The sequence below is a fragment of the Pseudopipra pipra genome, chromosome 4 (assembly GCF_036250125.1).
Source record: "Pseudopipra pipra isolate bDixPip1 chromosome 4, bDixPip1.hap1, whole genome shotgun sequence".
Lineage (NCBI taxonomy): Eukaryota > Metazoa > Chordata > Aves > Passeriformes > Pipridae > Pseudopipra > Pseudopipra pipra.
The window spans coordinates 61,540,351-61,684,529 of NC_087552.1; the positions used below are offsets into that span (position 1 = coordinate 61,540,351).

Sequence of the window (144,179 nt, forward strand, 5' to 3'; positions counted from 1 at the left end):
GCCTCACCGCGCAGCCCCACGCGGAGCGGACCCCACCCCTCAGCGGGCCCTCAGCCTCGCCCCCGCCCCGCCCCCCGTTGCTCGGTTACCGCGCGGGGCGTCACTGTGGGGCCGAACCACCGCGGCGTGCGACGGGGAGACGGGCTGAACCATTCGCCTGGCCTTTGAGGGGGCTGCAGTGGGGGCGTCCCGCAGCTGCTGCTGGACTTGTTGCTGTAGCTATCGCCCGCGATCTACCGCCTTCCCCCCTTTCCTCAGCGCTCCTGTTGGTCTCGCCCCGCGCGGCCATAGCGACGGCGGGCGCGCCGAGGGAAGATGGCGGTTGGGGCCCCTGCGCTGCTGCGGGCTCCGTGAGCGCCGCGCTCGCTCTGTGCCCCGTCCCCTTCTCGCTCCTGTGCCCGGCTCCTCCCGGCTGCCCTCCGCCTCTTCTCCTTCCCCGCCGGGGCCGTAGGGACCATGTCGGACTCGGAGGAGGAGGAGAGTCCGGACCGCCAGCTCAAGCTGGTGGTGCTGGGGGACGGCACCACTGGCAAGGTCAGTGCCGGCCCCGCCGGCAGCTCCTCTCTCTCGCCGCGGTGCCCCGTGTCCCTTCCCGGTCTTCCCCCTCAGCGCTCTCCCCTGGAGGGGAGGGAGCAGCCCGCGGCGGCTTCCCGTCTGTCGCGCTGTCGCGATACCCGGCTGGCTGCTCCCCCTCAGCTCCTGGCCCTTCGCGGGAGTCGCGGGCTCTCCCCGCCGATGTCCGCGCCGTGCCCGGCAGCCAAACCCTCTGACGGGGCTCCCGCACCCGGAGAGGCATCATCAACAAGTAGACGTGCACGACTTTAATCCAATTTTCTTGAGACGTAAGGAAAAGAGCGGCGAATCACGTAATTCCTGTGGTGCTGACGGAGTTTCCCGCTGATCCCCCTGCGCTGCTGGTCGCGCGCCGGAGGCAGGAATTGCAGGGCTGGAGTCGCTGGAATAGCCCAGAGTTGCTCTCGGTGGCCGCAGTGACCCGGGCCGGGGTCGGGGCCGAGCACAGGATGCGCGGTTCCCCTCGAAAGGACGAGCTGGGTCTCCAGGCGCCCCTCGTTTCGGCTGCAGAGCCACCAACCTCCTGGGGTGGATAGAACCCTTTGCGACTATTTGGAGTTACTGTTTCAGAGTTTGGAAAGGCACTGCTGGGTCCATTTGGTTTTTGTTTGTGACTTTCATGTTTTAATTTTATTTCTCCTCCCCCATCTAATAATCAGCATAATGAAATACAGTTTCTAAAAGTTTATTTATCAACAAGTAGTACCTGCCTTTTTAAAAGAGAAATTTTGACAAGGAGAGACCAAAGAAGGCAAAAGAAAGGCTGATTTCTTACCATTAAAATAGTCACTAATCTTTACTGTATTCTTGAATGTATCTATTGCAATATGTAGCCTGAATAATTTTGTGAGATACACCTGAAAATAGTAAATTTATTATATGGTTGAATTTTACAGTTTTTTTCCTCTGTCATTAACTGAAACCATGGGGAGTAGAAAGTTTGCCTGCCTCACAGTTCATATGAAAAGTGAGAAACGTCCTTAGAGCTGTTTAAATGAACTGCCTGACATTTATTAGTGAAAGTACATGTGGTTTTGCTCACTTACTTATTCAGAGCCCTATGAAGAAACAAAACATTTTTTTGTCTCCAGTGATTCTAAATGCAGTCTGAAGTGGTATTGTGTTCATCTGAGTCAGTAGACGGGCAATTCCAAGCAACTGTGTGATGAGAGTGTAATAAATACAGAGGACTGACAGCTGAAGTGCTGCTTCACTGGTAGCATTCATTCCCCAGGAGTTTTCCATTCAAACTGAGGAATCGTTTCCCTACTGCTGTTCAGCAACTTGTGGCAAGACCTCTCACCAAACATGGATTTTCAAGTGTTCTTGAATTTTGATGTATATTCCTGCTGGTCCCTAACTCCCTCATAAGAGCTGCCACTCACTGGAACTCCCTCTGGCTCTAGGAATCCTGTGCTTCCAGTGCAGGTTATTGGGCATGAGCAGCAGCAATGCTCTGGTGTGCTGCTTTTCCTCTCGTCCCCCCTAGATGATGCTGTAATAGAAGCTCCTTCCTGCCATCCTAATGGCCTGGAGCACACACATGAAATAATAGGCTTATTGTAAGACCTTGCCTTGAAAAAATAAAGAAGCGATTGGGTCATGGAATGGAAGGATAAAATGTACCTAGTGCTATTTCAAGCACCTCAGAAGACTAAATTGTTGAGGTTCCTCTCCTTCATTGGCTAATCATTCTGCTTACTTGTTGAAACGTGTATATCTATGTGTTTTCAACTCTAAATATCCTGCCTCTCACATCTGCTTCACAGCTGGTCTTTACACACATACATACTTAATTTCTCTTTTACTGTGCAAGGTGTTGCTAGGATCATTAGACACGGGGAGTGTAGACAATAATGGCATATATCTAAAATATTGTATCTTGTGTTCAGTGTGATATGTTCATGTTTGACTTCTGTCCTTTACTCCTTCTCCTGCCAAAAAAAAGAGGGGGGGAGATTTTATTTCCTCCTGCTTGGCCATCTGGGTTTGCCTGGTCTTTGCTTCTCCAGGAAAAAGAAATGTTATTGTGAGTCAGGTGTAAACTTGCTTTCTGTTTTCCTCACTCATTGTTTAGAAGCAGTGTGACTCGGGTTCTGTGCAAGGATTGGTAGTAGCTTAAAAACAAATCAGTGTCAGTTCAAGCTAAGGGTAATGTACTTCCACTAACTGGGAATTGCTCTATCCATGAGGCAAGGGAGGGGTGTTGTGCTTCTATTCATTTATTCTAAGGTGCTTAAATGAATAACTGGATACTTAGAATTTTAAGGATCGGAATAAGCACTCCTGGAGCAAACTCTAATTAGAGAAGAGTAAAAATGGAAGAAGGAATAAGAGGAGTAAGAGTAGAATCTGTAAAAGTATTTGGGTAAAACAGAGACAGTAAGGAAATGATGAATTGTTGAAAAGAAAAATTGAGGGAGGCATGACTGGTTAGGAAAAAGATAATAGAGAATGACTTTAACAAACTAGACAAACTAGGAAAGCAATCTAAAAGGCAATCAGAGGCAGGGAGAATGTGAAATGAAGATAAACAGCAATTATTAATATCAGTTGGCTTTTTGATTTTGATTACAGGACGGATCATGTATACACACAGCAGCCTTATGTATCTAGCTTTTAAATCAACCTGAGCCAAAATGATTTTCCATTAAAATAAACCCACATTACTAGTATGGATTGAAAAAAATATTATGATCGAGATATTTTCACTCTTTTTGTCCACAGATTGTCTTAATATTGAAGTATGTAGTGATACTGATTTAAGGTAGATTGCTTTAATCTGCTACTGTTGAAAAAGATTTTGGGCCTCTGGAAGCAAATCTTGGAGCTATTCTTGGAAAGGGAGGTGCTGAAAAATAGGTGTACTGAGGTTCTCTCTATTTGCTGTCTGTTGTAGCTGGGACTAAAGTATGGTAGCAGAAACATCCTACCTTTTCCTGTTAACAATGGATGATGAAAATGGAAGAATGAATGCTTGAGCTGGTAGGGGAATTTGCAGAGCTAAAACATAGGCTGGCATAAAGAGTGGTGCTTGCTTTAGGATTTTTTAGAATATCAGATTTTTAAGCACTGAGCCAATTCTGGATTGTCTTGTTACACTTAGGCTCAAAAACTTCATCAATGTTGTAAAAAATACTGTTGTCACTGTTGAGTCTTGCAAAATGAATCACATGTCCTGTGCAGATTGGCTCAGCTATGTCAAATAGATCAGCATCAAATATCAAAAAATCATGATAATTTTCTCTTTTTCAGTGAACAAAGTTGCATCAGTAGTTAGGAGTGGGGTGGAAAGACATCAGCTTGGACAGTTCTTTGTTTTTATGGTAGTTAAAACATTTCATTATTTAGCCTCATGTTTCTTTTCATTTAGTCTGTCCTAACATTTTTCCCAGTAGGATAGGACATGACTCAGGGGTGAGTGTTGCTGTGCTTGGATAATGGCATTGACGTTCTGGAAGGGAGTGAAGGAAGTGCTAGATACATTCATGTTGCTTTTTGGAAAGTGCATTTCAATTACCCGGTGAAGTTGGTATGTGCACGGAAAATCATGATGTTGGAACTTTGTGCTTGCATCCATTTGAATTTTGGGTTGGATTTTCTTTCTTCCAGCTGTGATACTACACTTTGGCATTGCTTTCTCAAAGGTTTCTTTTATAGGATTTTACTCAAAGAATTGTCATTGGTGGAATTTTCTCTAAAAGTTTCTGTGTTTCCCTGGTGTGTAGTCAGTATCAGAGCTGGCTATCATTGCTTGTATTTGACTTAAAATTTACTTAAACTTGTTGACTTTTCAATTTATTTCTTAGATATTTTTTGCTTTTTTCCCATTTATTCATTAATGTAGGTGTTTAGGAACAGCATGTCAACAGTTTATACTGAGTTGTTGACATTGGAAAATGGAAGCAAGAAGCTGTCATGCCTTGCATATGAGGTTAAATTCCATTCTAGCTTCTTTCAAAAAAAGCTGTCCCAAATATCCCATTGTATTTTGCACTTAGAATACTGTAAATTTTATGTACGATATTTTACTGGTATCTTGGTCACTGTATATTAGAGCTCCAAGACCTTTTTTTTTCTGAAAGGAGGGAATTTGTAAAGCCAACCTTCAATAACGTACTGATATTTAGAATAGCTTGTCGTCATTCACTTTGAGGTATTTAAGACAAGTGTGTGAACCTGCCAAACTGATGGAATTTCTGATGGAAATTCTGCTATGCAAATTGGTGGCCTGATTGTCTTAGTAGAGATGTGAAGAAACAAGGCTTTCATACTATCATGCTGTTCTCTGATCTCTACATTAAGGGATGAAATTGTATGGAGTAGAATCTTTTTAGAACATGGTCACTGGATCACTTATTTACTTTTACAACCACAGTTCTACTGAACCTTTTTTAAACTTTTGTTAGTTTTTACGTGGATTATACTCAACATATCCTCTCAGGCAAAATTGTTGTGCAAAATCTTTTATGGCAAGCACAGCAGAGAACACTTTTGGGATTTGAAGGGAGTATTTGCATTGTAGAGGCACTTGAATATGCATTGACAGAACTTGTTTGTTGTTGTAGAGAAGTTTCAACTATTGCTCTTAGTATTTTGTGGATAAATGCTTGTTCTGTGAATAAATAGGACTCTAGTCTGGTAATCCAGCACCTTCTTGAGCTCTAACATTTATTAGAAAAAATTTAGAAAGGAGTTAGTCAATGATTTTCTGCTATAAATTCCTTTGCATTCAAGAGCGCAGTAGAGAAAAACAGTTTAAGAGAACTTTGCCATGCTGTTGATTACTTGCTGCTCTTACTGGTTGGCTGTTAATTGAATGTATGTTGTTTATTTTTACTAACACCCCAAGAAGCTCTCAGGGAATATTGAGTGTCACAGAGTGATAAGCTAATATTTACTGAGCCTTTAAAACAAGAAGGGAGTGGTTACTTATTTAATGAGGATCTAAATTAGTGTGTTGGAGAATGTAGAATACCATGATATAGTCAGATGATACTTTAATCTCTACTGCAGGCACTGGTTACTTTTCCAAAAAAGGAAAATTTCAAGGAAAAGGCTGAACGGTGTATTTCTGCAATCTTCTTGTTCTCATCTACATCTTTAAGGTCATGACAGATTAAACGTATTGTCTTCATAATTTTGGCATGGTAACTACTGTGATTAAAAGAATCAGCTCCACTGACTTTTTCTATCCTACAGACTGAATCTGTGTTGAATTTTGTGTGTTGTCAGTGTTACTGTCACGTAGCTGAAGGCAGAACAATATTCTCACGATTCATCCTCTGTGGTGTTCTCCCTTTCCATGCTGATGTAAATATATATACATACTCTTGCTATTTGTAGTTTACTTGCGTTTTCCCCCATTTATTTATTTAGTTTTAATCCTCGCAGGGCTTGAGTGCTGTGAAGTAAATGAAAATGTTGCCATAGTCTATAATTGAGAATTTGGGTTACTCTCTAAACATATCTTCTGATATCAAAATATCATGCATTATATATACAGCAGTGATAGGAATATAGATATGATATAGAAACATGAAAACAGTTTATAGTTTTATTTACTTCACAGGAAATTTAATAGTTGAATAAATGGTTGCCTGTTCATTCTAGAGCTTTAGTGCTGGAGCTCTGGTGATCATGTTTTAATGCAAAAAAAGTAAGTTACCTTTTCTTCCTGTGTACATTTGACATCATTAGCCTAATTTAGATCTTTGTTGTAACCATCCTATTCTTAGACCTCACCTATTCTTATTTTTCAGAACTATTGGCATTATTTTGCTGTTGAATTTTTGACTAAATGTGCTCTAACCACAATTTCTAATAACAATTGGTGTGACTCATCTCTTTGGGTCTTGATGAACAGAAAACTGGCAAAAAAGAAGAATCTTCTTTCCTGTTTTGAGTTTTCTCAGACGATGTAAGGGTTTTGTGAGGCTCTTAGTCTTTTTCCCTCCCTATGTATGTAAATACATATTTAGATTTTTTTATGTAGGTGATTTGTATTTATATTTACAAATGTCATGTCAACAAGAGATTTGTAAGTGTACAGCACTAATTTGATGTAGAATGTAGTTTATGATTTTTAATAAAGTATTTCATTTTTTTGGCAGTACAGACTTTTGTATTCTTTACGATCGTACCACACTTTTCTTCTTTACTTCTTTGTTGGGCTTTCTTTTTTTCTTTCTTTCCCTTTCTCTTCCCCCTCCTTTTTTTTTGTTTTTTTTTTTTTTCTTGCCTTGCATGGAGACCTTAAATTGCTATTAAATTGCTACTGACACAATATAAATGTCTTGCTTCATTAGTTTATCTAGGTTAGTTGTGTATCCTTTTATCAGTATGTAGTAAAAGCTGATTATTAGTTCAATAATGTATTGGTCTGCTTTCATAAATGCACAAAATATCGGTTGAAGAAATAAGTTTCCAAAGTTCTGCTGCAAGGAATGAGTCTGCAAATCGCCTTCTTAACATGAATTTAGTTTTCTTTTTCCGTGTGCAAGAAAGTATTCTCCCCATATTAGACTTCCTGTAGTCCCTGATCCTGAAACTGATGTACAGTGGCAGGAATCTCGCCACACTTGGTTCCTGTGGGACTCTGCACTGTGCAGATCTCTGTTCTCTCCCAGAAGGTTGGTTTGGGATCATGGTGTTCTGTACCAGGGGATGACCCTTGTTTTGGAAATGAACGCTTTTAAAAATATTAAAATCTTCAGGTACAGAGAGTGTTACTTAGATTTGTGTCAGTTTGAGCATATTAATGATTCCTCATTTAAATCGGTGTATTATTTTGTAATATTACTATTACAGTATTTTTGAAATCAGGAAATACGCACCTTGCTTCTTTTTGCATAAATTAGTAGCCTCTGCCTCCTGTTATTATGTTGAAGCTGACTGGACTGCTTGTCAATCCAAATCCATGAACACTGTTAGCATTCATTGATTTAAAAAGTGGTTAACTGTATTTCATACTTCTGGTTTAACATAAAGTTTTTTGCTGTTTAAAATGACAACTTAATTTGATGCTGTTCTGTTTTAGACATCCTTAGCTACACGTTTTGCCCAAGAAACATTTGGAAAGCAGTACAAACAAACCATAGGACTGGACTTCTTCTTGAAAAGGATATTATTGCCAGGTAAGAGAATAAAAACTAACACTGAAAGGTTGGGTGACAGCAAGACTTGCAGAAACAGATTCTTCAAAATAATGTGTACTTAATAAGCTTAGTACAGTGATTTTTGTGGCAAAGTAAATTAGGTTGTTCAGTGAAAATTTTGTTAGTACGTTCTTGCCAGGTGACAGAGTTACGTCTGCAACTTGCATCTCTAAGTAAAACACTGAATTCAAATAAAAGGAATGCTGTCTGTATTGATGAATTTTATTATCCCTGCTTGAGTGCACTCGCTGTCCATGTGGATAGTGTAACACACAACAATGAAATGGAACTTTAAATATATTAATTGAAAAAGTATATGTGTTTTGAAAGAAATATATATATATTTTTAGTGAAATACACGACTTCTATTTGAGTTGTGTGAGAGAAGAATAATGCAGACTCACAGTGCTCTAATATGTGAATGCTGTTTTATGCAAGGCAGCATGAAATTGCTGGCATTTAATAGACCACTAAAATTTAGGGTCCCTCGGCACTCATAAAAATACAGTTTGAGCATTCAAGATGTTTCACTTCATGATGGCAAAGAAACTATTTAGATGCCAGTTGCAGCACACTGCATGGAAAATGCAAAGAAATAATTAAAAAAGAATAGTTGCTGGTACAAGTTTGTCTTTGAACAATTGGGGATTTGAAATAAGTCTTTTTATTGATTTGTGTTTGCTCATATTCTAAGTATGCAAGTATTGAATTAAATGCATTTTCTTCTGGATTCAGAAATCAGAAGAAGTTAGAAAAAGTATGTGTAATTATTAAAAGTTGACTCAAGTTCTGTAGTTCTGTCTTTTTTCCTTGTGAAGAGTGGGGAGGAAAGCAAACCCAGAAATTAAACATTTTATCTATAACCTGTAGTTATAAGAAAATATATGCAGTTCTTGAACTTATTTTTTAAAAATTATATTGCCAATAATTTCTTGGTTATGTTTATATATTTTCTTAAGTGAAACAGAATAATCTTTTCAGACTATTCCTGCATTCACTATTTTGGTTTGGTCATTTTGCTGTACTTTTTTACTATCTGGTGAGTGATAAAGTACCAAATTCCAGTGCTTATTTCTTCATAAAATCAACAGAATAATTTTTTTATTGTCCTGCTCATGCCTCTAAAAATACCAGTGTACATATTACTTAGCAGCAGTACTTGCAAGTGGAATGTGTCCACAAATCATGCAGTGTGCATGCTGAGAACTTTTATTTTGCAAGTTTTTTTCCTGCTGTTAAGCATACAGAAGCTATTAGTACGTTACTGGGATTTTAAATAATCTTGTTGAGTAGAAAATTTGGAAAATTATCAACTATTGCTTCATTCATTTTTGATCATAGTTTATTTTGTGTGTGAATTTCGTTCATTCATAGTTTATTTTGTAATAAAATCAGAATGTAGATGAAAATAGCACCAAAAAGTCTGTACATCTATTTTCCTCACCATTAACAAAACAGTAATGTTTGTATTCGTATTTAGGAAGATAACATTTTTCTGTAGGTTGTCATTCTGGTTTTGCTTATGCTTATATATGTGTTTAGGTATATATGACTCTCTGTGTTTTATAGGTAAACTGGACTGGTCATGGGGAGTGAGAGGGAGGAAGGGAAGGTGGTAAAATTTCTAAATACTGGAATGGGAAGCATTACTTTAGTAAGCAGATTTTTCTAATTTCTGGGTTTGCAGAGCTACTGTGTTTGCTTGAAAGGTTAGTTGATACCACTGCACAGAAATTATGTGTGTATCAATAGGAAAAAAAGCCTCGACTTCTCTTATCTAGTAGGAGAAATAATGAATAACTGTGGTTCAGTAGTTGATTTTTTCCTTCTTCAGTGTAAACAAAGATTTCAGAAGTTAAAATTCCCTATTTCTAGAATTGCACAGAAGTTTACATTAAGCCACAGTAGAAATACATTTTAGCTTGTAAAATAAAGTACTGTTTTTCTGGGAATTTCTTGGGTTTTGTAAGATAAAAGTGGCATTTGTCTCCAGTTGTTTTAGCAACTAATGCAGTTTTTCAGTGAAGATAGTAAATATTTTACATAATAAAACAAAATAGTTTAATACAAGCAATAAATCCTTTGATTTTGAACAATGACTTCTAGTGTTCAGCTTGACAGATTCGCTTTATGCAATTTGGTCAATTTTTTTTTTTCCAAATGCAAATCAGTTTCATTATATTTATTGATGCAGAATCTTGTATAGTCTGGATGCAACTGTGGTATAGATTTTAGTGCTTAAATAGTGTATCTGTTAGTCAGAGGGTCTGCTGATAGAGACTCCTAAGAGCCATAATCATATACATTTTGGAAGGTTGTGAGCACAGTTCAGTAGACAGGATCCTTCTGTTTAAAGGATTTTTTTAAAGTCATTGGTGCAAAAAGTGGGCAGACTTGTGTTTTTAGTTCCATCCTGACCGTGCAGCGCCGTAAGTCAGGTTAACCAGTGCACCACGTGTGCTCCTGCAGGATCACTGCTACATCAGCCCAGTGGCTTCAGTTCATACCAGAAACAATCTAGATACCTGCACTGTGTTGCCTCAGTTATTTTAACTTGCACTTGTGTGTATTTTCTACAGAGTAAGGTGCTGAGGTTTTCTTGTTCCTTATGGGTGTATAAAATGTTATTTTGAGGGGATTCTTCAGTTATTTTTATTGTATGTTGACTGTTTTTAAGAACTGTCTAATGATGCGTTGTTTCTTTTTGTTTTTTTTTAGTCTGCAGTTTGTATGCTCCTCTTAAATCTATGAAAAAACAGATTTCAAACTTTTTGTAGAAAACTTTGTGTTCTACTGTCATAGTTGTTAATTAAATATTGGGTAGGCAAATGCCTGGAGTTTTTAATTTTGTCTGAATAATCTCAACATCCTTCTTTCTTCCCCAGAATCAATTAGAGCACAAACCAAATATTACAAAATCTAACTGAAAAAAAGGGAAGATGAAGCATTTTGCCTAGGAGACGATCAACATGAATTTCAGTAGTTAATGAGGCCCTAATTCACAACCAGTTCACCTTAAATGAACATACTGATCTTTTTTTTTCTACCCTGTTTCTTTTTTCTGTTGTTAGTGAAGGAAAGTAAATAATTTCTAATAGTAGATTTTTTTTTAGTTGAACAGTCACTGTTAGACCATTTAATATAACTTAACTGCATTAAAATTTTTCAGGTCATTCCATGCAGTTATCCAGATACTAACCCAGTATGCTGTTCATAATTTTTAGTTGTAGGAGGAAAGTTGAAGTTAGAAACTTCTTAAAGCACTCGAACACAAAATTAGACATCTGAAAATTGTTGAGCTTGAAAGTGATAATATTTATAAAGCTTTGTTTTTAAAACAGCTGCATGAATGACATGGTGACATTCCAGTAGAGTACATAGGGGTAGAATACTACAGCATGGTGAGCCTTTGAGCATGCATAGTTTGTTTACCCACTGAGGATGTGTAGTCTTTTAGACTGCGAGTTCACCAGTTTATCCCTGCCAGATGCTTTATGGAAGACTTTCCTGCATTGTGTGCAGTCATTTATGTTCTGAGCTTTTAAAAAAATTGATTAATTCATAGTATATGCACTATCAAAAGAAATAATCTTTTTACTCATTATAAGTTTTTCTTTATTGAACTGGAGTGTTTATGAGGTATTTTCTAAGCTCCATTTAGAAATTCTCTTACTATTAGATAAAACTCAGTGTAGCTTAAAAGTGCTGTCTCATACTCATCTCTATATTTTTGAGACCAACGTAGTAGTTTTGGAAATGTTCACTTTTAACCAGATTAAAGCCAAGTGCATTGTAAAAATATAATGTGATATATTTAATACTACAAATAGCATATGTCCAGCTCTGTAGTTCTAATTTGCTGGCTATTTTCACGCAGTGCTGTGATGTGTTTCCATGGAGCACACTCCCTTGTGTAACCAATGTGAGCATGTTAGTTATAAATTGACAGCTGAATAGATAACGTTGTGTAAAATAAGGTCGTTAACTATATAAAATATTTGAATTAAGAATATATCTTTCTTAGCAGCCCAAAGTAATTTGTTCATTTTCACTCAACTCTCAATTGTTGTGTTGTGGAATTCATTGCATTTTTTTAAAATCTAGGAATAAAGTTAATAGGCAGTTGTGATTATTTGTGCGTAAGTAGAATTGGTATTAAAATGTAATTCATGTGAGTTGTATGTAGATCAGAAAAGGTTTTATCAGTCCTTACTCTATTAGAGTGGTATTCCAAGGTAATCAGTAGTTTTGAAAGCAGTTCTTACCTTGCAAAATGAGACAAATTATACTTTAATATATTTGTACGTATATGGTTACATACCTTTCTGTGTGTATTTTTGATCTATGAGTTTCTGAGTTGTTAGCTTACAGAATATGTAAGATTTGTAGGATGTTAAATATTTTGTATTTAACCTGATTTTTTTATTAATTTGCTTTTAAAAACCTGTTAGCACTTTCAACATAGCTTAAAAACTGTTTAGAGTAGGAAGGAAGATCTGTTCTTGGTACAGATTCTCTGAAGATGAAATTATGTAAATCATGCCCAATTTAGCTTCCTGCTTTGGGGTGGTGGGTGGAGGAAGTAATCACAGTTTGCATCCTCAACTTAGATGTGTGTTGATATTTCCGTTTTTTTAATCTGTCAACTATATAATTCCTTAACTGTATGCTACTATCAGCATCACTACCAAAATGAAGTTACCTGGTAGGTTTTCCTCTCTTCTGGATTTGTAAAGATGATTTGTGGTGGGGAAGGGACACACGGTATGAAAAAATGTGGTTAAGTTGCCATTAATTGTGTTACCTTTCAGTTCCCAGTACTGTGCTATAGAACATTCCTGTGAAGTTTTATGTGTTTCTTCAGGGGAGTATGTTATATAATTTCTAGTCGGGAGTGTTATACTTTATGCAATTCCAATTATTTTCTGTCACTATTAAATATGTGAATATCTAACTATAGTTTTACTGTATCTTAATGACTTAGCTGGACACAAATGACTTTTTTCCAAATGATACAATCATCTTTCTGTTGAAATTTACTTCCTATTTGTTGTATACTTGTAAAAAGCTATTGCTGTTGATATGCTAGAGCTGTATTACCTGCTCTGATAATATATCTTTATTATCTAAATTTTCCAGGTTACACAATATCTATAATTTTTTTTCCCCAGGAAATTTGAATGTTACTCTTCAAGTGTGGGATGTAGGGGGACAAACGATAGGAGGCAAAATGCTGGATAAATATATTTATGGAGCTCAGGTACAGTATAAATGCTGATAATTGTATTTATAGTAATGATTAATTGAAACTTTGTTCTTAAAATTATACATACATTATGCAGAACTTTTAGTTTGTTGTGTTATTAATCTCAAAAATTTTATGGAGCTCAGGAAACTATAAATGCTGATAATTGTATCTGTGGTAATGATATTAAATTAATTGAAACTTTGTTCTTAAAATTATGCATGCATAGATACATTATACATAGCTTTTAGTTTGTTCTGTAAATCTCAAAAATGTTGAATCTTTCTTCTGTCTAAACTTAATTGATATTAACATGCTAATTTAATTTTCATGTATGGCTAATTTCTTAGAGCCGACATGAAAAGCAAAGCAAGAGTACGCATTTGTAGATCTGAATAACTCTCCAGAGCAGATGTTTGTTTCCAGGCTTTGTGTCTTGAATTAAGAAAAGCAATCATAGTAAATGGTAAAGGCTATTTGGATATCCACATGGTAGATAGAGTGGCTGCTTTTAGAACAGCTGCCTCCTGGGGGAAAAAGTAGAAGGAGGAAATTAAGAGCAGTCCTACACCGTTAAACTCATACGTGCAACTGGGGTTATAAGAAGGCAAACAAAAGGAGGCAACCAGGTAGCTAAATATTTTTGCAGAACTCCTATCCAGTGAAAATTAATTTTATCTTGAGGTTAACTGAGAAACTTGAAGTGAATAGTAGGATTAAGAAAGAGCTAAATAGTATAACATTATAATGTTAATATATATATATAATATTGAGTCATGAGATGATTTAGAAAGATGTATTATATACCAAACTTCTTAGCATGAATAATCCTAAAATGTATTCTGTTCCTTAATTTGGAGTTTGTAATGAGAACAATAGGCATAACATATTTTATTAGATAATATTATACTTACATGAAAAGAAAACAAACACACCTATTTCTTTTGTCCCAGTACTTTAGGCAATAGGAATATGGAATCCTAAAACTCTTATTGGACAGAAACTTTATATTAACAAGTATAACACAGAGATTAGGATCTGTTAGTTAATGGGATAAAGTCAAACTTGTCAGTGTAGCATTCTGTCACTTTCAAAAAAAATGTCTGAATGTTTTTAGCTGTTGCAGCTCTTTTATAGCATTTTCTTTTTTTTTAATAAAAACCGATTTGCTGCCTGTTACCAAGCAATAGGAGAAAGTGGCTTCCATGACAGAGGAAATTTGATTAATCACAAATTGTTGCCATATGCCCAAAGTAAACTCAGTGGAGGAAATAAAAGGCTATTAACTTTGTTGGTATTGAATTTGGTGATAAACTTAGGTGTTTCTTATCAGAAATAACAGGTCAAAAAGTTAATACCAGTGCCCAAAAGTAGTGAAAAAGTTGATATCAGTAAGACTAAAGTTTGATTTTTCTAGTCATTCAGAACACATTAACAAAAAACCCCCTATGTCCAATCTCTTCGACTTTAATCTTCCCTCAACCCTCATTGTAACCCTAATTTTTTTAATGGACTAGTTACTCCCAATGTCGGCATGTATTGCCAATGTGTGTAATAGGCTTCTTATCATCAAAGCTGACTTCTAACACACTTTTCTATTAGCTTTGTAACAGTGCCTGTTAAAGACACATAAAACTATCTTTATTTTCATCTATTCATGAAACGCCATGAAGAAAAACACTGCTTTCAGCTTATTTCTAGACAGAAGCTTAATGCATGTTGAACATCTGTAGCTTTTTGTAAGCAAAAGGGGAAAGGTAAAGTAGAACAAGTAGGAGTATTTATAAAGGAAAATCCTTTTAAATATGTATAAAAATTCTTGTGAATAGACAACAAAACAGCAGGAAAGTAATGAGGAAGAGGTAACATGGAATTAGCAAGAGTAAACGGTGCCCAGCCAACTTGATTACCTTCTGTGGTTAAATGGTTAGCTCTGTGGAGAAGAGAGCAGTGGATATCATTTATCTTGACTTCAGCAAGGCCTTTGACATAATCTCCCATAATATTATTACCATATGTAGAGATACAGGCGGGATGGGTGGACTGAAAATCTGAACGGACAGCTGAACTTTAAGGGAGATGGTCCATAGCTCAGTGTCTTACTGGTTCCTGATTATGAGTTGTATTCCTTAGGGGTTGGTACTGGAGCTGTGTCTTTTATTAATTCTTTGAACAATGGAACAAAACACGGTATGTGAGTAGCACCAAATTGGGGAACAGTGGTCATTGTGCTGAAGGGTAGGGCTGCTATTGAGAGAGACCATGACCAACTGAAGGAGTGGACTAACAGAAACCTTGTGAGGTTCAACGGATGACAAATGTCAAGTCCTGTGCCTGGTACAGAATAATCTTATTCAGGCTGGCAGTCAACTGTCTAGGAATCAGCTGGAGAGTGTGTAGCAAAGGACCAAGAGTCTGGTTAATGGACTGGGGCATTTCTCCTATGAGGAGAGGCTGAAGGAGCAGTAGTAACTCTTCAGGGTAGAGAATAGAAGGCTTATCTGTATATATACATATATGAAGGAAGGATGCAAAGATGACAGAACCAGGCTCTTTTCTGTAGTGTCTGTTGGCAGGACCAGAGGCAATGGGTACAAACTGAAACACAGAGGATTCCTTCTGAACATCAAGAAACACTTTTTCCACCATGAGAATGACTGAACACTGGTTGATGAGAGGGGTTGTAGAGTCTCCATCCTCAGAGATATTCAGAAGCCAATTGGACATGGTATGGTCCTTGGCAGCTGGCTTAGGTGCTTCAACAGGAGCATTGAACCAGATGACTTCTAGAGGTCCCTCCCAACCTCAGTCATTCTGTGAAATGGCTTTGTAGTAAAAAGCCCTTGGATGGGTGTCCTGTTGGGGAAAAAAAACCAACAGTTGGATGGGAGTTTGCAGTGCACCTTTGCAACAGTAGAAGCTAACTGAATACTGAGCTGTGTTAGTATGAAGTAGTAGAATGAAGTAGAAGAATGAAGTACTCAGATCAAGGAAAGTGATTATCATACTGTCTGACATTTTTGAGGCTGCATTTGGAGTATTGTATTCAGTTTGGGGTTCCCCACTACAAGAAAGCCTTTAAAATAATGAAGTAACTCTAGTGAAAGTTGCTGCAAAAGACGTATGTGTGCCTATGATGTGTTGCACTTGGTCAGCATGCATGGTGCAACTGGGATTTTAAACATCTTGTTTGTAAAATACATGAGCTGCACAGATACATATAGAGTAGATGATTTGGATCTGTTGCAAAAATTGTGTTCATCTGTGTATTCTCCAAATCTACATAATTCAGATTAACATGTGTGGAATTGTTTGTAGCATACCTACAATATGCGTCATGCTTCTATCCAGTATTTGCAGATGCCCATAGCTTCATGTAGACTTCCATCTGGTTGATCATTGTGAGATTTGGAAATCATAAGTGGCAGAATTCTTGGCTTTATGCTCAGAAATCTTAAGTGTATGGTAGACCTACTAATAAAATACTATAATCAGCTGGAGATGGAAGTTTTGAGAATCTAAGAAGCAACTGAAAAGATTATCTATGATCTACAGTTCAACTGGATCTTGGTTGGAATTTGATCAGGATATCAGGGGGAGTAAGTGGAGTAGTTCATCTGTACTTTGCTGCAAACCTTGCCCACTGGAGGTTTCCTTCTCTTTGAAAAATGAGACCTGAATCAATTCTCTAGGTTAAGTTACTGTTAAGATGCCATATTTTGATTGAGATCCCTAACTTCTTGTGCCATGTTTTAAAATAAGAATGGCAGATTTGAGAATGAGAACCCATGTAATTTGCTTGCATGCTTGCAGTTGCAGTTGGAGAAAGTGCAGTTCACCTGCTGGCTTGAAGCAGTTGCTTTCCCTAAGCCCATTTTTCCTCTCTGATGTTGCTCATTTAGAACATTATAATTGATGCATTCCGTCTTGGTAGCTGAATTTCAGTGGTGAGTCAGAAGAACTCTACAAGCTGTGGGGGGAAAAAAGAGCTCTTTGTTCTTTATAAATAAAAGGTGTTAATAATCAACAGTGAGAGAAAGCTGTTTAAAACTGGCATGTTTATCTCAGAATTGAGAGAGGCTAAGAGTAATTGTGTAGTCGGGTGCCACAGCTGTACTGATAGACAGTAGCTCATTCAATTGTGACAACTCAATCACGTATATTTGAGTGACCATGTCCTCAGTATCAACAAAGACAACAGTGGTTAAATAAATGTGGACTGTAAACTGTTTTCACTTGCAAAAGTAGCATTTCTGGAAATGTATAAGGTGTCATAATGCAGTTGCTTTTACTAAGTGAATATTCTGTGACTAGAAAAAATAATTTAGAATTTTGGTCTGACTTATTTAATGAATATTAATGAAAATTTGGAAGTTAATTTAGTTCCTTCATACTAAAGTCAGTCATAGGATGAGGGTAGCTGAGGATAAATCTGAAGAAGAAAACATATGGTTTTAATTACTGTTTTCTGTAGCTTCCTTTTATTGTGACAAATCTTGATATAAGCTTGACACCTTTTAAATGTTGATTGTCTAATGCGAATATATTGCTGGTTACAAACACTTCCATAATAGCAGTTCTGCTGTAAATAACTGCTGCTGTTTGTGTGGTAAATCTTTCAGAACCACTCCCATCTCTTACCTGTAATTGCTGCCCCTACCCACATATCTAGTTTAAATTATCTTTAAGATCTAGTATATGCTACCTCATAAATTGGCTTGCTAGTAGAATAAGAGTACTGCAGACTCTACTTTCTCCAGGGATCAGCAAATAATTTCTGCAATATTCTCAGTTTTGAGTGACCTGTTTCTGAAAATGCTCTATAATTCAAAAACAAAAAGCACTCACATATGCACTAATGTGGGCAAAATGTCTCTCTTACTAGAGTGCAATTATGCAAGCAGGGACTATTTGACACATTGCTGGAGACTAGAGAACTAATGTGCTGTTCTTGGCATGTCAACCACCATGTGTTTCAAACCTTTTTCACTGCAGGGAAATACACTACTTTTGTGTAAAAAGGCCAGTGTTTCCACCTTAGTTCCTCATACATAATAGGGAAACAACAGCTTTTACACTGTTTACTTGTTCTATACTTCATATACTGTAAGTTTGTGGAAAATATGACATTTTTTTGAAAGCAATGATGGGATTTCTCTATTAAATTAAAAAAGGTGAAATAAATTTTAACCATGGAGTTGTGACTAGTCCTTTGTTAATTATCTATATCATAGTAAGTTGCTTGTAGAGTGCTGTTGTGATAAAAATCTAAACAGAAAGTATTCTTTATGACCTGGATGCCATGCTACCTTTTTTTGAATCTCTAAGATGTCATGCCTGCCATCTTTGTTTCTTAAGTATAGCAGATATCGACAAGATTAAAAAAAAATAAGAAAAGAATGTGCTTTAGAGGCAGTGTTTCAGATCACAGAGAAAGGGACCAAAGAGAAGTTAGATAATCTGTAGTTACAAACTTTGTTCAATGATCTCTTTCATGGTGAATCCACTGTGAATACCTTTTCTTCCAAAGGGGTGGGTGAGCTGCAGTTGTCTGGAGGACATATAGCAGAGTAGAATTTTGTTGAAGAATTAGTTAGAGTTGTTAGAATTAGTTAGAATTAGTTTGAACACCTTAAATGTTCAAACTCTCTTAACTTTTTCTTTCATCTAACTCTGATTAGTGCTGAAGATGGTTTAGATAGTCTGCTCTTCTGCAAGCTGTTGAGAGAACTTGACTGCTGGTGAAAGAAGCATTGCCGTGTGCTCTTCCTCATTTACAACCTTCAGCCTTATGGCTGGTATTTTTTATTAACCTTTACCATACCTGTCCTTTAGCTTGAGTTTCTTCTTTTTCATTGAGCGTTTAATAACACAAGTATGTCCTTCCTAGAGCAAGACTTAGATAGTGAAAGACAATTATGTACGTGCACAGGCATTTGGGTAAAGACAGGAGAAGTTAACTGAGATGCAAGATATTAAGGAATAAATTGTACCAAAGTTGGAAGAGGGAAGTGGATGTTTAATATTAGATTTGATTGGTAAAGAAGGAAAGATAATAAAGATAAAGTTGTGTGTCATAATTTTTAATTTCCTTAAAGGAATTGGTAAAAGCTGTTCCATAGAAAATAGCAGCTATATAAATTTAAGGAACAAGAACTTATTTTGCCAAGGTGTTATTGACATTGGAGGAAAAGAGATAGATTGGTACTGCTGTCATAAGAAAGTAGGAGTTGAAGGGATCACAGTAGGATCTGTTGTTCTCCTTCAGAGCTGGATGTATAATGTCTGTTTAATTTTTGATAACCTTAAAAATTTTCCAGTGTTGGTGACTTTGTTATAGGTGGTGTATTTCAGAGCTTTGACATTCATACTGTGTCCATGGGCTGTTTTTTGTTGTTCATTTGTTTTTACACCTGCTATAATCTTATTGCTGTAAACCTATTTCTATATGTCGTATTGATCACAGATTTGTAAGAATGTTCAGGGTGGGAGGGATCTCAGGAGGTCTGAAGTCGAACCTCCTGCCCTAAGTAGTGTCAACTGTGGGAGGCAACTAGGCTGTTCAAGGATTTATCCAGTTCTTTCCTGAAAACCTCTAAGGATGGAGACTGGGCAACCTTTGGATCAACTCACTTGATTTTTGTAATGGTAAAAAAGCTTTTCATGATATGTATTGAATTTCTCTTGTTTCAGCTTATGCCCATTGTGTTTCATCCCCCTGCCATGCACTGTTGTGAAAAGCTTGGCTCCATCTCCTTCAAAGCTTCCTCAGGGGTATAGAAGGCTGCTTTTGGGTCCTCCCAGGGCTACCTCCTTTCCATGCTGAAGAATTCAGGTTCACTCATCTTTTCCTCGTAGGACAAATGCTTCAACCTCTCATTGTCTTGGTGGCCCTCTGCTGAACTTACTCCACTTCACTGATGTCTCGAGGGGCCTTAGGATGTATTCTGACTGGATGCATTCTTTTAGATATGACCTTACAAGTGCTGAGTAGAACAGTTGCTTGCTTTAGTGGCTGTGCTTCTGCTAATTCAGCCCAGTTGGCCATCCTTGCTGCCAGGGAACACTGCTGGCTCACATTTGACTTTCTGTCTAACAGGACCTGCAGATCATTTTCAGTTGCTCCCCAGCCAGTCAGTCCCACCAACCTTTATTATTTATTCCTCTGCAGCTGCCAGGCTTTGCATTTATCCTTTTTGAATGTTGAAAGATTTCCGTTCACCCATTCCCTGAGCACGTCTACATAGCCCTGCCATCAGGCATATTGGCTAGTCCTCCCAGTTTAGTGTCATCTGCAAACGTGTGAGATCAGATGCAAAGAGAACTGTTATCTTCTCTTGAAACTTGTACCAGCATCATCATGCCTACCATCAGTCTTGTGTTTGTTAAACTGTCCATTTTTTTTGCCCAATTTTCTCATGTCAGTCATGGTTTCTAAACCTCTGATATTGTTACTGGTCTCTAGAATTCTGCTCTACGTTTTTTTTTGATACTCAGTGTCCAAAGCTGGATGCATTGTTTCATCTGGAATGTTTCATGCCAATGTGATATTTGCAAAATAAGCCTGACATGTTCAACTGTGATCTGTAACACCTTGATCCTATTGTATGGAACCTGTTACAAAGCCAGATGCTTCCTAGTATGCACTTGATTATTGCTTCCTTTGAACTTGTCATGGTATTTATTGAATTGCATCCTATTATTTTTAGATTGTTTCTCATCATATAATCTAAACTATTCTCAAGTAATCTTACAGTCTGTACCATTTTTTTGTCACATGTGAAATGAATTAAGTGTACTATGTTGTGATCTAAGACACTTCTTGTGAAACTATCAATTAAAGCTGGGCCCAGACAAATGCCTGAAAAAATTTGACTTGAAAAATCTTTTCTATTGATAGTAGGTCATTGAACCAGCTACTTTTGTGTGCATTACATTATTTCTTCAAAGTATTTGTGAAAATTTCATGTGAGAAACAGTGTGCAATTGCAGGGTTTTTTTGTCCTAGGTGTGAACTCCATGAGAATAACTGCAACTGAAATTCTGATTTTATTCCTCATTTACAAGATACTGACTTTATTAGGGTGTAGTGGAAGGAAGGGGCAGAAAAGTCAATAATTCAGATCTGAGAGCTGATCTTAGAATTGTGGAGGGGACAGGGATGACATTTGGGCTGTTAATAGGCCGTGCTTTATAATATTGGCTATTAATGCTGAGTAATCCTCAGTAATGTCTGCTTTGAGTATTTTATACCTGCAACTTGGTCCAAAACCTCTGAAATATATGGGACATCCTTCTTTCTGAGTTCCGACCATATCTTTAGTTTTCTTTTGAAAGTTTTAAGCTCACCAGTACTTCTTGCTTGTCTTCTACAGCACTGAAGAAGGGGAATCTGGTCTTTCTCCCCGACAGACAGCAGAAACATGACAGTCAGATAATGCACAGAAATGTAAAATTGAATGTCTTTTTTTTATTTTTTTTTTTTTTCAAAAATAGGAAAAGTGAAACTACAACTAATATTAGCTAAAAGTCCTTCTCCAGTGCGATTTTTATCTTCCTATTAGTGTGAAATACTTTTTTGAGTTTCCCATAAAGCAAATGGAGTTTTTAATATTTCTGATATAACTAATTGTGCTCTTTACTGTGTTGCCATATTTTTTCTGCCATTGTAGAATTTGAAACGCATGGAATATGGGAGTAATACTGTAATGACGAGTATACCTCAAAAGTTTAGAATCCCTTTAATTGATCCTCATAAGATATGGTGCCATTGTTTGTTAATGCTCTATTTTATGATGATGATGATGATGATAATAATAATAACAATAATTTAGACTGATGCAAATTTTACTGTATTAAAGTGTTTTTACAATCTGTAACGTTTAAAATATATCTTTTTATTTAGGGTGTTCTCTTGGTTTATGATATTACCAATGTCCAGAGTTTTGAAAATTTAGAAGACTGGTATAATGTGGTAAAAAAAGTGAATGAAGAATCAGAAACACAGCCACTTGTGGCCTTGGTTGGAAATAAAAGTAAGTTACTCATATTACATATTATTTTATATACTCTCGGTGTGGTTTGCTATTAACGAAATTACATAGGGTATATGTATTTAGTAAAAAGAAACGAAATACTATCTTGTGTGTTGTTGCTGTGTACAGAAGTCAAACTTGGGTACACCTCAGGATTCTGGCTCTAGGCAGACAGGTTACAGGACTTGCTGTACCATTCTTTGCCCAGCCTTCAGCCTCTCTCCCAGTGTTCTCTTTGCTTGGAGAGCAGCACACAGGAGTGCAGAGATCACTCGCCCATGCTTCAATTTGACACGGCCCCAGGATATAGCCATGGCACGTGTCTGGAATGGAGATCTGGAAAGCATTCCTGTTTGTAGTAACAGGTATATTTCATGATTCTGTATGTCAAAGGACTGCTAGGTTAAGTACTGGTATATATTTAAAATAATTGCACTATTCCCTAAGTGTAATACTTATGAGTTGTTTATTTAACTTTTCTTATGCTATCTGCAGTTTTGCATGAAGTGACTAACTTCATGTTGTTTTGGGATTTTTTTTAACCTGTCCTCTTTTTGATCATGTAAGTATCATACAGTGGTTTATTCTAACCATCAAAATATGCAACTTTAAATAATCATCACGTACTTAGTTTTCTAATTAGATGGATTCCAAATTCCCTGTTTCCAACTAAGAAATCTTACAGAAACATCCTTATTACCATCCTGGCTCTCCTACCATTTTTCTATTGAAGATGATAAAAACAACATCTAGCAATTTTTGAAACAAAATGGTAGAAGCATATACATAATTTTTAAGCATCATAAATATATTTACTTGAACAGCAGAAAAAGATTTGATTTTTTTCACTTTCAAAGTAATTTGTTGTCATGTTACAGTGACCATGTTGTGAGCAAACCTGAAAAAAGACCTTACCCAGCAAGTTAAAATTGTTTGAAAGCATTTGAAAACAATACAGAGACAAAACATTTTAATTCAGAACCATTAACTGTACTACAGTGATGCTGTAACATTTTATGATATTAATTATGAAAGACTAATTTCCTGTGAAGGAAACAAAGAAGCTCTTAGAGTTACAATATATAAATAGCACTTCTGAAAGTATAACATAGACAGTGTTGTACTCTAGCAGACTGGAGTCAATAATACAGATTCTGTTGAAGTTCAAATGAAAAATATTTTTCACTGATTTATATTTTGCCTCAAAATCTGATTTCTTCTCTGGAGTTCTGCAAATCTAATGAAGTATTTACAGTAAGATACACTGTAACATAGGATAAAAAATGTTTTTTTTTCTGAAGTGACACCATAAAGGTAGAAAATCAGACACCAGTTTCCATTTGGAGGAATTTTATTTCTGTTATTTTTCACATATGCATGCCTGCATATCTTTAATATCCAAGTGTTTCCTTGGAAGCATCTGGAAGTAGAATCTGGTTTCCTAGATGAGTTTTCAGGTAGTGGCTGACACTGGCTAGTGAAAGGGCTTTCATTTTATGAAAATAGCAACTGAAGGAACAGTGTACTTGCAACCTTGTTTTCTTTCAGAAGCTGTATATAAAGAAAAGAAGCAAAATGGTGCTTTTGCATAATGCTGAGGATGTTTGTTGCTGTTGTACATGTTGATTATGCAGGGGTTACTGTTTACAGAGGTATTTTTTTGCTTTATTTTTGTTTCAGCATGATAAAAATTAGATTTTAGAAGTGTATTGCTTTTCTGAGATCTGTAGGAGGAGAAGAATATCTAGGAGGATTTCCACCCCAATACTAAAAAATTAGTGGCCTGTGAGAGGAAACTGTAGCCAGGCTCCTGTTGTTACATAAAGAGAGAACAAGGTGTTTACACAGAAGCATGGTGTTGACTCTTGTGTATTATGAAAAGGTAAAAGTACCAGTACTAACAAGCTATTGAGAAGGAATCACTTGTTCAACTTCTTTACTTAGTAAGTGATGAAACACTGACATACAGTGCAAGAGCAGGAACAGGTTTAAAGCCAGGAAAAGCCATTTGATGAATTGATGAACTCACTTGACCTCCTGCATCATACAGGAGAAATACTTTCAGGCAGTAGTTTCTGTCACAGGGTTGTACTTGGTTTTTGAGCTATACATGCCTTTTAGGAAAATATCCAGGTATGCTGACCTAAAGATTGGAAATGTCAATATACACAGACAAGTTATTCTAACACTTAACTTGCTTTCTGATAGAAGTGTTTAAAAATTGTGAAGAACGGAGTTATTTTCATTCACAGCAACTGGAAACCTTTGGGACAATATTTAGATACCTAGATAAGAATTTGGGAGCTCAGCTGAAACCTTCCATTTTGAAACCTTGTCCTAAAGTTAGTTACTTAATTTGGGCTTAGGCTATCCTTTGTCTTTTTTCACATAGTAATACTTTATGAAATATATGTGTACTTTTTCATTTTGGGGTAGATACCCCTGGGATCTATTTCTGAAGCTCTAGTGCTTCAGAAATATGGGTAAGCTATAGTTAAAAAAAAAAAGCTTGGAAGAAAACAAAAATAGTTTTCTTCACAATGTAATGTAGAAAACTGTATACTTGAATGCTATTAGAGGAAAATAATTTCCTTGAGTAATTTTGTCATTGAAAGTAAATTACTTGAGATATAACTATATGGTGCATAATGGGGTACTAGCTGTTAAATCATGCAGTTTTAGAGGTAATTTATTATTGGTTTCTAGTATCAATTTATAGTCATTCTTTTAAATGTTAAGTTTGCAAGGATTTCTCTAACATTCCACAAAACTTGAAGAAATTGTTCAGTGCTAGTTTTGTTTGTGTTATTCTGTTTCATTGTACATTGAAATAGATTAGAAGCATGAACACAGTAAACTGCTGTGTCTGTTTAAAGCATGGTAATTAACTTCAGAGTGGTGTCGATCTATTAAAATGTCTTATTGTGATTGCAAGAGATTAAGATTTAGTCACGAAGCAGTGGAAAGGTAATTTCTACTTTAAAAGCTCCAATCGGTCACAAGTCTCTCATTCATCAGAAATTTATTTGAAAATAGTAGAGCAGTATGAATTGACATCTAAATTCTGGAACTTCCCCTCTTTTTTTTGGTGTTTGTTTGTTTTTGGTTTTTGTTTGTTTGTTTGTTTGTTTTTATTCAGTAGTAGCTAAAATGAAGGACTGTCATAGTCCACTGATTTATTAAAAATAATTGGTAAAACAAGAACTTCAGAGATGCAGACCTTAGTTGTAAAAGTAGTACTTTATTTAAGGTTACTGGCTTTATTCCTGGATGCTTAGTTTCAGTTTTCATTCTTTCTTCCTTCCTGTACATTTTTCCTTTTTTTCCATACCTTGATCTACATGCGTGGTCAGAGAGTAGAAAACTGATTTGAATCGAGATCTTGGCCACACCTGCTTTCTGCACTTGTGTTGAGTTATCAATTGTCTCTGTCTTTCCATAGATTTTTGTCTATGTGTTTGGTGAACAACAGAAGAACTTGTAAAATTTAATGCAAAACTTCCTTTTCCCTACTAATTATAAGTCATAAGATCTTAATAATCCTGAAATTTACAGCTGATATTGAATCTTATATTTGCTTTTCCTAGTAATTTACTTTGTGTTATTACATTCTTATTTAATACAAAGTGTATTTGAAGTGTGCTTTTTTCAGTGTTGCTAATACCAATTCCTTTGCACTGAAAGTTGGGGAGTAAACCTTAGTTTAAACAAATGCTTTTGAGTTTCAATGCAGTAGCTTAAAACTTCTATAGATATGTTGCTCTCAAATACTTTGACTCGTATAAATGAAAGTATAATTATCAAGTGAATGAATTGTGTTTTGTGCACTTAGAATCTTTGCTTAAATTTGGTATTGATAAAGTTCAGTGATCACAATGGATCTTCATTAAGTGTGAATGAGAGAGGGTTTACTGTGTTTTGTGTGACTGATGTGTTTCCTTCCTTTCTACCTTGACTACTTTATATATTTTCGTCTGCACTAATCTATAAGCAGTCTCCTCAAGTGTCCTACCAACATTTTCAGTGGATGTATTGTAAACAAAAATTAACCCAGGTTGCTTGGGAGCCACACTCGTTTTGATTTATAGCTACCAAGATGGTCTGAGGACAGTGGTTATCTGTAGCTTATATAGCGGTAGGAATTATCAGGTACCAGTGTATAGTGGCTAGATGAATGATTTCTATTCTTACAGATATTAACCAGATCCACTCCTCAATAAAGACTAATAACTCAGATTTTTAAACAGTCTTCATGACAGATGAGGGCACAGAGGAGAATGCATCAGCACTAATTAAGAATGTTGACCATTTGTTCGTCTTAGCCATGATTAATTGATCTGGGAGTGCTATCTCTGAACAGGAAGTGGTGTGCTGTTACATTGTGAAGTTTAAAGGTTACATTTTAGTGTACCCTTTAACTTGCCTTTACAGGCAATGTAAAATGTTTTTACCTATCTTATCTGAGTGCAGAAAGAAACATTTTCCACCCCAGATACGAGTTAATATTTGGTGTACTGTGTACTAATGTGAATCTGGCTGGTAATGGGACATGCCCAGTCTGCTTTTGGACTCTATTGCTGCCTTATATACTTAGTCTCTGAGTACATTTTCTGTACTCAGAAAATTTCTTCATTAATACTCATTTTGAGATTCTGGCTTATTAAAATTCAGAGCCGTGCATTCACACTCTTGTCCCTCCCAGCCTCCCCCAGCTATTTTCTGTTCTTGCTTCCTGTGGGCTTGTACTTTTTAGGTATTTCACCTGTAGTTAAGACAAGCGTTGAGCAGGTAATGCAAAGACCCCTGTTCTTTTGAGTCTTATGCCTGATTAAACTGAAGTTCCTGTATGCCTGACAGCGGGTCTGGTCACCTGAGCCTCACACATGCTCCTGGGATTGGAGGGTAAACTACTTACATGTAGAGACTCCTTCAGAAAGGGAACCTTGTCCTGTGCTACACTCAGTTTACCAACTGATTTGAATAAATGTAGAATGATACCCTGTTTTAAAATATGTATAGCATGTTTGTCTCAGCAAACTTGTAAGATTAATAGAAAATTGCAGTCTTATGGATTTTTTTGTTTCAATAGCCAGGTAAATTCATAAAAAATTATTTTTAACAAGAAACTTAAATTAATGAAAGGGGAATTATGTGAAAATGATCTTTTATTCACCACAATATTATATTTCCAACCCAGTGTCTGAATGTGCTCTGTAACTTTAGTGGTGGGGGCGACCTAGAAACATACGCATTTTTTCAATGAGAAAATCACCTTGCTTGTCTGAGAAAGCATCTGTCTTGTAAGATTTTGATCCTTAATCATGCTTGGCTTAATATTAATGGTGCTGGGTACCATCGATGCTGAAGACATCTATGTAATTATGTCTGTTAAATTCCAATGTGGACAAACCTCCTAAACTGTGATTAGTAGACAGAGCCTGAGCCTCAAGTGCTCTTTTTTAGAAAGGATCTGAGCTCACAGAAAAATATACAGAACAAAAGAAGGAAGGTTTATTGATGTTGTGTGGTATTTACCTTGCCATATTCCATTGGCTGAGAAGGAAAAATAGCTGGCAGGAAAGATCACAAGGATCTGTGCATGTGTTCCATTCTGGCTCTAGTCTTCATATGATCTGCTGTGATAAAGGTATTTGTTGCATCTGATTATCTGATTATCAGCTCATGTTTTACTTGGACCCTTCTTTCAGAATCCTTCATAAAATGATCTCTTGGATGGGAAGGCACAGTGAATACAGAAGCTGCTAAGTAACCCCGTTAAAGGCAAATTTTTAGACTTCTGTACTTTCTTCCAGTGCTGCAGCTGTTACTGAAGCATGTAGGTTTTGATGGTGGCTCTCAAAAGCCAAGTGGCCTCTGCCAGAGTACCCACACAAAAAAAAAAAGAGTGGAAAGGGGAAATCTTTTCTCTTGTGCTGCTCAAAAAATAATTAATAATCCTTATTATAGTTTTCTGCCCTGCCTGTATTAAGCCCAGATAGCATTAGTTAGTAGTGAGCTTACTTTTCGATTTGTGATCTGCTGAACTGTGGGGTTCAGTACAGGGTTGAAGCTGAACAATATACACAGCTTGCACACAGAAGATGTGTTACTGTTATACGACTTGTCTGAGTTTGAGAGTTGTACAGCTAGACAGAGCCCTGATATAAACAGGTGTAATTCTATGAAAATCAATGAATTTGCATTCATTTGAACCAGGACAGTTTAGATATATGCAAACTGTGGAAATTGTTTTCTCATTTGGATCATATGGTGCTTTAACAAGAAAGTGAGGATAGTCATGCACTATTCCAACTACTGGAAAATTCTTTTGTTCTGCTTTTTTATTTTAGTGACTATGAATAAACTGGTTTCTTCTTCCTACACTTAAAATCTTGGAGCTGCACTCCAGGTTTTTGTTTTGTGCATGTAAGTTTTGCCTGCTGAGACCAACTAAGAACTACGACCAAGGTCAAGGACCTGGTAGATTGCTGTTAGTGTAGTTGGAACTCAAACACCAGTGTGACAGAAGTGCCAGTAAATAATATATTCTTGTTCCCTAACAGCTGTGCTTAAATTCAGAAAAATCTTTAAAAATGTCATTGAAAAATGGAAATAGAAGTAAACTGTTTAAATACAAAGGTTAGAACAGTATATGTATCGTATTTTTATAATACACAAATGAAATGCTGAGAGATCTCTTACTGTTTCCATGGATTTTGTCTGTAGTTTATTTAGCAATGTAGACATACGTCCAATAAAAAAGATGCTGCATAAACTATAGTCCAGGCTGAATGTGCTTCTGTTTTTGGTTTAGGTAGAAATGTTTTTTCTGGCTGCGTCCTTCATACTTAAGTCTTCTTACAACAAATGGAAAGCCCTTAATTGTACCTAAGGGAATAGTTAATCTACGGTGGACATATGGTGGACAAAAGCTGAGTCTAGTAAATGAAAAAAATTATAAACAGAAAATGTGTGAATGTCTGCACAGTCTGAGTCGTGGGAGATATTGTGCTTTTGGATTGTAGTTTATTTTAATTCAATTCACTGTTCTTTTCTATCAGTATATTAATGGGAGTCAGTGCAGCATAAAGTATGTAGTTTTAAAACCCAATCAAATTCATGTGTTTTTTATTGGATTGAAAAAAATTCCCATTTTTAAGACAGGACAGAATTTCTTTTCTTTGCAAGTTGTCCTGCTCCCACCTTTGCCATATGACATAAATGCAATTTGATTTCATTAGTGGAGGGAAGCTCTCTGAAATTTTTAAAAGTTATAACATTTGATTGGGGGCAGTTAATCAGTGTTAACCCTGAGCAGCTCTTGGGCTTTATGGATTCAAGCATTATATGTGGTTGCACTGCTCCAGCAAAAGGTTAAGTATTAATGGAAAATGTTCACAGCTCTTTTACTCAAAGAAAACATGTTACTTGTAAGTTTTCTTTTGATTTTACTTTTACAGTTACATTGAATGTCTTCATTCATTTAGCCATCCATAAAGCAAATATTGTTGCACATGCAGTGGATAATAAGTCTTTTTAGGACTACTTGTGTGGTATGTCACAGATCATTAACTGCAAGTAACCACCTGACTTGAGGGAAGTCTGGAAGCATCATTACAGTGAAATAAGCTTTTATTTCTGTATCACTGCAGCACATTGATTTGTAGGAATGTCTCCATTAGCTACTGTGGAAATATATTCTCATATATTATTATTGAAGAAAGTTGATGAGAGAGGATAACCAAATTTTGGGTGTGAATAGGGCATTAGTATTAGGATTTTGGACAAAGTGAGGAAAAAGACAAGTGCTATTGTAGCACTATTTTCTTTTTAAAAACTAGAGAAGTCAGTAAGCTAATCTTTTTGTAAAGCTTCACAGTTTCAGAGTCAGACTGATAAATATAGTAACAGTTGTACAGAATTTATATGTACTCTGCAACTTCAACTGAAATGTATATAGTAATTGAATATATTTACTACTCTATATGTGCAGAAAGTGTGGAAGAGAAGTTTCTTCCTAATCAGCAGGGTAAACTTAAGCTTTTTCTGTTTATTTCAGTGAACCACAAAAATTTAAGACTTATTGGAGGTAACCAGCTCAATTTAGAGGATGAAGGATAGTCTATGCTAATATGGGGAATAATCATAATGGATAACCTTCACTCTCATAGTGCTATAGTACGAGCTATGTGCATGCAGATTTAAGAACAAAGAATAAAAGTTATGGGAAATGCATTTATATGTATTTTAAAATAGTGTAACTGTCAGGACATCACCGTGTTTATTGGGAATTTGCAAGAGAAGTGGAATAGTGCTGTGTAAAGTTTAGTCTACAGTTACAGCTCCATACATGAGACATTCTGAGTTTATTACACCCATTTCAGTATAGGAACATGTATACCCTGCTAAATGTGTGGCTTTTTTGATAGAGCTTTAAGCATATTAAAGCCTTCAAGACATTAAGCACTTATGGTTATGAATTCTTCACTGTTCCAGTATTTGAGATGGTATGTTTTGATGAGGTACTAATTGTGCTGCCATTTCTTTCCACTATCTACTTTGGTGTATTTTATAGGTCATGTTTTTTTGAGGGGAAAAATGGTATTTAGAAAAATAAAAAGATATTTCATTACTTATGTGTGTAGTTGAGCCTGTGAAGGTGTTACCAATGGAGTAACTACTAAGCCAGTATCAAACTTTGATCTTAACAGATCACTGAGGTAAGCCAGGTAGTTTAAATGCAGACAGCATTATTATTGTTGTTATTTACACTCTGTGCTTCCAGCCCTCATGATTTGGAGGATAGCCTCAAAATATGCTTGTTTTCAAAGGAGAGATCTAAGATTCTATAGCATTAAATTCAGTTAAAATCAGTTAAAAATCAATTAAGATTTACTGAAATGTGTCGATTAAGGAGAGGGAACGCAATGATGATGAATGATAAATTAGTAACCTAAATTATTTATTTAAGAAAAGCTCTTAAGAGAGGAGAGCTTTTTGTATATTGCACATAGTTTCTATTTAAAAAATACTGAGCTCCCTATGAAATTTTCATGATACATTTTTGATTTTGTAACTAATTTTTTTTGCAGAAGTAGTGCTTAAGATAAAAAATTTTGTTGTTTACATGGATGTGAATTTAGAGCACGTTTAGCGAGCTCCTCTGAGATTACTCTGATGTTTTCATGACTAGCCTCTAGATTACAGTATTCTTTTGGATTACACTTTTTAATCTGTATACTTTGTGGTTTTTCTTTTGCTTGTGAGTATTGTCCAATCTTTGCTTAATTATGTGTAATAACAGAAATATACCATACTAGTATAATACTACTATGTGATGGTAGAATTCACTAAAGTTTTGAAATATGTGTACAGAAAGAAGAATAACATTACCTTTTTCTGACTTTTGACTAGAGAACTCAATCATTCCTATGTAATAGCATTTGAAAACTGCTATCAGGACCATTGCACTTTTGTTTCTTATGCTAAAGAAACACCAATTCAAAAAAAGCTACAGACTAAATAGTTGAATGGAACACACAGAATAATAAAATGTCTTGAGAAAGGCTTGCTTTGGAAAAATACAGGGATATAATCATTGTGTATATTGAGAGCAACTTTAAATTGTTGGATTTTGCAATCAAGCATTTTTTGTGGTAAATAATTTAAAATGAAGACTGGAAAAAACAAGATTCGTACAGATAGCGCACCTTTGATACTGTGGACAGGAAGAGAGACTAAAAACTTACTTTATACATTAGCAGAAGATTTTGAAATGTAATTTGCTGTAGGCATGCAGAAGCAAGAAAGCAGTGTATAGGAGTTGTTGGTCAGGCTGCTAAGCTGAACTGTTTCAAAAATATTCTGTTCGCGTCATAGAAAATGGTGGCATTTTAGAGTCTACTTCCCAGTCCCCCTTCAAAAACATTATGGAAAAGCTTGAAGGTATTTTGGTTTGGAGATGCCACTGCTATGTCTCATGGGATGTGCAGTGCTGATGCTTCTCTTCATTATTCATTCTCCCACAGGCTGTGCTCCTGATGCTGTGGGTAGCAAGGCTGGTTTTGTTTTTATTTTATTTTTCCATTCATGTCTTCCATGATGTAGGTCTGCCTTCCCCCTAGGTGTGATAGGACTTCATGAGAATAATGCATCATGGATACTGTCCAACTGGCAAATTGAAACTTGGGAGAAAATAGCAGTGTAAGAAAAACAAAAAAACCCTCTCATGAGGCACCATACTGATCTTTCTGAATCAAACTGTTTGATTCTCTTGGTTGGAATTTTTTTTAGGGAGTTAGTTTTACATGGAAAAAGGAATCTATTTTGTCAGAAAAAGTAATTTTCAGTGTAATAAGAAACCCCTAGCAGTTCTGACTGATGATTCTGGACTAGTTCAGCTGTAGAGAGTATCCAGAGTTTTTGAGTTTGATTCGTTGTTCAATTCTAAGAATACTCTTGTGGTAGTTTATTTTAATAACATTACCCTCTACTTGCAGATAATGAAGGAAAAAAGCCTAGTCTGGTTGTATTGTAATTCTATGAGATTAAAAATGGTTCTCTATGAACATAGAGTGCTGACAGTTCTTTCATAGTAATATTCAGTAAACAACACTTGAAAGAAAATTTCTAGAAAGCACTCTATAAAGCAGTTCTAAAATCTTTTATTTCTTAAGTTGTCTCAGGCTAAACAGTAGAAGTAAGGGAAACAATGGTGAAAGAATGAAGAACAGTCATTATAGAGATCTCTATTGCCAGCTAATACACAGCCTAATTGATAATTTAGCAATTTTCTTGGTCTAGCTTTTTAAATTACCTGTGTTAAGATGACCTCCTCTTACACCGTAAGTTTTGCAGTTTTATTTTGGGAATGGTGTATACAAAAGTTTATTAGAGAATGGTTACTGGTGTAGTTGCATGTTTCAGTGGTTGATCACTAGGGCAATAATGCTGGTTTCTGAGCACAGCCAGTACTTTTTCCAGCTGCTTTATAGTGATATCATGAAGCTTAAAATGTAATCTATATGGGTAAGCCACAAAAGCCACTATATATTAAAGCAGACTCTGACAGTAAATCAAAATTGAACAGCTGGCAACACTACTAAAGTCATAAACTTATTTATTAAAAAAACTAAACAGAAGAATTATATTAAAAAGAGAGGAATATGTTCTACAGACCAGTGGATATAGCTTAAAACCTGGAAAGTGCTGCAGATTAAGGGCCCAATTTATGAACATCTGTTCTGGCACTTTCTGTGAGATTCTCATGTTCTTTACAATAAAAGTGTGAAACATGTTTCCCCCCCCCCACTAATCATGCTTTTCTGCAGTTCATAAAACCTGCATTGAGCCTTATGCAACTGGGCCTGTCTGCTTTACACACTTGCAGAGTAATTACTATTCATGAAAGGGCACTATAGCAACGTCTCAGTCCCACCGTATACATTTGTCCTCACTTGTTCCAAGCGGTCTCACTGCCTTCAAAAGCAGTGAAGGAACACTGAAGTTTCCTTCATATTTTTAAGCTTAGAGTGTGGCAATGAACTAATAATGGAAGCAGGAACTAGAGTGCAAAATGGACAGAAAACCATCTTGAAGCAAACTTACAAATCCACTGTTTTGGTCTTTAGCAGTCACCAAAGCAACTGTTAACTCTTCTCATATCTTAATTTTGAAATAAGTAGGTGAGGATAAGCTTTAGGATTTGATCTACTTTGAGAGGGAACTGAAAAATCATAAATTTAAAACGGAGTTTCTAGTTCTGTTGTCAGCAGTACTGTTTTGCCTTTGACATCAGTGTGACCAAGATTTCTTTTAGAGATTTTAGCCTTGTTTTATAATGAACTGCATGGCACAGGGCATAATATTTTGTTCTCCAGCTCTTGCTTCATGTTGAGTAATTCAGACTGAACTAAAACAGATCATTTTGAAATGCTGTCAGTTTTTCTCTCATGTTAGACTCTACTAACATTCCAAGTCCTGCTGCCATAAGGAAACAAAATCAGGTTCTAAATGAAGTGATGTTCTAAACCCAGTCAGTGATTAGGAAACCAAGGATCAAAGGGAACACTGAGCAAACATGCAATAAAACCACTTCCCTTGTCTTGAGCAGATTATGTTGCTTTATTGATGAAAATGGTTACGCTTTCTTTCCATTTGAATTTGATTACTTTTGCTGTGTTATGCTTTATTTGTTAGGTTGCAGAACCACGTGCTTTTATAATTGTTTAACCTGAGGGGAACACTTCTAGCTAAGAATTCTCAGGACAGGAAAATATCTGTGCTCCTTTTGGGAACTAACTTCTCATACATTTAAGCTCAGGCTCACTGACAGCAGGGAAAAGAAAGGACTTTTGGTATCCTCTTGACAAAGAAATATAGTAGCAAGGCATTTTGTCTTTCTGTGCTATCCTTTTTTGAGCATTTTATAGTATGGGTTCATCTCTGTCCTATTTGTAGAATGTATCCATTTCTGACTTTGCTTGGCCAGTTTTTTTCCAACTCATTAGTGGAATATTAAGGAACTGTATCAAAATGTATATTGATCATCGATAGTTCCTTTTGTGTTTTCATTCAGCGATACTTTTATAATTGATTTATATATATGTTTGTAGTGCTGAGGATAGTACTATTAGAATCTAAACAAAAGGCAACTTAAAACCACTTTGCAGTTATGGAAATTGAGTTTCCTTCTGCTCTTTCTACAATGAAACGTGTAAATTGGTGCACTATGAATCATTTTGTCTGCAAGTGTTGTACAGTATACTAATCTTGGTTCTTAAGTCATGGTGGGTTTTTTTGTAGAAGATTCAGAAATGTTAATACTGTATTTGCTGTGTCGGTGTGTTTACCTGTAGTGAACTTTTATTTGTTACCTTTGATGTGTTAAAGTGCACAAATGTAATTTATATGCACCTGCACAAACCGTTTTACTTGTGAATTATATTTCTTTTGTCTGACTGTACCTTGGATTCAACAAGGAACTAACCCAACAGAAATCAAGGCTTCACATCATCAAAGACGAGGAATGTCCCAGGGGAACCCTAGGCAGGGATCCAGGTTGTAGTGTTTTATTGGAAGTGATTAGAATATTCTGGATTCCTGGTTTTGATTAGCTCAGATTTTCAGATTTGTTCTGAGTAGTTTATTTCTCAATCTTGAGTCTCTTGTATGTGGGTGGACAAGGGAGGCAAAGAAATGATTGGATCACTATAATTTTCTTTTCCACCTGCCTCTCTCTGCTGTCCAGGCTGGATTAGATGTCTCTCTTCTTCCACTTTTTCATCTTCTCCATTCTCTTTACACTTAGTTCCTTGTGCTTGGTGCAGAGGGAATGCTCTTGATGTTGTTTGGTTTCTTTTTCATCCGTAGATGATCTGGGAGTGTCACTTCATCAGCCCAGTATGGACACCAAGGTTTTGTTTTCTTTTTTTTTCTTTTGTTTGTTTTTGTTTGTTTGTTTGTTTTTGTTTGGCTTTTCTTTTGGGTTGTACTATATTAGTCATGGAAGTTCTAGCAGCTTCTTTGAATAAGCTTGATGGATGAACTACCGAAGTCTTTTGGTTTCAATAGCAGCTCTACTAGTACACTGGAAGAGATTTCTTTTGGAGTTGTTACAGTCTGTGGACATAATCCACATGAATTAATGTGGCATTTCCTTCATAATCCTATGAATTTTCTGCTTTAGAAGTGCTTTTATGTTTTTCATAAGCATTTTAGTAGAAAAGACCCTTTAAATATCTATCTAGAATTATTGTATTGTCATTGTGTGCTTTTGTACTTTGTGTACAAGTAGAAATAAACCATGGAACCTTTATTATTTCTGTGGGTTGTTTGTTTGAATTTATTATCTAGTGCTATGTGTTAAGTAATTAGGCCAAGAGGAAAGAATTTTTTGAGCATACTGGTGCTTAAAAATGTAGACTGCTGTCTGGTGAGACTTTCAAAGGTGGTTAAGCCATTGCCTAGTTGGTACTTTTAAAAGTGCTCCTATGAATACCTGCTTGCATCTTTCAGTCTCTCAGTACCATTGCAAATCTGACTCTAAACATTTAATTATTCTAAGATGTTTAAATGCAGGGGAGGTTGAATTCTTTTGAGAACCAAACAGTAAATATATATGGCAATATTAGCGAGTTAGTTCTGAGTTGTGTGTCTTGAGTTTTCTGAGTTTCTAAATGAATATGGGAATAATTGGAACCTGTGAAGCCACTTCATTCTGAAATTAATTTTAGAATTGCTCTGAGGGAAAAGTGTACTAGATATCCAAATTGTATTATATTTGCAAAATACAATTTAGTTTAATTTTGAAAAACATTTCTGAAGACACATAGAGTTAAATTGCTATTAGCTAAAAAAGAATCACTTAATGTGGTGTGGACTTAGTGTTGTGAAACTTACTTCATGTTTACTCTACCTCACTTCTTGTTCTGGAATTCTTTTCCCTAGCATCAGCACAGCTGCATCATCCATTTCCATGGTCCTTTTAACCTCCGCTTTTAATTAAAAAAAAATTAAATCAGATGCTGTTTAAAGCTTCCCATTTAGTTTTGGGAAAATAAAAGTTCACATCTAGCTTAGGCGTGTGTGAACAGCTGTTAAAAGCCACAAGCAAAACGATACTTATAAAAGTGGTGGGGGGAATTTTAAGAGCAAGCTGCCAGTTTGACTCTACTTTTCAATAGCTCTTCACTTTCAGCCAAATGGTTTTAACAATAATTTTCTTTGAAAAAAACCCCATTTTATAGAACCAGCAGCCCAAGCAGTTAGACCAGTGGTAATAGGAGGCAACTTGCCATTTCTCTTTAACTTTTTATGAAATTTTTCTTTGAATCTGAGGAAATTGCTCATTATAGGGGTTGGAGGGGCTGATGTCCACCCATGCCCACCCACCATGTAAGTACATCTGTCCCCATGTGATTCTAATGAGGGATCTTGTTCATTGAAATTCCCAAGTTCCAAGACTAAGCATAGAAGAATAATACTTCCCTTGTGCCATATTTTGCAGGCATTATAGTCCTGCTCATGTTTTAAGCATTTTGATGTAATCATAGGATTTCTTTTTTTTAGTCCAGGTGACCAGATCTGACTAATCTCTTGGACAGAAACAGGCAGAAAATTTATCAGATGTTGAGTATTTAAAATCCACCTTTTATAAGGAGCTTTCAGAGAAAAAAAAGTAGTTCCTTCAAGAACATTTTGTCTTTACAGATGCTGGGGGTGGTGGGGCTGGAATATAAAATGCTCTGTGACCTAAGGACCATGTATATGTGTCTCTGGAGTTTGAGCAATTTCCTTTGAACCTGTCCTAGCTGGTCTATTCCATAAGTGAGACATTGTCACTGCAAGGCCTTCCCAGATGTGGCATGTATGGTGGCAGTCTGAGCAGGTGTGACCTGTCCCACCAGGTTACCCTGTGGTAGGGGGACACTGAGTTCACTTAGCTCAAGCTTACTGTGTCAGTGTGCACTGATGCTCCTTCAGAGCATACATTTGGATGTGGAATTGTCTTCATACAGTTTGGAAACCTGGCAGATACATGGTTGTAATCTTTGACTGTTTTGTGTGGCAGCAGAATGTTAATTAATAATCAAAGACGCTTTTGAAGTTTCTTCAAAGCTGCATTTTTTTTTTAATTGAGTTTGTTTAGGTGTCTGTTGGCTTTTAATCTTAGCAGATTACAGCATATCATAACTGGTGCTGTCACTATCTTGGTCTTGGTATTTGTTGCTTTGTTACACTTCCAGCTGCTGTGTTGGGGTTTCCACACTTGTGGATACCTTCAGTATCATTTTTGCCCCCAGCAGTATAGCCTGTGGTGTGCAGCCAAATGTTTTGGATTTGAAGGTTTGGTATGGTTTCCATTTGACACATCTGTCTTTGCAATATGTCCTTGTTTTCTTTGCATGGACAACTGATGAAGATGAGCTGGGTTGCAATGTAAATTCTTTTAAAGTTATTTTGTCATTTTTTTTCTGCTTATACGTGTAAGTACCTCATGACTTCATAACAAACGTGTTTAGCAAACAAGAAACCAAAAAGTTTATCTCTTCCAGTTTCTTGCACGTCTTGTTTTTGTGTTGTTCAGTTAGAAATCCCTAAAAATTTCCCACTATCATTTCTGAAATGAAAAGAAGGAACAGGTAGGACAAACAAAATGCCAAGTGAGTAGTTTCGTTCTGACACAGTGTGTATCCCTGGTGCCAAACTGTAAAGCTCTCATAAGATTGGGATTAGAATTTTGGGTAGGAATCACAGAATTATCCTGAAGAATTGGGAAAAGTTTAGGTGATATGTGTATATATATAGACAATGTAAATAGGAGAGCAATAATGACAGAAGAATGAAAAAGCATTTATATGAGGGACAAAATAGATGGAGTTCCTTAGCAGTAGGAAAAAGACAAACAGGTGTATAAAACCATGAGAAGAGAGTAGAGAACCATTATACAGCATCTTTTCAGTACAAACCCGAGAAAATCTCATGCTTTTTTATTAAGTAGCTTAAAATAAACAGATGAAATTACTGTTTCACATTGTGAATGTGTGGAAGTCCTATTCATTGTAGAAGCCAAAAGTACACATGGGAAGGGAACCACAGAGACTTGTGAAGGGCTGGTCCACCGGTGCAATGAAACATTTCAGATGTATTCCTGAGAACCTGGAGATGTAGTGTCAGGCTGAGGAACGCAGGCTGCCTGAAAGTGGGGTGTGTATCAAGGAATGATCACTGTAGTTGCACTGTTTCTTATTTTCCTGCCTCAATAACTGCTGTTGAGTGAATGCTCCTTGAGGCAGGTTGCTGGTGTGGGTTATACCAGACCTTCGAGTACCAGATTTAAAAAAAACCCAAACCAAAACAAATTCCTGATCTCGAGCTGTTACAATTTCTTCTCCCCCACTCCAACCTCCAAAAAACCCTCTAGAACAGTGAACAAACGCCCCCCACACGCACACACCCACCCCTTGCAATTTTGACCTCAGAGCCTTAGGTCATGTAGCTGTCTTTATGCATATTATTTTGTAGCTGATTGGTTCGAACAGTGCGGGTGAGAGAATGTGAGCTGAATTCTGGTGGTTGCTTCACAGTCTCATTTATTTTTCAATACAACAGTCTTTGGATAAAATAATTAAGAAGTCTGTGGGACATAGTGAAGTACTGAGTATTTGAGTAATCCCAGTGATTAATTTTAGGCCCTCAAGGTCTTTCTTTACAGTATCTACTCTTAACAAATTCAGCTGTGTGAATCTCACAGACTCCTGAAAATCCCACTTCTTGCCTAGTCTGTGTTAAATAAATTTGTGTTGATGAAAAGTTCTAAAAATCTAACGTGTTAATATAATTTTAGAAATATGTTTTAAATGGAGTTATGATGTTGACATAAATTTGTAAAAGAGTGCTCAATGATGGCCTAATGTTTGACCATAAACTAAAGTCTCTTTACTATCCTAATTCATAAAATTTTACCCATGGAAATTATGCCTGTGCCTCCATGCCCTCTTAATGTATATTGGAAGAGGAAGAGTGTACTAAGTCACAAAGAAAGTAGGTCATCATGATAGCCATGCTCAATTTTTAGTAGATAATATCTTGAGGCTGTTTATAAGGGACTTGTTAACTTCTTGACACATATTCTACCTTTCTTTTTCAAACCTAGCAGAGAAAGTGCTGCTGATCCCTGAGGACTCTGAACTATAAAACGTAGAATGGGTTTGTTTAACTGTTTGAAGTCATGACTGACCAAATGATCTGGGAAAATACACTTTCAGCAACTAAGTTCTGCTTTAAGTCAGATACAGATGATTTCTCTATCTTCAGCAAAAATGGAATGAAGCAGAAACTCTTAAAATCACCTTTGGTTTTAGGAAGTTTTAGAAAAAAAGTGTTAAAAAGTTTACAAAAAGAAGTCCCAGCTGAACTATAACTTATGTGCTTAATATTTTCAAATTAGAGTGAATCCTGACAAAAAATGTATTAGGATGCATATATGTGTCCAAATTTAGTTGTTCTCAGTGATGTATTCCCCACAACACAGCCCAATCTGAGGAGATGATTTCATGATTGACTTAACCCAATTTTGCTTTTAGCATCTGCAGTCATGGTAGCTCTGCACAGAGAGTTGATTCCAGCCTCAGGTGAACAGAACAAGGAGGAGTTCTTGTTAAAATGTACTTGTGGGTTCCTTTTGTTCTATAGTGGTACTGTCACATGAGAAGGTTTGGCAGTGCTCAGCTGACAGCACTTGTGGCTCAATTTAAGAATTAGCTGATAAATGTACTATCATTGATCTGAATATGATTGGGTTTGATTTCTCCTTTTATAGTTAATTGAAGTATGTTATGTTTCTTTGCTAAGCAGTTGTTTTCATATAAAAAATAATTTAATATAAAGTTGAGTTGTACAATTAATTTTTAACTGCCAGTTGAAATCAGTTTGGCTTGGTAATAATTAGTTACAAGAGCTTCCAAATGGAAGAAAACTGGGCTTCTGTTAAACAGGATTTGATACACATGGAACAGTTAAGCAATAATAAATTGCCTAGTAACTGAGTAATTTCACTCAGATATGTGCCAATCTTGCCTCTACATTGAAAAAGGTTTGGATGAAGAACTGATGTTTGAAATTGCTTAATGCTGGAGGTTTATTGTAATAACAGTAATACGGACTTGGCCTGCTCTTTGAACATTTAAGGCTTGCTTTTATATCCCAGTGAATGATTTAATGTTTATTTATAATTTTTGTTGTGGGAGAGTTCCCAGAGGGATATGTAGGAGAAGCACTAAGTGTCTCCAACTCCTTATTACATCTGCTGGAAGCACAATGGAATCAGGCATGGAAGGTCCCTGGAGCTGACCTGGGTTGGCTTTGTTAGAAGCAAGTAATTCAGAGTATTGGATAAAAGCATCACACTTGAGAGGACAGCCAGTTTTTAACGTGGCTGTTTGGCGTGAAGTCAACAGAAGCATACCTGTGGAAACAGTCTGTAGAGATGGATGCAGCAGTGGCCATCAAGAATGCTGGCATGGGTCCTCTGAGGAATTGTTATTTATTAGGTAAATGCTTTTTATAGGAGCAAGTTTGGTATTAATAGTTTCTTTCCATGGCTTCATGAAATATATTACTCTGAGATATGTTCCTATGCATTATTTGGAAAACACTGTTTTAGGAACTGTTAGGTAAGGATAAGGCTTTTTGCTTGATGTTTAAGTATGTCCGGATTTACTATTTTTGGAAGAAATTACTTGTACAACTTGTACCTAGTCTGGAAAGCCCTGTAGAATGGTTGAATTATAGGCAGAACTGCAAATGTGTTCAAGATTTTGTAGGGAATTGGTGGGGGGAAGGTAGGTGGAGTTTGTTTTGATTTCTGTCTATAGCTACAGACTGTATCTAGTATCTTAATAAGTAGATATCTGCCTTTAATAATATGAAAAAAATAGTTTTTCATATGAGACTGACTTTGTTAACTTGCCAGCCCTTTTCAATGCTGATGAGGAATTCAGCCCTTCCAAGCTCATGGAGGTTGCAGTTCTACAATTGGTAGGTTTTGTGCTGAAGCCAGTTTGCAGCTTGAAGTTGGCACCACTGCTCCATGGGAGATCGGATCTGTGACTTCATCTGGGTTAAACAGGACGATGCAAAAAGAAATGGTTATTTTTAACATGGATCAGCTCATTGAGCCTCATAAGCTTGTAGGAGTTGCATGGCCTCCTAAGTAGGTGATGGGAGAACAGTGCTCTGTGACATGAAGGCAGGAATGAAAAGCCAGGAGTGGGACAGATGAGATTTTCCAAGCTTTGGTGCTGGCATTGGTAGGTCTTGAAAGGATGACCAGAAGCTTTGGCTTTTGACTGCAAAAGGAGACAGATGTGAGTGATTGAAAGCAGAATGTAAGATATGTTGTATGAGTTTTATTGAGATCCCAAGACCTTGAGTTTATGAAATTACAGTGAACTTTATATTTTATGCCTGTCAATCCACTAAATCTTTGTGCATTTTAGAATTATATATCATTTAGTAATGTTCTTTAATATTAAATGAAGATGACTGTACCTTTTCCTGGTATTGATAAATTCAGTGATGATATAGTAGGTACATCAAAATTGGAGAAAACATTTGAAAGAGATGAAGAAAAGCTGATCCACCCATGGCTTGTGGATATATTGGACTAGCACCATCTTCTGAATATTTAGTACATTGCAGCTTTATGTCTTCACTAATGTACTAAAGAACCTCTTAAAAAACATTCACTTAACTTTGAATTTCAGTAATTGCATCACTGTTATAACTTTTTTTACACTATTGAGCTTAGGAAATTGTTAAATTCAACCAAAAAAAAGGATATCTATAGTTAGATTAGTGGGAAATTAAGATTCTTGTTTTTTACACTTTTTAAACCTCTGTCCTAAAACATAAAATGTTAATTATTATACATTATTATTATATACATTATTATAAGGAGGGAATTTATTTTGTGAAAAAAGCTGTTGTGTCCAGCAATTTGTAACTAGTAGCTCAGCTAAATCAATTTAAACATTTTTTTTTTTAAGTTTCAGTGATCCTGATAAAATTCATTTCATGTTGAATCAAAGAAGAGTCTCTCGTTTTTTTTGTCTTGTTTCAGAGTGCTAGGGCAGTCATTGAAGTTCATTATAGGGAATTTTGGGAGCTACTGTCAAAACCAGCAATGTCTAATCTAAAGAGAAATGTGTTTTTGAAGTTAGGTTCATAGAAATTAACTTTTCCATAGTAGTTCATATGAACATTTTAAAAAATGTATTGCAGTCATCACAGTAAATTACAAAGCAGTAAGTTGATGGTTCAGTGAAAGTTCTTGTGATCTTAGCAAGGCATTAAATTTATCTTTTCATACATGTTTCATTTTCTGTTTGTAAAAATAAGAATGATATTTGCCTAATTTATTGGGAAGTGAATTAGTCAGCAGATGATCTATTACTAATTGCAAAGGGCTTATAAACTGGCACTGGGGCCATGTAAGAATCTGACTGACTGGATAAAAAACTACAGTGAACAAACTGTCTTCTTTTCCAGGAGGAGCTTGTAATCTTAGGATATGTTTCTCTGTGGAAAGTAAAAACTAATTAACCAAAGGTGTGAAACTAGAGAACATTAAAGTCCTGTGAGATGCTGCTTTTGAGAGTGACATTAATTTTTTGAAGCCAGGCTATTCATTCTCTGTACCAGAATGCACAAAAGTGTTTCATGTTCTTTCATTCACAACCCCACTTAATTTGTTAAACTTACCCTGAGGGTGTATTTGTTTAGGTCTGTACACTGCAGACGGTAAACAGAGATATGTGGTGAAATCATCTGCACAGAAGTCTGTGTGCTACGTCTGAACTCCTTGTGCCCAGATTAATGCACTCTGAGTTAACTTGGTCATATGTTTGCTATGCCACTGTCTCTACATGGATAGCTCTTCAGCCTACTTAGTTACTTGAGTTGCAATGTGGGGAGGAGACAGTCAACACATGCCTTTAATCTGCCTCTGTTGCTTACTGTGGCCTTATGATATCCTTTTAAAAAGAAAAAAAAAGTAGAGTTGCTCTAATTATTACAATATTCAAGGTGGCTCAATTTTGTGTTAGTTTAATAATATAATCTTTTCTGAATACTTGTTTCCAAAAATGTCAGCATTAGAGTTAGGGATAAGGGGTATAGGTACCTAGCAGAAAGGATCAGATTCCAATTGTCAATGTAGTCGTAGAATGTTCAGTCAAAGAATTTGACTGTCAAGAATTTCCGTCAAGAATTTATTAAGAAATAAAAACGAGAAATGTCTAGCTTAGAAAAAATTATTCTTATTTTCTCTTTAACTGTCTTTTCAAGCTGTGTAAGCCAGTCACCTGTCATACTAGTTTTGAAAAGAAACTTGGGTATATTGTTTTATTCTTCATAAGAAAATTTACTCTCGTATGAAAAGATGCCTGCTGTTTGTATTTGTAAAGGTTAACATCATCTTAAAAATGACCTGCCATCTACCAGACATTAAACATGCTTGTTATTAGGCAAGAATCCTGTCACATTGTGTCCTCTTTACTTAGCTGCACTTGGTGTGCTGAGATGGAGGCATTTGCTTCTGGCTGCTTTTCTTGGTTTCTGTTGAAACCTATTTTAGATCTTGGAAGTGTTAACTTCATTAACCTAAGATGCACAAGAACCACTGTGTTTTATAGCTTCAGCAAAAGTACTGTAATTGTTTATTGTTTAATAGTACTTGAAAGTCTCATTTAATATGGGGTATTTTTATAAATAAAAGTATAAAGTAAAAAACTCAATATAACAGCTACTTTCATAAATCAGAGATCATGCGAATTGTAGAACTTGTCATTCTTTGTTTCCTGTGCTGGAACAAACTGTTGGTGATAGCAATGTGATTTTATGTGAAATATCCTTATTCCAAGAAGCTTATGGCAGATTTTGTGTCTTTGTATGTCATTTCTTGAGAAGACAGAGAATTCCACATATCTTTGTACAAATAAGTGGAGGTCTATAAGAGAGAGTGGAGGTCTATAAGAGAGATGTGCATAAAACCAGGCAAACCTCATTCACAGGCAAGATGTCTTTTTGTTTTTAACTGGACCTAGGAATTGTTCACCTTTCCTTTCCCATATTAGGCATACATTTTCATGTCTTGTGTCTGTAGGAATTTGCCTTTTGGAAGGAGCTCAGATCATAGATTTGACATTTAGAAAGCTGTATTTTTCTTTAGTTACTGAGAAGCATATTTGCTGATAATTCCAATTTTTGTTTTTTTTAGAGGAGGAAGTGTTACAGTGTTCTGTGTAAATTACATGAGTTTTTACGCTACCTTTTATTTTTTTTTTTTGCTTTCTGAAACCAGTAATTTCCTGTTGTAGCTGGAAATGTTAAGTATAGTTTTTTAAGTATTAAAGTGCAGCGCCAGCTATTATTCTGCCTTAGCAAGTCTTCTAATACAACATTTGATTTGTTACTGTGTCCTCATAGGGAAGCATCAGCAGTAGAGGGTACATGACAGTAATAAAGTAAACACATGCTTGCAATCAAATTAATGTATTTCATCTGTCTTCAATTAATAACACTCTGTCATGCTATCTATCTGAGAAGCGGCATAAACAGTTTATTTTGTGTTTGGAATAACTTCCTGGAGGTAGTTAATGTGACATGTAGTTTGTCTGACATGAGTATAACCAGATCAACACTCTAGATGTTTTCTTGATAACCTAAAAAAATTACTGAGAAAATCTGTACGGAAACTATATTTATATTTCGTTTTGAGCTTCCTTAAATCAGAGTAGTGGCATAATTTTCAGGACTTCCATGGAAGAGTTTTCTTTTCTTGGCAGCTATACAGTTTTAGTGTGAGAAAAAGATTGAAAGTGTTAACAAAAAATTAACTACGAAAAGCTGCAGTTTGCCCTCTGACATTTGGGATTGAATATTTGAGAACGTGTGCTGTAGTAATTTAAAGTACCAGATCAAAATAGATTTTCAAAAGCTAGCTAATATGTGAAGTCTGATAGTGCTGTAGACTCTGTACAATTTATTGGCAGATTAATTTATTGTTATTTCTGTATAAATCTGGTTATTCTTATATTATTATATTGGATAATAATAATTATTAATACCACCAGAAATTAGATTTTTTTTTTTATTTACACAGAAAGAACCTCTGTGTCTAAATAGGAAATGAAAGTGCACTGGCTTTAAGTTCTAAGTAACCTATTGAAATATTCTTTAAATACTAAAACGTAATGAAATAGCTCCATCTTTTAGTTGGAAAGCAGTAGGTTACTGGTAAACTATGCAATAAAAAGCTAGAGAGGTTTTTTTTTTCTTGCTCTTTTTTTTTTTTACTTTTTTCTTTGGATTGCTGGTAGAATTCGGTTAAGACTGGGTAATATTGCTTATGGTAGAAGAGGCCTGAGAGGGTTCCTTCTGGCCAGAGCAGTGGGACCTGCTAAGCTATTCTCTGCTGACATGCCACAGCATAGAGGTCTGATGATCTGGAAAGTAAATCCCGTTGCCTAGAATGCTGCTCTCAGTGTTTAGCTTGATTTCTGGTTTATTCTTTAGAATAGTGGATATTTGTCACCTCTTGGAGAAATCCCTTTTTATTCCCTTTTTCATGCACATTTGATTATGCATGGGAGAAGCAGAACCTTCACACTCTGGAGTTAAACTGGCTGCACTTGTTGAGCAGAATGTATTAATGCTGTATAACACTATTGTTGTCTTCAGTCTGTTAGGTCTTCAGTTGCTCAAGCTATGTGTGTTCTTACGGAAATCAGTCTGAAATTATACAAAAAATAGGATGAAAAAGGCATTGTCATATACATATACAGCCACCTTTTTTATGACCCTGGAGTATTTTCAGAAGAGAAAATGTGTACATAATTTTAAGCACATGTAAATCAAATTAATAAATTATTAGAGCATTTTACTTGTCATGTCTGTGTGGGCTAATCGTGATAGCTCATTATTTAAACATTATGTAATTGTATACCTTGTGTGCACAGCTGCAAGTGCTTTGCAGAAAGATTTATATTTCATTTTTCACAGCATACTATAAAAGAATATATTTTTGTGTGGTACCATAGATTAATAAAGATATTTACTCATAACTTTAAAACTACCCTTAATTATATTGAAATATGAAATAGTTATAATATGTAAGATAACTAACAAACTAGAGAGCTGTAACTTCATTTATGTACTAATACCAGTTTTAATGGAAAATACTGTTATCAATAAAAAAAAAGTTCATCTTAAACGGAATTGCCCCTTTGCAACAGAATCCCTTGCAGTTATTACAATTCAAGGTCTGGAAGTGAAAGATGGTCAGATTTGGGTGGAGAGACGTCCCTTTACTGAAACACTCTGAACTGTCATGTTTCTTTTCATACATAAGGTTTAGAAAGTGGTTAGGTTAGTTATCACTGGTATAATCATTTGAAAGGGCTTACAGTTTGCAAGTGTAATCTCACTATCCAGGAGGAATGCCAACAAATTTAAACAGTCAGACTTACTTCCCATGCGTTATGTGTGGCACTCAGCTGTTAATGCCATTCTCAGCAAGTAATGTCACTATTTTCTCAGGTGTTTGGAAGTACCTGTACAAGTTATCTATTTGTGTTTCTTCCAGAATCACATGAAAGGAAGATTCATGCAAAATGGATGTTTTCTTACTTAAAAAAACCCCTGTAGTTTTACATGGAGTTCTTCTCCAGTGATGTTATGAAAGAAGAGACTGGCAGTCCTGTGGGAAAGGGAGATAAATAGAATGAGTAGCAGCCTTTACATTCTGCATAAATGATGTTCTGTTGTCTTTTTAGAGTATGTGCAGTTATTTACTTGTATAATTTTGAAAGATTATAAAACCAGAACATTGATTATTCTTCTAACTGAAGATACATATTTTAAAATGCTTACTGGCTTTGTGTTTGTACCAGTTGTATTACTCTGGTAAATTGTTACATGTATTTTATTATTGCCTTAATTTTAAGACAGTGCAGTTCTGGGGTTTGATATCACACTTTATTCCTCAAAGCAAACTCTGGTGAGCTAATTATATTTGTTCTAGGTAATTTAGCAAAGCAGGTGAGTTAAAGTAATATTTAAGCTGCCTGACCATTGGTTTTCCACATAGATAGGGTGTATTGGAATGGAAATGGTTGTTCCTGCACAGTGGTGCTATGTGGCTCATTGCAGGCCATTTTTTATCTTATGGGATTACACATATATCTAAATAGTGTAAGAGAAACAAATTTGACATCAATTTATTTACCATTAGTGGTTTCAGAGTCTGAAGTCAAAAGCAGCAGAACTATTCAATCAAGACTGAATTGCTGTTGAATGGCTGAGTGTGGGTAGATTGTAAAGCACCCATTTGTGTTTTATCTAGCACTTTCTAAGATTTTTTTGTTCCCTTGCTACTGCCCAATAAACTGAAATTTCAGGGACTTACTCTTAATTTCTCAAGTAAATTCATATGGAGTTTTGACTTTGAAGAACAGTTTTTGCTGTCTCAAATGTTTGCTCAGAATTTATTAATCATTGGATAGATAGCTAGCCTTGCAGTCATTTAAAATACAGTTTCCTTTCCCATTTTGATTTAACATTGTCTTATCAGCTTTTCACTGCAAATAAGTGATGTATAGTAGCAATTTCAAGGGTAGCGAAAATGTTTGCATAAACAATCACCTGAAGATGTAACCTAATCAAGTCTCTCTGGTTCTAACTTAAAATTACTATTTTGTCCTTGTCTTCTTTGAAATGCCACTTGCTCTCCACAAAGGTGGTCGTGATGGTGTTTGCATCTCTTTGCTTACCTAAATTCTGCAGTGTTGTTCTTATCTGTTTTTTTTCTGCTGCGCTGGTTTTGGCTGGGATGGAGTTGGTTTTCTTTGCAGGAATTTTCAGGACATCTTCAGGAATGCCTTAAAGGGAGTATCCTTGGGATTTCTGTGGGAGTTCCATACTTCTCATTCTGTTTTCTTTTTTTACCTCACTAGATCTCTGTTTAATCTCACCTATAAATCAAAATTGAACTCTCCGGAATTCGTGAGGAGCAAGTATTTTAGTAAGCCTTACCTACTTTTGCTGATCTCTGCTGGTTTATTCTTGGAGGGGAGAGTTTGACTTGGATCTGTTTGGCTTGGTCAAAGTTCTGTCTGGATTCCTGAATTTTCTAACCTATTTTTGTTGTGCCGGTGTCTTTATGGGAGACCTGTACACTCAGATGTGTATAGATCTGTTAGGTATGGAACAGCAATTTATCTTGCTAGCTTTAATTGAAATGACTCTTCGTACTAGACAAGCTTAAAGGTGAATGTTTAGTCTTATTTTAGAGAATCAACAGGATGGGCTCTTGATGGATTGCAGGAGAGGTTAAGTAAGGCAATGGAGATAATGTTTGGAGAATATCTGGCAACCCTGGGGGGTTTTTTGTAGTTGTTGCTTGAGATTTTTAGTGTGCATTTCAGGCATAAAGATGAGCAAAACTACAACGGCCCATATTGTGGATACCTTTGCTTAGAAAGGGATTTCAAAGGTACTTTGGGGGCTGATGAGCCCCTTTTTCCTGTTCTCATCAGGCCAGTCAGGGAAACAGTACTGTGACCCCCTCTTTCCTCCATTGCTTATGATGTCCTTCTGCTTCTCCCTATTTGAGTTGAAGTATTCCATTAATGCAAATATAAGTATATAATAAGTATAATAATATAATGTTCCTTCTAGCCAAAGAATTAGGAATGTAATCCTTTGACATTTTAACTATTGCTTTGCTAATTTATACTTTTAACTACCCTTTCTGCCAGTTGGTCCTATTTTTAAGAAGTTTAGAATTTTTGAAATGATAGGTCAAAGAAATACCCTCACTACATTCTCCGAAGTTTACACACCCTGGGCTTGCTTTAGCTTTTCATGATCAGGAAACATAATTTATTAATGTAGTTAGCAGAGCTTGTATTCAAGTACTTGACCCAAACTACTGATTTGCAACATTTGTGTGCTGTAGAGATTCACTGTTTGCAAATAGTTAAATCTCTTTTCACTTTTCAAACTTGTGACCTTGTATCCTTTATACGTCCTATTGTGAATCTCTAGCTATTCAGTTTATATTCTACTTGGTAAAAATTAAGCTATTAGTTTTGCCATGCTGTTGTCTTCTTTCTCATTCCCTTCAGATGAGGAGGATGACTGTACCATCTGGCACGTAAACTTCACTTTGGGCCTTTCTCTAAATGTTTGTGTTTGATGTGTGGCCAAATCTTGCAGATGCTTTCTTTGAGACCTTTGTTAGATATGGCCTATTACCACAGTTAAAATGTTCTCATTTTGTATCTTAATTTCAGTAATTCCTTTTTTCTTGGCCAATGACATGTTATCTAGTAATTTAGAATATTCTGCAAGATCATTTTCCTGGTTTGTAAAATCAAACTGTATTTATGTATCTTACTTGCTTTCTTTCTGTCCAAAATTTAATTGTCCTTGCCTTTAAACTTTTCATAGTTTAAGTGTATCCTCATATCATCCTTCATCCCAAAATATCTATTCTTGCTGTTAATTGGCTCATCATATGAGTCCTTCTTGGCCAGCTGTTAGTTTTCTTTCTATAAAATCCCTGCATTCCTTATAAACATCTTTTTTAGAAAATAATTTTTCTCCTCCAAAGCTCTCTTTAAAGTCTTTTTGCTGTGATGTCTAAATAAAAGCTGGACAAGACTTATCTCCTGGTGTGCTAAGAATTCTGCCTGTCGAGCTGACCAGTGTCAGATACTCAGAAAAAAGTACTGGAGGGTAACTATTCATGTCTTTTAGCTGATCTTCAGTAACTGATTGTGCCCTTGGCCTATGGGCAATGCAAAGGAATTGGAATTAGGATCATTGCCCTTCATTGACTGCACACTGCAATTTTGTATAGTTAAATATTTATTAACGGTTGAAACTCTTTCTTGTACTAAAACTGCCCTTTTTCAACAAGAGCTGGTGTAACATGAATTACCTGGAATTACCGTGGGCTAAGAATGTGCAATGGACACTCACCTGGCAGTCTCCTGGCATAACAGTGACTGTACAGTTCACAGCAGACTGCCTGAAATTCAGGGGGCATAAGGTGCAATATTTGTGAGTGGGAGAAGGACTGAGAACTACACAAAATTTAGAAACATAATTTCACCTTGATTTTTCACTTTCAGTCTGTTATTTTCTACAGTCTTGTGTGCTTTAATTTCTCTGCTGTAGTAAAGTATGTGCTCCCCTGACCATATAGTATTCTTGATGTTTCTTCGTAGAAGATGAGGCATTTGAGGATATGATTTCCAATATGTCAGTGGTGTTTTCTTCCTTAAAATTTGTCAGCCTTTTAGCCTGCTGTTTTGTTCATCCACTCTCTATTCTTCCCTTCCTGGGAAGGAGAGTTTGAGAGATTGTAAATTGTGAGCTTGTCTTTGTGGAGTTATGTAAGCATGTCATGGTATGTTAGAGGAATATAGTGTAAATACTGTCTATCTACCTATCTATCTATCTATCTGTCTATCTATCTATCTATCTATCTATCTATCTATCTATCTATTTATTTTTATCATAGCTGTGTGTAGGTGTTTGGAATTCAAGTATAGTCAAAGAAATACAATGAGTGAAATCTGGAGGTGGGGTCAAAGTTCCTTTAAAAGCTCATGAAATAAAACCAAAGAAAATATATATTTATTTTTCCCAAAAGAGTAATCTCACTGTTGTGTTTTCCAAGCTGCACTTGAAGCTAATATGTGAAGCATAAAAATAATAGTTAACAATGAAATGTTTTGGGCAGTATGCTGTATTTTATTCTTAAAAGCATTTCAAAAGAGTCTCTCTCATGGTAGTTATTTTTCAGAAGAAAAAGTTAAGTGATTGCACGAGTTTTTAACAAAATTGTTGCTGACTTTGGGTTTTATTTTAGTAAATGTATTTGTTCTTCCTTTTTTTTTTAAATGAAACTATATTATATGCTCAACATTTAGTATTATGGAAAAACCATACTACAAATATTAGTGTTAATAGCTTAGTATTTTAGTCCTTTACAAATTAATGTCTGTGGTAACTGGATGATTTTAGGCCTGTTCTTATGAACAAGGCCTTACTGATGTGCATGGAACAGTACTATGTGGCAAAAACTCCACATTAACCAAGGTAAGCAGTATAAATAGAGTGTAGGAATCCGCTGTTAGACTAAAAATCTCCAAGAGAAAATCTCCAGAGCCTACAAATTAAAGACCTCCAATATCATTTAAAAATAAAACCTTTTATGTAGTAGGAGAGCATTTTTTTCAGCTGATAATCAAATGACACTATTATACAGGCTTACTAGATTTGCAAATTTACAAGTTTTTACAAGTCAGTTGGGTCCCTTCCTCAGGAAATCAGTTTAAGTTTTTTTTTCCTGTATTGACTCAAAGAGCCTGGTTGTCCTTAAATCCTTCTGAATATATTTGCCTTATAATTTGACTGCATTGAGTCAACAGCCTTATAGAAACCGTAATGCAATAAAAAAAGAGAAACTGTTCAATATAGTTTCCAATTACCTTAGGATCAGATTTGGAGAAACTGGAATGTACACAATAAAACTGTGCAAGACTTGAGTTCCATGAGGTTTTGGAAGAAACCAGTGCTTTTCAACATAAAATACCATTTGAAACCTTTTCTCTGCTTTCAGTGGTTGTAAAATGATAAAGATGGAAATATGTGTGCATCTCAAAATGTGCGTTTTACTTTTTTAAATTTTCTGAACTATACCTTTATAGAATTTAAAGTTTGATATATAGGTAACTAAGCATCACTGGTTTTACTCAGTTAATTTTTTTATTATAGTGAATGCTTTTGCTTTGCCATGTTCTTCAATAAAATTCTTTGTAACTCATTTACATTTTTTACTTAGGAAAAATGTGTCGATTCAGATGTGCTCAGTGAACTTTATTTTGTAAAAGTCTTTAGGTTACACTGGAATCCCCAATATGTATCATGCCTGCAAACAGAATATGCAATATTTAGTTCATATGTCATTAGCAGTCATATGTCATTTTCATATGTCATTAGCAGTAAAGTTATTACAAATTGTTTTAGTGTATCCAGAAACAAATTTGTCCTTTTTTTGAGATACAAATTTGTTGCTTTTGTCCATACAGTTTTAATTGTGTTTTCATTTTAGTTTTGCAAATAAAATTAATCTGATGTAATTCATTACCTTTATTTTGGCAAATGATTATAAAAAGACTCTTGCATTTGCATACACCTGTAAAGGAAAATACTACATCTGATGTTGTTTCCAATGAATAATTTCTAAGACAGGTAACTAAATGGGCTCCAATGTAATAATTTTTCCTTTCTTCAACTTATTTTTAGTTGACTTGGAGCATATGCGCACAGTGAAATCTGACAAGCACCAGCGATTTTGTCAGGAAAACAATTTCAGTAGCCATTTTGTGTCAGCCAAGACAGGAGATTCTGTAAGTAAAAAAAAAGAAACTTCTAGATGTCTTTTTTTTTTCAAGATGCAGCAGTTTTGTTGTACTTCACATAACAAACCTTTGAGAATTTGGACTGCTGCAGGTCCTTTGTTGCTTCCCTAGTTGCACGAAAAATAGATCTTTCTATGAGTGTATATTATCGTTATTAAATTACAGCGGCTTCTCGTCTGATTTTCGGTTTGAGATACAGATTTTAATGGAAGTGGTCTAGCTTACACGTCAGTTTGAGCACCGAGACCAGCTAAATCTCTGTTTGCTGTCAGCCTGTAGTCAAATATATTCATTCCAGGTGGAATCCTATCTATAGAAACTTCCAACAATTGCTAAATAATGTGACAAGACCCTATTGCAGTCAAAGTTTTTAATATGAGTCCTGAGCCATGAGAAACACTCCCTCTGCAGGCCCATTGAAATTTGAACATTCTGACATTCATAGCAGATGCTTTGCAGAGTGCATTTTTGAACAGTCTTTTGACTCTGAGCTAACTGGGTTATTTGTTTTAGTTGGACGCATACGAAAGAAAACATTCCTTTTCAGTTGACACCATCAGTCAAATAAAATCATATTGTATTGTTTTACTTGATTTCTGTCACTTGCCTAATATGTTTGTCATTTCCATAAAAGAGTCTTGTATCTGTCTCCTTAATATTACTGTTGACAACAAAATTTACTTTATTTTTATGTTATTGAAGAGTTAGACCACGTTCAATTACATGGAAGTATAGTTCTGTAACACAAATGGAATCACTTGTTGTTTTAAGGTCTTTGATGAAACTTCTGCAGTGGACTGCCTAATTTTATAAGATAATAGTTTTTCTGTAAAGTATAACTACTGCTGTTATAAATGCAGTGAGTTGTGATTCTCTATAGTTTGTGTTAAATCTTTGGCATAATTTTTTATTTAAAGTGGGAAAATACAGGCTTTTTATACTAGAAACAGAGAAAAATTTTATAATACTTCACTCAATGAAATGTGCATCTGATAAAATGTATTCTATTCTCAAGGAGACAACCTTTCTGTGGGATTTGGTGATAAGGAGAAAAATCAGTTCATTTTATAACATTGGCATATTTATCATTACAAATTATAAAGGAATCTTCATTACATCTTTTTAATTGATTCATGAATTACAGCAGCATTACACTATATATACTTATTGTACTTTTCATAACTTACTGTTTAAAAACAAAAGTAAATCTGAACATACCTAGAAAGCATTAACCAGAAATCTCTGCCTAAATATCTACTGAGAAAAGAAGTAGTTTACAGTAGCTCATTTTTAGTTTCAATGTAAACTTAGTTTCAGTGTAAATTTGAATTAGCCCTTTCACTGTTACTGCACACTGACTTTTCAAAATCTTAATATGTTTTGGTAATTGTGTAGAAAGGATGGGGTTTTTGTCCTAGACCCTGATTTAAGAAGAGGCCAACCATTGCTAAGGTGAATATAGACTAGAGGAGTTTTACTCAGTTAAGATAAATGGTTTGTTTTGTTTACCTCAGATCTTTCCAACAGATTTGTTTGCAAAAAAAGATTTTATGTACATATAAAAGCCCATAAGTCTCCTTGGGGGAGAAAAATTTTCCTAAAAGGTTTAGTATATAGCTAACTGTCTTACTGTCCATCAAATCGTGTAACCAAAGCACTGAACTTGAGCCTGATGTTTTGTGCACTAAGTGTCTTCAGGGCAGGTGATGTATCTCAGAACACCTGAGATCTTGGTGTGGGTTAAAGGAGGTCTCTGGACCACAGAATTTCTGTTCAGTATTTCCTCTCATGTGTGGATGTTAGTAGAACAGACCAGTACTGGACCATGTAGTTCAGAGGAAGAGCAATTGTTCTGGAAGCTACCAGAGTTTGTTGATTGTGCCACTAATTTGTTACTGGTTTCCATCTCGGGTATAAGAGATTGTGAAAATGTTATTTACAGAATTTTCTCTCAAAATTGGAAAATGACAGAGAACACATACACAGGCTTTACCTTTTGGGGGTGGCAGCTGCATGATGAAAACCAATGTTTGTTAGTAGTTTAGATCATGAGCTCAGACGAACAGCCCAATAGATAAAATATAACGTGTAGCTTGACAATAAGTGTTCAGCAGCAGTGCAAGCTTAAGCTGCTCCTCTTGAACATCTGTTGTTTTCTTTAATCTCATTTAAAATGCAGTTGCCTAAACAGGTAGATAGGTGGAGTGCCTTGAGATGAATTAAAGGAGTTATTTAAGATAGCATTGCCACCCAGTATTATGTATTAAATGTCCAGAGTCTAACTCTGCGACATTGCTGCTGCAGGCCGTACTACATCTTGTTTGTTCTAAATACCTCTGTTCAGGGTAAATAATGTTTTGTAAGACTCTTCAGAAGTCTTTCATAATTCTGTTTTTTAAAATGTGTGTAGTAGAGATTTTGGTGATGTTGATGCACAGTTCTGTTGTTCTAAATTTCAGAAATCAACTTCTCTATTGCACAACACACTAGTAATATATTTTTGTGCTAAACATTAGTGAATACCCTTATTCATATTTTATAGCACTGAGAGTAGTATTTGAGAGGTGGGTTGTGTAAAAGCTTGTTTAAACTTAGGTCTCTGGAGGCAGAGTAGAAGTGTTGCTTAACAATCCAGCATACTGTTCATTCCTTGTACCATTGTTGAGTTATTTTCTCAAATTTTTAAACAAAATTGAAAGTACCAGATGAGGTTATTTTCAGATCTGCTTTGCACAGGTCATAATTTTGTATATCTCATTGTTTACAGTTCAAGTATGGTTTGATATATTTGAAAGAACCTCAAGGATGTCTGGTTTTAATCATTTAAATGCAATTTATTTTTTTTCCATAGGTCTTCCTGTGTTTTCAGAGAATTGCTGCTGACATACTCGGCATCAAATTAAACAAAGCAGAGTTGGAACAATCACAGGTGATTTTCCACAAATACTTAATTTTTCTTAGTATTTTATTTGCTATTAAAAATAATCTAATTGCTATTAATTGCTGTCCTTTAAATCAATCTTCATATGTTGTTCTGAAGATAATTATTTAATTTCACAACTTTTTAAAAATAAAATAATTCTTTATTTATCCATCAGGATAAACTTGCTGAAACAACAAAAAACGTGTTCAAAAAATTAAGGACAAACTTGAATTTTAGGAATGTTTTTTTAGAAAGAGCACTCGAGTCTCTGTATATATATGCATATACAGGTAGCAAGGAAGATAATTCTTATATATACATTAAATACTGTACATTCATGTCAGATGCAGTTTTAATGACAATCATTCCTTTTTAATACTATATGCATTTAAAAACAAATATTTTAGAACACTACAAATTTAAGTCACAGAAGGCATGAGCTTCTGGGAGTGGAAATGTTGTAAATCAATATTCATTGCAGTCATAGAGCAAAATTTATTATTTGTCAGTCAGGAGTTAACAATGTCAAATCCTTTGTTTGGTTAATCTTAGGTCTTAGTCTTCACTGTGTGCCTGTGTAATACAGGACCTCAGTAGTGACCATCTGCCTTGGGGAAGGACAGTTGGCTTTGTAAGGTCGCTATTTCCCTTTTTATTTGGAAGTGCAAATTCCAAAAACAGAATCCTATTCTGGTTCAGTATACCCATTCTCAAGAGCAGATAGACTTGTGGAATCATGCTTTTTGAGTAGCTATTATGGCTCCCTGGCATTTGCAATGATATTTCTCACTGTACCAGTCCCAAATAATCTCCCCCTAAAGGAGCTGTATAATTTCTGCCCTTGTGTTTTGTGTTTTGTTCTTTGTATCATGAGTGTTATTTTAGGAGCTTTCTGGCATTTCCTCTGTACGAAAGGGCTGAGAGACGGGAGAATGTTTCCCAGTGATGGGTAGGAAAGTTGTCAGGAAGGTTGTCCCCCATCTTTTACATTGGTTTGTGTTAGGCAAGGATGTAAATATAGGGATTCTACTGTAAACACGTGGCAAACCTGCTGCATGTCCTGCTCCAAACTGTAGCAGAGCTTTGTTGCACTTCATGCTGTTCAGTAATTGCTGTATGCAAAATGGCTCTAATGAGAGCATTGGTTTAGCACCATATAAATTAATTGGAAAAAGGTGTTTTCACTATTTTTAAAAATTTGAACTGTAACTATATGATTTAAAATATGAACACTTGCTTAACTGTATGTACCAGAGTTGGAAGTCAATTGGTTTTGTCAGTGAAATTTAGGAGATCAAAAATGTGTTATTTGTTCAAATAAGCAAGCAAGCAAGAGGTTTTCTAATATAACCCCTTTTCCTTTGCCACTTTCTTCTTTCTAGTTTCTGCTTCTAAAAATAACTTTTCTGCCAGTAAGACTGTGTGCATAGGTTTAAACCAAAAAGTTTTTCTACAAACCCAGTTTCAGAAACCTCAAAAGCAAAGATTATGCTACTGAGGCAATCCTGCATAATGACGTTTGCGATTGCAATTATTTAAATTTACTTATTGAACCAAAAGGTTGCTGTTCTAATGGCGTAATATCCTGGAACTGCTAGTTACTACCAGTATTAAACAAGTACCACGAAATTAAGTCAACAAGTTTATTTAAAATAAAAAGGCCAAACATTTCTTTTATGCAGCTTGGTCTCCTGCTTTTTGAAATATACAATAAATATGTAATTTCTGAAAGTGTTTTGCCACAACAGTGTTTACAATCTGTGTTGAAGTGGTTAACTAGAAAGCTGTATTGCAAACAGTAAAATTGTAAAATATACTTACAGAGCATACCCATCAAGCAAAGTATCTTCAAAAAGCTGTAATTTATAGGTAGAGAAATACTGAGTGTGTCTTCTCAATGATCTAGTACTACTAAGGTACCATCCATCTGTTGTTCTGAGCTCTCTGATTATTTACATATAAATGGTTGAGCATACAGAGTTCTCTAATTATTCTTTGGTCATTTAGCTAGCACTGGAAGATTGGCCTTAGACCTCTCTGTGCTGTGTGGTGTTGTGTTCTGTAATGCAGGTATAAGGTTGTAGAAAGGTATGCAAATACCTTAAATTTAAAGGAAACTACGATAAAAAGGGTTCTACAGAAAGTTGTAGCTTTCTAAAGAATGTGCCTGTGTTTAGTTTTTTTTTAAAGTAAGAACCTCTACATAGCTTCGACTCAAGAGTGCATAACTTTCTATGTCAAATTGGTATAAACTTTTAGTAGGCTTCCTTCTACCTTAGTATTGTAATTAATTTTTAACTTTGTTGAGCAGATCAATGGAATATGCAATATGTGGATCAAAGTAAACATTACACAAGTAGCACTAGCAATAACCTATAAATAGTTAATATGCATAAATTACTCACTGTGGCATACATTACTGTTAATGTGAATCCAGGCTCTAGTGATTAAAAAAAGGTAAAAATCTCTAGATAAAACTGGAGAAAGAAAATTTTAACGTTCATATCCTTGAGGAGATGACTAGAAGGGCATGTCTGGAGAGAAATTCATTAGTCTGCAGTACAAAAGCCTAATTAAAGTAATATGCAGATGCTGTTTCCCAAAGGCATGGAGCTGGTCTCATGGCTGGAAGGATGTGGTGTTAGATGATGTTGCCATTATAGATTTCTGGTTTACCATATACTCTATGACAAGTACAGGTACCTTAGTGTGGTGATGGTTTTTTTTTCCCTATTCCATTGATAAAATGGGCACAGGACTTCCTTAAATGTGTTCCTTAAAATTTTTAGGCATTGAATACTCTGACTACTGGACTGTAGAAGTCAATTGGTAAATGGATGGATGCTAGATAAGTGCTATAAAGAATCAAATAGAAACAACACAATACCCAGTGTGACTCATCCTTAAAGTATGCAAGTGTTGATTTGGATTTAATCTTTAAATAAAGAGTAAAAAACATTGTAGTTTTTATAAATGTGGACAATTTACATGCTGGATTATATATTTGAATTTTCTGTATTTTTTGTAATGTGAGATTTCCTCATTTTGAAAACTGAGAAGGTTGCTGCCTGAATGTGTTTGTCAGAGTATGTGGGGATATGTTCATTCAGTCTAGGTGGTAACAAAGAATAAGATGAAATACTGAGTTTATGTAAAATGCCAACAGTCGAATGCTTTGTGTGAATCGTGTTTTATTGTCTCGTATTGAGAATATGCTTTATAAATTATTTCTAGCAGTCTTGATTTTATGCCTGAAGATCATATTTGTCATGTTTAGAATCAATTATAACTGTCATAGTCACTAGGAAGATCTTAGATGTGACTCATAGGTGGATAGAAATAAGTAATAGGAATCACATTATTCTAACTTGAATGAATTAGTGGAGTTTGGCTCACGACTTTTGAGCTTTGATGACTGGCAGAACTGCAGAAGCTCTTGTGAAAAATGGGTGGGGTTCTTGGTCCCTTTCAAATTAGCAGCACAACTTGTTAATTAACTGCAAGAAGAAGCCTTAGAAATTGAGTTATATTTACCCTGCATTGTTTTAGAAAGCAGCTGCAGCAGTTTAAGATATTAATGCAACCCAAGCTATTTGCTACTGCCCTTTTGCTGGAATGTATCGCTCCCACAGCAGAATCAGAAAATGGAAGGTGATCATGTGCTTTGGCCACATCAGGGTGAAGTTGAGCAGTTTAGCTTAAACTGCTGCTGAAAGCTGTTTCAAAGTGAAGCTGCCAGATTTTGTGCCGAAGTGGATGAGGTGCAAGTACACGTTATATTCCACCAACTCTCCTTTGGCAGCAATGATCTCCAGCAGAGGAATAGGACAGACATTTGAGGGTGGTAAGTTTTTAAACTATCTCAGCTAGAGCTACTAACCCTTGTCTGTTAACATGCTGAGATGACTGTTAATCAAACCTTTATTTGGACAAAACTGTGGTGAAACAAAGAACTAGATTACTCTTTATGCGTGACTGGAAAGCAGAGCATGTTTTTTGAAATGGAACAGTTCCAAAGTAAGAAAATTGCAGTTTCTGACTTATTTTCAGTCCTCAAAATACTCTCCCTTTTAAATTGCAAGGGTCTGATGAAATTTGAGGAAATAGCTCCTTTACTAATCAAATGTTTTTCTTTCTGTATTTTTTACTTTCAACCGTAGTGCAAAAACTGCATGGGGTACAGCTTTGTTCCTTGGCATTGGCAAGAGCTAGCATTTTTGTAAGTGATGTGTAGTTTTCTCTCTAACTAAATGCCAATTCAGCAAATTAGTGTGTGTGCGCCAGCTTTGTACAATAAAATGTTTGGCAGATAAGTCAGACCTGGAATACAGAGCACCTGCACCAAGAAAGGTTATTTCTCATTATTGACAGTGATTTGAACCGTGGCAATGATACGCCTCACATAGAAACTGATGCAAAGAGGCCCACTTTTTTAATTACCATGAAGTTAATAAAAGAAATGTTGCAGTGGTATTTTTTTAGTCTTATTTGGATGAAATTCCTTTAGAAAATCCGAGTCATTTATGATAGTCAGTTTCTTGCTACAGTGTGCCTAAGCATGGGTCACTAACCTGCCTGTGTTTACAGGATGGGATTTAGACCAATGTTTTGAGGAACAATTAATTGCCTACTGATTGCAAGACTATTTTTTCTTTTTTTTTTTTTTTCCCCCTCAGCTCTAGTCAAAAGGTTGGTATGAAGAAACTAGGTCCTGTGAGGTCAGATAACACTGTTTAATGCTAAAACTACTACTTACTGCCTTACATGGGATTTGGAAACCTTTCCCTTGATAACATCGGGCCAGGAGTCCAGTAAATCATGAGTGTTGTCCACTAGATAAGATAATATGAATGTGATCAATTAAACTCAAGAAGAGTACTTCAGCAGCTAATAAATCCAGGTCCCTTACCAGACAATTCAGTTATTGTTGTTTGCTTGACATAAAGGTTTTATTTACAGAGGTAATCTTTAACGTATACTGTTTATATATTCATATAATCCAGTTTATACATTGTTTCCTTTAAAATAATAGTATTTATTCATTTGTTCATTTTAACCTTGAAGATATGTTGCATGAAAGTTGAAGAATTTAGGAAAAAAATATTAAACTGGTTTACTGTATCTTTCACAGCAGTCCTACCTCCTCTGCTTCTCCTTTGCTGAAATTGTTACATGAATTTTACTTCCCTTTGCATGAACACTGCATTAATAATGAAAAGCTTTTAACAGTTTTGTTTGTCTTTAAGGGGAAAAATGAGAACCTTTTACTTTTATATGAAGTAAAGACAAAATCAAAGTGTGGAGCATTTTGATGTGAGGTTCTTAATTTATGTCCCTGGTTTGGATTATAAATTTAGGTATAATGTAATTGTTACGTTACTTAAAAAGTTGCTTGTGTAAGGCTACTGCACTTGTTACAAGCTGACAATGTAGTATTTATCTTAGACTTAAAGGAGGAATAGGCCATTGTCATCTTTCTCCCACTGAATCGCCTACCTTTTAATTCTGTCCTTTCTCTTGCTATTTAATAAGCTTTTGTTGATTGCATGGACCTTTCACTTCGGTGCTTTGAAAGGGCATCTCCTTGGAGAAGCTTGAGGAGCAGCCCTGGAGCCGCTTTCAGCCAGACATGTTGCTCTTATATCAGCCTAAGGCCAGAAAATGCATTCATTTTGCTTCTGCGTAGTCTTCTTGTGTTATTAATTCATACTTTTCAACTTCTGATTAATCTCTCCATTGTTTTCCTTCTCTTTTCTTTTTACATTCTTCTCCTTGCCCTCTATCCATCATGTTGATACATGGTTAACAGCATGTTGTCAGGGCAGAACTAGTGAAATATCCTGAAGAAGATAACCAACCTCAGAACACTTCCAACTGCCAGAGCAAAATCTGCTCAATGCAGTAGTTCAGGTATTGATGGAAAACTTGGGTGGTTTCTTTTTATAAAGTGCATTGCTGTTACGTGAAGGAACAAGTGTTACAGTAAGTTCTATTGGAAAATTATGTTTTATATATGTAAGCACTTGTAATACTCAATGTATTAATTTGGAACTCTGTGTACAATTAATTACACATTGTTTCTAATAACCTGATAGTTCATAGAAACCTTGAAATACTTTGTGTTACTGTATTCAGTGCTGTGCATTCAAAGTATTGCATAGCTGTCTCAGATGGAGATGGACAGAAAATATTCTCATTTCCTTCTCCTCGTGTAGGAGAGACCACATTAGTCTTATCAATTGCTTTGTAAATAGTATGGGTAGTATCTGTTGTATCTCTATTGGAAAACACATATTTATGGTATGGAGAGCTTCTTTTTGTGTTAATTTAGTCTTTAGCCAGTATGCTTGTCAAAGGTTTTAGTGAAACAGGTCTGTATTTGAAATATTCTTTGAATTCTGTCCATATTTTCTGGTGAAGTGCTTTGAGTAAAGACGAAAACAAAAACTGAGGTACAATTTCCAATTACAATTTAAGCAGTTATTCTTAAAGAACAAATGGCAGCATCTTTGCAAACAAATAGTTTTATTATTTTCATGCAAAAGAATTTTCATGAAAGTAGAACTGTCTTTACTGTTTGGCAAAAAAGTCATGTTCCATTTGTAGTGTTGTGAAAACCTACCAAGGCAATTGCTTTTGCTTAGTATGGATAAACTGATAGAATGAGAATTAACACCTGATAAGACTTTCTGTAGGGTAAGGACAAACCTCCTGTTTTATGTGTTATATTTTTCCTTCATGTTTCATATTAAAATATCTGTTGAATGCTTTGCCAGCATGAAGATAGTATTTTCTGATTGTTACTGTGTTTTCTTTTGTGACAGAGGGTGGTGAAGGCAGATATTGTCAACTACAGTCAGGAGCCTGTGACGAGATCCATTAATCCTCCTAGAAGCTCCATGTGTGCAGTTCAATGACCATGCTGTTCTTCTCTGGTTTGATACCTTTGCAGTCCTCCTGCCTTGACACAGGCTCTGGGATTACCCAGAATTTTGTTTTAACAGTGACCAGCGCAACAACGCAATCGCAATTAGAGGTTTCAGAAAGGTGTTGTGCTGTTGTTCATTAGGAAGCATCAGCCAGTTTTTTGACTGACTGAAATTAAAATGTGAGAACACATATTTTGAAAAATTAAGATCTATATTCTTTTAAATTATATTTAAATAAAACTGTATAACGGTATAACTGTTTATATGTTTCCTCCTGTCTATTTGACTGATACCAGAATAAAAATGGATGAAGCAGCCCTGCATTCAAAATGCTTTTACAGACATTACTATGGAAGGGTATTTTGCCAAAGCATTTTTAATATTTTTTTCTCCTGTGATCTGAACTAAGACTCAGCAAAATGTAACTTGGAAAAACTATTGCTGGAATAATTTTAATCATGTAATATATTTTATCTAGGGATAATTTCTAAAGTGTTCCATTAATATATATACCTAGCATAAAATGTATAAATTGTATCCAGTGAGAAACAGTGCTTGAAATAAAGTTGTTATTATAAAAATAGTTACTTCTTTGAAGTCTGAAGTTGTCTCTATGGATGCTCTAAAAAATGCTAGTGTTTTTGTGTATTTTTATTACTACAGCAGCATCACTTCTTACAGTAATAGATGAGCTCATATGTCTTTATGAATATGGATGAATCTCAGTCAACAGTTTGGTCTGTAAATTTTGAGTGATATATTCAACATGCATTAGAAACTGTTGATAGATCAATTAGGATCAGTCACTTTAAATAATTAACAGAATGACTTTTCTCCTGGTACTCTTTTCTTTCTAATTCAGAGTAAATGACAAATAAAAAGCTGTCTGCTCTGTACACTTCTCCTCCGTTCCTTTTCTAGCAGTCTCTTAGGCATGCAGTTCTCTGCTGGCACATCTGAACAGAAATTTGTTTTTGAAAAACAAATTAAGCTATCTCAATTCCAAACTAGAATTCTTTTCCTATTTAAACTCTAGAGTGTGCTTTCTTATAACTACAAGAAAACATTTGGAGATTCAGAAAATTAATGAGGCTGTGAAGGAAGCTTATATATCACAAGTGAAAATTATGAGGTTCTTCAAGTGAATGTTCCTATTAAACTGTTCAAGCTTAATAACTGGAACAATTAAACAATTAGTGGCTTAATAAAATAGTTGAACTATTTTAACCATGTTAAAAAAAGATTGCAGATGGCAAAAAAGTGTGATTTGTTAGCTTGCCACATGGTTTTATAACTCCATGGTATGACTTAGTGTGTAATATTTTATCATTCATATGTGGGAATTCTGAGAAAGCAGCTAAGATATTGAGAAATTGTCCTACACTAAGGTAGGTATGAATTTGCAGTAAATTATTTATTCTGGGCTTACAGTCTGTTGTTGCTCCTGTCCCATGGAGTTCATGTCCCACTGCCTGGCTTTACCGTATAGTTAACTGCAACTGTAAGGTGAATTCTCTTCCACTACCACCAGATGAGAACTTCTCTTCAAAGAGTTTTTCTAAAGTAGTTGGTAAATTTCACAAATTTATGGCGTCCAAAGCAGGTGGAAAGTTTTTTTGAACCTTCAGATTTTCTGGTGTGTTTGTGCCCTGAAAGCTGCCCGTATGTTCAACTCTTGACAAGAACAGCCCCCTCTCTGAGGAGCTGAGCACAACCTGGCTCAGGCAGATGGCTGGAGCCGTCTTTCTCTAGTCCATGTCTGTCAGCTTCATAGTCCTGCTTCTCAAGTAATATGTAGCATGGTCTTAAAGACCCAACGGTGCTTTTCCCTTAAAAACTTCTGTAATTTTACTTTTCAAAAGACAGTGGTTTTTCATGAGTTAATATGCTGAGCCCATTATTACCCTGAATAATAAAAAACTTTGCATTTGGGGTAATCCAGCAGTATGAAAGATGTTACACATGTCCCACTTCAAGCTCATTTATAGATGGATTTTATGTCTTGATCTCATCACAATTTTTTATTCTCAGTGCCTGTTTTTCTGGCTGCTTTTGACTTGTACATCCTTTCGTGTTTTATTCCCATTGATCTTTTCACCAACTGCTATGTTAAAGGCCTACCTTCTCTGAAGATATTTTTGTTTACATTTCCACACTGCATTCATTCTTCCTCCCTAACGTACATGTATATTATTTACGCTAACCAGGAATCTCAGGTCTTCCATGCCCCCAGCCCCTCCTTTTACTGCCCCTCTTAACCTCCTCAGATTTTTTGTATTGTATACTGACTTCCACTCTCTCTGCTTTTCCCTACCCTTCCTGCCCCATTGAGATCCATTACGTGTCCACGTTTTAATCCTTACAAATGAGCTTTGCTCTTTTCCTTCAGCCCTGGGGACCCCACGTCAAGCCTCCGGATTCCAGCTGCAGCCTAAATCCTTAGCTGTGGTAGCTGCCTTTGAAGTGCTGCAGCAGCTGTGGTGAAGATTCAGCAGTGCCTTTGCCGGCACTATGGCCCAAGTTCCTCCAGGCTGAGCAGAAAGGTCAGAGATAATTCTGGGGGATTAAGCAATATGGAGAGAGGTAGTAGACACTGTTCTGCAGGGAAGGCGAGGGCTCTCTGGTGAGTGGAGGGATAGAAGCAAATTTAGTTAGAGAAGTGTGTAGGGGAAGACAAGCGAGCCACTGCTCTGCGTCCGGTCGCCTTCCATAAGTAACGTCCTGCTACTGATTCACAGGATTCACATATGGTGGAGTTGAATAATGTACCATATTAATGCGCTTAAAAGTTTTTCCCAGGTGAGAACTGGTTAAAAGCAATTCAGCAAACAGTAATGAAGTTAAATAATGCAATGCTTTCCAAAAGTGAGGTGACATATGCTTAATGTCCAGTGACATGGGGAGTGGGATGGGGTGAGGGAAGCATGTTTTTTCCTGTAGCTGAGGCCAGATGAAGGGAAGAAATGTGTTCAGGCTCTGATCTTACACAGATCCACACTGGTGAAATGATCTGCCTGCTCAGAGCTGTTGTAACTAATCATCTCAGTAACAGCTCCACAGTTAAAGATTGTTGCTAAGTTCAGCTGCTTGGGTCAGTCTGGTGTGACGCAGTGGATACCAGTAGGTACGTTGTGTCTGGCTCTATGTTAGAATACCAGTGCTTTTCAAACACAGATATGAAGTGTTATTAGGCTCATGCAACTTACTGCCTTTTGTGGTTCAAAAGTTTGGTGGAGTCTGATTGAATATCTTTCACAGACAACAGTGTGAAGGTATTTTCCCTTACCACCAGTGCCAGAACCTGTGATGAGCTCATGATCTCTCTGCATACAGTGTTCTTTTAACAGTTGACACAGATTCTAAACCCACATGAGGCTGCTTTTTAACCAGAATAACTTTTTTTTTTTTTAAGATTTAGACACATGTGAGGTCACTAGGATCATTATGTGAAGGGTGCTCTTTTGAGGAATTTGAAAATTGTGGGTACTATCTGCATAATTAGGCATCCAAAAAACCCCTCTTCTTTAAATCATTGCTTGGGTTTCACTGGAATTAAAGGGCTTTTGCATCAGGCAGTTTTTTTAAATGCAGAGCTAATTTGCTTGTCAGCAGGAGCACCTGATAATGAACCTGGTAGCCTGGAAAATACAAAAATATAGTAATATTTGAAGTTGGTTATTCTGCTTTTTGGTGATGATGGCAATTTTAGATAAATTGCAATTGTATTTTTTCTTTTTACGTTTATGTTAGGAATATGGTTGTTCTTTCACAAAAGGTTTGTAATCTTTGTTTCATGATGTTCATGACACTTTTACAAAGTTGTAGTAGAGAGCACTGTTTAGAAGGTAAATGTTGGTATATCTAACTAGAACTTTACTGTGCTGTTTACATTTTGTCATTGACAGAAGACTAAAGTGCTATTCTTTAATATAATTGAAAAATTTATAATAATGGGAAATTTTCTGCAGGGGAATTTTTCCTATTTAGAATACTTGCATTCATTTCTGATGTAGCTTAACAGTTTCTATGAGGGACCTGATAGATGTATTTAAAGCAGCACTGACTTTTATAGAAATTATATTTACAAAGCTACATGATTAACTACTTTTCTTTCTGGAATTTGCACATTAGTTCCCCAGCAAAGAGGTTATTGTATAGTGCTGTATTATTTTCTTTCTCAGTTCAAGCACTACTGCTTAACATATAATCTGATTTCTTAGGCTGTCTTTTTTTTAAAACCAACTGCTAACCACTTAAAATGTCAAAATAGCTGAATGCTGCTGAAAAGAAAAAGCCAAAATTTATCCATGTTTGCATAGGGGTAATGGCATACGTATGAGATTAAAACTCCAGTCCAGATAATTATCCATAAGAAGCAAATTTATACTCTGAATTCACATGCTATGAATAGAATGTGATTAGAATTTAATGTGCTGAAGTTTAACTTGCAAAATACACAGGTCCTGTATAAAACCTCTTTTTATAAAGTACTCTCTAGAAGCCTTGGGGATCCCTGTTTAACTTGCAAATGCCGAAGTTTGATCTTCCCCAAATAGAAGATAGTGAAGCTCCTGAGTTCCATGAACTGATTTCTATTTTCAGCTTCCCATAGAGAGCTGACTGTTCAGCCAATTTAAACTTTTTTTTTTTCCTAGTCCACTTCATCTTCATTCATTTTGGCACCATTTTGAACTGGAAAACTTCCAGTTAGCTAATTGGCCATTTGCCTTGTTTTATGTGGGGGTGATGTCAAGTGCTGAAATAACTGATTGACTGAAAGCAATCTTGTTTCAAAAGCTGGTCAGAACCAAATCTCAGAAGGTACCAATTTTCAGGTTTGTTTTGTATTTAACCGCTACACAGCAGTCCTTATCCTGGTGGACGAACCTCGGAGAAGAATATAGATTTGAGGTCAAGAGCTTGTGTTTGCTCGGATACCACATTTAGGGTACTGAATTCTGATGGAAGTAGGAATCCAGGATTTTTTTTAATACCGCTTTCAAGACTTTCTCTACTTCTACTCTCTAATGCCATATTAGCAATCTATGTTTTTAAAAAAATATTAATTCAAGTCTCCATTTAAAAATCAAAACATGGTAAGTAGACTTTGGTTTAGGACAATTTTTCTTTTGAGTGGAAAAAACTGCTTATGTGGTATGAAATATCGCTGGCATAGTTGAAGAAATTTAATACACATTAATAATAATATTTGCTTGTTCCGATCTGCTACATATCCCATATCCTGCTTTCCACTTTTCTTATTTAAAATATTGTTTAGAATGATAATGATTATAAATGCAAAATAAAATACCAAACTGTTTTTACTTAATTCATGCCTCAGAAAACGTCCTGCAAACTGCTTCAGGCAAACATTTTTTCCTTGCTAACTAAGCTCTGTTTCTGTCCTTTCCTGGGCTGATCCATACCAGGTAGCTTGGAGGATCATGACCTACTAATCCTTTTTGATTTCTGGTGAGCTTTTAAAAACAAAGTAGACCAAGAAACATCAAAGGAGGATTTAAAAGACACACACCGTGCCCTGAAAAGTAAATGTTGCTTTGGAAAGCATTCTCTCCTTTAAAAAAAGAAGTGAATGCTGTGGTTCAATACTATTCACCAAAAGCACTTAAGCATATGCTCAAAATTAAGCGTGTATTTAAGTTCCCTTGAAGTCTATGCTATTTAAGTACACACTTGAAGCTAAATACATTCTGTCATACTTTGCTGACACAGAAATTCTGGCTGCATTGAAATAAATGCCTTTGAGGCTAAAGTTCTTTCAGGAATTTCAGTGTTGTTTCTTAAATTTTTTACCCATTGTGAAGAGTATAAACTAAAGCCACTCCCAAGTTAAAAAGAAAAAAATTAATAAAGGTGTTTCTCATATATTCAATTGCTTTTCTGATATTTTCTCTAGCATGAATGATATGAAAATTGAAAAAAGTTGAAATATGGTTCAGTTTTGTGATCAGAATGTACTTGACATTGGGCAAGTTGCTGTTTTTGGAACAAATGCTCCTCAGATCCATAATGAATCAGAAACAGAAAAGAATCTGGAGGTGCTTGGCAAGCCTCATTGCAAACTGAATTCCGACTGATAGTGCAGGAAAACATATCAAGTTCCCATTTGTAGTGTCTGAATTGCAGATCTGACATGGAGGATAAACAAGAGCTGGTACTTCTTGCTCAGATTTGGGGAGGTATTTGATCACCATCTTGGAAAAAATGAAGTGTGATTTCTGGATATATTCCAGTATTTGTCAAAGAATGGTGAGGCAATGTATAACTGCATAATGGAAACTGGAGAGAAATTTTGACATCCCACTCATCAATCCAATTGCTCTTTTATCTCCCCACTGTCTTGGAAAGAGAGCAAAGTGTAAACCGATGTTTGGCATAAATGGGCTGTCTGTGCCATTTAGGAGCAATTTGCATCTAATTGGTAACAATTATACAGACAACCCATTTATAACAGGGAATGAGCTCACAACCTAGCATAAACTACAAGAAAACGGATCATATCCCCCAGGAACCATACACTGATGTAAGAAAGGAAATGGAAGTCTTTCAGTTTAATCTTTTTCCTGGTTTTATCACCCAGAAATTCAAGGATGCAAATAAACCTGTGCTCAACAGGTTACACATTCTCAAATTAAACACAACTTGTGTTTGAGCTGATTAAGCTTGAATATAATCAGGAGTCTTGAAAGTGTGCTCCCTACTTTTTTCCCTGTGGTTCTGCTAATCTTCCTGACTAAATGGCCAGCCAGACTAAATGGCCAGAGTTTAACTCTGTCTCCATATGGTCAGCAGCTGAGCTGCTAAGATGGCTTCCCAATTGCTGCTGTCAAGGTCACCTGGTGCCAGCCAGGTGCCCAGCAGCAGAGACTGAGGCGACAGGTAGTGGTGATGCTGAAGTGCAGCTGAGCAGGCTTGGAGAAGGTTCAGCCATATTTTGCAATCAGGGAAGTGTAAGTTAATTGACTGAGATACAATTAGTTTGATTTGTACATGCAAGCAGCAGTTGAATGTCTTCCATTGCCTTTTGGATAAGCACCAACTGACTTTTTAAATTATTATTATTATTTTTTTCAGGCGACTGTAAACTTACTGTTGTTGTTGTAGTTGTGACAACAGGTTGGATGTTTCTGCATCCTCCTGCTGTGGGCAGTCCTTTCCTCTTTGGTTGAGAAGCTTGTTGCAGTGCAGAGTCACTAACCATACTGATTCAGGTTGGACACTATCCAGGCTGTGGAAGTCTGAAAATATCAGGTGAATGTTCCCATTCCACATGCAGGGCAAGTCCCGATTCTTGCAGCTGCTATATAGCTACTATCTACATGACACTTGTGCTGTTGTATTATACCTAATGCTGTCTTCTATTGTTGCTACCTTTGCATGTACTGCAAAAAGATGTATATGAGTCCATATGATTTAGCCCTCTTACTAGATCTTCACTAAAATAAATATGAGGGAAAACCTCCGAAGAATTGATACCGGGTAGTGGGAAATCCATGCCCTCCAGAGACAAAACACACTCATGTAAAATGCAACAATTTCAAAATAAAGGTGGGTTTGTGTGCATAGTAGCCTAAATCATGCACATGAAAGAAGACTGTGTCAGGGTCCATGCAGGGTGTTAGGTATCAAGTCCTGTATTGATCTGTAGAGTGGCCATGTGGAAAGGTAGAGAAATGCTAGATGGTTTCAGCACAAGAAGTGGTCTGTTGGCCCTGTATTTTGTAATATGATAAAGTCCTTTAACTCCTTTTGTATCCAGATACTTCAAAGTGGCTACTCATAAGTCATTACTACCCTCTGTGCACATGAACGTCCATTATTCAAATTTCTCTGTCAAGGCACATTTGGTGGATTTTGTTAAAAAAAGTTTGAGTTTTCTGAATCAGATTCTTAGCATTTTCTATTTTCCTAGACTGGAGTAGCAAGGATGAGGTCAAACTTCATCCCCAAAGAGTAAAAGAATATTAATTCCAATGTCTGTTCATATGAGGAGGAAACAGTGGTACAAATACCACTCCAAGTGTGCTTTGAGGTATTTGTCTAGCAAGTAAATTCAACAACTTTCAACATTTTCTGGCACCTAACTGCAAACCAGTATAAGAGGCACAAATTTACTAAACCATGGTGCAGATATTTGCAACTATGGATTTGCCTATTATGGCAAAGCATTTATGCTACCAACAGATACATGGTAGTTTATGGCAACTGTAATCCATGAAGATTCCCCAATCATAAACAATGATCTGCTACTGGTAAAAATCCTCTTTGTCATTCAGCATATGAAAAATAACTTTCCTGTCATGTTGCAGAAGGCTACAAGCAAGCTAAGTTCTTAGAAGCATCATTATTTGTTTCTGAGTATGAAGTTAATTAAAGCACTTTGCTGTACCTGGTTTGAATCATCAGCAGGGAACTTAACTGAAAAGAAAGAAGGAGGGTAAAGCTGTTTTTCAGACATCAGTTTATATGTGGAAACTGCATTTTGCAACTTTCCTGTATTTCTGTTTGGAATTTTACAGAACCAGAGATATATTACTACGGCAGGTTTGTCAGACTTACAAATTTCCTGCTATAAAGAAGTGAATTATTCTCCAATAGGAAAGGTATTTTCATCATGGCTACGTTTCTGACTCAGCTTTGAGAAAGTTTGAATCCAGATCTTCTTGCAGGCACTGACCTCATTAGCTGACTCTTTGAGTACTATTCCTTATGATGCTGCAGTATCCATTCAAAGAGGATGTGATTGTTCCTCTATTCTTAATTCCCTAGCATGGTAGAAGTGCCGAGTAATGAGAAACGGTGAATTGCTGAATTGTTTTTTGTGTGTTTATAGGACCTTACTAGTCTAATTCATATCTATTCACTAAGAAATTCAGATTACCATGTCTTTTAAGTTTTTTTGGAACTGCATATTGCAGATGGGCATTTTCAATGGAAATTGGCAGAATTGGCTCTGAATTGGAGGAGCTGTGTGCATCTGTATAAACCACTTAAGCTGCCTGTGTTTTGGAACTCTTTGCAGGGTGACCACAGTACTCCATCCAGTGGGACAGCTGTGGATATTTGTGGGAATGTCCTGTGCTTGTGTACTGTGGCAGAGTGGTAGTTTTGACTGGTACCTTGTTCAGACATGGGAGGCATCAAGCTGTATTATCTAGGGGTCTTGTCAATGCTTCCACTGTGCAAGTGTGCAGGCTGACAGTGTCCCTCTTATAGCCAAATACTTGGGATGGGCCTGGACGAGGCATATTTCAGGTAACAAATAGGCTCAAGTTTATAAAAGTTATCCCAGGAGGGTTAGCTGACTGTTTACATCGTACAAGCCATTAACATTAAAAGATGTTGTTCATTTCTGCTCAGAAGACGCACAACTGACAGCTGAAGGCTAATGCAGGTGATCACTGAGGTATTCTGGCAAAGCCTGGGGATAGATGAATGCTTTGCCTGAGTTAACTAGTTATGTTAGTCAGCCTTGGGATTCTTTTGAATTAAAGAAAAAAAAATTAGGTTTTTTTTTCTGGTCTGTTCCTTTCCCTAATTAATTATATAAAATGCAAAAAGGTACCAAAACCACTTAAAAAAAATTATTTATTTATTTTTATTTAACTGTTCTACTCATTAGAGCAGTGGTTTCTGTTGAGTACTTGGCAACTGCAGTCATCCTCAACAGCAACAATTTTGAGTGTAACTGTTTCTTCTATTGCTACTTCTTTAGTAGGACATTATGTTGCTCACACTACACACCTATGTCTGTGTGTATATAGATATATAAAGCCTCCATACACTTGTGCATATATGCATCTCTTGGTAGTTGGTGCTAGCAAAGTTTTGGATAGATGTTGGATTCTTTCCTCACCTGTCTCTATTTACTGTTTTAAGCCAAAGATTTCGGTACTACTAGAAGTACCTATTAGATTACATGGCTAAAACTTGGAAATACCTGCAATTATTAGTGGTAAATTTTAAATATATCTGTCCCTAAGCTATGCCAATACACACTACATTGATACAGTAAATTAAGCAGGTCCAAGGAGCCCTGCAGAGCACTGGAACATTGTTGCTTGCAGTGCTGTGGTGCAAAAGTGACATGGCTGATAAGAGCTCACCTTCTGCTTTTAATTACATGGTGCAACAAGAGCTGCAGTGGGAAGCAGGGCGATGGGAAGATGGCTGGAGATTAGTAGTGCAAACCAGCTCTCATTGTCATTTCACCAAAGCACTTGAATGCTCCCAGTAGTATCAGCCTACAGTAGTTCAGATCCTCCCTCTACTTTACTGTCACTAAGGCAGCACAGTTATTTATATGTTATGATCTAGACTGGGAAAATGTGGAAAAGGAGTGTAAGAGAATTAATTTTTATTAGAAGGCAGGATTGATGTGACCTTGCACACATTCTTTAAGCATGGCTGAGGTGACAGTGAGCTGGAGCACAGAAGAACTCCTGGTCAGTGTTTAGGTGTAGACAACTTCTCATGGAATCGCAGACGTAGGAAAATGTGTAGCTTTTTATGACCTGCAATCCTCAGGCCATCCAGAACTTGTAAAGAAAAGTGACTTTTTTCTCATCCTGCTCATCACTGTCTGACCTCCTCTTGGCATCAGTTCCCCCTGCAGAAAATCAGTCTCCAAACACATCTTTTCACGGGCTCACAGATATTCTGTTCACTTTTTTTTTTTTCCTTGCATGTTACTGTTAAGGGCAGAAACACAGCAGATAATAATGACCCCCCCCTCCTTTTTTTTTTTTTTTTTTTTATTTTGTGAAACCAGCTGCCTCATCAAAGAACATCTGGCACCAAAAGACAGGTCTGACTGTGTTCCATATAGGAGATATTTCAGTGATGCCTAAAATAAGACACCAAATACATCTGATTGCAGGGCTAGGGTTACCCCGAGTTTTGAAATTTGATCTCTTTAACTTCTTTCTATATAAAATCATTTGTGGCTTTTTTTTTTTTAATATAACATTCAATGAAGGAAGATGATTACCTTAAGCATAAAATGACCTGTCCCTTTTCTGTACCTCTAAAGTGGTTTCTTGAAACAGCAGAGAAGAGAGAGAGGAAATGCAGAGTGCCCTTTCAGCCTATCTGAAATCCGTTCCAAAGAAATACTTTGCATTCCTCCCTGGGTTTTCTGGCACTTTCTTTTCACAAAAGGAGCAGTTGCTGTTTTCATTGTACCTTTCTTTTATCTTCTTCCATCTGAAGGTGAATAAGTGACTTGAGGAAGGGAGTGTAACTTAATGGCATAGATGACTCCATACTGGTTAGAAGCTTTGTTGTGTAGTTTTGTTCCTGGATCAAGAACAACTGTGTGGGAAAATTGTGTGTTTAGCATATGGCTGCTGCTAATGTCACTGTGCCCACGTGCACAAAAGCTGAGGTCGCCCCCTTGTATGGAAAATAGAATCCCTAGGCATAGCCTGGTTATTTATATTTGCAGTGTGGGTACGTCATGTATGTAAATGCTTATGCCATACAAGTGATGATGCCATGTAAATCATATGCATTTGGTCAAATCAATCAAATCTAGGCATTCCTCTCCCTTTTGTGGTTTGGAGGTTTTTGTTTGTTTGCTAGGGGAAATGGGAGAGTATCTGTTATCTTTATCAAGAAGTGCTAAACCCTGTGTTCTGGAATTGCCAAATCCTGATGCTTTTCAAATGCAGAAACAAATGATGGCCTTGTTGCAATAAGCTGACATTGTAAGTAGGATTCAGGAGCCAAATGTGTATGCAGAAAGATAAGGGTAAAGAGAGGTTCAGGACCTTTAGAGGTGGAAATGAGAAGCTCTGTAGGTTGGATTTTGACAAAGGCAACAGCCCACTCTTCTGTGATCTATGATGCTTGGTGGCACTGATTTTCCTCCTAAAAAGTACTCATCCAGATGGTAAAGGCTGAGCAGCCTTTCTGTTTCCAGCTCTCAAGGTGGAGGCCAAACAAGACCTCATGGATTCCCAGCGAGACCAGAGGGAGTCTGTCTTTAAATTCCTGCTATTCAGAACGGTACATTCATGTGTAGTGTGAATACTAATGCCTACAATATGTGTGCTACACAAAGAAGTTGCATGGTGACATTGCAACACCTTCTGAGTAGGAGGCAAGAACTGGGCACGTGACTTTCATGTTTGATGACATTGCCTGAGGCATCACTGCTAGGATCAGTGGATGTGTTAACTGTACAGGAACTTCTGTGTTATTGACTGAAAAATTCCCACTTCAGTGCTAAATGGTGATGTTAAGCCAGATCCCCTATCAGAAGGGAATTCTGGTTAAATGCTGTTCATCAGGCATTTAAAAAGAGAGCCAGCTTCCACGGATGGAGCCCTTGGATCAGGGCCAGGAGGTCTGGACTTCTCTCTCTGGTTCTATTACAGACATGCAGTAACACCTCGGGAAATCTGTGCCTGTTGTTTGGTGAGATTACAAGGTTTCTATTCCTTCAGATCAACACATCACAACCCAAGGAGATGGCTGGCACCATGCTAAGGAGGGTTTATGTCCCTCACATGCAGAGTGCCTGTTTTAGAAAGTGTTAAAACCAGGAGCAATGCATGTAATTATGGCCAAAAAGCAGAGGCTCCTTTATTCAAAGTTGTTTCTACACTAAGTTGTTGTGCCTTCAAACATTTGTTAAATTTTAATAAATAATAGATGCATAAAGGAATAAGAGTTTATCCATGGAGCTACATGGTACTTAATCTCCTACTTAATAGATTCAGAAGATGGATTTCATAATAGTTAGACTCCTGCCTTTGATTACTAATTGGTTACCATTTACACTCACAGAGTCATTGACCTTTCAGTTTGTAATTTATGAGAGAGTCTTACATCTGATGATACTTCAAAATATTTAAGATTTTGCTTTTTATCCAGACCAGCTGAATAAATGTTCCAAAAATTTACTAGGATTTCATAAAGCTGAAATAAACCCTGATCTATTTTTTTGTTTTGTTTTTGTTTGGTTTCTTTGGTCAGGATGCTGCTAATTTTTTTTTCTTGAGATATTGTACTCGGTCTTAAAGTTGCAAAGAGGAAAGATTTATCTGCCCTGTTCTATGATATTTGGAGGTGGAGAGGCTTTCTGTGGAGTCTGAATGCTCCTGGTTGCTGCTAGATCTCTAGAAGATGGCATTGCAGTGGCAATTCTCGTATAAATTATTTGATAAAAGAAAAAGTGAGTTTTGTTCACACCTCTAACAGAGGTTTGCTGTCAGAGCTGATACTGCACAGTGGAAGGCCAGTACCTGTATGCTGCCATGGCATTTTTCAGTTTACATAAATGAAAATATTTTGCTGTTGACTGTGTGAGCACTCACAAGGAGCTCAGCTGCACTGGTGTCCTCCTTGGGGGAGTTGCAGAGGGACAGCGGTGACCGATGGAGTGCAGACGCCTCCAGCTTGGAACACTTGGATCGAAGGCTGCCAGTCTTGGCCCTGAGCATCTGCACTCAGACTGTGAACTCTGAGATGCAGAGACGGTGCCAGGATCATCCTCTGACTCAGTGTTTGAGAGGCATTTGTTCAGAGGCCAACAGAGAACAGAGCGCTGGGTTTTAGGACAGCAAAGATTTAAATTAGTGTAGTATTCCCCATGCAGCTCTCTGGTTTCCTCTTAGGAAACCTCTCTGGTGATCAGAGATCATGGAATCACAGAATCATTGAGGTTGGAAAAGACCTCCAAAACCACAAAGTTCAGACTTGGAATACTGCAGAAGGGACATATTTGATCTGAGGTGTGTATCCACAGCTGGTTTGTCGGGGTTGTCCAGATCAGTAATGCAGGTATGTTTGTCGTGTCCAGGAGAGCCTACAGGCAAGGATGCAGAGGAACACAACCTTAATAATGAGAATCTGGATTTGTGTTTGTGGGTGAGCAGCTCATCAACGCAGGTTGTTCCTCAGTATGCAGGAGTGTGCTGATTTGACCACCAAAATGTGTGTTAATGGGAGAAAGTTTCCAAGAACATTTTTTCCAGTTACTGTAGAGACAAAAAGTTGTAACTTTGTGTGCAAGTTTAACCCCCTCCCGTTATATTATCCCTTCCCGTTCCCTGCACACTGTTTATAAAAATTTTACTAAATTTTGGCTGTTGGGGTTGGTTTTCTCCTCTTGAATGGGTCTGCGGGAGTTGGAGAGGAGCTTCATCAGAAGAAATTCAAGGGAGCCAGGGTTAAACGCCACCTTTTCTATTTTTTTTGCTGGAGTTAAGACTTGGATGGAAACCTCATTCTCTAGGTGTGGCTGAGACTGAGATTGCATGAGGAACTGGGTGACTGGGGAGTGAAACTGTGGAAGGCAACAGCCTGCCAAAGGGATTGGGACCAAGCGGAGAGGCGGAGGAGGGAGGCAGGAGTGCTGTGAAAATACGTGCGTGGTTGAAGCACAGTTACTATGGGGATGTGCAACACCACATTCACCACTGAGGAAATGAATCTTGCCCTTACAGCAAGGCTTTCAGGCAGTAAATAACAGAATGCACTGCGTTTCTGGGTGATGGAGGGGGAAAATATGCAATATCTGGGTGACAGTTTCTTTAGGGAAAAGAGTAAGTGGTTGTGTGAGGGGAGATGGTGTCAAAATGTATAGGCATGAACAGAGAGCACTATGGTGGAACAGGCAACTTCAGCTCTGTTTCCTTTGCTAACTTTTCTGTGTTTGGCTTTGGAGCCTTAATGTTTTTCCATATAGCTTTTCTGAATATTATATAATAAATATAATAGAATATAATATATATGTTGAATGTAATATACATACATAAATAAATAAGCTATGGTGGAGCCAAGGCTGCCAAGAGAAGTTTAGTAGACTTTAAAGCAAATTATCTCATATTTTTGTTGGGTTTTCAGTTAGATTGAACTAGCAACATTGTAAAAAGGGACCTTTTCATCTTCTTAAAATATATCCCTCAAGATTATTCCAAGTTACCACAAACAGGTTGTGTTGGGAATGAGTTCATGTTCTTAAAGTTCCATCAGTAATCCATGTAAATTAATTTTAGTCTGTGGGTTTCTTTCTTATGGTGGTTGCTGCAAGTTTTTCATGCCACAGGATAATTTGTTGGTTTTGCACATTATTCTTTTTGTTTCCTTATGGAAAGCATAAGACTGAAAAATGTGCTATCTTATTCTCTGTTTCCAAGTTGAATTTGTAATAGCTATTTCTATGCTGTGAAGTAAGAGCCTTTTTTTCCCTGAATGTATCCATGGTTTGCATGAGATAGCTTCCAATGCATGCATAGTCCCACTGGCTGGCTTCATGTGATCAGTAAGTTCTGGACATAAGCTCCAGCAGGATCCAGGGTGTAATTAAACAAATAGGTTGCAAAGACCAATGGAATGAAAAAGCAAAAGACATAATCAACAAGGGAATAGTATTTGCAAATAAACTTTTATGTATTTGTCTAGCACTATTAAAATAAAAAAAGTCTGGAAAAATTAACTGCTGTGATTATCTGACAAGTGAGCAAAATTGCCAATAGTCACTACCAGTTAAACTCGGAATTAGTTAGTCATAGCAGACTGAAGGGTAAAGAAATTAAAGTACCAATATGGAATGCCAAAAATAACTGCAGATAAAACAGAAAGTTAATAATTTTTTTCACTTTCTCTGGCCTTCTTGCCCCTCCCCATCTGGTATTAATTTTTATTTGATTTGAAATAATCTTTGAGACATCAAGGGCATTAGGGCTTTGTAGCTTTAAAGCACTAGGTCTGCTTTTCACATTGAAGTGAAAAGAGCGTACCTTTGAAGTACACTCATGGTTCAGAAAGGAATACCCCCACCCTCTCTTTTAGAGCAGAGTGAACTTCAGATGGCTTTAAATTTTGGCTTGATAGGTTAAGATTGAAAATGTTTTGGAGCAGTTTCGTTTCCTCTTGAGCTTTGTGTCACCCTTGAGGGGGATGCTGCTGACTCAGAGACAGATGGAAAGATGTATTTAACAAGTGCAAGATTTAAATTAAATTCTTGCTCCCACCCAATTCTCCACTGCACTGTCTGGATTGCACTGCATGTTGCCGGCTCCGTAATTGCTGTCAAAGCTCGTATTGCTTCTCAGAGTGCAGAATGCTGAAGGTCGCAACCGAGAGACTACGTTTTTATACCAGGCAAACTTTCTTCCTCTGGGTTATTACTTGTGCTTAGCAGAATAAAAAGTATTACTCGTCACTCAGAGGTTACTAATCCTAAGGCATACTGTGACAGCAGTGTGGTAGCATACTCTGCTAGTGAACAAGGCTTCATTTTATAGGTTGCCTAAATAGTAATGGATTAGGCATCCCACTTAGATGTGGTGCTCATGCTCATAACAGGGCTGATTCTATGATAGGGGAGAGATGCAAGTTTTATTCACCTTTTTGCCTGAAGTTGCTTAAGCTGGTCTGTAGGAAGATGCTGTCACTCAGCTGATCAGCAACAACTGTGCACAAGGCAGCAGCAGCCCTGATAACTTCTATAAGGTTTGCAGGCACTCAGCTGGAAAGAGACCTCCTTCCTTGGTGAGACTTGCCCTTTGTCTGGTGTCTCACACCTCTGGAGGAGGATGGCAGGGAGCTCCTGTGAGTGCTGCAGCTCTGAGTGTCACTTTATCTTGGCCACGTGGGCGTTCGTTGATGCTGCGAGTAAGACGGTGGTAACACGATGACCTGCTGCAGACCACTGCACTTCAGCTGCTGTGTGTTTTGATTAGTGGGGGGTGAAGCAGTGAGTTTACTTTTCCTTCTGAGGGCAGCCTGGGAGGTCCAGGCTGATCTAAACTGAGAGGCTTTCAGCCTGTACACCCAGAGCTGTTCTCAGATAGCCGACTGCAGGTGTGCCGAGCCCCAGTACCATGGTACCAATGTTCCAGAGACCATGGAGCACTAGAGATGCCCTGGCCGGGGTGCTGCCTCCGTGGGCAGGCAGACTGTGGTGCCATCTGTGAGAGGGAGGGTCAGCAGTGACATAGTCCTCTCTCCTGTACAGCACAAATCATCTCTTGGAGCCTTTCCTAAAATATCACCACATCCCTGGGTCAGATTTTGTTTTCATATCACAATTTTTTGCATTTTTTAGAGTGGTAATGGAAAATATGAAATCAGAGCAGTGTCTCTGCTTTAACAGTGTGCTGTGAGATTAGATGGTAACTGTGAGTTCTGCCTTTTGGAGAATTTCACTGTTTGCTCATCAGTGTTAATGTGAATTAATTTGCAGCAGTGCAAAGCTATGAAGTTCTTTAAATTAATAAAAGAAAATTATTTAACAAGAATAACATATATTAAACCTGTCCTTTCTTTGCCATGGTTAAGAATGCTGTATCATTAATATTTTCTATGTAGTAGATAGTTTTGAGGAAGGGCACTATTGTAAGATTTACAATTCCTTTGTCTAACTTCGTGAAACAATATTAATTTCTCAAGCTACTCCCTGAAAGAAAACATGTCACTGTTGATTTATAGCTTTTGGTCAAATACTTGCATAAAGTTTGATCCATCTGTTAGATTATATAAATTTCTAGAAAGAAGCATGTAAATTACATCTTGTTGAGGTTTCTCCTTGTCTATGTGTCTGTCAAATAGATAATTACACTGATTAAATTTGTCAAGAAAAAGGAATTCTAACCAGATGTGTGAATAAATGTTTTGTGCTATTATAGCAATTAAAATCTTCAGTTGAGGCAACAACTTTAGGAAGCACTGAATTTATTAGCCTTAATAAAAAGCGGGTATTTCCATGAAACCACACAGATTTTACAGCAACAAAAATATTTAAGATATTTGTTACGTTTCATTACGATGGTTTCATTTCTCTTCTGAATGTTTCTTTCAGAGCATGTAGAAATACAGTGCTTTGAAAAAATTGTTCACCTGTTTTTGGTAATCACATGTTCAGATGGGTAATGTCAGGCCTGTCGTACCAAATATGTTACACAGTGGTGAGTTTATGGATTGAATTGCTGTATTTATTTAGGAAGCAATAAAGTCCTTAACTAATAGCAGAATATGAAACTATAGGAATCTCACGGGCTCTCATACCCTATGGAAAGCAGATGGACCTCATAGGCTCTTCAGATAAAGTCCATAAAGGCTGATTTAAACTTCTCAGCAGATGTTTAATACATCCTGAATTTTATGCCATGACATAATTTGCTTATCAGACAAATATTAAAGCATATTAGTTCCAAGGGAGAACAGAGCAAGTCCTTTTAAATAAGATTCACAAAATCTAAAAATTTAGGTGTATAATTTTGCCATTTACAGAGTTATCCTGGGGAAATTCAGCATGGATGTGCATGTGGAGTCTGAGAACAAAGAACTTATTGTAAGGATTGCTTGTGTTTGAACTTTGTTTCTTTGTGTTAATCAGAAGTACATTTTTATATTGACTTACTATGGGCAAGAATATCTTACCAAAAGGAGTTTTATTTTATATATTATTGTAACAAAAAAAGAGGAAAAGGAAGTTGTGTTGAATAGTGAGAAGATGAGAGAATAAAATCAACAATGATAATTGTCCTGACTTCTTAATACATGGATGTGAATAGTTCCAGTAGTTGGAATGAGACTGCTTACAGTAATGAAGTATTTGCCTGCACATTGTGGCCGTGTTCATTTATACTGTTGCTGGTGTTTTTGCACCCATACAAAACACAGAAAATTTATATTGGACACAGAAAATGTAAAGCTGTTCATTGTATACTCTCAATCTATTTAGCTGATTTTTTTCCCCATAAAATTATATTGGAAATAATGCCTTTAAGATTTTTAGCCGTAAAATTCTAGATTCACCATGAACACAGGTTGGCTAATTCAAAAACTGTGTGTTTCTGTTGGAGGTCTCTAGAAAGTGAGAACATAACTATTGTCCTGAGCAGATGTGAGAAGCAAGGAAGAACCTAGTGATTTCTAAGAATCTAGAAGTATTTAATCTCCAAATTTTACTGGAAATTAGCATAGGAATTTTGATGTGAACAGGTAAACTGTTCACTGAAACCAATGTGTGTAAACACAACAGACTGTTAGGTGTCTTCTGCAGGATACATGCATAGCATAAAAGCTCAACAAAAATGGACTTAAAAATAGACCATTCAGTTGGATATTGTGATTTAAAAATAGTACGTTTATGTTTCTGACTGTGTACACTAGCAGAATTTTAGATAACTGATCTAAACACTGTAACTCCTGAATCCTTCTAGAAGAATACATGATCCTGCTCTTTGAATGCTCAGAAAACTGAGGAAAATATTTATTACTTTTTCTGTGATTCGGCACTGGGAATGGAATAATGTCTTTAGTCTTACAACTGGTTTTCATCAAAATTACTTAAAATCCTGTAGCTATATCATTTTAAGGGAAGTGCTCTTTTGGAGACTAGTTTTACTAGAGTTTCTTTCAGCAATAGGGTAATTCCAACTTTAATAGTTTAATTGTTTGTTGTAATCTATTTTCATCTTTTAAGCAAAATTAATCTTTGTTGGAGCTCCGTATCAGGGTTATGTATCACCCAATATTTGTCTTGTGATTGTGTATGCAGGATACTATAATTCCTAGCTATTATTTTTTTATTCTATAGAGTTCAGGAGTTGGCAATCCATTTGTTTATAACTCAGGGCATGATGATATTAGTCTTGCTGAATAACTTCTCTCTAGATATTTCTGGATAGAAGAACAGAAGAATTGTTGTCAATTGGGTTTTGCAGTGAACTTGAGAAACATTCAATTTCTAATAGTAACTATAACTAGATTATTTTGATGTGCATAACAGTAGATTTAAGACAAATTAGTTATTTCTAGTCCTGTCTATCACAAGGAATTTTACATGACAGCTGGCTGAGGAGGCATAAATTGCCATTCTTCAGTGTAACTGAGACGACCCATCCTTGCTTCCAGTCTTTGCAGTCCCTCTGTTAATCTGACAGCTCAACAAAGGTGACCGGTGTCTTTGGCTTTTAAATGAGTTCAGGTGATCTAAGCCCAACAGCTGTGTGTTTTCTCTCATGAACATCTGGCACTCATCGTGGTATGTATTGTTGTATGTTTTGTTTTACATGTGCAAATACTGCCTTTAAGCTAATAGAAGGCCAAAGTTTATTTTGGCTGAGTAGTCAACTATTTGAATACACAATAAAATGAAACTACTCATTTCCCTCCAAACTCCTACAGCTGTTTTGATAAGTTATAGAGCAAAGAGGAAGAACTAGACATGACTGTAACTAGAAGATGGATTCTTTGGTGCATCTGTAGTGGGCTCACAGCTTGGGTGGTTGCAGGTCATACATAAAGGAAAAAAGATCATTTCAAACTGGTATCCATCATTAGTAGTAACTTAGGACAAATATTAATATTAGTGAAATCAAAGCTCCTTGAATTTTGAATGGGCTAGTTACGTGTAATAAACTACTTAACACATGATGAATAGCTTTAAAATGGTAGGTAGCCTCCTCAGCAATTAAATGTCCATTAAGTAAATTTCTTGATCTTTTTAATCACCGGAACAAATTATTTAAAATTCAATATATCAAGATGAAACCACTGATGGCAATAAGGGTAAACCTGCCACTGCTTAAAATGTGGGAGGTTTTCCTGAGCAATGCACATGTGACAGAAAGATGATTCTGAGGTATTCTTTTATTATAATGACTTCCAAATAATTTATGACTGTAGTAGCTTCTCTAATAGGGGAAGAAAAGATACATTTCTAAAACAAGTTAGAATTTCCATCCAGATCATAAATTTATGCAACTTCAATCAATTAGTTAAACCTTCAGTCTAAATATGATTCCGGAAAGAAAAAGTTAAATCACTGTTAGTGGATCACAAAGCAGAAACTATTCTAGGAAGTTAATATTTAATGTCTGGGTATGAATTTACTCAGTTGTCTGCAATGGAAAGTTCAGGTGGTACATTCCCTTGTTCAGTTTCACATATTCTTCACAAATTACAGAACTGCTCAGTCCTGTGTGAGATACAAAATGGAAACAGACCTTTGCTCATTGAGTTTAGTACTTAAAGATGGAAAGAGAATATGCATTGGGAAACCCACTGGAAGGATTAATTTTCAAGTTTAATTTTTCGGCAGAAGAAGATGGAATTAATTCAGAAGTGAACATGGCATCATATTTATCATAAACTCCAGCTTTGTTTCTCTTTTACAACGTGTGTCAAACTGTCCATTGGACAGCCCTTCAGAGTTATAGGCCCTACAGGACCTGCCATCTTTGGGTATAATCTAAGACAAAAAAAGCAATTTAGCATAGTACAGAAACCTGCTAACAATTATATGTAGCAAGGAGAAATTAGCTTGCAAGAGAAATACATTTAAGGGGATACTGCCCTGTCTAGTTGGAAGTTATGTTAAATTTATGATAGTGTGGAAAAAAGCCACAGTCAGAAATGGGGCAACAAGAAGATACTGCTGTCTGGGCAAAGGAATGAGATGATTGTTAAGAGGTGCCTTGAAGGTAAAGGCAAGCTCTATTTTTTTGTTGGAAATGCTTAACATAAAGGTGTTAGGAGAGAACAGTAGTGTTTGTGTTAAATGGATTGCAAGGGAGAGGCATGGGAAAGTTTTGTGTGTTTTAAGTGACTCTACATTGTACTTATACTTTCAAAGCTGCTATCCTGCCTCTTGGGTAAATAATATTTAGAAAATATTTATAATATATACAATCAACTTGATGTTTAGGTCTCTCAGAGCCTAGGGAAAAAAAAAAGGAAGTAGCAGTAGTGTTAACATAGTTCAACCCTTGTGTATTTAAATTGTAAACTCATGAAGGAAGAATTGTACAGGGATGTGTTTGCACGGTGCTTGATACAGTGGTTTCCTGGCTTCTGTATCTTATTATACTACAAAGAGCAAACAAGAAACATAACTACATTACAGTCACTGTATTTTAGAATTATAGTTCAGACAGTAGTAATCAAACCAGTGGCAAAATGGGATTTCGGTCTGGTTTTGCACATGTATAATTTGAAATTAAATCCTCAAATAAGCCAGGAGAACTATAGCTGTAGGGAAAGCAGATGATCAGAGTTCAGAGGCCAAATAGTTAGTGGAAGGAAAAATGGGCTTTGGAGTTTACTTTGTTTTACCCCTATATATCCATAAGCCATACAGCTGCAAAATTGCCTTAGTTTGGCCAACTACTGCCTCCCTGTTCTCTCCCCTCTCTTGGCACATGGCTTCTTTCTACTCATACAAATGACATCTGTAGAGCAAGTAGCACACAACACTAATGCTGGTGTTACACTAACCTTGCCATTCCTGTGCTTATTCTCTTCAGTACCTGCATGTAGCCTTCATCACTGGAAGCAAAGGCCTTTCCTAAAGCCTTATGCATTATTAAGTGCTTTTGGGTGCTGCTCTTAATACATACCCGAGATATTATACTCAGGTATGTGTTAAGATACAGGATAGTATCTTTCCTTATCCAGGGGGAATGTGGTTTGTGTGTTTGTTTGTTAATGATAAAATAACCTGATAAAATCTTGGTGAGGTGGTGGAATGAAGCCACAAGATTTGTTCACAATCCTCCTGTTCTTCCATGTATACGACTGGAGTGGGATAAATCCATTTTTCATGCTGGAGGGATCTGAATGTTTCAGTGATAATATCCGTTCTGATCTTCCTGGGCAGCCTGGTTAAACTACAACTTCTTTCCCTGAGGAATCAAGAGAAGACCTTGGCTGTGCTATTCTGCCTACTCTGCTCAAGTGGGAATCCCACCAACTCTGCCCACAGGAGGAGAGCAAATAGCAGCAGAGATGAAACCCAGTGTGCATGTGAAAGAGGAGAATTTTGCTTAAGGCATCTGAAGTATCATGGGAGGCTTAAGATAAAAGTTTTTTTTGTGTCTTTGGAGTGCAGCTGTGGAATACTTGACCTCAGGCTCAATGGCTACTAGGGACTTCAGCTTCATTATTTGATGGTATAAAGTTTCAAGAACCTCGATTCTGCACCGCTACAAATAGATGCAGTGGATGCTCCCTCTAGTTCTTTAGCTGAATTTGCTGGAGGGCATGAACTCAAGAATTTTTCTCCTTGTTTTGTTGGGTAGTAGAGACTGACACTAGCTTTACATGCAGATGAATTTTAATATCACTTCTTACAGGGCAGAAATTCCTATGAAAACATCTGTGCTCTCTGTGCTATATGGGCAGTCACTGTGCTGCATCCAAAACAGTTTCCTTATTCATGAAGGACAGGTTTCCATTTAACAGCACAGTTAAAAAAATAAATTGCCCCTAACATAATAAAAGAGGCAAGAAAGAAAAATTTTGGAGACTTTGATCCCTCTTACTACTAGTGTTCACGAGGAAGATTTTTCACAAACTTTTCAGCTTGGGAAAACTTTTCCACCTCTTATCATAAATTTATTTCTTCAGTGTTCCAACTGAACAGCTGCTGCATGTCCAAGTCTGGCTAAGGTGGGATAGTACTGGCTTTCAACATTTCCTTTAGAGTCTATCTCTTTTACCTATTTCTCACCTCTCCTTGCTGCATAATGTGATATATGGCAACTCTAGTGCTAATGGTTAAATTTCCTTGGTAAAAAAAATAGTTTGCAAGTATGCTCTGCTTGTTTTCTTGCAATATGTTGCTGGTATTCCTTACTTGCAAAAAATATTATAACTTGTGCTTAAGCTGTCTACAGTGTAGCCAAATCCAAGGGACTGTCTGAGAACAACAGAAAACTGGAAGATTTGTTCTGCTTCAAGCTGAGCATGTGTCTGAACTTTGCTTTGCTTTCCACTGCGGGATGCCTTTTCTGTTCAGGTGCACAGCCAGGGAAATGTGGAGTGTGGAAGCTCTTGTAAAGAAGATTGGAAAATCCAGGGATTAATGCTTAAACAAATGCACTCAGTTCCTCTGTCCAAAAAAATTATAATTTCTGGACCTTAGTAATTTCCCCATTTTGTAGATCAAACTAATTGGGCAGAATCATCACTTTGTGTCTGCACCTAGTGATTCTGTACCTGTGTCAGTCTGTCAGGAGAGCTGACAGTAAGCATGCTTTTTGACTCCCAGTGTCAAAATAATATAAAGTTCATTAATCTTTTCATCCTGAATGCTTAGATTTTACTTTCTTGATATATTTTAACTGACTTGTAATATAACAGCACCCTCTCTCTGTATGGATCCTGATACTATAATCCTGTAACGGTATTTAGGGCAATGGTGTTCTGATTAGCTTCCAGTGGTGATTAATCCTTTTTTCCTCAAATGACAGTTGTTTATATCATTGGTAGTGCTCTCAATTCTGCCCAGCCTTTTCTTATCAGTCAAGTCTTTTTTCAACACCTGGACCTGGCAATGGATTTCATGCATCAATGCCTAAGAGCTATTTTAGAGCCATTAACCACACCAGTGCTTACAAATGTAAATGTTACATTCTCCAAGCAGCATTCTGCTTCCCAGTCCCTATGTTCTTCTTTCTTTCTCTCCTCTCCCTGTCCCTATCCCCTCAAATTATTTTAAAGTATACTTATGATACAGAGTAGCCTGTGATTTTCAGCAGCCAGTCCTGCCTTTCCAGTTTCCAATCATACCTTGACTTCCAGCAGGAAAAAACCCCCAAACCCTAAAAGGAAAGAAAAATAGTTTAAACTTTACTGGGTCTGTCTTAAATATCTACCTACTCTTGGGAATTTGGGAATTTAACAATTTAACAATGCTGTATGTGGATCTGGCCAGTAGGTGTCAAAATAACCTGTCATTTGTACAACTGCAGTGTGTTACCAATGGGTGACTGATCATCTTTTCTCCCTCTTGGGGAGGGTTTATGAAGAGCTGGGCTCAATGGTATCTTGTGTCCTTATCCAAGAACAGAGCTGATGCTGTGGCAATTTATTGAGAGTTTGGCAATGCTGTAGGTAACAGTATTAGAGATGCTGTGTCAAATCCAGTGAAACCAGTAGGTGCTGGAAGTTCACTCGGGTTAGTGATGCTGTGCAAAGCCATGCACTTCTCTGACTGCCTTTTTGTCTCCCCCAGTAATACTTAGCAAACTGGACTTAAGCTTTCCAATAGGCTGCATGTAGTGCTGCCATAAACAGAGATGAAAACTTCATTTTGCTGGTCTGCTTTGCTTTGATTTCTGTTCTTTTGTCCCACCATGTTTGACCTCAAACCTGATTGTTCTGAATGTTTTGACCTGAGAGCAGACATGACAAGATGAGTTTTGCCCTTGGGGGTGCATAGTGGCTCCTGCTGGCATTAGCACTCAATGCCACCTTATGAAGTGAAATACTTCAGCTATTGCATGTGGAGTCTCACTGAGAAGTTAGGGAGCCCCTGTATGTTCTCAGTGCATTTGGATTATGAACAGTTCTCATGCTCTTTGAGAATTTCAGTTTAAAAGACAGAAAGATTATTGATGTTTGTGTGCTGTCTTCAAAATCAACAGCTCACCTAATATCCACATATCCGTTTATTCTTTTCAGCCTGAAATGCTCCTGGTTGTTAATTCATATAGGTGCATTCTGTGTTCTCAGTTTACCAGGATGAATATAGGCACAGGTTTGCTTGTACAATTCTAGTTTAGTATTGTGAATGAAAACATTTAACTGGGTCTATAATTTTAGATTTCATAAACCAATTTTTGTTTTTCAGTTTACTGATGAAACAGAGTAAAACCATAAGCAGTGAACAGAGATTTAACGCATCTCACTTGGAATTGGAGATTTTCTGATTTTCTAGTTTCCTCAAAGTGCTGCGTGTCAGTCTGTCTGTGGATGAGTTGATCTTTGTGAGGGTGCTGGTACCATCAGCTTCAGTTTGTTTCAAGTTCAGTCACTCATATGTGTTAAAACAGGCAACCTTTGGGCTCAGTGGGGATTCCCAGCACAATGTCGGGCTGGAAGATTGCCCTCCTAAAAGTCAGTGCCTGCCTTTGGTCATGATGGTGATGCACTGAAGTAGCTACAGTACATGAGAGGTTTAAGGACTTAGCAGAGGCTTCATTTAGAAAAAAAAAAAATCTGCTTTTATTTGGGTTAGTCACTGAAAGAGAAAGCAAAAGCTGAAAGCTGCAGTGACATGAACAACAGACAGGTATAGATTGGTCATAAAAATGCAGTCAGGTGGGAAATGAGCAGGTCTCCACTGCTCAGACCAGTGAATTTCTTAAACAGTCTTCTAACGAAATGGATAGGAGAAACTAAACCAGTGGAAATAAAAAAAGCCACAGATTATTTGAGGCAAATTATGTAAAAAACAATTGCCTGAATTGATGCTTGTGAGAGTTAGGGCTGGACCTGATGACCTGGATGGTCTTTCCAAGCCTCTTTCCCTTGAAAACCTGAAGCCATGTGTTCCCCCTCTGATGCTACAAAAAAGCCTGCATTCCTGTCACAGGACTGCCTGCTGCTTGGTACCATGCAGACTTAGATAAGCAATTGGTTCCTCTGCCTGTCAGAGTGTGCCACACTGGCAGAAATATGACACTGAAACATCTCACCCAAAAGTGGGCAACTTGTCACGAACAGGGCTGGTTACTGTTGATTTGACCTATGCCAGTGCTTCAGCATAAGTATACATGGCCCATCATGCTGTGGGTCCCTCCTTACTTCTTTAAGTTTATGGGTGATTGTGGTGGAAAATTTGTTTTTAGTTAGTATGAGATCAAAACCAGTAGAAAATATTGAAGTATGGGGGAAAAATCAACTCTATATGAGTCCAGAAAGTGCCTTGGGTAGGAAGTAAGCTGAAGTACAAAGGCCAGTCCAAGGGAGCCTCTTCAACTGAGCTGAATAATCAGGCAGTATTTGGTTTGAAACAGAGAGCTCTAATTGATGAGACCTTAGATGATGTTATACATCTAGGGGATCTGTTGGTTCCTTGACCTGTTGGGTAAATATAATTTATTTTAGTAAGATTTTAAAATGTAATACAGTGTAAATTGACTCCTACCCTTTCAGCTTTCGCTTATTTCAGATGAGTTTCTGATCCTTAATGCCACACTGTAGTAACAATAAAAAATGTTTTTTTAATTCCTTATAGTAACTGCCAGTAATAACACTGGTCTATAATAAAGCCAACAAATACTGAAATTTGAACAATTTGTGAAGTCAGTAGAAAATGTGTAACCACATACTCAGGCAAATAGGCTTTTCCTACATAATAATCTTATAAAAAGCAGATGCAATTTCAAAGCAATAGAAAATACGTGTTGCATATTGGAATACGCTTCTTTAAGAAATCATCTCTTGCAAAGTCCATGGATTCATGTGTACTGTCTCTGTCTCCTCCTTTTTCTGAGTGAGATTGTTTTCTGGCTTGCCTCTCGCCCCCCATCGAAGGTGCACACCACCCACCACGATCGTGCTCCATTAAGCTCTTGCGCTAAACAAAAAAGTTCTATGGAGCTTTCATTTATCAACTTTCCCCCAAAGTGCTTTATGCATTTCATCAGGGATTTGCAAAACTATTCACAGCTTCAGAAGACCAGCACTGGAGTGCCATGATCGATGGGAGAGGAATTCAATAACTACCCAAAGCTGCTGGGCAATCATGAGTAGTGGATTGGGACAGGAAGTGAACGAGTAGATGATGATGATCTGAGGTAGTTGATTAGGTCCTCATTTGAAATGGGTTGGGATTTTCTAACTGCTCTTGGCAGTTAGAGCCTCACTTTTAAGTCTCATTCAGAAAAAGTTATTTTTGAGAAACACATAATTTGACATGCTGATGGGGTATTGGTTCGAGCCTGTCCCAAGTATGTATTTTACCTTCCAAAGATAGGTGAAGTGCAAAAATGTTTCGCTAACACAAGATATTTATTTACATATGTTGATTTTATAAACATGATGGATGTGTAAAATTGTCCACAAGACAGATAGTACTGCTTCAAGACAGAATGGTGCCCTGAAAGTACAAAGCCTTGTTATCTGGATTTACTTTAGTGCTTTCTGTCTGAATACAGTTGCAGCTTAGTGCTGCTTATCTTAGATATCTTATAAATTAAAACAGAAGTGCCTTCATAGGCAACATTTCCCCTTCTCTCCTTCAAAGCCAGGGCTGGTGTAGTGTAGTGTGATCTCTCAGTCGAGGAATAAGAGGGTTTGCTTTTGCTAACAGCTTTGGAGTGTGTCAGTCTGAGCTTCTTTATTCTGCTCTGTAGATGTCTGGAAAATTGCTGCGTCTCCTCAGCTGGGTATTCTCATTGCTTAGCACATTCCCTGCAGCCCCTGACAAGAACGTTACTGTGGGAACAGGGGAATGTCCAAAGCACACGATGTTCTGGCAAATCCCAGCTGGCAGGCAGCCCTTTGGGGTCACAGCTAGCCAGATGTGGCGTGGGCTGCTCTAAATCAGACCATTGGCAAGCTCGAAGGTCCAAGAAATTTTTTGCTACATCCACTTACCCCCAGCAGATACTGGGGCAGCTGAGGTTAGAGGCTAACATAGTGCTTTTAGCAATTTTGAGGTGGAACATCGATCACTGGTTTCCATGAAGGATTAAATGGTACATTCAGTTTATTGACAGGAGAGGCTATATAAAAACATGTTCTCATGTACATGGGAGAGAAAATTATGATGCTTAAAGCATTCATTTATTCCAGTTTCTATCACTAAAACAAGGGGCTGACAGCAATGTTGTTTACAGACCTATTTAACTGGAGTTAAATGGGACTGTTCTTGTGGCCAGCCATAAATAATGATGAAGCCACCATAATTAGGAGTTGAATTATTTCTGAATTGCATAGCTAGGATTGAGGTCCTGTTGTGTTAGGTTATTTATAAACATGGAATAGAAAATTCCATTTCTGAGCATTTAATGGCAAAACTGGACAAGATATGACATGGAAAAATAACCAAATAAAAAGTGGAATAACTAAGTGAATGTAGTTATATGAATGAAGGAGATGATCCTCACAGCCCTATTTTAATATGCTTTTTCATCATCATAGGTGAAATTGTAATTACAATGAACAATCCATAACTGGTTTTTAAAATGTTTGTGTGTTGTATTTAAACAAAATCCTGCTGGAGTGAAGACTTTGCAGAATTTTATTAGATTTTTATTAGATTTCTTCATTAGAATTTGTTAATTCTTATGCAGACTATGTTTTTCTTATGTTATACACAGTTACTTGCATATATTATCTCATTTAATTAAAACAGCCATGATTTTTAATGTTTCTTAACTTTCTTTGAGTTGTTTAGTTTACTTGTGTTTTAATCACAACCCTAGTCAAGTGGTGAAGAATAAATAGAAGATAACAGTGATGAATGAAGCTGAGTATCACAGAACATAGGTGTCTGATCCAGCTTCTGCTGAAATCCAGGAACAGATTCCTATTGACCATAGTGAAAACAAAAAGAGAAATGATCTTTCAATTCCAGTTGCAGACTTTATGAAAAATTAGTCTGCATAGTTAAACCTGCATAAACCCCCAGCCATGAGGCACAATAGTACTATAATTTTTACACCTGAAAGGGGTTATTAATTGAAAAGAAGTTTCATTTGTCTGAGAATAGAAGAGTTGTCCTTTTATGTTATTGAATATGGGTAATTTAGGAAGCTCTATGTGGTCTAATGAAAGACAAAATAAATTATGACAGAATATGTGTAGATGAGGTATAACTGTATGGCATATCATGAAACAGTGCCATATGACAGTGAATTGTGTACTGCTGTTTTACTTATTGCCTAAAAATACCATAATGCTTCTCAGAAAATAATTTTATGTGATATGAGAAAAATAAATACGAATGGTTCTGTGTCCTGTGCAGTCTAGGAGCATTGCTTTTTTACAGAATGACAGAATGTTATAATGTTTTGAATGTAATGAATTTGCCTCTTTCACACACAGCTGATAAAATTATTCTGCTCAAGAAATTTGTGTGGATTACAATTAGTTATTCTTCTGTTTTCTGAAAGAGATGTAATTTTATACTAAATAGTTTTTTTTTCTGACCAATCTCTCTGAAACATGTTTATTTCTAGCTGGAAAACAGAGTATTTTCCTGCATATATTTATTTTCTACAAAAAACTCTTGCAGTTCTGATTGACAGAAAGCAGAATTTCAATATAACTGACATGTTCCCATGGTGAAGACTGCACCAGCTCTAGGAGAGAAATTAAGTGTTGACCAAAGGCTATTTGACAAGAGACAGAAAATTAGTGGATACAGCAAAGACATGAAGTGATGGACATTTGAAGACAGCTCTTGTTGAATCAAAAACCAAATACTGTTTTGAGGATGTAAGAAGAAAGCAAGAGGAATACTTTAGACACATACATTATTACATGCATAACCTGGCCACAGTGAAAGTTACTCATGCAAACAGGTAGAGGATGTAGAAACTTGATAGAGAGAACATTATACTAAATTTATGGTTCCCCACACAGAGAAAGGCCATTCAGCAAATGTTTTTGGGCAGCCAAAGGCGACTCTGTTACGGGGCTGTGGACTCAAGAGAGAGTGTGGAGATAAAAATGACAGATAAAAACAGGTATGGAAGCTGAAGGAGAAAAGGCACAGGCAGAAGATGAAGTGTTTGGATCCTGTGTTGAAAGTGAGAAAAAAAAGGAAGGAGATGTGTTGAATGCCTAATCAAAACACAAAAAAGCAAAGGAAGGCTGGATGTAAAGAGAAGCATGAAAAGTGATGAAAGTTAAGGGACAGTGAAGGTGGAACAAGAACATCTGGATTCAGGTAGGAGATGTGCCTCACTGTGTCTGGAAGGATGTAATTTCAAGGAGGAATTCAGACTGGACTCAGTAAAGAATGAAGTCAGCGGGGAAGAATTCAGTATGACTGTTCATGGCAACTGTTGAAAAGGCAGGATAAAAGGATGGAAGCCAGAGTGGGTTTTGTGCATTTCTTCTTCAAAGAGTGTAGGAGAGTAAGGTACATTTCTGTCAGAAGTGTGAGGGAACTAATGAAAGGGAGGTTGAGGAAAGGTAGGGAGAGTAACAGGGCAGCAGGAAGGATATACTGGGTCACTGTCTGATGGTGGATATTAGAATGGTAGTAACAACTCCCTCAGTTACTGTGGTAGAGTGAAGGAGGAATAAATTTAATATTAATAGCCTTCCCTTCAAATGTTCTCTCATTTCTCTAATGGCTCTGCTTTGTAACACTGCTGATAGCCTTGTGACTCTCTGATATCACAGGCAAACCAATGCACAGGCCATAGGCTCCTCTCCTGTTATGCACACAGTGCAGACTGTGTTCCAGTGTTGTGTCCAACACTGATGTTAAAAGAAGGCTCTGCTTTTTATTTTCAAGGACTTGGGCTTTCAAGGCTTTGGATTGAGTGCCAAAACCAATTCATCAGGAATGCTTTACAACTCAGCAATACAAAACCTGTTAGGAGACAGATCACCCACAAGACAGAGTTTGGGGAGGAATATGTAAAGCACTGGTTGACCTCAGCATGATTAATGTTTTTTAGCACATTGAACTCTGTTGCTTACCATGTGAGTTTTATGCTGGCTCACCCAATAGTTGTTTATTTTTATTTTTTGAAGGAGGCAGAGCCTTCATTTGTGAAACTTTCATTCATATAGAAGTTAGTGACAGTACATGTATAACAGCAAAATATTTATATTGAGACGCGATTGTCCCGGCTGATTCTAATTCTCAGCAGTTTGTTCCCTTCAGCAGCCTTTAAAGATTGCAGACTTTGCAGAGTCTGTGTCAATCCTCTCTGTCATGAATGGATTGTTTATGGCATATGAAGGTCATTTACTGGACTAGAGCACCGATTGAGATCTGTTCCATTACTACGAAGCCACCCAGTCCCAGCTCCTTGGGTTAATAACATCCTGAGTTGGAAGGGACCCCTTAGGATCATCGGGTCCAAATCCTGTCTTCACACAGAGTAACCTAAAACTTAAACCACGTGTCTAAGAACATTGTTCAAACACTTCATGGACACTGGAAGCAGCAAGTGCTCCAAGGTGGAGACTCGTCACCGCACATCATCCAATTCCTTGTACTCAGTGTTGCTGAGTTGTGACACATGGGACATCATTTCCAGTTACAGACAGGGCACTATCTTCTGGTTCTGGCAGGTTCTGCCTTCAGAAGCACTTGGCCACCTGCACACAGTGCATGAGATTTGCAATGATGTGCTGTGGCTGAAATGAACAAGGCTGAGCCTGTGTCTGCTGACCATGGCTGGGATCCTGCTCTTCTCATGTCCTTCTGGGGTGAGGCTGTGCAGCAACTTGCAGAACAATTTCCAGTCTGCGAGCCCAGAACTCCAAGGCTGTCCTGGACCATGGGCCAGTCATGTGCTCGGGTGTCTCAGGGCCAGGCACACGGTCCTGGACACACAACACAGCAGAGGGAGCACCACTGCTTATGCCTTCTGAGCTGATTCATCATCTCTGTGACAGGACTCACAAACTCTCAAAGCCAAAGGACTCCTTGCTCTGTCCTAGTTTCAAGGAGGCCAAAGAGATCATAATTCTTTTGGGGCTTAGCTGAAAGGGAATATGCTCTCTTTCTGAGCAGTATTGGGAAGGGAGAATAAGCCAGGGGACTGTTGTTAGCTATGAATCACATATGCAGTCAACAGGAGGGCTGGTTGTTTTCCAGAGGTTTCTGCATCAGGTTAAAGAATTAAGGCCCCATCCTTCTTCAAATCACTTCAGTGCATAGCAGTGAAAACCAGCAGTAGACGAAACCCCTCTGTGTTTGAAATGCTCTGGTACCAGGTGAAAAGGAGGAAGGTGGCACCTGTTTCGTAAAAATGTACCTTTAACCTAGAGCTACAGCTTTTGTCTGGTTGACCCCTTACATAAGCAAAAAGTCCAGACCTGTTTCTGTAAGCTCGTACCATGCATTCATCTCCCAGTAAGACAGTTTCCATATTTCACCCTTGCTCTGACTAGTGTTGCTTGTTAATCCTGAGCTAAGTTTAGAAAAGTGAACATATTACACAGGGCTTATACTAGCTAGTTCAAGTGTAAGACTCCAACACTTTACTTCATATTTTTTTCTTATAACATTTTTAATAATTGCTTAAGTTCAATTTCAAAAGATACATTTTTAAGGTCCCTAAAAATTAAGATGTTTTTAGAAACATTACCTAACATTTTAGAAGGTTTACTGCCTGCTTTTTTCTTGTGGAGATCATGCAGTTGAAATCTGAAGTGGTTATCCACAGGAGTATTCACTTGATATTTTGAAGTGGTAAGTCATTATGACACAGTATTGAAAAATATTAAAATTAATGTAGAATAATTTATGGATAGTTTTCCAAGTAGTCAATACTGCCATCATAATTGCAGCATTTGTGTTTTCAACACAAACCGTCTTAACCATGTGATTTACATTTTAAATACCTAGCATAAGCTAGAAAGAAGTGGTATTATACAGAAGTATTTCTATGCTCATAGCTGGTCAAGGCCAACAAATAATACAGTGTCTCATCAGACCTACAGCAAGTTGTTTTCCCTACCATTAAGACAAAGCATACAAAGCCCCCACTGGGTTTTACCATGTCTTCTGTCTTCCTTTCTGAAGGTTTCTCAGAACTGTGTTTATGGGGAAACATGAGGTTAATGTCTAAAGAAAACATGGTGCATGACCATGGACACAAGGGGAATTGGTGAGAAACGGAAATTTCAGGAAGCGAAAAAGATAATGGAGGTGCTGAAATGACAGGTCATGTTTCAGATGTGGTAATTGCCTGGTGATATCACTGTGCAATGAGATGGTTTTGGGGAGGTTAGAGGAGAAGGAGGGAAGCATAACACAGAGGTGATGTCTTGAGGCTCATTTCAGGATATAGCAGTTGGTTAAGGCAAGTCACTGCTCTTTTGAACTCTGACACCAATCAAATATCTAGGTTCTTCCTTTATCAGTTCTGGAAATGACAATTCTATCTTCATGAGAGCTCCTGAATTTGTACATATTTGCTGCTTTCTGAAGAAGAAAAGTAAACAAAAAAATTTCTTCAAATTACCTGTGGTGACAGGTATTATTGGTAAGTGGACATTTTGAATTCTGGAACATTGCAACCACCAGAATACATACGACTGTAGTTTGGTTTCTGGTGTCTATTTGTAAATGGAGGGTGGATACTGTGTCATAACAAAGATAACATATCTTTGGAGTCAACCGAATGCCATGGTGACACTTGGTACAAATCCTGCCTACTTCTGATTCAAATGTGACACTGAAGCAAGAGCAAAAGCAATGCCGTGTGTCTGTTCATCTGCTCTTTCCATGTTTCATAGTCTGAAGTTACCCTAATTCAGGGTCTAGGTTCTGCTGAACCCTTGCAAAAGGGGTAGGTTACTGGTTGATGCCAGACTCATAAGTGTTAAGCAAAAGGTGTTTCTCCCAAGAGTCTGATTGTGCACCATGAAAATTCATGGAAATAGATTTCAGCCATGGTTTACAGCTATAATACTTCCAAAATACTGGGCTTTCTTTCCTTGTAAGTCTTCCATCTTAAGGTTGATCACTTTAACTATTAATTCTAAACGAAACTCTGGCCCAGTACACTTTCTTCTGAAAAAGAGAAAGAAAAAGCAAAATAGCTGAAACCTCAAATGAAGGATTCACTTCCATTACTGAATTTTATAAGGTGATATGTGGCATATAAAAAATCTGTATTGGTAGCTTGGGATCACATGCTTGTGTTTCTGCTCTCTCTCATCTGGAATGAGCTTGGACTATCTGTGTTATGGTTTGGACTGGAGATGGTTTTTCCCTTTCTCTTAAATTGGTGACTACAGGATGTGGCAGTTCTGATTATACTGAAAATTGCTGTAATTGTTATCAGGCAATAAACATTCAATATATTTTTGTAAGAAGTAGAGCTCAGTGGAAGTTTTCCAGTGTTTGAGAAAATAACTGGAAGCAAAATGGTAAGGATACAAATTGAATTTGGACTTTAAATACTGAGAAAGTTGGCCTGGGTTGTGCTCTTAAGAAACTGAGGATTACTGTAACAGTCACAGCAACGCAAGACATGTTCTCAGCTAAGAATGAATATGAATGTCTTTTTCATATAAAAACACATTGTAAGTACTGCAGGAATGCATACCTGTCATAAGCATAACTGCTGTACAGAAAACAGAACAGGAATGTGAATTAAATGTTCTTACAAAGGACATAATTTTCCTTGGTTCTCTCAGCAGCCATATATGGGCAACTTCTATCAAATGAGTCTGCAATAAAAACTCTGTATTGCGCATTCACCTTTAAAGCAATCAAAAGGTAATGTTCGTATAATTTAGGTGAGAGCTCTTATTTATTACTCTGAAATTATAGTACTTTTTAAAGTACTCCATATGTGTAGATGTGAGTGAAGATTCTTAAGTTGTTAACATTTGATCTCCTGTTATAATTAATCAGATCCAGAATGTAGCTTAAATAATGTGTTTATATAGTGTTGTCTAAGAGTTTTACTTACAGTACTCCTTTGAAACTGACTGTATTGAATGGGACTAAATATAGGTGCACTCTTTCTCCTTTTGATAAAACACATTTCCACCGGATATTCCTCTTACTTTATTTTAAGAATTGATGATTTTAGAAAAGGTAAAACTAATTCTGAAATCCTGTAAGTATTTTATCGGCCTAGTAATGCCCATAACTCACTCACTTGAAACATTGCAGGATGGGAATTAGTTTCTTGGATTATAAAGCTCCCTTTTAAAATAAACAGGAGGAAACATAGGGGAGAGACAGAAGTGTGTAACTTGTTTAACATTTAACAAGCCTCTTGATCCATTTTCTGGACTAGTTGCTGTGCTTTTGAAGATAAAAGCAATTACATTAGGTATGGGGGTGGTTTTCATTCTCTGGGGCTTGTGAGAATTTTGTTTCATTACAGGAGCAGGAATGTGAATGCTTGGCCGTCTTTAGGGTGATTTTTTGACCATTTTTCTGAGTGCATCTGGGAGAAATCCAGGTCTTGCTGAAATCAGTGAGAATTTGCTCATTGCCTTTAACAGGGCCAGGATTTTGTCTGTGAATGTTCAGGTTTTCAGTCACTGGCCAGCTCCAGTGGAGCTACATTTAAGCTTTCCTTTTTTACTACTGCAAGTTGCCTCATCCTGGCCCTAGACTGCAAAACGACTCCCAAGAAATTTTCTTTCTGGAAAGTACAATGTTGATGATCTTAGCATGGACTCTGGTTAGCTGAAGCACACCAATATTTTGATGAAAGACTGGGGCCCAGTAATAAAGTCTGAACATTTGCTAGGCAGTGGATTATATTAGACTGAGTTGGGTCAAAGCGCTGTCTTGTAAATTTTGGCCAATAAGTGGGAAGCTCCTGCGTGAGACCCTAATATTAAACAAAGAGCCTTGGTCAATATTGGGATATCTGACAATGCTGTAACAAAACTAGCAGTGGTAGTGGATCATGCAGGAGAGGAGATTTTAAATTTGTGTATCTCTAACAGAATAAGGGTTTGCTTTATAATGCCTCTGCAGAGAGAGAGATGCACAACTGATGCAAATTTGTTCAACTTGGTCCTCTGACATGTGCCTGTCTCTAAAATGGTTTGAAGGAAACAATTTATAAAAGTCAACTCAGAAATAAGGAACTTAACACAGGTTTTCCAAAGATTCAGTGGTGTTTAGATCTAACTTTATTGCAGACCAGTGAATCCCGAGGTTCCTGATGCCTTTTTGTGACTGAGAAAAATGGAGCTGGACACCAAAGCCATCTACCTACTGATAAGCAAAGGTGAAAAGGTGACACTGTATTCCTGTGCCTGAGTTCTGGGATCTGCTCTTTGGAAGAGAAATTTTCCAATTCAAGGTAGGTGCCAGAAGCCACACCATACAATGAATAAAGGTGCCAAAGAATGGGTTTGCAGAAGGTGACTGAGAAATGAGTTTTTCCATTTGCCTGTCAGGCTGTCTTTTGGTCCCTGTCTGAGAGCTGGATGTGGGATTCCTAATTTGGCAGTCTCTAATGAGGTTATGTGTAGGAGGCTGGTGGTACTCATGAGGCCAAGGTGACCTGTGGGCAGGTGGGTCAGGCAGTGCTCTGCCCAAGCATGCTGCTCACAGCACTCATGCCAGTACATCCCCTGTTCAGTTTGCATTCCCACTGCTTACCATTGGGCTGCAGTCTTTTCAGGTCTGACCTGGACTTTGTGTATTACTTTCTCTGGATTGTTTTAAGAAAAACTGGGGTTGAATGAAAAGTGAATTCCATAAATCCTTCCCCTGTGATGTATCTTCAGTGGAAGAGGAATCTGTCTCTTCTGAGACAACTCAAATATCATCATTCATTGCAATGGTTATATTCAGATTTTAATTTACTCTCCTAATACAGTTATAAATCTGTTGTGCAGTCATCTGGTGGTTGCATATTAGAGTAATGTTTCCCAGAAGTTTCCACTACTCACAGTATGTTCCATAATTTTCAGGGGTTATGTAAAATTCTGAGATTGGTTGTGATCTAATTTTGTTGGTTAATGAGAGCATAAGGAAATAGATAGTGATATACAGTATTTCTGATAACATGGGAGAGTTGAAAAGGTAATTTTAAGTTGTACTGTGCAGAAGAAGATAAAATACGTTGGAAGTTTTAACTTTTTTTTTTTTTTTTTTTTTTTAAAGAGCAGAGCTCTAGCATGGGAACTATCTAACCCAAAGCAAAAATGTAGAGTTCTGAATATTCGGTGTGTATGAAATTGTATATTTAAAATATAATCCTTCAAGAAGGTGTGTATTTTGCCCCTATTAATTTCCTCTCAGAATTGGCAAGGTATTTTGGATTAAACATATTCAATTTCTGTCTGCAGAAGCTAAATGAGTCTCCACTATGCATTCGCAGCTTGCCACTCTGACATTCAAGTCTCAGATCTGATGTAGTAAACAGAAATGTTGTTTTTACTTTCTTAGTCCCTGTACAGCATACCAACCTGCTGTGTATTAGCCACATAAGTAGCTCTGTGACAGTTCAAAAGGAAAGTACACCTCTCTGCAAACAGTGTAGGTTATTCCCATCTCTTTCCTGGACAGTACTGGAATTTCCAGGTCTTTGTGACTCCTGTGGCTATTTTCCTTCTCTGCTGACTCTGTGCCTTGGACTTCTTGGTTCCTCTGTTCCTTTACCTGTAAGAAGCAGCTAGGGACAGGTCTACGAGGGAAGGCAAAACGCTGCTTGCAAGTGGACAGTTTGTTTCAGATAAAGGAGTGAAGGGTGTGAGGTGGTTCAATATGTTACCCCAGTAGGGGTTTGCTGGAGCCAGGAAAATCCAGCTCCTGCAGACCGGCTCCACTTTCCTTTCACCCCCTCCTGTGAGTAATGTGAGTTGTTTATTTCTTCATCCCTGCCTTTGCAGAGAACAACTAGGCGTTCATTTCTCTTCTCACCTCCTCCTCTCCTCCGCCTCTCTGTTCCTTGGAGAAGTGGGAAGGGAAAGGGAAAAACTGTGAGGAAAAACATCTTCACTCCTTTTCCTTGCTGGATCACAAACCACAGGAGGCAGAACCAGATGAACTGCCTGAGCACAAGAGAAGAGGAGGACATTGTGACATGGAGATTAAACCTTCCCCTGGCTGGGTCTTGCAGCTCACTTCAGGACCTCTCCTTCCAAACCTTGAGCAGTGGGTTTGATTCCTTTGCTGCTGCTGCTGTGTTTCCATACAATACCCTACTGGACATTTCAGCTCATTTTAAAATGAATTAGAACCTGAACTGCATCTTCCTTTGATAATTCTCTTAGGAATTTCATCCTTCTGTTTTTAAATTTCTAAGTAATTACTGAAATAGATGTTTATTCGATAATTTATAGTTTAAAGAGGATTTTGAAAAGAAACTAATCTCATTAAATGGGAAGACACTGTAATCTTCTCAGACATTCCAAGTTTCCTCTTAATATTTTACAGTCTTTTTACTATTTATTTTGTATCTCTTTTCGTGAAAGTGTTTATTTTGGGAAGGTCAAAACAAAATTCTCCCTATGTCTCTCATCAGCTGTAAGATGAATGCACACAGTTGGAACAAGTTCCATTGGAACTCTCATGCAGAATAAACAAAGTCCTGACCGAAGTCTTGACTCATGATAGATATTTAATGACTATTGTCATGAAAAAGTATTTAACATATTCTCCATCAAAAGAAGGGTGTAGCTTTGCTGTGGAGTCAGCAACACATCAAAATAGGGGCAACTGAGGGAGAGATTCAAAGGCCAAAGCTGATATGGAGCCGATGGACATTGGAAAGGACTTGAAGAGCTCTGTGCTGATTGAAGAAGGCAATGTAAGTGTGCTGGGGAGGTCGAGTGTGTCATGGGGAATTTCTGATGTTATAGGTCAGGTTCTTCAGGTGGAATCAGCCTACAGAAGGGGCTTGCAAGTGTGTTGTCATCCCTTGAGCTTTTGTACGCTGTGTCATACCACCCTGTGGTAAAGCAATTTTGCCTCAAATGTTCACATACTCTGTGGGAAATCTTGGGGATTGTTTTGGGAAGAGACGTTTGGTATTTCTATGGATGAAGCTAGAGAGCAGGGAGATGCCTACAAAATCACTGCACGTCCTTGAACAAAGCAGATCTGTTTCCACTGCCTTTTCTACTTGTGTGACAGTGTAACACTTGGCAGTCAACAAACTCTGCGTGCTGCTCTTGTCATCATGCGGTGGGGCAGGAAAACTGCTGACATGGAAAAGTGCAGACAAAATCAAGCAAAGTGATTCATGGCTTGGAAGGCTCTGTGTCCTGGGGAAAGATTAATCAAAACTGGCCCAGAGAGCTCAGGGATAGTAATATGCATGCATATTACAGTTACTGGGTGATAGAAAAATATCTTTGGGTGAGTTGGGCCAGACTCACAGATGTTATTTTAGGAGGTACATTTATTATTATTGCTGTTAAGAAAGGTCTCTCTTGTAAAAGTCTAATCTCTCTGTGAATAAGGGGCTAGGAAACCTGTGCTGTATAGATTACAGATCCATGGCATTCACAAACAGTCATAAGGAGGACTGAGTAGAAAGTCCAAGAAAATTACACTTTTAGACCATTGCTTAGTGAAGAAAAGATGCTGTGAGAGCTGTGGGACAGGCTTATCAAAAGGAAATAAAACACTCTGGTCCTTGAAGGGTTCAAGTAAGAAGGGTGGTTCAGATTGTGATCTCATTCCCTGTGGCAGTAAAAAAATTAAAATTCTCATTTTAATTTTAGTGCTATATGGTGCTCAATAAATTTTGGAAGGTGTGCAGTTATCTTTCTCTAGTCCTCATTACCTTTGAGATGAAGAAGACAGTGATTGGAATGGTCTCAAAGATTTAATAGTAGTTAGAAGAATGAGAGAGAAAATGTCCTTTTAACCAATGAGAAAATAGATGATATGAGAGGAAGGAACAGTTTAGACTAACTTTCTAAAGGAACATATCTAATAAAATCATTTACTGAGTATGATTAGATAATTTTTATTCCAAAGAAACTTTTGAAATTTTGGGCCCTTTTTAACTGATTTTAAGTGCCACTCTTTTTTGAAAATTGTGAAATTCCTCTTTGTTGTGAGAAAACTAGAGCTGGGAAAGACATTTGTACATCTATGGAAGGAAAAGTTTCAGCACACGTATTCTGGTCAAGCAACTGGCATGCACAGTGTTCAGAAACAAGCACAGTGCCTCTTGCTTGACCTGGAGCTGATGGATACAGGAGGGATGGAGGGGGGCAGCATGCATCGCAGGGAGATGAATTTATCAAAGGAGTATGGAAAAGGGGCTTGGACTGTTGCATTACAGAGAGGGGAATGATGCAAGCCACAAATCTCTAGGAAACCAGGCTTTATTAGTTCCACTGCTTTTGGAACAACTTGTTTAAACTTCCCTTGTAGGTAATTAACTTTCTAATGGCACTGTGAGATAGGCCACCTGCAGAACCCTTGGGCAGGGGGATTCACAGGCATGTGTGGTTAAAAATAAGGCCTCATGGAAAACTAGGCAAAAGTGCGTTAGAATAATATTTACATTCAGTAGCATTAAGTACATCTGTTTGTTATTAGTGGGAGGCTGAACTGGCTAAAAATCTTCCGCAAGAGTGACCCAGCAGCAGAAGGCCAGGTACCTCTGACAGCTTTTCTACAGCTACCAATAGAGTTGTTTTCAAAAGCATGACAAGATTTCCCTCTCAATGTCAATTTGAATACAAAGGAGATCAAATTTAGATTACTGGAATATATAGATGTTTCATTTCTGTCCCTTTATGTGTCTAATGTTGTCTTTATTTTCTCTTTTACTCCTGTGTTTACACGGGTGTGAAGTTTTCACCCAAACTAAGGGAATGCAGCTCTGGTTGAAATCAGTGTGAGCCAAAGATGGTCAGCTTGTTTGAAAAATCAAGGGTGATAGATGACAGTCTTAAACCTAATAATTTAAAAATTCTCTAGAATACTATTTAATGCAAAGATATTATTACATGTTATTTGGTAAAAAAAAAAAGACACAGAACATGAGGATTTTTTTTTTTTGTAGTTTAGAATGCTTTAATATAGCTTTGATGTCTGAAGACTGTACACGTAGTCGCTAACAAGGATTAAGGATTTCAGTGTAGTCGTGATGATTTAAGCAATCTGGAAGTAATGTTTAGCTTCAAGTGGAAAAGCTTTGGCATAGCTAAGAACAGAGTCTAGATTTTTCAATCCTATGTCTTAGACACATGTCGGGTATGTGTGTTTATGCACAAAACAGTATTAGAGAAATGGGTTAATCTAGCTTAAGCTTACGAATACTACTGACCTGGAATCCAGGCTTTTGCGTTCAGTTTCATGTTCTACTATGAGTTTATTCAATGTAAAATTTGGTAACCATCCTTTTAAGTTGTAACCACTATCTGCTTGTTATATATATATCCCTTTTTCTTTCTATTGTAAGAAGAAAGAATCTGAAGGGCAAGGAAGGAAAGACATTCTATATATGTCTTTACACAGAACACAGAACACATAGAACCTTGGAAACCCCTCATCTTTGTTAATTAATTCTTTCAAATCTTAAGTATCCACAAGTTACAGGGAGATTTCTAAATCTGAAAGCTGTTATTGCAAACTCCTCTTTAACCACAGATTATTGTTGTCTTTCCTCTAAATTATTAAAAATCTCTCCATCTAACCCCTCTGCAAATTTCCTTTAGCTTTCCTTTAGATTCACACTCCTTGTTGAGAACTGCCTTAGTCCCTGGTTTAGACCCTGCTGTCTCCAGTCCCCGAATGCTTGTGTTTACTGCTGTTTCCTGGCCAGTTTACATCCTTAGTAGTCTTCAGGGTACAAATATGCTTAGACATTATGTTACACCTTTGTCTTGAACCTCTAAATTCTTGTGCTGTACACTCTTTGGGATGAAGGATCCTCAGGCTATTTTATTTTCATGGCATATTGAGAGCCTGATATAAATGATAGAGTTCAGTTCTGTGCCCAGCCATAGGGACTCATGTTGTTAAAATTCCCTAGCCTGTGGGACTGGCAGGCATCACACAGAAGCTTTGAAGGACTCATGTACCCCTGGAAAGGTGTATCTCTTATTGTAGAGCAGGGGATACCGGAAGGTATCTCTGGTGGCACTCAGCACTGTTACTCTCTTACCTCAAAATCACAGAAGCAGACATTTATTGATTATGAAGCTTCCTACAGTTAAAACCATCAGGAAAACATTCTTAAAGAGAGGATAAAGCAAAAAAGTCCTTTTGATTTGACCAAATCTGGAAGAAGTCTATCTCGGTTATGCTCACAGAAAAGGAGCATGGGAAGTAAAACATCGCCAAAGAGGATTAACACAACAGCAACAGATGTAAAGAGCTGTGTGTCTGGAGATTAGCAGCAGAAGTAACCACCTTATGATAAGGTTCAGAGTGTTGTTTTGTGGTTTAGGAAAAGCAAGTAGGTATGACCAAAATGACTGTCCTTTGGGAAGATGGAGTCAAAGGGCACATGCTTGAGACCCACAAATATGAGCTATTCAGAAAACAAACAAAGACCTCTAAACTAAAATGTGCAGGTGACTGGAAAGGTCAGCCTGTGAAAAGCACAAAGAATGAAGCAAAGGGAGGTGATGAGGTGTGTTTGAAACAGTGGCCTCATCTCCTGTGTAAGTGCACCAGATGAGGAGCAATGTGGGTCAGTAGATCCCACACTGAAGTTGAGATCTCCAAACTCCTCCAGTCTGCATGAGACCTTGGGACACAGCTGCTCTTTTAATGACTGGTAATGTGGGTGGGTAATGTGTTCAAAATGTGTTGGTTTCTAGAGCTGTGCTATTTAAACAGCACAGAATGGCAAGACTTTGAAACAAGTCTTAATATTTTATAGGCTGTGTAGCTGCCTTAAAAAAAAGGAAGCAAATGTTCATTCAAAAATGAGAGACCACCTACTTAAAGTATAACCCTGCAAGTAAGACAATAATTTCCTAAACGAACCTAAATGTGAGCAGTGAGTCACCCTTTCACTTCTATAAATTCTGTGTGGTGTATTTCTTTTGAAAATAATTTGGATTCAGAAAGGCATGCACCTGATTCTCTGCTTTCTTGTACTAACTGCTATTAGTACTAAGTAGGTAGATTACTTCTACTCTGATATTGTGCTCTCCGATACCAGCTCTAGACAGTGATGCTACTTGTTTCCTATAAACCCTTTCCATGATCATGTGAAAGGTGATGGACCTGCTGATATCAGACATCCTTTTTCAAACAAAATTTTATATAAATAAGGTAAACGGGGTTCCACTCAAACCTACCTGGCCTGTTCTAGTATGCTTGCTTTTCAGTCTGTTAGTTTTGTTAGTTTCTTTTATTTGCTCCAATTTTGTTGTTGTTGTTGTTATTGTTCTCAGTCTGTTACACTATTTTGATGAGTTTCATTCTGTTATGTGTGGTCACTTATCTGTTGCAACCCATCTACTGGCTTCCATATGTTGCTAAAATGTGTTTGGAAGAGGGGATTGAGTTACTGTTTCTAGCTGCGAGTTTGTTTGATCACTTGGACATGTTCTCTGGGATGTGAGATCCTAGAGTCCATACAGAGCCTTCCAACTGGAGATTTTCTATTTTTTCTTTACTGTGGAGGACCCCCCACATGCTTCCCTTGTCAGCCCTGCTTCGAGGAAATGTGTGTAGCATCACAGCCTTACTACAGCAAAGTGAAATCTTTGCCATCCAACTTCTGGTATTCACTGCCTGTGGGATATTACTTGAGGTGCCTCCCTCCAGAGGTAAAAGAGAGAAACAGGGATCTTGAAAGGTCTATCAAAACCCTTAATGTCCATTGCAGAAAACTTTTATTGAATAAGAGCCTACAAAACTGATTCAGTGAGTGAACCATGTCCTTGCCTTTTTTTTGAGTTAAAATTGAGGAATTAGGAATTCAAGTAGGATATTTAATTGTGAGTGACCAAAGGAACTTCTGTTTAAACTGTTTTTTATGAAACTTCCTTGTAAGAATTACATTAGAATTACATTGCTACTTTGAGAACTTAAGCATTGACTAGGTCATATTTTAGTCAAATCTGTTTCCTTGTGAATGTTGTGACTGATTTAGATTCTACTTTTCTGTATCAGCTTTTTGCTGATGCCTTCATACGACCATTTTTTTGTATATGAGTGTGTTTGGAGAAGATGGCTTTTCTTGTGATTCTCAGGAGTTCATAAAAATAAACAACATGTAGGGAGTTTGTTTTTGTACCAATGGGGATATTTACCCTATAAGGTTCCGTATAATTGGCTTTGGGCATAGCTTTGGGAGTGAAGAGTTAAGGCAGAAGCAGAGATGAAGAATCTGTTTAATTTACCTGATTATTTCCAGCCAAGTGAATATGCCTAAGCAGCACAGAAAAGAGAAGACAACAATTTGGTCCCCTCTCCCACTGGGGTTTTGCATGGATTATGCACCATGCATCAGCTATCAGCAATGGCCACATGCAGTAGAACCTTCATGAGACAGTGTGGCATTTATTCATAACATGAAGTCACATAGGTTTGTCATTTCCAGCTTGTTTCAAATAATCTGCACTTCTGGGTTTTCTACAGTTGTGTTCTTCCAACACCCTTGGAAGATACATTAATTTCTTTGCATGATGTTGCATGGGATTGAACTCAGCATTTTCCCAAGTTCTCTGGTAGTGGGATTCTGAAATTAAAAAACAAAACAAAACAAGAGAGGTTACATTTTATTTACAAATGTTGTCTATCATACAGCAATAAATGAATACTAACGGAACAGAAATCAGTGGATTCAGTCTCTGCTCTTGTGAGTGGCAAAGTATCTGAATATCTGGAGTACTGTTTTGTTTGAAGAACTGGGTATGATTTGGTAGGATATGCAGAGGCTTTCTAAAACCACCGGGCACCCAAATAACTGAACGAGCCTGTCATGAATTTGAAGATAATTTTCACATCTTGAACTGAAATGAAGAGGCAAGTACCAATCTCTTCACTCTTGTGACCAGTGCCAGGACTCAAGGAAATGGCATGAAGCTGAGTCAGGGGAATTTTAGGTTGGATAGTGGGAAAAAGTTTTTCCCCTCAAGGGCACTAGAGCAGTGGGATAGGCTCCCCAGGGAAGTAGTCACAGCACCAAGCCTGACAGAGTTCAAGAAATGTTTGGACAACACTCTCAGGCACATGGTGTGATTCTTGGAGATGGTCCTGTGTCGGGCCAGGAGCTAGACTTGATGACCCTGATGAGTCCCTTTCAGTTCAGCATATTCTGTGATTCTATGATTCTATTGTTCTGTGACTATGTATGTACAGGCAATTACTTGTGTGAATGTGCAGAGAAAACCAGAATGTAATGTTTGCTAGGCAGCCAATAAACCTGAATTGTATCTTTCTGTTTCCCTCAGCCAGGAAGTCACTCAGCTATTTTTAAATCTGTATCCATGAATATAAGATTCTTTCTTGAGGAAAAAAAGGACAGGAAATAATGTAAAATACCTTGAAATTTCCTACCCCTGTTTATCCCTTGCTACCTCTCCCTTTCTTTCAGAGGATTTACAGGTTTATTCAGCCCAAAGGCAAGAGTCCAGCAGTTCTTTACAGAAGTCCTGCATTTTAAAAGGGTCTCTACATAGCAAGTAGGCAATCAGAGAATCTTTCATTCAAGTTTTTTTACTTCTGACGTGTGGCCCACCTCTTGGCAAATTCCTAGGAAGTTTGCTAATATTTAGATACTAGAGGATGGTGATGACAGTCAGATGACAGCAGTTTGTCACTAGAGTTGTCACTACTCTCTGGAGTACTAGGCTGTGAAAAACATGTCTGTATGAAATGTTCTCTGTCAGCTGCACTTTGCAAATAGAAAAATGAAGATTTAAAGATCTGATCTTTTAAAAGTTTCATATGGAATCCAGTTCTGGGTTTTCCATCTGTTTATTACTGTAAAAGAAAGTTAATCAGTTTAGCTAAATCCTTGGGCTTTAATTTGGACAACCTAGCTAATTTTCTAGTACAGATATAAGCTGAGATTTTGAACAAGTTACTCAAAACAGATAGTGAAGCATATAGTGGTATTTATTACATATAGTAGTAACTGTGTTTAGCATGTATATTTTTAGGTAGTGTCTTTAATTTGGACAGCCTGTAGTACAAATGAAAGTCTGTCTTCAAGAATTACCTGAAATTATACAAAAGACAATTATACAATTATACAAAATTGTAAAAGGAAAATATTTATCTATAGTATCTGATATCCTGCTGCTGTATGTAAGCAACATCTTTGTAGCAAGCTAATAAACAGCTGTGTGCAAATGAAGGGAAATAGCAAAAAGATATAAAGGCCCATGTGAAGACAGAAGAGGAAAAAGGTAGAAGAAAAGAGTCAGAGAAAAAGACAATAGATAATGGAGACCTGAGCTGTTACTAACTCTTTGGTATTCCTAACTTGTCTTTAATATTGGAGTTTTAAACTTCTTTATGTTCCTACGACTGATGCCCAGGGTGGAAGGCAACCAGTCTTTTACACTGCATGGTCAGAATGCCTCTGCTCTGTTCTGTACATTCCTATCACTTCAAAAACATTGCTTAATTACTGAGAACAAGCAGGATATAATATATTATCATGATTGTGTTCCTGAGTGATTCAAATTTCCATTATATCTACTGATTGGTGGACACTTGAGTATAAAACCCAGAACCGTGTATATGAGACTGTTAATTTATTTTACTGTTAGTTAAAAACAAAGCCAAAAACCCAACAAACCAAAACCCCCACAAAACCCCACACCAAACACCCCACCAAAACCTAATCATAACCAAAAGCATGGAAAGAGCTTCCCATGACTTGTGTAGAGGTTGACGAGTGTCTTTGTCATGGTACTGCCATTCACACTGGAAGAGCTTAAACTCTACTAAGTCTTTTCAACATTCCAGAGACTCTATTTTTAGTGACAGCTTTAATCCTTTGCACCCTCTCTTCTCAGTTAATGAATGGATTGCAGAGAGCAAGGGTCTGGGAAGTTCCTGGATCCACTCAGTGTTTCAGGAGCTCTAGCCAATGGCAAAATATCTTGCCTGAAATAACAAACCCACTGAGTAGATGTTTCTGCTGTACTACGTTGTCATTATTCTCTTGCACCAGGCTTTACTCTAGGATCTGGAATGGGGAAACACCCCATTAACAGCTCACCTGGAGAGAGTTGCGAAGCCACTCTCTATTTGGTCCCTGTATTCCAGTGATTAGCTGCAAATCTGTAACTTTGAATTGTGCTACACAGTGTTACACTCAGGCACTAGGAGAGAATCTATTGAGTCCTAAAATATTAGGACTTAATTAGCACAGCAACCATCCCAGAACCTCAAGAAAAAAGATTAAAATAATTAATTCTTTCTAAGCATGATCATTAGGAATAGTTAGATAATCTGAAATATGCTAAAGTTAAAACAGTGAAGACAGGCATTTTCTGGTGAAACACATTGCATAGAAAATTCCAGCTTGTGGAAAGAGAAGTTGTCTGTAAGACAAATACAGTTTAGCTACGTCTCCTAATGTGATTTTTCTTAAAGAAGAGTTATGGAATTGCTGACATGTGTTCCTGACCTTTCTGGAAACAAATTAATCCCTTTTTCAGAAAAATTTTTATTATGAAATTTTAATGTATATAGTTTCTTAAAAATTCTCTTGATCTGAATTTTTATTCTGGGGTGGGATGAAAAAGAATTCAAAATATTGACAAACTTTTATGGAGTAACAAAACATATCAATGCAGCTTGGTGATCATCTGCTTAGTAAAACCAATAATTTTCCTTTCAAGCAAGCTGAATTATGATGTCAGATTTCTTTATGCCTATTTGAGAATTCTATCAATTGTTTTAAATAAAAAAAAATTTCTAATGAATGTGTTCATTTTAATATTGTTAATTTCCTCCCAGAGCCATAAAAAAATTTCTTGCCACTAAGTAGCATTTATTAATAGTTGTGGAAGGATGAGTCATATACTCATTTTACAGTTTTGTTTGGGGTTATTGTCTAGGCTTGCACTGGCTTAAAAATCTGTACTAAATGAGTGATCATGGTTTAATAGCAATGCATGTTTGTGCTAAAGATAAAACTCTTTAAAATCCAGCAAAGAACTTGGGCTAGTCATGGGATATGTGCAATCTCTGCATGTTGTAGAGTTTCTCTTTCAGTCTGGATTAGGAATATATCATTCATGAATAAATCCAGAAGATCTGAGATGTTCTGAGCATCACATATCTATGACCAGATTTATCTGAAAGATACGTATTTATTAAGGAAACCAAGTATTAGTTATTTTTATGAAATGCACATGGTTCATGTAGTTATTCAATACATATTACTGATATTGACAGAGAGAAAATTTCATGCATTTTACTTCTTCTTTTTGGGTATATATATAAAAAAAGACTTCTTCTGCCTTCCAACGTGATGAGGACTGTCAGGTCTGGTCCTGCATTGGAAAACTGGTTGATATTTCTGTTTAAGAAGCAAAGCAAATAAAACTCAATCCCTGGAGTGGATACCTCTGCCATATTTCCTTGGAAAGCTCCTAATTGGACAGAGGTGCCCTCTGTCCATGCACAGAGCCCAGCGATCCCCACATGGGGAATGAATTCCAGCAGACTTTATAGCCACCTCTGCACAATAACAATAAATAATGAAATAAATGCAGGGCACTTTTGCTGGTTGGTTCTCAAAGCAGTCTACAGACCATTTAAACAGTAGCGCATTGATTTTTCTCACCCTTGGAATACAGCGATCCTGTGTCAAAACATGGCTGCTGCTTAAAAGCACATAGCAAAATTACAGAGTGTTTAGGGCAGGAATTAATATTTGTGGTAAAAACTACAGGATATTTCTAAGGATGCAAAATATAAGCGTTACTGAATATGGACTATGTCTTTTTTGAGGTATGTCTGTCATTGCTGTTTGACTTCAGAGCTATGAAATAATTTTGCAGAAAACAGCTATATTGTCAATTCTTAGTCACTTAGCCAAGGGACTTCTCTTGCTCCTCTGTGGTTGCCCTACTCTTTTTTTTTTTTTAAATTTTTGATCCTGAACTACTTGCATTATGCATACCTGCACTGTAATCCATAACAATAGTTGGACCTGATCAAACCTGGAGAAGCAATTGTAGCACTATTGGCCAAATCTGTTCATTTTATAAATCTAGTAGGGTACCAATGGCAAACAAAACAAAGTGCAGGAAGACCAAATAACACAGAAAAGATCCTGATCCCCAGCTCTGTTTGAACAGCCTGCACTGAAGTCTGTGCTTTCAGAACTTAGCTTCTCTTGGTACCTAAGGTAGGCTGATGGGAGTCACCTGGGCTCTGACATGATCATGCTTATGAGCACACTCTTCAACTCAGCACTCCTAAGGTTGAGAGCTCCTTTACTGATGTTACTGCAAGCTGTCAGCCCTTCTCCAGGACCTTGGAGCTACCACTTAATAAGTTTTATTCAGTATGTCTGTGATACAAATGTATTTGTTTGCATTTGTTCAGAATAAATGCAGATTTTTTTACTTTAAGACCTTGGTATCTTTTGGTTCTTCCACAACTATAATATTTCTTTCAGTGAGGCCGGAGATGTAGTGATAATTTCCTTAATTTTTATTTCTCTTTCTCATGTGTATATTGTTTGCATATCTATCTCAATTATTCAGTTTCTAGGAAGAAGATGTCCTGGTTTGTTTTTTCAAACTCTCTTGTCAGTAGTAATTTATAGCTTTTCCTAAGTTCTGGATCCTACATAAAAATTTGAATTTGAGTACTTTATAATTTCTAGTACTGAGTTGCCTCACACCATCATGTTTATCATTGGCTCCTCCATTACTTATAGGAAACCAATGGAAGAAGGTTTAAAAACTTGATTTTCTTTTTATTTTCTAAAAATTAAGGGGACAAGAGTGTCAAAGATTATCTTTCTTCACCCCCCTCCCCATATTTTTCTTGAATCTGGAAAGAATATTCTTGATAATAATCATTGAATGTTCAGAAATCATACATTTTAAACTCTTACCCTGGATAAAATTGCAAGGTATTATTGATTTCCACTGCTAGCAGTTTAAAGATGTAGGGTTTGGGTGGTTTTAGTCATGGTAAGCTGTAATGACACTGTTAGAGGATCTACTGTGTGTTCAGTAGTGAGGAATGAGGCTCTAAAGGTCTGGAAGTTTGGAAAAGTTCAGATACCTCAAAATACTTGGATTCCTCTCAAAATTTTTTCTTAGCTGTATAAATCTACCACCCAGCTCTCATCCTCTGAGGAATTAGCAAAAAAGCATATTTATCAGACAAATCATTTGGGTGATGGTGAGAAATATGTTAGCAATATTTTTTTGATTCACATTTGAAAGTGGAATATTTCTTCCATTTCAGTCAGAAGTCAGGGCTGCAAGTAGGTTCTTTCCAACAAACTTACAAAAGCCTTTTTCTTTCTGCAGGCATTTAGCCACGCCACTGTGGGCTGTGATCTTGTCAGTTCTCATAAGCTACTAACACCAATGGTAAGAAAATACTTTCCCTAGTTATAGGATGTACGTTTCCATGAATTGGTTTGGTTCATCTCATATATGAAGTGTCAAATCTTTTTTTCTTTTTTTTTGAAAGCATGAAGAACATTGGAAGAATTTGGAGCAGTTTTCTCGCTATTAAAAGCTAGTTATTTGAGTAGAAGCCATATCTTATAGCTAATCCAGTAACGGCAAAAACCTATTGGGCAGAGACGTAGCCTGAAGGGCTGGTAGCCCCTCTCTCTGTGGCTGTCCTGCTGAGGGAAGCTGACTAAATGAGACAGGACCAGGCCCAAAGCATGTAAATGAGCTGGTATTTCATGGTACAGAATTGTGCATCTTCTGCAACATAACCCAGCACTTGGGGCAATAACACCAGCAAAGGCAAACTAAATGTGAACTCGCTTTCCTTTGATACATGAGCAATTATCATTGAGGTGGATTTGAAAGGACTTTACAGCCTAGCTCTTTTATACAGTGTGTTTATGTGTATTGCTTCTCCTGTCACTGAGAGCCGGCAACTTATGAATTGAAACATGACATCAGTTCAACAGCCTGCAGCAGCAACAAACTGCAGCCTGGCAGGCACTGAGCACAGCAAACATCTTCAGCTGAAAACGCCCAGAGAGCAGCAGGAGAGCGGATTTAAATTGCACAGCGTGTATTTAGACAGGACATGCAACTTGAGGTGGCTTGTGGCAAAAATTACCCGGGGTGGTTAGTGATCGGTGATGGCCATGATCTTGAACCTGAGCCTGGCTTAGAGGCTCTGTTTAGACGGCACTGCTGTTCTGCGGCGCTCCCTGGCACTGCAGTGTGGTGGCGTAGCGTTGTTAGCTCAAAAGGAAAAGAAACTCAAATGTGTCACCAGCATTACTAGCGGGAGCGGCTGAGTTTTCTCCTCTTAAATCGACTTTGCAAACATAAGTAGAGCTAAGCATCTGAGTTCCCCCGACAACTCTTATTTTCATTTAGTAATATTTCAACTGGTAATACCTCTTTGAATAGGTAGATTTTTAGAGAGGGATGCCGTTGCTGCTCTGCAGCAATAGGTCTCTCTTCCTGTGAAAGCAAAGCATTATGAATGCAAAAGACTTTTCTAGCTAACACGGTTGAGAGGATGGAAGTTCTGGTGGGAAAACTTCCAAGTGAAACTTTGGCTTCACTCAGCTGGAGTGGCACAGGCTCCATACTAACAGCACCTTTCCCCACCGCCCCCCCCCCCCCCCCCGCTTTTTTTTTTTTTTTTTTTTAAACCACAAACTTCCCCGTGTCACAGCTCTGTGCAAATATTTCCCATATGTCAGCTGGCTGATCCAGTAATCACTTAGGGCTGGAGTGTAAATTACACAAGTGGCAGCACGCACACAAATATCTGATTTGTATGATTCTGTAGTTCAGTGAGATTTAACTATACTGAATCGAACTGGTTTTAAATTAAAAGCTTTCTTTTAATAGCTGTGTAGATTCAATGCTATTATTTTGTCTCCCACTTTATTCCTAGCCAATCTAGAATGTCTTGCTTGTGTTTTAATGGTGCCTCTCTTGCTGTTTCCTTTCTCCATTTACTTTCATTTCTATCCAGTGAGTTGTCATTATGCCATGAACTAGATTCTTTGGGTAGGAAACCATCTTTTTTGAACCTCTAGAATGTGCATGGCATTTTGTAGACTAATTAATAGCGTATGCTATTGTTAAATTTATATCTGCTCTTGAGAAGTTGATGGTAATATTTCAGACAGGGTAACAGTATTTTGATTTTAGAGAATTTTTGGAGGCTTTAAATTAATCTTTTCCTTCGAGATAGTAGGAGTGCACTCCTCAGCATGAGGCTCACTGAGTACATGTTGGCATTCATGGGAGGAAGAAGGAATATAAGAGTGCAGGGGACTTGAATTTCTGGCACTTTTTAAAAATTAAAGCTTTTCAGAAAAGAATGCTTTGAACAGCCTTGGCTATAGGTTTCCCTCTCTGCTCATGTGTGTGTGACTGTGTGCACAGGGTTCCTCTGGTCCCCAGCGGTTACTGGGTTGGGAGAGCTGGTGGCTGGCTCCAGGCTGCAGTGCAGAGGGCAGAGCAGTCCCTGCTCCTAACTTTGCAACTGTGAGAAGCAAAAGCTCTTCCTGATGGAGTCGCCTTCTCCCAGCTCAATACCACTTTTAGTGTTACTCTCCCTGCACCCACAAAAGATTTCGAAGTATCTTTGCAGACACTTTTTACTAACCAGTCTTTAAGCTGACTGTTAGAGTTCCTGTTCCCGTGCCATGCTTGCCCCTTTCCCTCTTGCTTTCCTTTACTTGGTTTCCTATGTTTTGTAGGTTTCTGCACTTTCAATTTTGTTTACTTTGTCTTACTTTACCTCTTTTGCATCCTTTTTTTTTTTTTTAAGTTTCTTTTACTCCTGTCTCCCTCTTTTATTCCCCAACATTTTTTTTTTCTTTTTAGTACATGCAGGCATCAACACTGAAAACAGTGGAAAAATAGAATAAAAATGATTTTCACATCGAAAATTCAATAAATATATTTGTCCTTTGCCCCTCTTTCACAGTTGTATTGATCATAAAAGCATATATTTTCAACTGAGCAATGCTGTGAGTGAATGTAGCCTACAGTATGTCATGAGCAGATTCAGTCACAAGGACTGAAGTGCATGTTGCATTATAACTGGCAATAAAGAGGTTGTAAATGTGACATTTGAGTTAAATTGCTTAGCTAATATTTTTATGAGCCTTTCTTTTCTTCTTTTCTTCTATTTTTGTTTCCTTGTTTCTGGAAGTAAAAAAGGTGCAAGCTTTCTGTTTTTACTGGACCGTATAAAAGAATCAGTCATTAGAGGTAAGCTCTAACCTCATCCTCTAGATTTAGGAGGAACAAGTCCAAGCCCAAGAGGTAACGTGGTAGAATTTCCACATTTTCAGTCACAGTTGATATGAATTGGCTGAGCATGCCCCTGACAGGAACACCCACCAACATGGACCTCTGCATGATGTGTGATTTTTGAGTAAGTATGCAGATGTCTGCAGTCTTTCCTCCTCTGGGGACTGCCACAATCCAAGGAGTTAGTGAAATTGGCTCAGATAAGGATCATCTAAGCCAAGCTGGCTGGTACCAGTAGACAAGGCTTGTTCTGTACATCCCTAGAAAGATTTATGAGTAGTTCTGGAGCTTCTTTGGGGATGATTTGGAGTTCAGGGGAGTTTTAAAGTGTGGGGAGAAGTGAAAGTGCTGTGTGATTTTCCTTGGGTAGAGAGAAGAGCTATCACAGAGAACAGTAGTCCTTGATCATGCATGAAGGTGCAAACTGTTTCTCCCTGCACCTGCTGGAATAAAACTGGCCTTAGATTTATTTTTTTTTAAAGTTTCTTTTAATGTCCATGTAGCAGCTCTGCAGAAATCATGTAAGAAAATGAATCTCTTGCTGCCTGCAGTTGTAAGGGGAAGAAGTAGAGCAATTCTTTACCATACTTTCTATAGCTCAGAATTATTTACTATAGCAATTATTTTGGGAGCTCAGGGAAATTTTAGGATCTTTTAATTTTCTGGCAAAAACACGCAGAGATAAAAATGGCTCTTGCCACTCTGGTACAGTGGCAACCACTGCAAAGCAAAGTGCTCCCCTGAGATGTGAAACTCAGCAGTTTCCCACTGAGTGCTGGACCAGCTGTGGAAGGAGGAGGAATAAAAGGTGATATGAGTTAGATTTATGCTGATGTATGAGGTGAGTGTAGGTTTTTGCTTAGAAGTTGCTAGAAGGTCATGGTATTTTACCAACTGAGATTTATACATCTGAAAATGAACCTCCAAATGGGAATGTTTCCAAAGTCTAATAAAGCAGAGCTATGCTCATACACTGACCTTGGCAAGCCTGCAGGTAAGTTCCACAACTTCTACCACCTTATAAACACTAAGATGGGTTATACAGAAAAAACTATAGAGGCTCTATTTAGAGACTTATGGTAGCAAGTAGGCAGAAAAACTTCAAAACCACCAATTTAATTTATTGAAGGTCTCAACAGGAATATATAGGAAAAAATTCTGTCTTCCACTGCAAATATTCCCCCAGCAACCCAATCTACCTGCCAAGAGTACCCAGAATTTCAGGCAAGGAGTGGGGGAGCAATGTCAAACCTATTCAATATCACCACTGAACAAAATTTGAAGGATGAACATGAACCTGGATCTGTATTTTACCTGATTAGCTCACAAGGAAGCCTATGGATGAGAGGTTTTTAAAGCTGTAGTTTACTATTTATGTAGTTGTATATCATGGTTGTAGACAACACAAGAGAACACCCGCTGAGACTAAGGTCCATTTTTTAAAGTTTTCCAGCCTGTCTCTGGTCTTCATAAGGGTTCTTAAAAGTTTCTTTTGTGGATCCAAGTTGAGAAAACATGGGTGAGATCAAAACATTGTTCCTAGTTCCAACTAAAATGCAGGTAATGGCAGTTAAGGGTTCAGGATCTTCACTTCCAGTGAGACAGAGCATGACAGAAAAAAACCCTCAGGGCACAAATTAGAGCAGTCTGAGGAAATGGCAACTCTCACCATCAACCTCCCAGCTTGCCCATGCAGCAGGTCACCATGGCTCTGCCTGTGCTTACTGTCTGCCACTCCTGAACTCTAGGAATTTCTAGAGGCTGATTTGTGCTGCCTTTGCTATAGTGGCACAGGATAAAGAGGCCACAGAGAGTGATGGAATTATTTACTTGTATTTGTATAATTGCCGAAAATTACAGGAATCACAGTCCTCACACCCATTTGTAATAATGTGGTATCAAATTATCATTAGGTTTTTCTTTAAATAATTTTTTTCATCATCAGTATGGACAGTGGGATTGAGTGCACCCTCAACAAGTTTGCTGAAGATACCAAGCTGTGTGGTACAGTTGACATGCTGGAGTGAAGGGATGCCATCCGGAGGGACCTTGACAGGCTTGAGAAGTGGGCCTGTGCAAACCTCATGAAGTTCAGCAACGCCAAGTGCAAGGTCTTGCAGCAGAGTCAGGGCAATCCCAAACACAAATACAGGCTGGGTGGAGAATGGATAGAGAGAAGCTCTGGGGATACAGACCTGAGGGCGTTGGCTGATGAGAAGCGCAACACAGCCCAGCACTACATGCTCACAGCTCAGAAAGCCAGTCGTGTCCTGAGCTGCATCAAAAGACACGTGTCCTGCAAATCAAGGGAGGTGATTTTGTCCCTCTAGTCTGCTCTGGTGAAGACCCCACCTGGAGTATGACATCCATCTCTGGGGTCTGCAGCACAGGAAGGACATTGACCTGTGGAGCGAGTATAGAGGAGGGCCATGAAGATGATCAGGGAGCTGGAGCACCTCCCCATGAAGACAGGCAGAGAGAGTTGAGGCTGATCAGCCTGGAGAAGAGAAGGCTCCATGGAGATCTTAGAGCCACTTCTAGTACATAAAGAGAGCTTATAAGAAGGCTGGAGAGGGACTGTTTACAAGGGCATGTAGTGATAGGCATGTAGTAATGGCTTTAAACTGACAGAGGGTAGGTTTAGATTGCATATTAGAAAGAAATTCTTTACTGTGAGGATGGTGAGGCACTGGAACAGGTTGCATGGAACAGTTGTGGATGCCCCATCTCTGGAGGTGCTCAAGACTAGGTTGGATGGAGCTTTGAGCAACCTGGTCTAGTGGAAGGTGTCCCTGCCCATGTCAGGGGGGTTGGAACTTGTTGATCTTTAAAGTCCTTTCCAACCCAAACCCTCTTATGGTTCTATGATTTTTACAAGTTCATTTTTACCTTGTATTGCCTTTCCAGGATCAGAAGAAAGGCACATCATATTTTACATTAGTCAAACAAACAGTGTTTTAAATTTTAGTGTATCTTGTGAAATGCTGTGGTTTTGGACTTTGTATACCAAAGTTGTACCTATACCTCTGATATATTTCAATGTGAAAAGCTCTTTGAAATAGCTAGGTACAAGTAATATATCTAGTGCGTTTGCATGCAGCCTTCTGCTATAATATACCTAAAGAGCTGCCCCCTTCATGGCCTTTCAGGTTCTATTTGCCAGAGACAAAAAATATTTTAGCATGAATAAGAGGCAGAGTGCACAATATGATGTGAATAAACATGTGTGCTCTTTGGAACTGCCAGCGTGTTCTGTCTTAGCAGAACTGCTGAAGGAATGGGATTATGAATAGGGTCCCAACTGGAGGAATTTTTGTTACATTATGTAATTACTACATATTTTTTCCTAATTTTTCCTTATTGTTTTCTAAAAGTTATTTTTTTGTTATAGTTTTAACTTTGCAAAATGTACAAGGTGTTGCTCTTCAGCTTAGTGTATATTGTGTAGCTCTGACAAACTGGTTTATACTTTTGGGCTGGGTTTAGTTTCTAGGAGTGTATTTCACTATGAAAAATTGATTTGGTTTGTGGAGTCTTGCCAGTGCTACCCATAAAGTGGACTCTCACCTAACATAAACTTTTTAGGGCTTAGCCTACATCTGCAGTCTGTGATTTGTGGAACACACAGCCCATGTGCTGGGGGATGTATGGAACTCCCAGCTGGTTTCATTAACGTGGGTTTCCAATTGTGTGTTGGAGATCTACTTTTGTCCACATTGTGCAATGGTTTTGCAATGATTTTGGTTCCTGTAGCATCAAGTCTTTGAAATGATGGAATTTATACTTGATTATATTAATAGAAAAAAAAAGCAATTTTTTTTTCCAAGGGTCATATCGTTACTCTTATAAAGGAAGCATCATTCACCATATATTGATCCCTCTCCTCTGGTTAGAAGGACTGGCCAGTAGTTCCATGAAACAGTATCTGGCACAGCAGAGAAACGTTTTGCATTTAAATGTAATCGGTCTCTCATGAAAACAGAGTATAGCACCAAAAATTTGTGCCTGTATTCCATATCTTCTACACAAAAGATTAAATCTTGCCTCTCTTTTGGTGTGTGGGTTTTTTTTAATGTGTATTTATTTCTTTAACTTCTATTTAAGTAATGAAGTCAACTTTGAGTAGGACATCTTACCTCGTTCCAATACTCACTTCAGTCTTGCTGACTGTATTGACTTTGTATTTTGGTAGTCAAACCTGAATATGTCTTTTTTTCAGACTGCTGTGTGAATATAAGCCCATCAATTGGTGTGACCTTAAGTAAACCTCAGTGCATGTCAGATGAGGCATCCTGGGACTGTCATGTGTCAGCACAGACCTGAGTTTGTCCCTCTCTGGAGGAGGGACCTGTCAGGTGCATTGCAATCAGAGCTCTCCTGTGGTACTCTCATATGATTCTATGTGAGGCAGATAAAGTGAATGTGAGGTCCTTCTAGAAGAATATTAGGGAGCTAAATGGGATACTTAGGCAAAAAGTGTGAAGGCTGGCCTTGTAGCATAGAGGATGCAGTGCTCTGAACAACAGCTTGGCAATTTGGGTACCTTAGACAGACAAGGTTGTCTTTCAGGTTTTATTATATTTTTATATACATGCCTTCCTAATCTGCAACACAAGCTAAACCTTTAAAACCAGCAGGACTATTTTGTGAAATGCAGAGTAGAGGGATCTAAAGGCTATAATACTGTTTTCTCAATTTTAATGATTTATTTAATTTCTATTTCCTCTCTGCTATACTTTTTCTCTGGAATTGGATGTAGTTTTTGTCTTTCCCTATACTTCAACATTATTAAAACATCACTATCATTACCTTATTATTAATATGCAAGTGTTTGCACATTACTTTCTCTCACTTCCACAAAATCCATGATTCTTGACTAGTACAGAATTTTATATATCTGCTGTTACATTCTCTTTTTAAAGTATTTAAAACAGTGAGACCTAGTGTTTTGTCAACAATAAATTTTGTAGGTCAGTTTGAATTTAGTCTTAGAACACACCAACAAAGGGGAAGCAACTTTGAACTGCATGGCTCACTATGCCTCATTCAATGCAGAGCCTCATATATTAAAATTTCTGGAGCTACTTCTATAGTTGTAGACATCCACTGTGGTTATAATTTATTGAATACACAATTCCCTCATCATTAGACTGAACATTAGAGACCTTGAAGGTAAAAAAACCCCACAGTTATCATACTTTCCACCAGTTTTCTCACTTATCTTTTTGATAAAGTACAAAATCTTCATATGTGTTTGAACATACTGTCTATAGAAATGGTTTTACCTTGGAAGACAGGTATTCCAAAACTGAGAAGGCTAATTGCTTATGTCTCTGGAGATCGGGGAAATCATTCTACCTTCCCTCAAAAGGTGCAACTACATTAGTAATTCAGTGTCCTGGAAGAGAGCTTTGGGTGCAGAGAGCCACTTTCTTGAAGGTCATGCATGCAATAAAAATTGTGCTATTAGCTGAACTGAGCAGTCTATGATGGGGCAGCATACTGTTTCTTATATAAGTTGTATTATATCTACAGAAGTCATACATTGATTGAAATTTTGAAACAAAAAATTATAATTAACTACTAATTAGAGCTAATTATTTCACTACTAATGAATAATTAAAACCACTAAGAGAGTAGATGAAAAAGTGTTGTCAGCACTTGTGAATGAAGTGAATAGGACATTTTGGTGAAGCCATTTGACTTTCTGCAACACTAATTTCTTGGGAGTAAAAAAAAATATTTTCACAATTTTCATTTATCTGGGACTTCATATCTAACTGTTATTAATCTTTCTGACAAAATTAGAGAGAGATTAGAAAGAAAGCATGTGAGATGGGTAGGGGATGCTTTATGAAAAAGAATCATGGGGCAGGTTGAAGCTGTGGATGTGTCAGAAAGTTCAGACCCCTGACTGAGAAGCTGCTACTCAAACTTTATAATGAGGATCTTTTTCCCTGTTCTGACCTCTCTCTCCAAGTCTGGCATTTGGCTTTACAACACATTGGTCAGTTCTTCAGTCAGCATTTCCTTGAACGTTTATGGCTCCACTTTAAAGGTGGAATTTTCATCCTGAAGATGATAATCCTTCATCATGTAAAAAGACCATGCTGTAATAAGATCTTCTTGCAGGGTACAAATGTGTTATTAGGTGTCAGTCTGCAGGCTCAGGTCATCCGCCAGCTGTTATACTGCACAGGTTGTATTTTTTTGCAACATTTGGTGGAACATTTCAGGACTATGGGATTATCTGAACCAGATGTGAAAAGGCATCTCCCTGACACAAGTGTGCAATTAGTCATAAGTGATTACCCATGACCCCTTATGTGCAAGGGGAGAGAAACTTAGGGTTAACTGCTGTCTGCACCTTAACTGAAGAGGGCTATAAAAGTTCCTCTTTTTTACTTCTCAGACTTCAGCTGGTTTTCTGCTTGTTCTTCTTTCTGAGATTTTTTCAGGGACATGTAAACCAGGAAACACCTAGAAATCTGAGTTGTACTTGGAAAACTGTAAGAGTTTTGAGAAAGAGACCTTAGTCCTAGTTTTTCTACACCTTTCTCTGCTGATTGTGGTTACAAAGTCAGTGTAATATCACAGTCTTTTCCCAGTGAAGGTACTGGATCTATTGGTTCAAGGGCAAGAAGTAAATTAAGGATGTCCCTTTAACTAGAGAACCTTTCTTGTTTGTATGGAGTAGGACTTCCTTTTGAGTTACCTCTGCTGCCAATAGCTCCAGTAACATGATAAAGGCAGAAATCCGAGACTTCATGGATCATTCACACCTTGACTCCCTCTGGAAACTGGTAAGCAGTCAGCACAATTCCAAAACCACTGCTCAAATGCCATTTCTGAGAGCTAACACAGCCTAACTGTTTCTGGATAGATCTAAGTGGCAGCTCTGTATCTGTAACACTCATTGTACAGTGGGCTTCCTATATCTGCTGAGATATGGGAACATGTCTGCTGTATCTTTGTTGACATAACTGAAGACTTTATAACAACTTGTAGAAATTACATAGTTGTGATGGCATTGGGAACCTTGTGAAGCCTTCTATTATTTAGAGACAAATGGAAATCTCAAATGCTTTAGGCAAGCTGCATGTTATATTCTTTAGTTGATTAATGATTTCCTTTTGTAGGACTGGGGTTCATCTTTACCTATCTAGTCTGACTTTCACACCTGCTTTCCCTCAGTTATGTTTGTAGACTATGTATTGGTCAGGACTCTACGTTTATTTATGAAAGAAAGGGCCACAGCTCTGACACAGTAAAAGAAAAGAAAAAGGTAGCTGGTGCTACATGAACTTTGAGCAGCAGGTGGAGATATAAACCCCTATAGGTTGCAAGCTGTTGTCACAGAAGATAAATGTAGTCAAAGACCACTAAATCCAATTGTGTTCTAGCTACTTTCTTCTCTTCAGCCAAAATTGCTCAACACTGAGCTTTACTTGTTAGTTCCCATCCATGTCTCTAAGACAGCTGATGCAGACTGGGCAAATGTGGGGAAATTGCCTGGTGCCATCTGCTTTCTGAGACGTGTGAAAGCAGAGCAGCTCACTGACCCTTTCAGAGGACCTGTGGAGAAGGAGTCTGGGACAAAACATGTCTCCCATGAGATCCTCAACAATGAGCACAACAATTGCCTCTGACTGGCTTTGGGAAAGGAACAGACTTTCACAATTTTCCTTGTGATTTGTAACCTTCCTAACATCACTGCAGCTTGTGGAAGAAATCCCTGCTGTAGCACTAAACTTTCAGCCACAGCCATGAGGATAGATGCCAACAGACCAGATCATATCTTCTACCCTATTCAGGTAAATAGCACATGGACAATTAAGCTTTATGAGAGCTGTCTCATCACAGCTACTTTTGTGGACAGTGGAAATTTGAATTATCTGAATGAAGTGATGGTTTCTTAAGCATACTGACTTTACGGGAAATCAAGAGCTTGCCTTTCCTCAATGAGGTATTTAAGAGCTTTTAAAATACTCTTCTCCTCCTTCAGAGTGGGATATAAACCACAACTTGGCCAGTGAAGTCTTCCAGACAGCTTTGGGTAGCCAGAGTTGGCCAGGCTCAGACAAAGAAGCTTTGGGATTTCTTCTCTGGAGAAATTTTCCTTCCCTTCAACAGTGGTCAGTTCTTTCTGAATCTGCATGATTTTAAGTAAGAAACATCTCAGTTTAGACTTAAGCCTTTCATCATCTTTTTTGAAGGTTTTTTTCCCCCTCAAGTGCCTACCATCAAGGCTAGTCTGCATGTAACACATTACTTCTGAGTTTTTGATCACTGCCTGCACTGTAAAATTTAATGGACATCAAGGGAAGAATATTTGTTGGTCAAATAACAATTTTTCAAGATTTATAGTTTCTATCACTCCTGGTTATGACCTTACCCTCCATCCCAGCCACCCCTCTCAGCATGCAGCTGAATTTTTCCAGTTTCATGGTACACTTGAAGTTTTTCAGAATTCAGTATTCATACCGAGTCCTGACAAAGCATCGAGTGTTTGCCGAATGTTCAGATAAATATCAGATCCCAGCGTTGCCCTCCAGATGGAGAAAAAAAATCAAAACAACCTTTGGAGGTAAGGTCAGCTCCATCCAATTCTTCCCTGTCAGCTGTCACAGTTATGTCCTGACTGTGCATATGTAGGTCCTGATCCTTCTCTCTGCAGCTGAATGGCTCCAGGTACAACCTGAGCAGAAGATGGGCAAGAGGTGGTGACACCTGTGTGTGGACATGGTCTCTGGGTAGAAAGTGAAATGCTATTCCAGCAATAAGGGATTAGCAGGAGTGAAAGAGAGCTCTGACTGCAATTTCCCTTTGGCAGCTAAGATACATGCTTAACTTTGAAGGTGGAAGCCAATCCATGGAAGCAAAATGGCCCTTTTGCTTTCTCGCAGTGTGATACATGCTGAAGTCTTGTGGGATCAGCGCTCTTGTTTGGATTTCTGAACTCCTGCCAGATCAGGGCATTTAGTTTGGACCATAAGAGAAGTAGAAGCTGTTCACAAGGCTTGGGTCCAAATTTCCATACCATCTGCTGTGTTTGTAGATCAATGTGGAGATTTGAGCCTGCCATAGAAGTAGAGGGAAAAGAAAGTAATGTTTAATAAAGGAATTAAATGAACAGGAAAAATATGGAACAAACCCAGAAAGCTTCCATCCATGTTCCTGGGTATCATAAATTAGGAAGGGAGTAGCACTGAACAGAGAAAAAGGACAGGCAGGGGACAGTGAAATACTAAAACCAAAGGTAAAATGAAGACAGTTTCCAGTGATATAGTGAAAGTGAAGGTGATCAAGTCTTGATTACTCATCTGGAGTTAAAAGTTAGGACTAATGTCTTCTTTGACAACTTTTGACTACAGGTTCTGGAGACAGAGATAGAACATGAGAACATGGCAGCTCTGAGACCCTGGTCTTGAACCAAGTCAATGTGAGTAGCTCAAATCTCTTCTCTGGGACTACTCCTGAAATTTCCAGTTTAAGCCCTTGTTGTGTGTGGTCAGAGAAAATCTGAATATGTCTATTGGGAAGGACATTATATTTCAGTGATGAGGCTGATTTATATAAACATAAGATATTGTTAATGAATATTGTCATGTTTAATTAAGATTGGAAATTGGAGAATTAGCAAGAAATGTAATATATTTATGTTTAATTGGAGAAAATATTATCTCTGTTACTCTTTTGAATCTCATTGCAGGAAATTGCTTTCAGATGAAATTACCATACCCATTATTTTAATTGGAAAATAACTTTAAGAGGAAAGGTCTGGTACTTCATAATAAAGTAGTGTAAATTTTAGTGTAAAGTAGTGTAAATTTTACAGTAGGGCTTAATAGCCAAAAAAGGTAAAGATTAAAGGAAACATCTATATGTCATTGCATAAAAGCCAAATCAGGAGCAAAGTCATTGTTTTCCTTCTGAACAGCACTTCCTTAATTGAAGTGATTTTCACTGTCTTTACAAAAAAAACTAGGAATGTGCTTCAAAATTTTAAGTTGCCAGTGTGGCAATGAGAGGTTTAAACATCATTAAAGCCCTCTTAATACAAAAGAATGAGTAATATTATGTGCTGTGAAACCACAGAACGTGAATCACCTGGCACTGTCTCTTTAACTCGAGCATCACCACATCTGAATGCCTGAGGTGTTTTTATTTTCCTATCTAGAGGCTACTGCTTCTCCCTTCTCCTCTTGTCCATGTGAGTTTATTTTCCATTCTGTTTTTTGTTGTTTAGGTAGGTGCAGTAATGGCATTCCCAGGGCAGCATTGGGAAGCACTGGCTTTTTTTCTGGAGTAGGAAAGCAAAAGCTATTTCAAAGCTGAAATCTGATTATGCAGCGCACCCTGCATTTGGGGCAAATTTTCGTGAGGCTAAACATGTACATTTCCTCCAATGGCCAAGGAGAGATATATATTAAACAATCTGATCTCTAATCCTTGGTATTAGATTATTTATTTGTTTTAGGCAATGAGGAATGTTATTTGATCTTTTGCTCACTGCCATTTGTCTTGCAGTCTACACTACAGATGCACTGGGAAAAGATTATGTTCCTTCATCTCCGAAATAAGCTTTTTGTTTGTTTGTCATGGATTTTGTACGGCTTTCAAGCCTGAATTTCTGTGTGGGCTTAGGTAAATTTTTGTTCTCCTTGAAGCTAAAGAACACAGTAACCTGCTTAAAAGAATCAAGCTATGAAAACACCACCTTTTTCCTGTGTGCCAGTTAATCCACAAGATATTTAGGAGCATGGAATCTAAGTGGTTGGACACACCTTTGAAAGATAATAAAAATAACTTGATAAAAGAAAGAAATGAATGTAAAATACTGAAATAAGACCTTTAAAATGTTCTTTGCAACTCCTCAATACAGGATTTAGAAATTCTGTTAAATAAATACAGTAATGCATGCACACACATGTGTGGCTTTCTGAAAGAGATAGGACTTGAAAAACAATGTTACCTTTCTCTGCTGAAAGCATCTAACACCCTTCCTTACATCTTCTTCATCTTTAACTCATTAATCCTTGCTACACCTCCCTGAGGAAAAGGAATATTACTACCATTTTATATGTAGAGGCCTGACACAGGAGATATTAAGGCCTGGGCTCATAAGGGGATGTCGTGGCATAAGTTTTCCAATTATGCTGATATCAGGGGGACTTGAATGCCTATATGCCTGGGTACTTCTGTGATCTGTGCTGAAATACTTTCGTCCAAGAAAACACCACGAGCCTGGTCAGGGAGGAAATTGAAGCCAGGATTGCAGAAATGTCAGATCGGTGCTGTAGTCATTGGGCAGCATTTCTGGCTGCTGCCTTCTCCTCTTTATCTGTCCACCTTGCAGTCCTCACAGGCTTTTGCTCATGGAATGCCTACATGGTTAGGTTGTATTAACAGGGAGACCTTTTAGGTACTTGTACATTCGGAGTAACTCTAGCTCAGTATCTTGACTTTGCAAACAAGGATCTCTATCAGGTACTCGACATCCAATTTTAGCCAAAAGTTATGATAGGAGACCTAAGAATAAAGCAGATCATTAGCTGTGTTACAAGTTTCAACTGACTATTGCTGAGCTATGGAACCTTTTTCAAACTGCTTTGTGATTACCTTGTCCTTGTGCTAAACACAACATTAAAGGTAAGTTATGGGCTTAAATTCTGCTTAAAACCAATTTTTTAAAACATTTTCATTTCAAATTTTCCTTTATCTCTACATTTTGTATGTGAAAGCTGTCAGTTGCATTTTACTCCTTTGCTCTGACAGACTGTCACCTTAAAAATTGTATAAATTCTACAATTCCCTGATTCTTTGCTAGGGAAGCATACGAAAGATGATATTTTGGATTAGAAATCCCAACTGAAGCAACACCATTTCATTGTTTACTTAGATTAAGCTAAAAACATTTGTCATTAGGAACGCAAGAGGTAATTTCCTGCCAGAACACCCAAACCTTTGACATTTTTCCTTCAAAAATCCTTAAATGTGTGGTAGAGTATCAAAGCTTTTTCCCTGCCATCATCAGAAAAGGTCAATGGTTTCTGACAGATGCATATTAGGCCTGACTTAATTATGACTGAGTGCCACAAAGTTCTATAACATCTGTTATCCAGTGACTAAAGTGTCTATAATTCTACTTTTTTTAAAGGACTAGCAGATGAAAATGACAATTTCAGTTGGGAAATCTGAACTGGCAGAAGGAAAAAAAAAAGTCCTATTTTCCTGGAATATTTCTAGTAATTGCTATAATTTTGAAGCAACTCAAACATTAAAAATTCCCACACGTGGCCTTGACAAGGTCAGTGAGGCCTCAGTAACTTTTATGTTTCCTGCATGATCCCTACAGGTTAAAGAGAGGGCCTCACTGAAAGGAGGCCAGACTGTGGAATAAAAGCTTTCCTATAGCCCTGAGGAGCAGCTGTTCCTGGGCTGCTATAACCACTCTCCAAAAAGCCTATTTTCACAACTTGAGCAAAAATCTACCTGCTAGATCATTAAAATGTCAGATTGCCCAGGTCACGTAAACCATTTCACAAATAACAACCCTTGCTTGGACTCTAGCATTCAAGAGGACGAGTGTGACTGCCCTTCTTGGGCCCAGCTTGTAGCCATGTCAATTTTAGGTTGCTATTTACTATAATGGTACTTAAACATCTTTTGTACAAAATAATAGTAATCAACAAATCTGTATTGAACTTCATGGGGTCCTTGCTGCCTTTTTGTGTTAACACCAGGGGGTTTATTTTCATTTCTTGATTTTTTTTATTGCAGATTTTATTCATTTCTCTTTTAGGAGGGCTCTGGTTTCAGACTAGGATACTAACATGCAGTTTTGGGCATCACAATGTAAGACATAAAGCTATTAGAAAGCGTCCAGAGGAGGGCTACAAAGATCATGAAGAGCCTTGAGGAGAAGCCGTATGAGGAGCGGCTGAGGGCACTTGGTCTGTTCAGCCTGGAGAAGAGAAGACTGAGGGGAAACCTCATTGCAATTACAACTTCCTTGTGAGGGGAAGAGGAGGGCCAGGCACTGATCTCTTCTCTGTGGTGACCAGTGACAGAACCTGAGCGAATGGCCTGAATTTGTGTCAGGACAGATTTAGGTTGGGTATTAGGACAAAAGTCTTGACCCAGAGGGTGGTTGGGCACTGGAACAGGCTCCCAAGGAAAGTGATCACAGCACCAAGCCTGACAGAGTTCAAGAAACATTTGGACAACACTCTTGGGCACATGGTGTGATTCTTGGGCCAGGAGTTGGATTTCAGTGATCCTTGTGAGTCCCTTTCAACTCAGGATATTCTATGATTCTATTCAAGTGTCTTGTAGGTAAGAGCACATTAGAAACAAAGCCTAACCATCCAGAAGATTTCTCATGGTCTGTGACACTCAAACAGTTTATATTTCAAGCGCAGTGTTACACAAAGCATGCTCAAGTCTCAGAATTTCTTCTCAGTGTTTGCTGATGAGGCCTCAGGACTATGTCTGCAGAGCACAGCATTTGAAATAGTGAAACTGTTCATATTTCTAAGGCACAGATTTGGGGCAATATCCTGGCTCTGAATCATTAGAGGTTGTAGCCTGGTGGGGGTCAGTCTCTTCTCCCAGGTAATGAGTGACAGGACAAGAGGAAATGGCCTCAAGTTGTGCCAGGGAAGGTTTAGCTTGAACGTTAGAAAAGATTTCTTCACTGACAGGATGGTTGGGTATTAGAATAGGCTGCCCAGGAAAGTGGTGGAATCACCCTTCCTAGAAGTGTTCAAAAGGCGTGTGAGTGTGGCACCTGGGGATATGGTTTAGTGGTGAACACAGTGGTGCTGGGTTAACAGTTGGACACTATGATCTTAGAGGTCTTTTACAACCTCAGTGGTTCTATGACATACTGCAAAACAGCTAGGATTTACCAAATTGTTTCCATTTTTGGCTTTGCTCAAACCAGCCTGTACTACCCCGAGCAACTAATTTGAACTCCAAGGCCCATGTTTGTCTCATCATCATGGCTGGGCTTTGTGAACGAAGGTTTAGGAAGGCTCTATCCACGTTTGTTACAAGCACGCTGGTGGCTAGAAAGGCCAATATGAGATAGACACGTCCGGTTGCAAAAGGCACAGCAGAAAGACCCCTTAGGTGGTATATTCTGCAAGACACGATTATTTCTGTGTTGTCTTTTCTCCTCAAGAGTGATCCTGCATGTGTTCTCAAAGGAAACAGCAGCGTTATAGGTGGTGTGTCTCCAGACCTCCTGATTGGAGGCCAGAGTAGACCAGTTATGTTGGTCAATATGGCCAAGGCTGAGATGTTGTTTCAGGGAGTCCTTGTATCTCCTCTTTGGGGTTCCTCTCTTGCGGCAGCCGGTGGCAAGTTCACCATAGAGCAAGATCTTAGGGAGGTGGTGGTCCTTCATCCTTGAGACGTGCCCTGCCCATCGCAGCTGTGTTCTCAGCAACATGGGCTCGATACTTGTGACTGCTGCTTGTTCAAGAACAGATGTATTGGTCACATAATCTGACCAGTGCATGTTTGTTTAGGATTGTACGGAGACATATTTGTCTACTCCAGTTCTAAACATCTAAGCAAGGTACCTAAGGTAGGAGTCTGGGCACCCACAAGTTTTTCATCTTTCAGTGTAGAGACAGCATAGGCAGGACAGCTGAACCAGGTCATTAAGGTTTGGAAATACATACATTTCAAAATGCCTAAGGTTCATATGGGCTGCACCTATATAATACCTCTGAAACTTTTATCCCAGAACAGTGGCCTGTGTTTGTCTTTCTCTGAACTTGAAGCTAGGAATCTTTATGAGATCAAATTTTACTTCACTGTTCTTCCAGAGAAATTTCTCTGAGCTTTTTCTCTGCATTTCTGAGTTAATCTTAACATTTGTAAATGTTGATTTGCATACAGAGAATCCCAGTCTAGAAGCAATAATAGGATCTCAGACTCTGCACATGTTTCAAGATTTGGGAGATGGAAACTTTTCTGCTGACTAGAAATACGCATTTATTACTCAGCAAATCACAAGTAATTTTTCTAAGTGGTAAGTTCAGGAGCTAAGAACTAATGGAGTGACATGTGAGGGAAACTACAGACCATTTTAGAACTACTGGAAAATTAATCAGGTCTTGCTTCATTTGTCATATATGTACAAAAGCTGCTATACATTATTATGCCCATGCTGTTCTGCTCTCGAGTGCCCTAAGTGGGGATGACTTTTCCTGACAGACAAATATTGAGCTTCTACTTAGTTTGAACAGTTTTCTTATTCATAGAGATCTCTCAGTGGCTCTAGCTAAAGTGAAAATGAAATATTAGAAAGTTTACTACAAAGTAAATGGGAATGGGGTTTAGTGAAGTAGCTAAAGGGAATAAAGAGATTAGGATTTACTACTAACTGAACAATTTCTTTAACTTGTCTGGATGATTTTAAAGGTTCCCAGAATTATTACCCCATTTGTTTATTAATCTGTTGTATGACAACTACTAGTATCTTGTAAGCATCAACTTTTATTTACTATTTACAATTACAATAAACCCTTTATTAAAACTTATTTGTACCTTTTTGACACCGCCACAAATAGCTACCAGAATGCCTTGTACTAGGGGGTTAGGTGAAAATGGTGGAGGGCAACATCTAGGTACTGTTTCTTTGTCTGTTAGTATTGCCATTTACTGCAAAACCAGCTGAGAATGGATCTCCCTGGGAAGACAGGACCATTAATCTCATCTGTTTGGACTGGGTTACATTATCGGGTAAAAATAAAAGCACAAATTTAATGAATGGTGATAATAATGCAGGGAACAATACCTCTTAAATATTTTTATTAATTATGCATTTCCATAATTACTCACTTTGTTTTTTACATTCATTCGTTGTCTGTATTTTGATAATGGTCTGTTGTGTTATTGAGAGCATAAACCGGATTTTCGATTGTTTGGTTTTGTTTCTTGTTTGAGACAAGGAAAGGGCTGAAGGTCGTGTCCATAACTCCTGACTGCAGGAGCTACTAATAACATCATTCAGTCAGGGTGATATGCAGATCCTAATTTACCTTTGGCTGTTGATGAATTCTGGTCCACTTGAAGGCTAAGACAAAATCCTTACCCACTTAAATAGAGTCAGAGACTTTAGATGTGGGTGGCTGTTAATGATTTCTTTCATCCATTCTTTTCTCTTGTTTACACTACTGTACATTTTTGTTTCTACTGGCAGTGTTGAACAGCTGATTTTCAGTCTGATCATTTTTGTTTCAGACGACTGTTATCTATGAGTGGGATAAGAGTGAAAGAATACATTATGCTACAGGTGGCATGGGCTATGTATGTCAGGCCTCTGTTCTTAGGACAAGGGTCAAAACTGAGGTTGTAGATTAATTGTGTAACAAGGTGTCAGAAAATATTCCACAAATAAACAGAACATGCTTAACTCAACGCTTTGAATTTATAGAAAGTCAAAATTATAGCCTTAAAATAACATGATTATTGCTAAATTCTAGCCTGAAGCTAAACTGGGGTTCTACTTTGAATGAAGGAGCTCCCAACTGGCAGGAACTTAAAAGGTAACTCAATATGCTGCACTACTAGAAATATAACAGATTGCTTATTGGGACATGTTTAAAAAAGAGAATGTAGAATATTTTTCTGATCTCACTGATACGTATTTCTACAAATAACACCAGAGACAAGTGAAATCTGGTTTATGGTTTGCAAGAAATCAACTGGACAAGACCTGAGTTTCAGTTTGAGCAGTTCTACATATACAGAGGACTCCCAGCAGAATCTTTAAAAATAAGCATATGTTTCCCCAATGACATCATATTTTTGTTATCTGCATTGTACCATAGCATTTTTTTTAAATAAAAGACAAAGAAAGCTACAGAAAAGTTAGACACCATAACATTTCAGTTTTGTTCTGTTTATTCCTATGACTACGTTTAAAATATTTTGTTTAAGTAATGGTGTCATTAAAAAGCAGGGATGGTGAGTATTTCCAGGGCTGAAAAACATGTAAACTACTGAAGAAATTTGATTTAATATTTTATTTTTCCTACAGATTATAAATAAGATAGCCATATACCTGCTCACTGAAGTATTTAAGGGAAAGTAGCAAATAAAGACTAATCTGTTAGTTCTCAGTTAAATCTTTAGTTTTATTTTTGGTTCTGTTTTTGGGACATTAAGCTTGTTTCTGTTTATCCAGTATGCTTGGTGCAATAAGAAAATAACAGATAAGAATAAAGAAATTGTGTGTGTAACCTTAGCATATTTTATGTGAAATAGCATATAAATAATTCCAGGTTTTAATGGTCACATCTGATAATTCAAGTCTGTATGTGTGTTTATAAATTTTCTTGTCATTAGTAAAGCGTTTGCTTCTGCAATGTCTGTGGGCTTGTTATATATATCCATATCAAGCACATGTGAAGGTGAAAGGTTTCTCCAGGGTGAGCTGAATCTTACTGTTCTATAGCTGATGGAACAGCTCATTTCATTTAAGATGTATGCTGTCTCTAACAAAAATCTGCATGAAAATCTGTGAATGAAATTTGGTATCGGTGTCTAAACCACAGGTTTTCATCTGGTTTAGCTTTTCTTTCTCAATTGCCAAAAGAAATTAGAGTGTTCTGGATGATTCAATTTCAAAATTTTATTAAACACCCATTCCCCCCTGCCCCTGACACACACACATTAGAAACATGGTCATAAAAAATCCTGTACCTATTTCTTCTGGCTTAGAGCACTGAGTTCCCTTTTAAGTTGCTTTTAAAAAGAATAGACATAATGGGACTAAATATACCCAAGAAGAGATGCACCTGTGGTGCAGAGCACAATGAAGCCTTGTTTTGAGCTTGTATGAGAAGATGTTGGTATAGAGAGATATACAGAAATGCTGCCTAGAGCCCTAAAGCTCTGTATGGGCCATCATGGTTTATGACAAGTTCACAAGGATCAGTTTCACAGCTAATGCACAGACACTGCATAAAACATCCATGTCCAGCTGTACATCAGCCCAGATCCTAGTTTTTGTTTGTAACACTATTATCATTTCAGCTACTTGAGCTCGGATAGCATCAGCTCACATAAATCGGCTTCGTGTCCCTGTTGTCAACGCAGATATCCTGAGTGGTGCCACCTAAGACTTGACTATAAATTACACAGATCTCCAATAACTTTATCCTCTGTGTATGCTAACTACTATTACCACAGTCTCCCATGGATCGGGTTAGTTTAAACGAAATTTTTACTCTTGAGCATCTAGATCATAATTCTCTGTCTGGCACTAGGCAGAACTTATCCATCTGTCAATAGCCTTCTTTGTAAAATAGATTGAAGACAGTGTTTAGGAGAGGCATTAGCCATTTCAAGAAGCAGATTTGCATTTGGATCCAAAGGTTTTAGGAGGTACTTGCAGATCTTACATGAAAGAGCATTATATAAGATTTGAGAATATTTCCCTTGACTTGTATCTTCACTTTTCCATCAGTTTGCACAAAAGGAAAACCCAAGTAAGCTGAATAGGACCTGCAAGTGCAAGTTAATGTCAGAATTTTCCTAATATGAGCTCAGTTTATAGTGTTATAGAGATAACAAGGAAAAACAGAGAGACAGAGTAAACCTGAATACAGCAATCACTGCTGTCCTAATGATTCATTCCAGGCTGTCCACCGACGTAACGCTGTATTTCCATCCACTGCTTTCATTGGAAGTTGTGCTTGGCATGACTACACTTTTAAGAGCATTTGGACAAATAAATAACATCCCTCTTCGTTATTTATTTGCCTTCAAATTTTAATCAGTATTTGTGTAATCAGTAGTAATTTACTACATTCCTATTCAAAGAAATTGGCACAGTGTTTATACATAATCACCCAATGTAGCTGTTTTATTTGAGTACTGGGTTCTAAATACACATAAATTCAGCAATTATCACTGGAACAAATTTTAGACTTTGAAGTGAATTATATGAGGAGGAGTTTTCTGTAGTTGAAATTGGAAAAACAAACTCCATTTGCCCAGCTGGGGAATCTGTGACTTTCATGCACATGCACTTGGTGTTTGATTTTTGAGTGAAAAATGTATAAAATTTTAGGAAGTTTTTCAAATGACAAAATGCAGGACTTCCCTCAGCTGCATGTAAGTGCACTGTTTGAGTTGTGAGGTTATGAAGTATGCTTTTCCCTTTGATTGATTTTTCTTCTACATAAAACAGCTAAATCAAATACAAATACTAAATCAAGTGCTGATAGTATTTTAGCCTTGTTTCCCACCCTGGGCTTAGTGGGTGTGGACATCTTTGCCCATGGTGTCTGAGGCTCTTTGCTAAATCTTTCTAACCCAGTTTACAAGGACAAACCTATTCACCTGAATTGGAGCTGATGTGAATGAGTCCTCTGCCACTCTGCACCAGAGCAGCTCAGTTATACGTCTTTATGCTGTAGTTGGTTAGAGCCGAGAATAAAGTGCCAAAGTCAGCAGCTGAAATAACTAGAGTAAATCAAGTTAAGAGGCAACAGGACAACATTTTGGAAAAGGAGGGAATGTGGGGTAAAACTATTACCTAGAAGTTCAGGGTTAAGATGATGAGATATAAATTGATAGGTATTTCCTGGTTTTGTAAGGGCAGACCCTGGTATGTGACATCATCATCTGATGGCTTTTCATATTGCCATGTGCTCACTTGGGCTGCTGGAATGCCGCAGATCCTCCTTTCCCTTTGAGATCTACAAGAATTTTATCTGAACAGTCTATGAAGGATCAGATCCTTTACAACACTTAAAAAATATCTTATGATGGTCATAGGTCATCGTTGCTGGTGATCATAAGTTACATCCATGTGGACCTCTACCATGTAAATGTGCTTCAGGCTTTGCAAGACACATGAGCCCGGGTTTAATGCAATAGCCCGGGTTTAATGCAAATTCCTGACTGAGCATACACATTTCTGATTGAGTGACTGGTTAGGTTACTTTGTTCCCAACTGACTCAAATTTGCCTACAAATAAGCTATGTTTCAAAAGGCAAACCATTTATTCTGAATTAATGTGTTTATAGTCTCACCTTAGGTTTAATTGGTACAGTCTGTGAAGCATTTAAGTGATTGGTATTTAACAAACCTAGGAAAAGAAGTATTAATCTTCACAGTGAGAATTTTAAACTTGCATGATGTAAAGATGGGTCTCATGGTTTAACCCCAGCTGGCAACTCAACACCGCACAGCAGCTCGCTCACTACCCTCAGGGCGGGTAAATGAGAAAAGTAAAAGTGATAAAACTCGGGGGTTGAGATAGTGTCAGTTTAACAGGGAAAGCAGAAGACACATACATAAGGAAAGTGTGATAAAAGAGCCTCAAATATGAGGATAATTACTTTTCTTACTGCACCAGCTCCTACTTGTGAGGTGTCTGTTCATAACGATTTTACTCAGCAGTTCTTTGGTGGTCTGGAAGATTCCTCCCTCTCACTCTGGAGACAGAGGTGGTTGCAAGCAAGTAGCTCTCCACCACAGGACTGCCTGCAAATGTGCTTAATTCCTGATTCTTGGGGACATAAGAGACTAGAGAAGCTAACAAAAGGCGTAGATGTTGTCCTACCGAGAACCCAATGAGAGGTTGGTCATAGAAGACTTCAAGAAATAAAGATGAAGTATTTCACAGCTTCCAAGAGTGAGCAAGTCTGGTTGTTTGAAGATTTAAGACAAGAAGACAAGAGTTTCATCAGTCTCTCTGTACCCTTCTTAGGTTTATCAAGAACACCAAAAACCCAGGCCCAGAAGAAATAAGTGAGTGAACAGAGGGATTCGGTGCTTTTACAGGACTCTGATGTTCAGCCATTTTTTAAGGAACTTCAAAACTTTTACCAGTTTGGTTTCATTCTCTTTTTCCTTTTTCCTTGAACAAAGGAACTGTATCCAGTTATGGGATTATGCTTTCTGAATGCCATCATGGACAAGAACAGAAATATTCCAAGGCTTGGTGCAACTGGCTGTGGGGAAATAAGTAGTATCATATCATCTACTGCCTGTGACATACGGGAAATTTAAACGTGCATCTGAAATCTAGTACATGCTGAAGTTATCAAAGCCTCTTCATACAATGTGCTTCATATGGCCCATCACTGGCATCATGGTAATGGCTCCTAAGTGCTGCAGTAGGATCTATAATATAGTATATGATTAAAATAAGAAATCGTGCTAAGGAATTGGTGTGTATTTTCAAAATTATTAGGCATAGTTGGAAACATAGCTGAAAGCAAGACTGTCTTCATATAACATATTGCCAGAACTAACTTCTTTGATTTCTTAAGACTAGATGATGATTGTTTGATCATTTTATTAAAAAAAAAAAAAAGGTCTAGGTGTCAAAGAGTTTCCTTATGTCTAAACAAGTGCTATTAACTTCAATTATGGCTGCCAGGTGGAGAACTGTGCAGTTCTTTTACCATGTTTCAAAATATTTCATTTAGACATTTTGGAAAAACATACATCCCTATTCATAACCCCTGTTACTGTTCTGATTTATAGGTTCTACTCCACTGTAAATCATTCAAAATGAAAAAATTAAATTTTATGGCATCAAACTTATGTGGCATAGTGCCTGAGCAAAGGGCAGAAGGAATGTGATTATTATACTGCCAATTACTATTGAACTTGATTTCTTTTTAACAGATGGCTGAGATACACATATATAGCAATGCAGAGTATACTTATTCTTTATTTGGACTTTGAATTAAAAATAAAGCACTCTCTTCAATAATTTTTTCCAGTTGTTTATAAAACTTTGACTGCTAAGTAATTTTTTTCCTTTTTAAACTATACAAATATTTGCAACTGAAACACAGAAAATTTTGGTTTTAGGCCATGCACTTTAATTGCTGTGGATGGTTAAAGGTATCATTCATTTAACTTGACAGGCTCTTGGAGAAAAAAGGGTCACAACATCGGAAGTGGCACAGGGAAAAGCGTGAAATCTTATAATTTTTAAGTGGAGAGAGAATCTTGAAATATATTAAAATTGTGGCCTGTGTTATCTAGTGAGGAAGAAATTTTAGATGAGGGGATATGATATTGCATTCTTAAAAGTTCTATATTCTTTGCTTTTCATGTTCCCTAGTAGAATTTATCAATGCCAGCAAGCATTACTGACCTGGCATGATTCCTGGGTCTGAAGTGGTTCTCTTTTGGCAGAAGCAATTTCTGCTCCAGTTTCTGAGGGTTTCCTGAAAGGCATGATGACATTATAGGTTTAGGTGTAAGTTTAACTCATGCAACAATGCAGGAACTGGTTTTAAACTCTAGTTGAGCTAACTAGTAAAGTGATTGTCAGAGAATGTACTTGCCAAAGGTATGCTTTTCATATATTCAGAGATCTGAAACACTAGAAGAGAGGATTGAAAGTCTTGAAATGATGCTCATCTCAGACTGGCCAAATCCTCTAAATATATAGGTGCATCCTTAGGACGATACAGAACCATCTGTCACGACCTTTGAGAGATGCTGTCTACATTTTGTCACTTGATGGGCACATTCTTGGTCATACAAGAGACAACAAGGGCCCTTGAGCGCTTCCTTACTGTAGTGAAGTGGTTAATAATTAGTATTTTAAGGAAACTTTGAGATATACCCAATAGCAGAAGTTCCTGACCAGTATAAGGTATAAAGGCAGTCCCTAGTGACAGCACTGCACCCATCCATGCACTCGTCATCAAACCCTACTCTTTCCACATTGATTGTGAACAATCTTTCAATTTTGGAGAACATTTTGACTTACTTTAATAAAAAAACCTATGATGAATAGTGCACTAAAAATGCAGCAAAAGACATTGTCAGAAAGGAAGAATGCTTGAGCCTTGTCTTCATTTGTCTTTATTAAATTAATACAATCAAATTAATTGTGTCTGATAATTTATATATGTTTAGAGTATAAGACTGATTTTCTGGTCATATGCAATTCCATGTTTTACTTATGTTGTGACAATAGAGACATTTGCAGCCTTTTCTTCCATAGCATGTGTAATTTTATCTTACTTTTATAACATGTAGGTTTCTTTGAAATACCTGTTAAACCTTATCTATAAAATGAAATCAATATTGAAATAGCTGATCTCCATGTTGTAGGTAACAAAAACAATATAAATGTTAACAACTTTCCCTTTAAAAGCAGAATCAATTATGTTAAGTACCTTGGGGTTAAGATTTTAACTTCCTTAGATTTATGGTGAGAATTAAAACATCTCTTGTTACATTTGTAAACATAAAGCTCGTTCAATGAAGGGAATTTCCTTTATCATTAATAGGTCACATTAATGTGATAAAAATGTCTGCACTCTCAATAAATTTTATTCTTATTTTAAGCAGTTACCACATATAGTGTTTATCCTTCAAAACTCTCAATAGCACTTTTATATCCTCCAATGGAAATAATAAAGAGCAAAGAAGGAGAAGAAACAAATTAATCCTTCCCTAGGAAACAGGAAGATTAGCTCTGCCAGATTTAAAATTGTAGCACTGATTTGCTAAGCTTAAACATTTTCTTCTCTCTTTCCATGTTTTAAATGGGGAAATGAGTGTCTGATCTCGAAATTAGATTCAAAATTGCCTTCTAGGAAACACCTTTGTGTAAGGGACCTTCCACTCTGCATCGCTCTGTTAGCCAGAGTAGGCATTTCTGGAAGCTGAAGAAAGAGTGAGTCTTATTTATTTTTGGACATATTGATTATCATAACACCACAGAATGCAGGAAAGACAAAACTGGATGAGGTTCTGTGCCCATGTAGACCTGACTACAAAAGCGACCACTAGCAATCTTTTTCCTCAAAACCACTATCTTTCTGAAAACTTGGCCATATTACATTATTTTTGATTCCAGGTCTAGTTTCTTTTAGAGTAAATTCCTACTGGACACAACCAGAAGAGCTGTCAAACCTTGTGTTCTCTATAAAGCAACTCAACAAGGTCTAAATCCAAACCATTCACAAATTCATAGAGAATTTGTTGGTGGTCTGCAGAGAGCAGACTGGTTGATCTGTGGGGTTTATTTCTGGTTTCTAGTTGCTGTTGCATGCGTTAAATTCATTCACTGAGAAATGAAAATGTTCTGTGGAGTTATAAAGTTCTCTGGAAGCAAGGAGCCAGTGGTACGTAAGATAAGGATTAAGAACACAGTAGCCAGATGTATGGTAGGATATAAAGCTGCTGTGGAAAAGCAACATTGTTCAGAGTACTGAATGAATCAAAGGGATAAAATTGGCATGGCAGAAGACTGAGCTTCCAAAGACAGCGTGGAGGCAGGATGAACGAGGAAAAGGGAGGATGATGTCTGTGGTCCATGAGAGTGAGTCAATTCATGTGTGTATCTGTGTGGGCGTGCAAACACACGTGAGAGACAGAAAATAACAGTAGAGGGACTGACATTATGGCTTTTTTTTTTTTTTCCCAAAAATGTTCTTTCTTGTAAAGTGCATGTTACAGTATACCAAAGCATAGCATCAAATTTCATTACGTATTTTGTTTGCTCCATAAATGCCTTATTACACTTCTGCAGGATAGAGCCTGGAGAACATCTCTTCCTTGGACATGGCTATGATAGTAGATTATATGATAGAAGATAAATTCTCATTTCCTAGAAAAGGTAAAGCAAGTGGAGGTTTATTACAACCTGTTTTTCCTTGGAATGTTGTCTAAAACATTTCTTCTCAAAAGAGGATTGGACTTCTTCATACTGTCATGGCCATGTGCTTTTAAAATGCTAATGGAAGAATAAGGCAGTAACATAATTTAATTTTTTTCCCTCAGTTTGGAGGATTACATGCCAAAGGAAAGAGTGATCTCTCAATCACTACAACCTTAAACGTCTAGACTTACAGAAGTCAAACCCAAGTAAAATACAGGACTTAGTGCTGAAAGTCTTTAATCAAAGCTGGGACACTCACTTGCTAACTCAGAAAAGGCTCCTTGGGCTGTGCCTGGTAGAACCAGTAGTATAAAGTAGTACCAGAGACCATGGAGCAATTCCCTCCAGCATTGTTTGCTGTCCTGCTGGATTTTGGACACTATTATCTCTGTCTAAATCCTCTCCATAGCTGCTGTTGAGCAGCAACATTAAGAAGTCAGGCAATAGCAGGAAGTTTGCAGCACTTGCAAGTGGGTAGGGAAAGATGTTGATAAGTTAGATTTCACCTTGATGTGCTGATTTATTTTTCAAATTTTCTTTGAGAAGAAACTGCATAATATTGATAGTAAGGACCTTTCCATCCCAATAGTGGGAAATCAGGTTTGTATTTAGGAACAAGAATAAGGTTTTATAAAAAGACGTTTCTCACAGGGGAAAACAAACATTTAGGAAAGAACTTGAAATATGGGCAGATCAAAATTTTAGAGTGGTCCTAATAAAGATGGAAGAATTACCTGCACAAAATAGTAACCATACTCCTAGTGTGCAGCCAGGAAAATGATTAGTTGCTATTGAGTTTGGAAGAATAAAAACCTTTGGCAATATAGCAGTGAAAAAAATACATTTTAAAATACAAAAGAATACATGGAAAACATTTTTTTTATCTAGGGAACTAGAAATAATACACCTGCAAGTATAATGAATGGCATAATATTGGCACTGCATGGGGCATTGAGCAATTTGTACCACAGTAATAGGTTCTTTCTTGCTATTAATCTGAAATAAAATAAACATCTATTCCAAATCCTTGTTGTATTTCTGGCTCTCATTTATTGTTCACCAACTCTTTTCCTTTGTGTTTTGTCTTTGCCAGGTCTTTCTATTTCTTTTATGTTTCTTGTCCATTCTCTTGGCTGTTTCCCTGGCTGTGCTCCATCTCCTTAGGTTACCTTCAAAAAAGGAAGAAAAAAGAAAAAAGACTGCCTCATGAGCTGAACTGCAAAAGCAGTCGAACATGTACCAGAATGTGGTTTGCTTCACTGATGGGTTTTCTTAAAAAAACACACTAAGTAGCAAATACTGGCTTGTAAGAGACTGTTGTGTGATCTGAGTAGCACAGGGGAATTCAGTAATGCATTTCATATATCAGATGGTTTTGTTCTTAAAACTCCAAATTAAGAAAAACAATCAAACAGAACATATAAAAGCCTTGTTTCTTCTATTCAAAATTTATATTTTGGACTTATTCTCTTGCTCTGAACCCTTGTCTACTCTTTGTATTGTAGCTATATTTATTTACTTCTTCAGTTTTTACACAGGTTCTGCTTTCTATTTCTAATTCTCTTCAACCATAAGGAAAGTCACTGCTTTCTCTTCCTGAATCCCCATTACTGATTGAACACCATCTGGATGATTCCCTGTGATAAGGTTGCTGCAGTATTGCTACTATACATAGTGTGAATGTATGTCCTTTGCGGATGGTACTGCTGTGTCTCAGATTATATGAAAAAATTGCCAGAAGTCACCAAAATGGAGGCTGCTCTTCTAACCCTAGAGCCAAGCTAGTAAAATGAGAGTCAGCCCAGGTACAATGTAGTTAACACATTGCTGATTCAAGGCTAATAATAAGTGCCAGTGAAAATCAAAAAGCAATGTCTACACTAGGCAGATGTAAATGTGGGATAACACATAGTTCAACCAGCTAGGCTCTCCTGAGCCTTTAAAGAAAGAAGGTTTGAATCTGAATTGCTTCTTTTCCAGGTAACAGTGCCAGTCATTGTATGCATGAAGGGAGATCAAGCACATAGGTTTTGTTTTAAAATATTTCTTCATATTTTAATAATTCATTGTTACTAATACTCTTCAGTTTGGTCATCAGGCCAAGAAAAAGCATTCTGTAAGTATTAAACCCTCATGTATGACATTTACACATTGGAGTCCCTGTGCAGTTGGCAGCTCCATTTCAAGGCTCTGCACACTGAAAGGTGCTGAGCCATTGTGCAGCCCTGAGCTGGTAGGACCTCAGTCTTCCACTTTCTGAAACCTGAAGCCGTGCTGTTAGTAAGTACCCTGTCAACAAAGCAGTGACTCCTAGGCAAGCAATTCATAGGCACACACCCCACGAGGACAGCCTTAAGGACTTTCTACCTAGAGCATATGGTATTACTGAGTCAAAAGAAACTGGAGTTCCTCGGTCTGTGGTTGCACAGCAGTTATTTCAGTCAATAGATAGGAAAATATGATTTTCGGAATGAGGGTCATACTGTATTAGTCTGGTAAATCCCAGTGTTATGATACAAAAGAAAAACAATGTTCCTGTTATTTCTGGAGGTTTAAGGAGGTTGCCATACTCTGGGATACAATGGTACTTTTCAGCTATTAATGCTTCTAAAACTCATTGAGGGTAGTATCCAAATCCAAGAAAGATTACATTGTGTTCTGCATGTATTAAACAATGTTCTGGGAATAAATTAAGGATACAACTTCTTTTATTCTTAATTTAAAAAAAATAAAAAGGATTACATTAAGAGCTGTATAATGTTTGCTTGAGTGAATCAAATGAACAAGAATGAAATGGTGAATAGAAAATAAAAACATTCATCTCTGTTTTATGACAAAATTCAGGCAGCTGAAGATTA

The 144,179-nt window shown here is 37.4% G+C and overlaps 1 protein-coding gene across 4 annotated transcripts; it reads left to right on the top strand.

Moving 5' to 3' along the window:
• The first annotated feature begins 251 nt into the window (after positions 1-251).
• Positions 252-63,443, top strand: RAB28 (RAB28, member RAS oncogene family). Of its 4 annotated transcripts, none has more exons than XR_010430249.1 (8): positions 252-534; positions 7,613-7,709; positions 12,902-12,990; positions 21,881-22,010; positions 52,893-52,996; positions 55,860-55,937; positions 59,609-59,775; positions 62,756-62,849. XR_010430249.1 is itself a non-coding variant. In XM_064653223.1 (8 exons), exons 1-7 carry the CDS (start codon positions 457-459, stop codon positions 61,834-61,836), a joined length of 672 nt encoding a protein of 223 aa, XP_064509293.1. In that variant the 5' UTR covers positions 256-456; the 3' UTR covers positions 61,837-61,841; positions 62,756-63,443. The 4 variants fall into 4 exon arrangements, 2 of the variants coding, with proteins under 2 accessions (XP_064509293.1, XP_064509294.1); XR_010430250.1 differs by lacking the exon at positions 62,756-62,849 and adding an exon at positions 61,741-61,804; XM_064653223.1 differs by lacking the exon at positions 59,609-59,775 and adding an exon at positions 61,741-61,841 and having other exon boundaries at positions 256-534; positions 62,756-63,443.
• The last annotated feature ends 80,736 nt before the right edge of the window (positions 63,444-144,179 follow it).

What these genes read in the sequence shown, in the direction of transcription:
- RAB28 (XM_064653223.1), top strand. Translation starts at nt 457, where the DNA reads ATGTCGGACTCGGAGGAGGAGGAGAGTCCGGACCGCCAGCTCAAGCTG. An exon ending in GGGACGGCACCACTGGCAAG is followed by an intron (nt 535 to 7,612) that starts GTCAGTGCCGGC and finishes GTTCTGTTTTAG; the next exon opens with ACATCCTTAGCTACACGTTT. An exon ending in GAAAAGGATATTATTGCCAG is followed by an intron (nt 7,710 to 12,901) that starts GTAAGAGAATAA and finishes TTTTTTCCCCAG; the next exon opens with GAAATTTGAATGTTACTCTT.